Consider the following 136,741-nt stretch of genomic DNA (forward strand, 5'->3'; position numbering starts at 1 on the left):
TTTATTTCAGTTTTCAGACCCATAATTTTTGTTTGGTTCCTTTTAAAAATTTATGCTTCATTATTGAAAGTCTCCCTTTGCTCATGTATCATTTTCCTGATTTCCTTTCATTTTTACCCATATTTTTTTTAACTTACTGAGTATACTTAGGAAAATTGACTTAAAGTCTTTGTCCAGTAATTCCAATGTTTGTCCCTTTATTTTATTCCTTCAAATGACCTATCCTTTCCTGTTTCTTTGTATACTTTATGAATTTTTTTGTTGAAATCTGGGTATTTCAATATTTTAATGTGCTAACTATGGAATTCAGCTTCTTCCCTTCATGAGGATTTGCTGGTTTTTGTGTTTTGATTGTTAACAGCTGTAGTAGTCTTTTTGTTACTGATTTTTCCAAACTATTTTTTCAAAGACTGTATTCCTTGTTGTATATGATTACTGAACTCTCTGTTCCTATACTTGCATTCAGCTGGTGTTTTGACAGAAATTTCCTTGGTTGCCTATAACTAAGAAAACAAAAAACCAATCCACCCCCCAAAAAAACCCTAAATCAAACAAACTTCTCCTAGTCTTGAACATTAGCTCTGTGCTGAAATTCTCCTTCAATACTTAGCCCAACTTACACTAAAGCCATAGATGAGCCCAAGAGGAATACTTAGGATATTTTCAGGTGTTTTCTGTGCATATGACTTGCCCCAGGCATACACAAGGTTTTCAAAATTCTTCAGTATGCTGGAATGATCCTGGATGTCATCTTAATTTCTCCAAGAAATTATCTTCCCAGCTTTCTACCCTGGCTCCATGTGCTCTATTGTATATCTAAGCTGTAAACATTCACCCCAGGTGGCTGCATTTCAATTTTTTCCCTTAGAGTGTGCCTGCCACTTCTCTGTCCCCTGGAAGTTCCAAGTTAGTTGAAATAGAAATGATTCCTTCAGATAATCACTACACAAGTTAGAAAAAACTTACATAACACTGAATTTGTACATAAGATGTGTTCTGGTCCCTCCATAACCAGAGATCAGGGACCCATACTGGGAACACAGCCACCTCCAACATGTGGTGACTGTATTAGTCAGCCAAAAGGGGTGCTGATGCAAAGTACCAGAACTCTGTTGGCTTTTATAAAGGGTATTTATTTGGGTAGAAGTTCACAGTCACAAGGCCTTGAAGAGTCCAACTCAAGGTACCATAACAGGTCCTTTCTTACCCAAAGGCTTTTGCCCTGTGTTGATGCAAGATGGCAGGTGATGTCTGCAAGGGTTCAGCCTTCCTCTTTCCTCTTAAGGCTCCATGGTTCCAGCTTCTTCCAATCTTATTTGTAGGCTGGCATAAGGCTCATCTCTTCCTGGGGCTTGTCTCTTTCCAGGCTCAGCTGAGCTGTTCTCTTCACAAGGTCAGTTATAGACTATCAAGCTCATCTCTCTTCCTCTGTGTTCTTTTTCTCTGTGTGAGAGTCTGTTTTATTAGCCCACCAAGGGGGTAGGGACTTAACACTGAATTGCACTCTAATGACATAGTTGAATGAAAGCCCTAATCTTAATTTAATCAGACATATCAGCTGAATCTAATACAACCAAAGGGTTATTATGCTCAGAGGAACAGACCAGTTTGCAAACATAATCTATATCTCTTTAGGAATTCATAAATAATACCAGACTGCCACAGTAGCTGAGCCAGAGTGGGCATGGAGCTCACTTTGACTGTTTTCTAAACTACCAATAAAGATGGTTCTGGCAGTTTCTGCTTGTTTTCCAATGTTTCCACAGGGGTGGAAGTGGGAGGTTTTTAAAGTTTTCTACTGCACTATCTTGCTTGGAAGATAAATTTTTGTCTGTGTATTTCTTCCTTTTGGTTTCCTGAACCCTGACTTTCAGGTGAGTAGGGACTCTCCCCAACTTTTCAGGATATAAAAGGGAGCCCTCAGAATGGATTTGCAGGATGTACAGTTAAATTCATATTTCAGGAAAACAATGAATAATTTTTTAGATATTGCATGGTATACACTGTACTAAAATTTATTTGTTGTTTATCTGAAAATCTATTTTAATTTGGGTCCTATATTTTTATTTGCTAAATCTAGCAACCATAACTTAGAGTGAATTTCAAGCAGCCCAGAGCCAGAATTGAGAATTCCATTTTCTACCCTGGCAGAGTCCTGAAACTAGGGTTTTATTCTGAAGGTGCCAGATTCTGTATTGATTTAGCACATAGCTGTAATCCCCAGGTATAATGAGAATAATTTGATGATGAGACCAGTGTATTTCTAACACACAGCTTCCTTTTCAGAAATCCCCACATGATAAAGTCTATTAAGTTAAGAAAAAGTAATTTGTTTTTAAGTCTTTAAACAGCCAGGCTCCACTGACTTCTGAATATTACTGAGTTGGGCCCTGAAGTCCCAAATTTTCTCAATGGTTCCACTTTAATTATGAATGTAGAATAGTATAAACCTTAGAAATATCAGTGTCACAAATGTAGATATGATCCAGTGTCCTCATAAAATAACTACAGAATGTTAAAATGCAAATTGTAAAATTGCTAATTACCCACAGGATACCCTTTCTATCTAGGAAACTGTAAGGGAAATAAAGGAGAACTTTCCAATACAAGTAAAAGGAAAAAACCTATAGATAGTTAACTCGTTCAGTTGCATGAGATTTTCTTTGTGTGCATCTTGTATTTCTCTCGTTGATTAACAGATTCTGTGTTGGTTTTGAGTTGTATATACCCCAGAAATATATGTTCTTAAACTTAATCCATTCCTGTGGGTGTGGATCCATTATAAGTCAGACCTTTTAATGAAAAAACTTAGGTTAAGGGGTGGCCCAACTCATTAGGATAGATCTAAATACTATTACTGGAGTCCTTTATATGTGGAATCAAATTTGGACAAAGGAGAGAAAACCACAGAAAACAAGAATCTGAATGTCAACAAAACCCAGAAGAGAAGGGAGCGGCCAAAAGAAATCACCATCTACACTGCTATATGGTAAAGAACCCCATGACCAAAGTTCACTGGCAGTCAATCCCAGAATGCCAGTCTTCTGAAAGAAAGCATTGCCTTAATGATGTCTTGATTTGGATTTTTCCCCTAGCTTCAAAACTGTGAGCTAATAAATTCTCATTGTTTAAGGCAAGTCATTGCATGGTATTTGCCTGAGCAGCCAAGGGAACTGAAAAGAATCCAAATCTTCATTTGTTGGAAGGATTGTTTTCAGAGCTTTAGGAATAAATAGATGCTAGGGTAGTATTGTGAGTTATTTTACTAGTGTTTCAGTGCTTTGCTCTTACTATGCCTCTGGCTCTTTTACTTTACCTTGGAGGGTGATAAATGCTATGGCAAGATGAAACCTCCCTTCCCTGTTGGTAGGAACAGATGTTGGACTGTTCAAAACTATAATTTGTTATGTTTTTTTCTTCAGGTTTCTTCTACTTCATCATTTTGCATGATGTACAAAAGGAAGAGACACTATAAAGCTAAAACTTTTAAACTCAAAGATTCCCAAAGATGTTTCTATGTTTTTATATTTAAAGCCCCAAATAATGGAACTTTTTAAAAGCTAAAAATATTTAAGTTTAACTCACTCTTACATTTTCATTGGACTTTTCGGGGATATTAAATGCAGTGTGCTGGGGAATGGGGTGTAGCTCAGTGGTTGAGCACCTGCTTCCCATGTATGAGGTCCCAGGATCAATCTCCAGTACCTCCAAATAAATAAATAAATAAGTACGTATGTACGTACAGTGTGCTTAGTATTTGATGGAAAGAGTACTTAGTGTCAGAAAACAAAGGTAACAAATAGTAATTATATTTATTAAAAGAGATAATAACTTTGAAAAAAAACATACCACAGACTGCTTTTGAGAGAATTAACCAGAGAACATAAGACACTATGAATATTTTGGAAGGAAGTGTGTTCCAAATGCAAAGAATTATGAATTTGTTCTAGTTAATTCTGTCTGAAAACTTAAGCTAAGTTTTGCTGTGGTAACAAACAGTACCAAGCTATTAGTGGCTTATGACAACTGAGCCACAGATGAAATCAATGGCTTTTAGGATACTCAAAATGTTGTGCATTCATCACCATAAAAATTTTAGAACAATTTCATTACTCCAAAAAGAAAAACTCCACACCCCTTATTGGGCACCCTTAAATCTATCCTTCCCCAGACTTACCTAACCACTAGTCTAACTTCATCTTTATAAATTGATTTATATTTACATTTTATATAAATAGAATCATACTATATGTAGTACTTTGTGTCCAGTTTCTTTCACATAGCATAATGGTTTTGTCTGATATTAATTTTTTGTAGTACTAACATGATTAGTCCAGTTTCAAAGAAAAATGGTTTTATATATGCAATTTTACCCATATTCATATTTCACATATGGTTTTACTATGCTATACAGTCCCATGTTACATTTTTTAGCTTTCCTTTTAGGAATATACATGACCTTAGATTTTCCCTTTGAAACACTGTCATACCCATATGATAGTACTGCTAGTTACAAACACTGTGTTGTGCTTTCATCTTCTCTATTCATTTCCAAATATTAACACACATCCTTTCCCCCCAATTCTGCACAAGTTAATATTCAGCTTTCTATTCTCTAACCTCATTCTGTTTTCTAGCGACCCAATTGCCAAACAGTCTTTCACAGTGGACTCTCAATTCTATTCCACTGATCCATGTGTCTATCTTTGTGCTGATACCATGCTGTTTTGACCACTGTAGATTTGTAATATGTTTCAAGGTCAGGCAGTGAAATTCTTCCCACATCATTGTTTCTTTTTTTATCATTGCTCCTTTTTAGAATGCTTTTGGTTATTCAGGTGTACTTTCCTTTCTAAATGAATTTGGTAAATGCCTTTTCTATTTCTGTAAAGTAGGCTGTTGGAATTTTTTTTATTGGTATTGCATTGAATCTATAAATTAGTTTGGGTAGGATTGACATCTGCATGATATTTAGTCTTCCAATCTATAAACACAAACTATCTTTCCATTTGTTTATCTTCTTCAGTTTCTTTTAGCATTGTTTTGTAGTTTTCTGCATATAGGTCCTGTACTTCTTTGGTTAAATTGATTCCTAGGTATTTGAGTCTTTTTATTGCTATTATAAATGGAATTTTCCTCCAGATTTCCTCCTCAGATTGTTCAATACTAGTGTACAGAAACATTATTGATTTTTGTGTGTTGATCTTGTATCCTGCCACTTTGCTGAACTCATTTATTAGCTCGAGTAGCTTTGTCATAGATATTTCAGAATTTTCTAAATATAGGATCATGTCATCCACGAATAGTGAGAATTTTACTTCCTGTTTCCTATTTGGATGCCTTTTATTTTATTTTTTCTTGTCTAATTATTCTAGTTAGAACTTCTAGCATAATGTTGAATAGCAATGGTGACACTGAGCACCCTTGTCCTGTTCCCAATCTTAGAGGGAAAGCTTTCAACCATTTCCCATTGAGTGTGATGTTGGCTGTGGGTTTTTCATATAGAAATTTTTCTCCTATTTCTATCTTTCAAAGTGTTTTTATCAAAAAAGGATCTGGATTTTGTCGAATGCCTTTTCTGCATTGATCAAGATGGTTATGTGGTTTTTTTCCTTCAATTTGCTAATGTGGTGTATTATATTAAATGATTTTCTTATGTTGAACCATTCTTGCATACCAGGTAGAAATCCCTCTTGGTCGTGGTATATAAGTCTTTTGGTATGCTGTTGGAGTCTATTTGCAAGTATTTTGTTGAGAATTTTTGCATCTATGTTCATTAGAGAGATTGGTCTGTGATTTTCTTTTCTTCTAGTGTCTTTATCTGGCTTTGGTATTAGGGCGATGTTGGCTTCATAAAATGTATTGGGTATTTTCCCCTCCTTTTCAATTTTTTTTGAAGAGTTTAGACAAGATTTGTGCTAATTCTTCTCAAAATTCTTGGTAGAATTCACCTGTGAAGCCATCTGGTCCCGGACTTTCTTTGTTAGGAGATTTTTGATAACTGATTCAATCTCTTTAAATGTGATTAGTTTGCTAAGTTCTTGTATTTTTTGTTGTGTCAGTGTAGGTTTTTTTGTGCATTTCTAGGGAATTTGCCCATTTCATCTAGGTTGTCTTATTTGTTGGCATATAGTTTCTCATAATATCCTCTTATGATCTATTTTATTTCTGTGGGGTCAGTCATAACTTCCCCTCTTTCATTTTTGACATATTTATTTGCATCTTTTCTCTTTTTTTCCTTTTTTGTCTAGCAGGGGTTTGTCAACTTTATCTATTTTCTCAAAGAAGCAGCTTTTAGTTTCGTTGATTTTCTCTTGTTTTGTTCTCTATTTCATTTATTTCTGCTCTAATCTTTATTATTTCTTTCCTTTTGCTTGTTTTGGGATTGGTTTGCTGTTCTTTGTCTAGTTTCTTCAGTTGTTCAGTTAGATCTTTCATTTTAGTTCTTTCTTCTTACTTAATATATGCATTTAGGGCTATAAATTTTCCTCTCAAGACTGCCTTCGCTGTATCCCATAAGTTTTGCTAAGTTATATTTTCATTTTCATTTGTCCCAATATATTTGCTGATTTCACTTGCAATTTCTTCTTTGACCCACTGATTATTTAGGAGTGTGTTGTTCACCCTCCATACATTTGAGATTACTATTTCCTCTCTATTATTGATTTCCAGTTTCTTTCCATTGTGATCTGAGAAGGTGCTTTGTATAATTTCAATCTTTTTATATTTGTTGAGACCTGCATTGTGACCTAACATGTGATCTATTCTGGAGAAAGATCCATAAACATGTGAGAAGAATGTATAATCCACAGAGTTTGGGAGCAATGTTCTATGTATGCCTTTTAGGTTGAGCTTGTTTATCATATTGTTAATTTCTGGTTCCTTGTTGATCTAATGATGTGAGTGGTATGTTGAAGTCTCCAACCATTATTTGAGAGATGTCTATTTTCCCCTTCAGTTTTGCCAGAGTTTGCCTCATGTATTTTGGAGCACCCTGGTAAGATGCATAAATATTTATGACTATTATATCTTCCTGGTGGATTGCCTCCTTTATTAATATATAATGGCCTTCTGTATCTCATAAATTTTTGCATATAAAGTCTGTTTTGCCCTGTATTAGAATATCTGCCACTGCTCTTTTTTGGTTCCTGTTTGTTTGGAATACCTTTTCCCAACCTTCATTTTCAACTGGTTTGTATCCCTGGGTCTAAGACGAGTCTCTTGTAGGCAGCAAATGGATGGCTCTTTTTTTTTTTTAATTCATTCTGTCAGCTTACATCTTTTGAATGGAGTTTAATCCATTCACATTCAATGATATTACTGTAAGTGCATTATTTATATCCATCATTTTATTCTTTGATTTTCATATGTCATATCTTTTCTTCTGACTTTTTACTCTTTTGGTTATCCTTTCTGCTATTCTTGTCTTCTATACTCTCCTCCAAACCTCTCTCTCCTGTCTTTTTCTTTCAGGTTGTACGGTTCCCTTTAATACTTCCTGCAAAGGTGGATTCTTTTTTATGAACTCTCTCAATTCCTGTTTGTTTGTGAATGTTTTATATTCACCTTCATATTTGAAGGACAATTTTGCTGCATAAAGAATTCTTGGTCAGCAGTTTTTCTCTTTCAGTATTCTAATTGTATATACCACTGTCTTCTCACCTCCATGGTTTCTGATGAGAAATCTGCACTAAGTCTCACTGGGCATCCCTTGTATGTGATAGTTTGCTTCTCCCTAGCTGCTCTCAGAGTTTTCTCTTTGTCTTTGACACTAGACATTCTGACTACTATGTGTCTCAAAGTAGGTCTATTTGCATTTATTCTGATTGGGGTATGCTGTGCTTCTTGGACATGTAAATTCATTTCATTCATGATAGCTGGGAAATTTTCATCCATTATTTCCTCAAATTGTCTTTCTGTTCCTTTTCTCTTCTCTGCTCCTTCTGGAACTGTTGTAGAAGTTGAAAGAGGTTCAATTATTTGTGTATAGAAAGGCCAGGACTCAGGAATGATTTTGAAAAGGAAAAATGGTTTATTGACAGCAGGCTGGACTTGGGAGCTTTCTGTTTTAAACCCAAGCCTTGAACAAGATTTTCGAGTTCCTTTTACACAGGGTGGGGAGTCAAATGATGCTTTTATCAAAGAAAACTACTTTCTTTGTTAGTTAAGTCTTTGCCTGAGTACCAGATAGGTTTTGAATTAACATATCCCCTACATTTCAAGTGAGCTTGAATTAGCATCTTGCCCACATTCCATCTGGATGCAACCTTGAATACACATTTAGTTTTACATCCTTTCTGAACATTCAAAGCCCATATCACTTAACTGGATTTTTAGAGACTAGGCACACTTGGATACAGAATTAGATGATTTTGAATTTATGCACAGGCTATATTATATTTCCCATTCGAGGCCAAGTCTAAGTTCCCTTAAGTTTCAGCATCACCACCATCAGAGTTTCCCTGACTGACTGGTGTGTATATAGAGTTTGCATTGCTAAACTCTTCCTATGGGACTGGAGTCGTTGCCATGGTTACCAAGGGCAGGACTGCAGCCTCTCACCATCCCACACCCACAAGTCAGGACAGACAGCTTAGGTTATCTCCAAAGAGACAAAGAGCCTCCCACTCATAGCCCACATCAGAACTCCCATGACATGTATGTTGTTGCATTTTGTGTTGTCATTCAACTCCCTGAGCCCCTGCTCTTTTTTTCCCATTTTTTTCTCCCTTCAATTTCAGCTGTTTTTTCTTCTGTATCACTAATTCTTCTATCACATTGAGTCTGCTGTTGTATACCTCTGATGTGTTATTGATCTTACCAATTGTATCTTTCATTCCCATGCGGTTACCTTTCTATTTAGGTTCTCAAATCTCTGTACTTACTCAGTGTCTTCTGGATGTCATTTATCTCTTTAGCCATATTGTCTTTCAACTCATTAATTTGATTTTTGAAATTTGTGTGTATCTCTTTGATTAGTTGTCTCAAATCCTGTGTCTCTTCTGGTACTTTGATATATTCCTTTTCTTGGGCCATTCTTCCATTTTCTTAGGATGGCTTGTAATTTTTTGCTGATGTCTAGGCATGTGATTGATTGGATGGTGAGTTTACTCAGATGCTGAACTTCTCTTTTATAGGGATTTAGTGGTATGATGCTATGTGTTACTGCTGTTCTTTGATCTTGGTTCAGCCCGTTCTGGGTCTTTAGGACTGTTCCTATTAGTTGTTAAATCTTGGCTGTGGACCCAGTAATGGGCTGCAGACCCACTTCCAAGGACCTTGCAGAGTGAGGACGTAAAGGCCAGAAAAAACCTCTTATTTAATTTCCTTACATGCACTTCCTTCATTTGCCAGCAGATGGCCATCTTTCCCAGCCCTCTCAGCTCAAAGCCTGGTCAGAGTGTTTTCATGGCAACATGAACTAGATCACTGTGATAGATGATCCTGCCCAGAGGCTAAGAGCCTCATAATTCAAACTTTCTAAGAGGCCGTTCTCCAACCTTTATTGGCAGCCCCCTCCCTTTTCCTGGGTAGGAATTAATTCCACTCCCCTCTGTGTCCTCAACAATCAGTCCCGGTCAGTAAAGAGGAGATTGAGAAGGTCTGATCTCTTCAGTTCCTTGCTGGCTCCCACAGCAGACATTGGCACGGCCCCACCTGGCTTGGAAGGGCTCGTGGGACACAGCAGACCAGATCCATGAGTCAAGAGCTGTCTGCCTCTCTCTCCCCTTTCTCCTTGAAGCCTGCTTTATCTGTAGCCACTGGCCCCAAAGGCTGAGAATTCAAAGAGTCTATAGGATGGGGGAGGATGCTGGCACTTGCAGCTGCAAATTTAAGTCAAGTTTTGCTGATGTGATTCTTTGTTTTTTGTTTTTCAGGTAGTACTGGGGATTGAACCCAGGACCTTGTAAATGGGAAGCAGGTGCTCAACCACTTGAGCTCATCTGCTTTCCTGATGTGATTCTTTTCCTTTGCCCCTCTCTCCTCTGGGCAGTATCCAGCCTTCCCCTGGTATACTAAACCCTAGAAGATTTTTTCCATACCATTTCTGCCTGTCTGCTAGCTATTTTTCTGGGAGAGAGAGAGTCCCATGTCTTTCTAGTTTGCCTTCTTCCCCAAAGTCCCCAGATAGATCCTTTTGTAGGAGGTCTTGGGCATTTGGAGGGACTGAAAAAAGAATTGCTCTCAAGGAATTTATGGCCTGGTTTCCTTAGACAGTGCCTCTCCAGGAAGTCCTTAGTGTAAACACATGTTCCTGGAATCTGCATTGTGAGACAGATGGTAGAAAAAATGGCTTCTCTTTTTTTTCCACATAAGATTTTAGTTCTTGAGAAGCATGTGGCTACTTGTTGCCATCAGGCAGCATTTGTGTGACAATAAGGAAATATGCTGACTGAATTGTGGTCATTTATTTCACCTGTACAGAGATGGGAATAAAATTGCTAAATGGGCAAGATTATGAACAAGTTAAGTAAGCTGTATTAAGTAAATGGATAGAGAAAATATAAAGCAGTGAAAGTCGAAACTGTTTGTTCCATCAATAATGACAATACAAAGTATGAAAAATCAGGTTAAAATATTAGAGAGAAATTCTGAATCTCAGAGGTCCCAAGCTGGAAGCTGTGACCCATAGGTATGTTTTGTTTGGATGCCACTATGTTTTAAATATGGGAAGATGTTACATTAAAAGAAAATCCAGATTCCTGACTCTCTTGAAAAGTTGAAAGTTTTGTCACTTTTCACCCACATGCCGGGATATGACTGGAGCTAAAGTGCCACTGTCGCCTTGGTAGGTTGTATACATTTCCAGTTCAACCTGTAAAATCCAGATGGATTAAAGAGCTTAATAGGAAATATAAACTTTTTTGTGTGGGAGAAAATATAGGAAAATATCTTTATGACACTGGTTAGAGGACAGGTTTCTTAAACAAGGTTCCAGATAGTAGTCACTATACATTTAAAACTTATTTTTATCAAAATGAAGGATTTTTACTCAACAAAGAACATCGTAGACAAACTATGGGAAAACTGATTGGGAAAAATATTTTCTAAAACAAGAAATTAATGTCTAGTATACTCAAGGAACTCATAACAAGAAAAAGTTAGGAAACACTGGATATTAATAAGTAATTAATAGAAAAGGAAACTTGTATAATCTTTAAATATCTTAGGTGAATGTAATCAGTGAAATGCAATTTAAAATAAAATGACTCCATTTTCCAACAATCCAATTAACAAAAATTATGAAGTCAGAAAACATCAAATCCTGGCCAGTGATGTGGAGACATGAGAATCCTCATTCGCTGCTGGTAGAATTATCAATAGCTATTCTAGTAAGGAATCTTTTACTGCAGAATGAAATTAAGTGAGTAAATACTATACCGAGAAATTACCTTTCTGGAGAAATTTCAAAACCCAGAGCAACTTTTGCATAGAGTTTTGCAAATATATGTCCTTAAAAAGACACATAAAAATGGTAATGGTGATGTTTCCTCTATTAACAAAGATCAGAAATAGCCTAGGTGTCCATCCCTAGGGGAATGGATAAGTCAAAATGTGCTACATGTGTTTAATGAAATGCTATGCAGCCTGCAGACTGATCTAAACAAGATTTACATATTACAACATAGATACACTTATATCTAAATATATATGAAGGATGGTTTAAAAGATTAAATATCAGTATAATTATCAAATTTTAACTGCTAGGGTGGGTAACTGTACATGGAAGCAGCGAAATGGAATTGCAAATGGGAAATTAAGAGAAATAAAGTAAAGCAAGGCAAAGCAAAATAGAATGCAATAGCCTTGCACTTGTCAGTGATGATAACATGCTAGGAATTGAGTAACAGGATCCCTTCATTTCTGTACACCTAAAGTTACAAAAAACATCAGCAACAAAAAAGTTACTGTTCCTTTGCAAATTTGACCTGGGGTAACTTAATGGCTTATTATTATTTTTTTTTAATTTGTGAAGATGGAATAAATTCCATGGTTTGGCCTGACATGAATGGCCCACTGCCAAATACTAATCTAATTGCTGCAGTTTCTTATTATCCAGGCACACATTTCTAGTCTTCCTAATTTGTTGTGTACAGCGTGTTAATTTATCTCTATTCAATAATGTGCTTTTGTGCATAACTGCTAGAGTACCTAAACCAACCTTGCCTAAGTAAAGGTTTTCTGGAAAGCCAGAGGGAAAATTCCTGCAAATGAAACTACCCTATTGCTGCTGGGTTTTAAGTGGCAGATGGTATTTGGATATTACTAGGCCCCTTTGCCCTCTTTCTTCATTTTCTGCCTATTTTTATATTAATCCTCGGTACAGATCTGGCTGTGTGTGTGAAGCATCCTTCAAGGGACGGCATGAATGGTAAATTGGTGTCTGGGTCGCTGAAGTCATACTGTCTCTCATATGCAGTCTGGGAGGTCCCTTCTGGCCTTTACCATATTAAAGTTTTGCAGCAACTGTGATGTTTAGAGAGAATATATGAGTGTATGGAGGGCTTGCAAGGCTTCTCAGCAGAGGTCCTCCAGCAGCTGGATTTATTGGACGTTTTGTTATCCTTCACCAAATACTTTTTACTAGTTCAGTCTTTAAAGCAGAGAAATTCATCCAAATTGTAACAAAACGCTCCAGCTTCAGTCCTCTGAGTTGGGGAACATCTGCCGAACTCTTACAACTTGGCTGCAAAGCGACATCTGCTTAAATCTCCCATGCTCAACCTCTCCAGCCAAAGGAGTATCAAACCCATGGTGCTGGGACTTTTGTGATTAAAAAAATGGAATCATTGCATGTTATCCCTCGTTTTTTAAAATTATCTTATGCTGCATATTAATTTTTCTAGATCAGGAGTAACTGAAGTGATTTCAAAATGTTTAAAAGAGCAAGGTTTTTTGATTTTAGATCATTAATTCACTCAATAAGTATTTGCTGAGCATATATATATATGTATATGTATATATATATATATATATATACAAGAAATGGGACTCTAACACTCACCGGTAATTGTTATTTTGTCCTCTTCCTTTTGTGATGAGATTTTGTATTTGTGTTTTCTGGACTACTCTGGGCATAATTCTACGAGTTGAATAAATTCTGGAAATCAAATTGTCAGTCTCTCGTAAATTTGTTGGATGGTCTTTCAAAGGGTTCACTAGGGAGGTAATGTTCTTGGAAACAGGAAAGAAATATAGCCTCCTTACAACTCAGACTCGGACTCTCACTCTGCAATAAGCAGAAGTTACGTTTTAGTAAACATGACTTGCTTTTCACGCTGGGCTGGGGAGAGGCGTAGTATGGTATAGTACATGGGTGGGCCTTAGAGTCACATAAAAACTCAAGCGTCCGTTTCACCATAGGTAGTCATTTTATCTTGGATAATTGTCCAAATTTCTGATCCTGGGTTTTCTTAAAATTATATGAATGTTTGTGCTTAGATATGCTGAAAACAATTGAATGAGGTAATGTAGGCGCCTAGGTGTCTTCTGGGTACCTAAGAGGAACATAACAGAGGTAGAATCCCCAGTCCTACTCTTCAGGAGCTAATTACCTAGTTTGGGAGATAAGACACAGACTACATACAGCCATAAGAGAATTTAATAGACTTAAATAGTATGAATTAACTTATTCTATCCCCACACCACAACCAGTTCTGGAAATGAAAGCCTGATTTTTCTTTAAAAAAAAAGCTTGTTTAAACTTGATGTTTATCCCTGCTGCCAGAAGGCATTCTGTAAAGCAATAATCCTTCTTCTTGAGGTGGTCAAGTGCTTAAGTGTGAAATTAGTCTCAAGCACATGTGTTTGCACGTGCACACACACGAATGTTACAGTGACTTTAGGGCTCCATCAGGACATTCAGCTGAAAGTTGTGCAAATGTTTGATCCATCTGGTGATAGCTCATAGAACATGCTATTTTCAGTGTTTGCAAATAAGAATCTAAATAGAAATCTGCTTGATGAAATTCTATTTAATGTGCATGCACCAAAAAGCATTTTCCCTTGCCTTGTTTATATTAAAAGAATTGGATACCTTTCTTATGTTCCCAATTTCATAAATGTCTTTATTCCCTTTGAGGAGGAGGTCAGGGCAGTAGGACTTGAATTTGTCATTTGATAGTGCTCAGTCAACATGAGTATGATCTACAGCACGGTCCTCTCTTTGAAGCGATTATTTAAAATCTCCATTGGTCTTATGCCAGCAAGGTCTGTAGCAAAACAGGGGCTTTGAAGCTGGTCAGACTTTGGTTCTAATCCATGTCCCTTGGAAGGAGGTGCTCAAAATTTGCTGAGTATGGCCTGTAAACTAAGAATGGTTTTTGCTTATTAAAATGGTCGAAAAATCATAAGAATGATGTTTCGTGACATATGAAAATTATGCGAAGTTCAAATTTCAGTGTCTATAACTGAAGTTTTATTGTAACACACACAAAATTTGCTGGGATGGTGGTAGTCACATTTGGGAACAAAGAACCTTCTGGGAGTCAAGGTTTGAGACATTTTCCCTACGTTAACTGCTATCAATACATCTGAAGATGGAAATCGTCCTAAATGGAGAGACGTGTAAGAAAAGCCACTCAGATGGGATCTCCCTTCATAAGACTTTCATACTAATCTGCTGGAGGTGCAGTTAACGTTGGGGTTTAAGATATAGTTAGGGGATTTGAATCTCTGGACTGATAATGTGATAGCCAGGTCCTGAGCCTCAACAGACTCCAGCACCTACAATCTGATTTATTGGACTTACCACACTCAGCTAAGATGGAGTTGAAGAAGGACAATCACCACACCATGGAGCCTAGAGTGATTACAACTGAAAATGGGAGGATGGCAGCCAGCATCCATGTGGAATCTGAGCCTCCTCTTGACATAGAGGTGCAATGGACACAACCAATCCAATGTCCACATAGAAGAGGTGGCATTGGATTGGGAAAAGTGGACATGGTGGACGATGGGTATGGGGAAGGGCAGGAAGAGATGAGAGGTGGGGGCGTATTTGGGACGTGGAGCTGCCCTGGATGGCGCCTCGGGGGTGATCACCGGACATCGTGGATCCTCACAGGGCCCACTGGATGGAATGGAGGAGAGTATGGGCCATGATGTGGACCATTGTCTATGAGGTGCAGAGGTGCCCAAAGATGTACTTACCAAATCCAATGGATGTGTCATGATGATGGGAACGAGTGTTGTTGGGGGGGGGGGGAGGGGGGGGGTGGGGGGGGTGGGGTTGAATGGGACCTCACATATATATTTTTAATGTAATATTACAAAGTCAATAAAAAAATAAAAAAATAAAAAAAAATAAAAAAAAAAAGAAAAGCCACTCAGCACCTCTCCGAAGGGCACTTACTAGGAAGGTGAACCCCAGCCCAATGCCTGTGCCGCAGTATCTTGGGGAAGAAAATGCTTTTGAGCAAAGCTTGTGCCTGAAGCCGGAGCCTCAAGGCGTATTCTTCCGAGGGAGCTGACGCTTAGGAGTGAGTTTTAATGAGCAACTGGAGTGTCTGCTGAGCGTTACATCCCATCAGGTTGCCGCTTCTTACTATTATATTCATATATAATAAACATTATTATTGTATATTTACATATTTTTATACTTAAATAATATGTAAGCATATGAAGAGTGACGACTTCTCTCTAAAACCTTCCCATTGGTAACCAGTGTTAATAGTTTATCACTCCCATTTTTTTCTAGGGAAAATAAAGATAAAAATTAACATTAGTTGCATTAAGTGTAAAGGCATCACATCGACTAAGGAAAAGGAGTCACATGAAGCTAATAGGGAGACGGAAGGGATGGCTTTGCGCTGGTGTGAGGGAGGGCTCCGGCTGCTGGATTTAAAGTGAGTTGTCAGGGGTCCCGCTGGCCCTGTGCGCTCCCTCGACGCGCCCGTGTGTCGACGCGCCTGAAGGAGACGCTGCCCTCGGCCCTGCAATGGTCCCAGGCCGCTCCCCGCGCGTTCACCCTCCTTGTACTCGCCGCGCTCCTCGATCTTCCATCGTCATGGTTGCTGTTCCCTGCTTTCTTGGTGTAACTTACTTCTTGTTCTTTCGACCGTCTCCAAAACGCGGGCAGAGCCGCGGCGTCCCGGCGTCCGGCGCGGCGCTCCGGGGCGGCAGGAGGGCGTCCCCGCGGCGGGCGGCTCTGGAGCCCGGAAGCCGCGAGGTGGCGCGCGGGAGCCTCCAACGGGATGACTCAAGGGTGAGGGTGGGGAAGGGTGGAGGGTGGAGAACGAGCGATTCCGGGTGTGGGTCAGCCGGGCCGGGAGACGCGCTGAGTGTTTAAAGGAGTTGTAATCACCCCTGCCCTCGCAGAAGCAGTCAACAAACACATTAACCGGAGACCTGGGTCTTGAACACGGTCTTTTCCTGCCTCGGGTTCTGATTCTCTCTCCAGCCCATCATCCCTACGGAGTGATTGTGTGGACCCCAGGGAAGTAAGAGCAGCTTATTTGGCCAGTCTTTCAATGGATGCAGGATTGTCCACTGCTCAGGGCTCCACTTGGGGTACCCCTCTAGGAATCCCTGCATCCTCCCCTCAAAATGAGGGGAGAAATGTACACTTCCAGCCTTTTCCTTGATCGCTCTCCCTGTGTTCAGGTATTCTCAGGGGATTCAGAGCTCTCAGGAGTGTTGCTCACTTCCCGAACGGGCTTGGAGAAGCCTCAACCTCAGCGTGGGCTGGGGAAAAATATTTATTTTTATTTGCTTTACATGTTTGATACCAAGTTAAAGTGAGAAAATGCATATGAAAGTGGATTGCAATGTCTTTTTATTACAAATGGAAGAATACAAAGCATATAAACAAATATTTTTAAGGAAGATCAGAATGAAATTTCATATTCCCTTAAAGTGAGCTATTCCCATGTTAAAGCCCACCAGCCAAGGACCATAAGGAACACTTGTTATTTTTTTAGAAATTGGGTTTTTCTTGCTGCAGTAAGACCTACTGCACTCCAAAGGAACCATGAGGAGTTGGAAAAGCTTCTTAGAGGTTGGGGGTGTGTGCTGGGTGACTTGAGGAGGGGTTTAAGAGAGTGGGGGTCAGTTCTGGGTTGGATGTTGTCAGGAAGCAGGGGCAATTTGGTGATTGTGCATCTTAACTTTTATCTCTAAGATAGGAGGATAAATGTGACGTTATCCCTGGCAAAGGAGCAGTAGTCACTCAGACTCGACAGAAGAGGGACGTTTCACCGTTTTAGTGGTAGCCGAGGGGCCTTATCTCTGTTGCTTCCGGCCTTGGAGTGTTTTCTGCGCAGCGCATGCTCAGTTGGGAGCACCACGGCCTAGTTGCCAAAAGGCTGCTTCTCACTTCCTCACGTGACTTAGGGATATTTATTTATGTCCCTTCCTGGAAGTCATATTCCAGAAGAGCACCACGGCTGGACGCCAGGATGGAGCGGCTCTGCAGAGTTTTGGAGACGGTCGAAAGAACAAGAAGTTAAGTTACACCAAGAAAGCAGGGAACAGCAACCATGACGGTGGAAGATCAAGGAGTGCGGAGAGTACAAGGTGGTGAACGCGTGGCGGGGTGGGGGTGGGGGGGGGCTGTGTGTGGCCTGAGACAATTGCAGGGGCCGAGGGCAGCTTCTCCTTTGGGCGCGTCGACACATGGGCGCGTCGAGGGAGCACACAGGGCCAGCGGGACCCCTGATAACTCACTTTAAATCCAGCAGCCGGAGTCCTCCCTCACACCAGCACAAAGCCATCCCTTCTGTCTCCTTATTAGGGTCATGTGATTCCTTTTCCTTAGAGTCGATGTCTTTACACTTAATGCTAGTGATATTAATTTTTTTTTTAAGATTTATTTATTTATTTAATTCCCCCCCTCCCCCGGTTGTCTGTTCTGTGTCTATTTGCTGCGTCTTGTTTCTTTGTACGCTTCTGTTGTCGTCAGCAGCACGGGAAGTGTGTGCGGCACCATTCCTGGGCAGGCTGCACTTTCCTTCCTGCTGGGCGGCTCTCCTTAGGGGGCGCACTCCTTGCGCGTGGGGCTCCCCTACAGGGGGACACCCCTTCGTGGCAGGGCACTCCTTGTGTGCATCAGCACTGCGCATGGGCCAGCTCCACACGGGTCAAGAAGGCCAGGGGTTTGAACCACAGACCTCCCATGTGGTAGACGGACGCCCTAACCACTGGGCCAAGTCCGTTTCCCTAATGTTAATTTTTATTTTTATTTTCCCTAGAAAAAAATGGGAGTGATGAACTATTAACACTGGCTACCATTGAAGAGTTTAGAGAGAAGTCGTCACTCTTTGCTTTACACACGTACATATTATTTAAATTTTGTGTTTTAATTCATTTTTAATTAAGTTAAAACTTTAAAAACAAAAATAAAACAATGCAAGAAGTAGTGGTGGTGAGGGAACGTGATTGCTACTGGCGATACTCTGAGAGATGGTTTAAGAATTGATATTTTTTTTTTTCTTTGAAGGGAAATTCAGGATTCCCTTTTGTGAGGGGATCATACGAATCTTGAATCTGCTTAAAAGATATTTTTTATAAAAGAATAAAGGCATATTCTCATACAAATGTAAAGTAAACACATGTCAATGATTTTACTTAATTCATGAATTAATGGGGAGCCAGTAAGATGTTAAAAGCAGTTCAAGAGAATTCAAAGAGCAGACACATATATAGGTAATGAAGAATGCTGAAATGAATTTGTCTAATAACTGTAAAACTGGCTTCTGAATAGTGGGAGAGAGATAAAAGTTTGTACCTCCACAAGAAAAAAACCCATTTACAGTCTATGGACAATAGTCATTTGCATTACTAACAGTTATCTGCAACTTAGTGATTTGTAAAATAGCTCAAAACAACAAAAGGCAGAGACAACGGAGAATGGTGCATTGGACAGACTACCCAGTAATCTTTTTTGCCCATTTCAAGTTTTTCACACTTTTTTTGCCAGCTCAGAATAACATTTGATAAATCCATGTTTCTATCTAAGACTTATTTGGCTAGTTATTTTTCATAACTTTGTCCTTATGTTTATGTTCTGGGTGATAAATCACTAACTAAAAATGAAAGTTAAAAAACTTCAATGACTTAGAAAATGACACATTCATGACGTAATTATCAGTGAATAGTTTTAAATTTGCTTTTATTTTCTATTTTGCCATTTGGGATAGGACAGAGAGCAACGTATCTATTGTGATAAACAGAATAGTACTTTTTTAAAAAACTCAGTTTCTTTTTAATGATGGTTCCTTCCTTTACTGCATCAGGCATGCATTTCAGAGAACAGTTGATACACCATCCACTAAAACAGATGAACATTCGTATCTTAACTCATGCATACATCTTTCTGCTTAGGTTTTTAAAGTTGGTACACACACACATATACATACACACACACATATCCCTTCCCCTGTTAGAAGACAGCTTTAAAATTTTGATCTAATTGCAACCAGGAGGCATGTACTGTAGGGTGGGAGTGGGGCTGTTGAGTGAAGCAAGTCATAAAACAATGCTTATGTCCAACTAATCACTTAGAAAAAAATCAAGGGATTTTGTTTCTCTCATCTGTTTTTTATGTTCCTTCCTTGTCAGGTCTTTGCTATTTTTCATAACACTGCAAAGTGTATATATGAGGTGCGCTTATGATTGGGCTTATAATGAAAATTAATGGAGTTTTATTTACAAAGTAAAAATAAACCTATTTGGGTCAGGGATGAGGTAGGGGAGGGAATGTAGAACAGGCATTTCATCATTTTTAAAAGAGAGAGCACCAGCCACTCTTTCCCCACACCAAACGGAACCAAGCCGATTTATGAACAAATAAATCCATTACCAAAACACAACTGGGGAAAGGAACCTCAGAATCCCTTTAGATTATGGAAATAAAATGAAACTTTAAAATAAAAGGACGTATTTGAAGTCGTATGTCTGATTCTTCTCTTCCTTATTTTGCTGCATTGGGGCAGTACCCATATGTTGCAGTAGTGGGGAAGGCGGGAGAAGATTGCTATGACTTGGGAGGGGAAGCAAAAATTTTTTCAGGTCATCTCCTTTGCTTGAAAGAGTTACCCCTAAAATCTTAGGAAACTTGTGTTTATTAAGCAGGATATTGTTCACACTTTCTTAAATGTAGACTCCGCAAAACAGAAGAAGTAGGTAGTGTTAACTCTGAATACATAGTCCTTCAAGTAGAGTGACTCTGCCCCTGATTCTTTAGTATAAAGTCTCAATAGTTTGGGCTCTGCACATTCTTAATTCCATAGGGACTAGCCTGAGACTTGCTCTGTGAACTCTTTCTTCATAGATGTGGAAATTAATACTATAGATAAGATTTTGGTAGTTCTGGGAGTGGTGATGAGGTACATTTATAAGAACAACTATATTCTAGGCATCTTAGAAATACCATTTAGATATTAGGTTAAATTAATTTTATTATTTAGACTGCCAGGTTTTGACCAGAAAAAGAGTAAATATTGTGCACTGTTGTGTGGATCATTGGAGTTACAAATCTGGCTTATTTTGAAGTACGCTCTCAGCCACAGCTTGAATGAATGAAGCAATGGACAAATGAATATTGTAGCCCAAGTTGAGTTACTACATGTATTCCACTAAAAGAAATGAAATTCATTTCAAAATATGCCAAAGTGTTTTCCATAATGGTAGTGTCTAAAAAGCAACTTTTGCTTCAAGACAGTTCAGTAACATTTTGCTATTCAACAAAATTTTATTGAGAGCATGACCGTGAGCCAGGCAGATTTATTAGCTTGTTTCACTGAACTACATTTGAACGTCCAGATAAATTACTTTAGCCAAGTTTTAAAAATCTAATTCTTTCAGAAATGACTTTTACAATTAAGCCAAAACTAAGAAAAACTGAACACTTGACGGTTGCACACAGAGATCTATGTTCTGCTAATAGCCCTTATTAATGTATGAAAAGACATCTTGTCAATACTAACTAAGCACATAGAATGAAATAGATCACTTCAAATGTACAAATACCTTTTTAGATATATCTCCTGGTTGGTTTTAACGTGTGTGTGTATCACAGACCCTGCATTTTCACCTAAGATTTTACCAGGTTGGGTTAACCTATGCTCTTTTATGGAAAGCCTGAACCCCACTTTTCAGGGGTCTTATTAGATTCTAACCAATGCAACATTGCCACCCAGTGTTGGGTATCTTAGCAATGACCTGCAAGGGGATCTAAGTAATTGGAGCTAGAATTCTATTGTTGATGTAAGAAAAGAAAATAATGGGTATCATTTGTTTATTTTGTGATCCTTTTCTGCATATGAAATTAAATAACCTGAATAAATGGCTGCCTTAGTAGCTAAGGGACAAAGAAGCACTATTAATTTCTAATATTAGCTATGTACTTCACTGTATTCCAGTGACTATGTTTGAATGTTGTACCTGCCATATCTTATTTAATATTCACAACAAGCCTAGTGTTGTCTCTATTTTTCACATATGAGAAAACCGAAGTGCAGAATAGTTAAATGACTTGCCCAGAACTAGACAGCTAGTAAGTGGTAGAATCAGACTTCAAACCCTAGAAACAGAGCTTCCTATGTAACCACTATTATTGTAAAGAAACTTATATTTTTAAATTAATTCCTAATGTATTTGCTTCTGGTAATTAAAAAAAAAGATTCTACTACTATTATCCAGGTCACAGGAGTCTGAGTCAAGGAAGGAGAGCGTGATCCACCCGGAGCAGAGTTCATGGAGTTGGTAAGAAGGAGGCCATCACAGAGGAAAAGTTGTTTAGAGAAGGCAAAGGAAGTAGAAAGTCCTTCTGGTGCTGGGGGAAGGAGAGTTGAGAAAGGGAGGAGGACAAATAAAAGCCAAGTTAAGAGTTTTCTGACTTTCCATGCCCTTAGGGTTGAACATGGGATGGAAGTGGCTAAATATCCCAACAGGTTTGGAATTATCAGAGAGCATCCAGGCTAGGAAGACTGCAAGTCTTTGAGTGAATCCCTGTGTTTGTTATGGCATCTTGTTCAACATGGCACCATTGCTCAGTTCAGAAGTGGTGTTGGAGAGAGATGTTTACATGGATGAGCCTAAACTAGTGTCCCCATTCCCCCTGGTGTGTGCCATGGTACACTGGAGAATCACAGGTAACTTGCAGGCTGTGCGGGGGTGGTGGAGAACATGGAAGCGGAGAGGACAGATAGACTAGAAGAAGCCTGGAGTCATGGACATGAGATCACAGGGCCTTCCTGAGTGGAGTTATGACTAGAGATCTTCAGTCTTGTCAGTGGGTATCAACATGACTGCAAAAACAAGGATCAAATGGGGTGAGACCAGCAAGGCCCCGGGTAAATGGTGCATGGAGCACCTGGTCATGGGGGTGGATACTGCATTTGCCCTTGATCTCAGAGGAAAGAAGAATGGGTTAGGGAGATGCCTTAAGAGAAGTGAAACTACCCTAATGGAGAGCCTAAATCTAAATATACTGAATCTCTAGCCTAAGGGAGAATTGAAAAGTAGAAAGAAATGCTGTGCAGAATCAATTGGTTTTTCCCAGGGCCCACCCCAATGGCCATCAGCAGAAATGGAGCGAGAGCAAGCTGGAGCCAGAAGAGGACAGTTGTAGAAAATAAAGTTCCATTAAGTGCACATTTGAATCAGTATCAGTTCTGATCCTTCTTCATAATATTGTATACCATTAATGTTGGAAGTCATTTCTGGTAAATTGAAAAGGAATCTAACTACCTCTAAGAAAAATTGTCCAGCATGATCCCAAAGTACTAGAAATTCTTTTGAGCCTTGAGCACATGTGAATGAGTCAGCAATTTCTGGCCATGTTGTCCTCCTCACTGAAAATCCCCAAGGGAGTGGGGAGCCCCTGGTGACACCTCCCACCTTTCGTTTTTAAACTGGAGAGCTGGGATAGCTGTACCTCCCATGAGCAGGTCACTGAATAGAAATGTCAACCAAGCCACTAAAGAGCTGTGTGATAAGAATATTGCTTAACTTTTCTGAACACCAGGTCTCTCATCTAGGAAGTGGAAATAGTAGCAAAATAATTTCTACCGCACATAATTTTTGTCAGGGTTAATGAGCAATGAGATAAATACACTACGGAAAAATAAGGCATTGTTACTGTTAAATGTATTATTATCATAGCTGTTATTGTTGTTATTCATTTGTATATTTTGAACTAACAGTTGGGGACCCTAAAGTGGATAAATAATCTAAGCACAGGCAAAACTGTGTGCGTGGTTTTATGAACCACTGCATCACTGTTCTCTTAAATACTAAGCTGTTTAATTCATCATTTTATTGCATATTGTCTAATTTTCTAATTGTTTCACATAGTATTGTCAACTCTCACTATTTAAATGATCATCTGTAGGCATGTAGTGCCTCACATTCCATAAATACCCGTTCCAATAGTGGAGATCCTCATATGACATGTATAGTACATGCAAAAGCTATAAAAATGGAAACTGGACATGAGAAATAGTCATTTTCAACCAATTAACAAAATTAAAAAGTTCTTGAAACATTGCTGAACAATTAGTACAGGGAAAGCTGGATGCAGATAAAATAAAAACTAAGAAAACAAACCACTCAAACTCTTAAAAATTTCATATCCTTTCCCTTTATTATTTTGTTGTTTCTTTCATTGTAATGCCGCTTTTATTACTTTTTCTCCCTTATTTCAAAAAACAATGCAGACTTAGGTTCATTATGATAAAAACAATAAAAACAGGTTAAAAGAATAGCGTAAAGAATACCTACTATTCTGTCCATTTTAAAAACTTAGAAGACAGCTTTTCCAGATCATTTTCTATGCATTTAAAAATATATATATATATATATGATCAAACTACACCTATTCTTTTGAAACTTGCCTCAATTCTCTTTTGTGGACATTTAGGTTGTTTCCAACTGACCATTATTGGATATCAAAGTTATTTCCAGCTAGGCCCTTTTGTTGGATATTAGGTTATTTCCAGCTCATTACTAGTGCATTAGATTCCTATTGCTGCTATAACAAAGTACCATAAACTTAGTAGCTTAGAACAACACAAATTTATTTTCTTACTGTTCTGGAGGTCAGAAGTACCAAATCACTTTCATGGGGCTAAAGTCAAGGAGTCAGCAGGCTTGGTTCCTTCTGGAGGCTCCGAGAGGAGAGTCCATTTCCTTGCCTTTTCCAGTTTCTCGAGGTGGCCGGCGTTCGCATCTGGCTTCCATGGTCACATTGCCTTCTCCTCTTCTGCAGTACTATCTCCCTCTGCCTCCCTTTTATAAGGACTCTTGTGATTATGTCATTGGGCCCACCCAGATAATCCAGGATAATCTCCCCATCTCAATGTCCTGTTTTTTTTTTTTAAACTTTTCTTTAAAAGATATATTTTTCATTTGTTTCTCTCCCCTTCCCCCTCACCCCACCCCAGTTGTCTGTTCTCTGTGTTCATTTGCTGTTTGCTGCATGTTCTTTTGTCCCCTTCTGTTGTCAGCGGCATGGGAATCTGTGTCTCTCTTCGTTGCATCATCTTGCTGCATCATCTTGCTGAGTCATCTTGCTGCACCAGCTCTCCATGTGTGCGGCGCCATTCCTGGGCAGGCTGCACTTTCTTTTGCGCTGGGAGGCTCTCCTTATGGGGCACACTCCTTGCACGTGGGGCTCCCCTACATGGGAGACACCCCTGCGTGGCAGGGCACTCCTTGCGCGCATCAGCACTGCGTATGGGGCAGCTCCACACGGGTCAAGGAGGCCCAGGGTTTGAACCTTGGACCTCCCATGTGGTAGGCAGACGCACTATCCACTGGGCCAAGTCCACTTCCCCTCAATGTCCTTAAGTTAATCACATCTTTAGAATACTTTTACTTTATAATGTAACAAACTCCCAGATGCTGGGGTGTAAGACATGGATAGGGCACCATTATCCAGCCCATAACAACCATTATAAACAGTATGAGCAAGTAGAATAGTCTGGGGACAATACTAGGAAAGAACAAGAAGGAAAATAACCTCTCCAAATCCAGAAAATTTTGTGAAAAGTGATACAAATGTTTAAAGACTAATAAATTGTTATAAAACTGCCCAAATTTCTAATACTGCCTAAAACAGAAACCACTGTTACTCATTTTCAACCAAAACACTATTTCAAACAATTCAAAGTCTCAACCACCCTGTTTTCCCTCAAATAACCTGCAGTTCACCATGGGAGTACAAAGAGAGGTATATAAGGTAGACTGTGGGGGGTTTTGTAATAGCAAGTGTTACATAGGAAATGAAAAGTGAGCTGAACTATGAAATAAAATACATGAATCACATGACACGGCGTAAGGGAGAAAAATCAGACAAGGGAATAAGGTATCCATGTGAGTGAGAAAAGCCTGGAGATAAACAAGAGCAGAGTGTGTTTAAGGAACTGTAGGCAGGCTTATGTGGCTCGTAGTGTATTTTAAGGTGACAGTGGGAAGGGTATACTGCAAAAGTAGAAGCTGATTCATTAACTAGGGATGGAATGAAGATGAGTCTTATAAGATCTGTTGTGTATGGACTTTATCTTAAGACAGACACAGAATCCTTGAAAATGACCTGGGGAGTATTGCTATCTTAACCAAATTAATTCTTACTATCCATGAATCTAATATTGTGAAGTTGGAACTACTTCCCACATTGATCTACAGATTCAGTGCCATCACTATCAAAACCCTAGCTGGCTTTTCTTCAGAAACCAACAAGCTCATCTTAAAATTCACAGGAAATGGAAAGGACTCAGAGTTGTCACAACAATCTTGGGGAAGTGGATGTAGTTCGAATGGTTGAGTACCTGCCTCCCACACAGGAGGTCCTGGGTTTGGTTCCTGGGGTTTCCTGGGGGAAAAAACAACAACAAGCAAAACAAGCAGAAAAACCAACTCAGGGAAGCTGATGTGGCTCAATGGCTGAGTGTCAGCCTCTCACATACGAGGTCTTGGGTTCAATCTCTGACTCCAGTTCCTCAAAAAATATATATATATATATATATATATATGAAAAGAATAACAAAGTTGGTTCAAAACTTCAGTAATTGAGATTACATGGCACTGGCAAACGATGGACATATAGATCGGAGGAACATAATTGAGATAATAAATCCTCATATTTATGATCAATTGATTTTTTAATTAGAAAAGTTATAGGTTTACAGAAAAATCTTGCAAATACTATTTTCCCTATTATTAACACTTTACATTAGTGTGGTACTTTTGTTACAATTGATGATCGGTATTATTACAATATATAGTCCATAGTTTACATTATACAACATAGTTCACTGTGTTGTATAGTAAAAGTCCATCTGCCCCATTGTCTGCTCTGTGTCCATTCTGTGTGTGTTCTTCTGTATCTGCTTTTATTCTCATTAGGCAGCTCTGGGAACCAATCCTGGGACCTTCCAGAGTGGGAGAGAGGCAGTCATTCCCTTGCACCACCTCAGCTCCCTGACCTGCTGTGTCTCTTATTCTCTCTCCTGTGTGCCTCTTTTTGTCACATCATCTTGCTGTGCCAGCTCTCTGCATGGGGCAGCACTCCTGCGTGGGCCAGCACTCCTGCATGGGGCAGCACTCTGCACAGGCCAGCACTCCGTGTGGGCCAGCACTCCACATGGGCCAGCTCAACACACCGGCCAGTGTGCCTTCACTAGGAGGCCCTGGGCATCGAACCCTGGACCTCCTATATGGTAGTCAGGAGCCCAATTGCTTGAACCACATCCACTTCCCTAGTAAAAGTTTTAAAAAATTTTCTTCTGGTAAAATATATGCCCTAAAATTTCTCATTTTAACCACTCTCAAATATACCATTCACTGGTGTTAATTACATTCACAATGTTGTGCTACCATCTCCACCATTTATTACCAAAAGTTTTCCATCACCCCAAATAGAAATTCTATGCCAATTAAGCATTAACTCCTCATTCCCTAACCCCTATCCTGGTCCCTGAACCTGTATTCTAGTTTCTGACTCCATGAATTTGCATATTGTACTTATTTCATATAAGTGAGATCATACAATGTCCTTTTGTGTCTGGCTTGTTTCACTCAGCACTGTGTCTCCAAGGTTTTTCCATGATGTAGCATGTATCAGAACTTCATTCCTTTTTACAGCTGAATAATAGTCTGTTGTATGTATTTACTTCATTTTGTTTATCCTGTTGCTGGATAACTGTATTACTTCCATCTCCTGACAAATGTGAATAAAGCCACTATGAACATCAGTGTGCAAATATCTGTTTGAGTCCCCGCTTTCAATTCTTCCGATTATATACCTAGGAGAGGGATTGCTGAGTCATAGGCTAACTCTACACTTAACTTTCTGAGGAACCACCAAACTGTTTTCCACAGTAGCTGCGCTATTTTACATTCCCACCAGCAATGAACTAGTATTCCTAGTTCCTATTTCTCCACATCCTCGCCAACACCGGTTATTTTATTTATTTATGTGTTTATGTATTTATATATTTATTTTTAAATAGTGGCTATTCTAGTGGGTATGAAATTGTATCTCAGTTTGGTTTTGGCTTGCATTTCCCTCATGGCTAAAGATGTTGAGCAATTTTTCATATGCATATTGGCTGACTGTCTATGATCTCTGGAGAAAGGTCTCTAAGTTTTTACCCATTTTTTTAATATGGGTTATTTGCTTTTTGTCGTTGAGTTGTGGTATTTCTTTTTGTATTCTGGATATTCAACTCTGGTCAATTGATTTTTGATAAAGGTGCTGTGTTAGTCAGCCAAAGGGGTACTGATGCAAAATACCAGAAATTGGTTGGTTTTTATAAAGGGTCGAAGCTTACAGTTATCAGCCCATAAAGCATAAGTTACTTTCCTCACCAAATTCTATTGCCTCATGTTGGAGCAAGATGGCTGCCTATGTCTGCCAGGGTTCAGGCTTCCTGGGTGTGATGGTTAGGCTAATGTGTCAGCTCTGCCAGGTAATTGTGCCCAGTTGTCTGGTCAAGCAAGCACTGGGCTCACTGTAATACAAGGGCATTTATGGACTTTAGTCACCATTGACTTTACTGCGGTGGTAAATCATAGATAGCTGATTACAATTACATCAATCAGGGAGACTGCCATCAGCAAGAGTGACGCTTAACCCAATCGGCTGAATGCCTTAAAAGGGGAAGTGATTTCAGCACTGAGAGAGAATTTTCCAGCTCATCTTTGGATAGTCAACATCTCCCAGAACTCGTCAAGAACCTTCATTGGACTTTCATTGCAGTCCCTGGTTGCAGCCTGTCTGTGGAAGCTGGACTTGTGCATCCCCATGGCTGCATGAGAGACTCTTTTAAGATCGCACACTATTGACAGATAAGTCTTGTTGATTCTGTTTCCCTAGAGAACCCTGACTAATACACTGGGTTCCTCTCTTCCCAGGGCTCATTTCTCTCTGGGCTCAGCTCCCCTGTTTTCTCCACAGGGTCAGCTGCAGGCTATTAAGCAACTGGCTCTTCTCTTTCCCCGGGGCTTGATTCTTTCCAGGCTTAGCTGCTCTGCTCCTCTGCGTGCTTACTTCCTGGGCTCCTTCTCAAAAACTCCAACCACCCTTCTCTGTGGTGCAATTTTTCTGTGAGTCCTCACCCCCCCTTGGCCAACATAGGCCAATCAAAACCTTAACATTATTTAATCAAATAAAAGTAAAACCTCTGAATCCAATACACTCTAATATGCCCAGAGGAAAACACCAGTTTAAAAACATAATCCAATATTTCTTATTGGAATTCATCAATAATATCAAACTGCTACAACTGCTAAGATAATTCAAAGGGGAAAGCATTTCAACCAACAGTGACTGGGAATATACACATGATTTTAAAAAAAGAACTTGCATCCTATTTTACATCATACACAAAAAGCAACTCGAAATGGGTCATAGACCTAAATGTAAGAGCTAAACCTCCACATCATCAAGAAGAAAACACATAGCTTTCTTTGAGTCATTAGCCTTTGGGGAAATGCAAATTAAACCACAGTGGGATACCACTTTTTACCCACACTTGAACTGCTATCATTAAAAAAGACAGATAATAACAAGTATTGACAAGGATTTGGAGAAACTGAAATCTCATTCATTGCTAATGGGAATGCTAAATGGTGCAACACTTTGGAAAACAGTGTGGTTGTTTCTTGAATGTTCAGCATAGAGTTATCATATGACCCAGTAATTCTACTTGTATGTATCTATCCAAGAGAATTGAAAACATGTATCCACACAAAGATTTGTATGTAACTATTCATAGCAGCATTATTTGTAATAGAAGAAAGTGGAAACACCCCATCATCCATCAGCTAATGAGTGGATAAGTAATATGTTGTACATAGATACAATGGAATATTATTAATCCATACAAAGGAATAAAGTACTGATACATGCCACAACATGTATGAACCTTGAAAACAGTATGCTAAGTGAAAAAGCCAGATATAAAAGACCACATATTGTACGATTATATTTAAATGAAATGGCAATGACAAATCTATACAGACAAAAAGAATATTTAGTGGTTACCTACGGTTTGGACTAAGGGAAGAGTGGGTAATGAGGTTTCCTTTTGGAGTAATGAAAATGTTCTAAAGTTAGATTTTGGTTGTGGTATTAGTCAGGGTACTCTAGGGAAACAGAATCAACAGGAGATATCTGTAAACAGTATGAAATATTATAAAATTGTGTCACTTGACTGGGGATGCACAAGTCCAAATTCCATAGGGCGGGCTGCAAGACCTTCAAATGAAGGTTCTCATTGAATTCCCCAGGAGACACTGGCTATCTGAAGTAGAGATGGGGATTCTCTCTCTGAATGCTGAAATTAGTTCTCCTTTAAGGCCTTAGACTGACTGGGTGAGCTGTCACTCATGGCTGATGGCAGCCTCCTCCTTTAATTGTAGTTGCAATCAGCCATATATGCAATCAACTTACTGATGATTAAAGTCCATTGAGTGCCATTGTTATTACAATTAGCCTAGTACTGGTTGACCAAACTGAGCACTGTATCTGGTCAAGTTGACACATTAGCCTAACCATCACAGTCCATCCCTTGTCAACTTGGCAGCCATACACATTATCTTAAACCATACTTAGTCTCTAAATAAAAACAATAACATATATAGATAATATATAGTATATATATTTCACCTAACGATACTCAACTGTCCTGCATGCAACTGGAAACATACTAAATCTCTCCAGAATAGGGTGCTCCTTGGGTAATGTTCATTCTTAAACTTGACATCCTTAAATAGTATGACATGAAACTAATACAACTTACATCATATGATAAGGGGAAAGGATAGGGAAGAAAACAAAGATTTGTTTTTATGTACATATGCAAATATACTCATAACAAGGAAGAAATATCCATGACCATTGTCCTCATTTCTGTAACCGCTCACATATTCATAGCTCATATTTATTTATAGCTATCTTCTCCTACCACCTATTCCATGTTCCCTTTACCCTCAGCAAGTACCTCAGCTGGCCGTGGTCCTTTGCATGGTAAGGTGACCCAAATTTTAATTCCTGAAGATTCTAGGCCATTGTTAGTCCTGCCTGGATTGGGTTGTTGTAATTTTCCATTCACTTTAATCATGGGGTATGGTAGTACTAAGAGATGCCTTAGGGGATCTCCTGTATTCAGGCAAACTCTTCTTTACTTCCATTGTATGTGCAGTCTTATTTCCCCTTGATAGCTAGGATCAGTCACTCCAGCCAGTACAGTAATTCCTTTCTTTGCCTGTTGATTTAGAGGCATGAGGAACCCAAAGTGGCCAGGTGACAGTCCTAACTTCCAGTTCAATGGAATCATTGTGTTCCCTGTGGAGGCACACCTCCTTTTGGATCTAAGAGCTGTAGATCAGCAGAACTTAAGGTTGCAGTGACAGGAAGCAAAAATTTTCCTAGTGGGTAACTAGCTGTAATAGTGATTGGTGCCACTCCCATTTCCACCCCTTGATTCCTGGACCTGTGAATCCTGGCTACAGGAGAAAAAGCACCGTAGAGTGAATGCTGATTTAGAGCACACCTAGCATCCTGGAGAACATTGCCCCAGCCCTGTAAAGTAATGCCACCTAGTTGATACCATCATTCAGTCTTCAAAAGATCATCCCACCAGTCTTATTAATCCAGCTGCTTCAGGATGATGGGGAACATGGTAAGACCAGTGGATTCCATGAGCATGTGTTTGTACCCACACATCATTCACTGTGAAGTGGGTTCCTTGTCAGAAACAATACCATGGCAGGGGATAAGGCATTCAGTTAAGTCCATGAATGGTAGTTTTGAAAGAAGCATCACATGCAGGGAAGGCAAACGCGTATCCAGATTTTACATCCTTTCCACATACAATGATGGAAGTGGTCCAATTAATCAACCTGCCTCTAGATAGCAGGCTGATCGTCTCAGGGAATGGTGCCATAACAGGAACTGAGTGTATTCACTGCTGCTGCAAGATTAGCACTCAGCAGTGGCTTATAGCCAAATCAGCTTTGGTGAGGGGAAGTCCATGATTTTGAGCCCATGCATAACCTTCATCCCTACCTCCATGGCCACTTCGCTCATGAGCCCATTGAGCAATGACAGGAGTGGCTGGGGAAAGAGGCTGAAAGCTAACCACAGAGCGGGCCATCTTATTCACTTGATTATTAAAATCTTCCTCTGCTGAAATCACCCTTTGGTGAACATTCATGTGGGACACAAATATTTTCATGTTTTTTGCCCACTTCAAAGTTCTATTCACATATCTCTTCCCCAGACCTCTTTGTCACCAATTTTCCAATCATATTCCTTCTAAGTGCCTGAGCATCCAGCCAAACCATTGACTACAGTCCATGATTCAGTGTACAGATGCACCTCTGACCATTTCTCCTTCCAACCAAAATGAACAACCAGGTGCCCTGCTCGAAGTTCTGCCCACTGGGGGGATTCACCCTCACCACTGTCCTTCAGGGATGTCCTAGAAAGGGACTGCAGTGCTGCAACTGTCCACTTTCGGGTGGTACCTGCATATCAGTAAACCAGGCCCCAAGTTTTCTCTTCCTCAGTCAACAGATTGTAAGGAATTCCCCAACAGTCCAAAACTGTGGGCTGGGAAAGAGAAGATAATGTGGCAGGAATGGTGACCATTGGCATTTGGTCTCCTTCCTCCACTTGTGCCTCCACTTGTGCCTTCAGGACCTGCTCGAGCCCTATCTCATATATACCCCTTCCACTTTATGATGGAGTGCTGCTGTGCATGCCCTACTTTATGGGTTGGTGGGTCAGACAGTCCTGGCTCATGATAGACAACTCAGGTCTCATGGTAACTTGGTGGTGGTCCATGGTTAGGCATTCAGTCTCTACTAAGGCCCAGTGGCAGGCCAAATGCTGTTTCTCAAAAGGAAAGGAATTATCTGCAGAGGATGGCAGGGCTATGCTCCAAAATCTTAAGGGCCTGTGTTGTATTCTCCTTTAGGGGACTGCCAAAGGCTGCAGACAGCATTGCTATTTGCCTCTGACACTTTCACCACCATTGGATCTGCTGGATCATTCCGCATAAGTGGTAGGACAGCTTGCACAGCAGCCTGGAACCTGTCACAGAGCCTCCTCTTGTTCCAGTTCCCATTCAAAACTAGCAGCTTTTCTGGTCACTCAATAAATGGGCCAGAACAGTACATCCAAATGAAGAATATGTTGTCTCCAAAATCCAAAGAGGCCAACTAAGTGTTATGCCTCTTTTTTGGTCATAGGAAGGGCCAGATGCAACAGCTTATCCTTCACTTTAGAAGGACATCTTGACATGGCCCACACCACTGGACAGCTAGAAATTTCATGGAGGTGGAAGCCCTCTGTAATTTTTTAAAATTTTTCTTCCATCTTCTCTTACACAAATGCCTTAACAATAACTCTAGATTAGTTTCTCCTTCTTGCTCACTAGGTCCAATCAATATGATATCATCAATATTATGGACCAGTGTGATGTCTTGTGGGAGGGAGAAATGATCAAGGTCCCTGTGGACAATATTATGACATAGGGATGGAGAGGTAATATACCCCTGAGGTTGGACAGTAAAAGCATATTTTTGGCCTTGTCGGCTGAAAGAAAACTGTTTCTGATGGTTCTTACTAATAGCAATTGAGAAAAAAGCATTTTCTAGATCCATAGGTGCCTACCAGGTACCAGGGGATGTATTGATTCGCTCAAGCAATGATACCACGTCTTGAACAGCAGCTGCAATTGAAATCACCACCTGGGTAAGTTTATGATAATCTACTGTCATCCTCCAAGGTCCATCAGTTTCCTGCATAGGCCACATTAGAGAGTTGAATGTGGTGGGAATCATCATCCACGCATCCTTCAAATTCCTGATGGTGGCACTGATCTCTCCAATTCCTCCAGAACTCTGGTATTACATTTTTTTTAAACTAATTTTTTAAAAAAGATTTATTTCTCTCCCCTCCACTCCCTGCCCCCCCCCCCATTGTCTGCTCTCTGTGTCCATTTGCTGTATGTTCTGCATCCACTTGCCTTATCCGGTGGCACTGGGAAACTGCATCTCTTTACTGTTGCGTCATCTTGCTGTGTCAGCTCTCCATGTGTGTGGCGCCACTGCTGGGCAGGTTGCGCTTTTTTCATGTGGGGTGGCTCTCCTTATGGGGCATACTCCTTGCGTGTGGGCACCACTATGCGGGGGCACCTCTGCATGGCAGGGCACTTCTTGTGCATGGCAGCACTGTGCATGGGCCAGCTTACCACATGGGTCAGGAGACCCTGGGGGTCAAACCCTGAACCCTCCATATGGTAGATGGATGCTCTGTCAGTTGAGCCATGTCCGCTTCCATCTGGTATTACTTTTGATTTACTATTTTGCTAGGTAGAGGCAGTTCTAGTGGCTTCCACTTGGACTTTCCTACCATAATAGCCCTCACTCCACAAGTCAGGGATCCAATGTGGGGGTTCTGCCAGTTGTTGAGTATGTCTATTCCAATTATGCATTCTGGAACTGGGAAAATAACCACAGAATGGGTCTGGGGACCCACTGGACCCACTGTGAGACAGACCTAAGCTAAAACTCCACTGACCACCTGATCTCCATAAGCTCCTACTCTGACTGGTGGACCACAATGATGTTTTGGGTCTCCCGGAATTGCCACTTTTGAGCCAGTGTCTGATAATCCCCATAATGTCTGATCATTTCCTTTTCCCAGTGCATAGTAATCCTGTTAAAAGGCCATATGTCTCTTTGGAGAAACTGGAAGGGAGAGTAATAGTATAACTTTTGGCAGTGTAACAGGATCCTTTCCCAAGGGGCCTGGCCTTACCCTCATTCAAGGGCCTCTAGGTCTGTAAACTGTCTCAAGACTGGGGATCAGTTAAGGGGCTGTAACTCTCTGTTTCTGTAATTCAAGTTAGGGTTTTGTTCACTCGACTTAGAACTCTTCTACTTATAAAAATCAAGTAGGAATTTAGTAGATTTCCTATCTGTTTTACTTGTAGGTACCCCATGATCTATTAGCCAGTGCCATAGGTCTATGTGACTAACTCTTTTGTTTGCTGTTTTGAGTTTGCCATTCATTGTGGTAGCCATGCCTATTTTGTCTTCGATGATTAAGTGATGCTACTTGGCTTCTGCCAGCCCTGGTTCTTATCATCCCCATAGTGTTTAAGGATTCTGGTTCTGTGACAGCAGTTCCCACAGTAATATCTGTCATATAGAGAAGAGCAACCACAGAGCTCTCCAGGGAAGATGGAGTTAGTCTCACAAATTTATTCCTCACAGTTCTGGTCAAAGATGTGTACTCTCAGCATTCCTGGGCTAGGTGGGTAGGTTTTAAATAGTGAATCCATTCTGGCATTCCAATCTCTCTAAGCCTTTGGATCCTCTCACCTACAGGATACTAGGGTAAATTGGGCATCTTGACCTCAGGCATTGTAGGCCATCTTTTGACCTATGTTTTAGCCAACAATTTAAACAAACTGTTAGAGACCTTTCCAACTCCTTGAGCTAAAACATTGAATCCAGAATCTCTGCTTGGTGGGCCCATATCAATAATTTCAGCCTGATCCAACTTTATATTCCTTTCACCATTATTCCATACCATTAATATCTATTCCCACACTTATTCCCCTGATTTCTGTCTATATAAATTAGAAAACTCATACAGTTATTTTAGAGTATAGTGTACTTTCTCATGGGTTACATTTTGTACTTCTCCTTTAGCTTGTGATTTTATTCTAGTTATAGGTCTGGAAGTGAAGAGGAGTGGTGGGGTGGGTAAGGAGAAGAATTAGAAGTGTCTTCCAAGGCAGTTACCTTAGGGCATTCCCTTGCAATTTCATCTGGTAAGACAGAATTAACCTTTTCAGGCAGGAGTTGGATGGCAGACTTCTCGGGGCAGGATGGAGTTTGAGTGATGGTTTCTTCTGGGCAGGGAGGAGGTTAAGACTCCTTGGGGCAGGCTGGAGGTTGGATGATGCAAGCTTGACATTGGTTGGTCTCCTCAGAACAGACCATCACAGGTTTATCTGGCAAAGTCACACAAAATTTAGGATTTCAATGTCTCCACTGATACCATCATCAACCCATATGTCCATCCCAATCCTCAGGATTCAACTTCATTCCAATCAATGCCCATACTTCAACAGCAGACTCCCTGCAAGGCTGAGATTTTAGTTTCCATTGTTACTCTGCTACTCATACAATGAAACTCTGAGTCTGGTTTTCAGCTATCTCAAGGCCATAGCTGCACAAAACAAGATTTTCTTATAGAGCACACACAGAAATTTTCACATCATTCATGCAGCACTTGAGTTGCAAATTTGAAGCCTTCAGCTCATCCCTTTCTTTTATAACTGTATCCAGCATATTTAGGAACAGCCAGTCACTTTCACTGCAACTTTTAATGCCACAATACTCTGTTAAGACGTTAAAAACACTATAACCCAGATCCTTGCCTCTTATAAGCATGGAAGTAGTCATATCCAGCGGTGATATTTTGCGTATCTCTATTGCTAGCTCATGCCACTGACTGTCAGTGGCCTCTTGATTATTGGAAATAGAGTCATTAGTGCCCTTGAATCTAATCAGAGTAGAGAGTCAATTGCAAAAATCCTAGAACCAATTCAGAAATCCCATTTTTAAGATTCTGTTTCTCAAGAACCACTCCCAGGACCAAGCTCTGTTAGTCAGCATTCTCTAGGGAAACAGAACCAACAGGAGATATTCATGAATATTATGAGATTTTATAAAATTGTCTCAAATGACTGTGAGGATGCAGAAGTCCAAATTCCATAGGGCAGACTACAAACCAGAGGCTCTAATGAAGGTCCTTGATAAGTTCCCTAGGAGATGCTGTCAGTCTGAGTAGAGAACGGGATTCTCTCTCTGAATGCTGAAATCACTTCCCCTTTTCAGGCCTTAAACTGATTGGATGGTATGTCACGCATTGCTGATGGCAATCTCCTCAGTTGATCTTAGTTGTAACCAGTCATCTATGCAATCAACTCACGGATGATTGAAATCCATGAAATACCCTTGTATTACAATTAGCCCAGTGCTTGGTTGACCAAACAAATGGGCAACATCATCTGGCTGAGTTGATACATTATCCTAACCATCACATACATTAATTATATCTGAATAAAGCTGTAACGATCATAAAAATAAATTGGGGATTGGAGAATGAATTAGAAGACAGGGGCAAGGATGCATATGAAAATATTCAGGTTGAGAGTTTTAGGTGGCCAAATTTTAATCTGAAACGTTATTAAAAATGGATGTTTATTCTTGCCAAGCTTCTGATTTTAACAGTGTCCCATCTCTAGTCAATTGCTCACTATCTTTGTAATTTTGTTACGGCTACCCCCTCTAATCTATAGTATTAGCTACTTAGTAATTTTCTTTATCGAATGTAAGAATCTAGATGTATGATTCAACCTAGCCTCTTCCTAAGCAAGGAATATAACTTCAAAACATGTTAACCAAGAGATGGGTGTAGCTCGGTGATTGAGTGCTTGCCTTGAGTATATGAGGTCCTGGGTTCAATCCCTGGTATCTCCTAAAAACAAGCAAAGAAAACGAGTTATCAACTTTCATAATTTAAAGAAATATCATATCAAGACTTTCATTTTAATAAGAAAAGATTTCTTCAAACCTGATATTTGCTGAGACATAAAGTTTAGATGATCTAATATTAATCAAGTATCCACAATATTTCAAATAAGATAGTGTGAGTGTATAGGTGAGAGGTCCTATGGTTACTATGTGGTGTGCTCTTAGTGTGGACTGAATTCTTCTCAGAGGGGCAGGAAAATCACATTCTAAATTTTGGTTAAGAAAGCCATATCCAAAGAGAAGTCAGACTTTCTCTGAGTCTGGTTAAGTTGGACTTCACCAGAACTTTTGCTTTCTCTCTCTCATTGTTCAAATATTAATCTTCCCCTTGATGCTTCTACTCTAAGCAGCATTAAATAAATAAATACTATGCCTGTCAATATGCCCTTGGCTGATAATAGATACCATATTAATATTTTAAATTCTTTAATAGCTGCCTTTGGTAAGCAGTGACTCAGTGTGACGATCATTTGTGTAGTAAAGAGCTCAACTGGGAAGCAGACTTGGCCCAATGGAGAGGGCATCCACCTACCACATGGGAAGTCTGCTGTTCAAACCCCGGGCCTCCTTGACCCGTGTGGAGCTGGCCCATGCGCAGTGCTGATGCGTGCAAGGAGTGCCATACCATGCAGGGGTGTCCCCTGCGTAGGGGAGCCACACGTGCAAGGAGTGCGCCCTGTAAGGAGAGCCGCCCAGTGCGAAAGAAAGTGCAGGCTGCCCAAGAATGGCACCACACGCATGGAGAGCTGACACAGCAAGATGACGCAACAAAAAGAAACAGATTCCTGGTGCTGCTGATAAGGATAGAAGCGGTCACAGAAGAATATCCAGTGAATGGACACAGAGAGCAGACAATTGGGGGGAGGGGAGAGAAATGTTTAAAAAATCTTAAAAAAAAAGAGCTCAACTATTAGGTATTAAATTATGACTTCTTTTTATACCTTTACTTAGAATGTGCACACTGTAGCTGTGTAACATGATGTACCCAAGCAGAAAGAAGATTCCTTACGTTCTATATGGTAGGAGTTGCTGCTTCTTGAGTCAGGCTGCCAAATTATCTCCCTGTAAATAGATAGAGCAGAGCAGGTAGTAGCCTGTGGCGCTCTCTAGTCAGCAAGGCAGCTGTTTAAAAGTTTTCATGCCTGCAGTTCTGTTTCCTTTCCTGTGATTGAAGACTTTCTCTGTTTAGACACACAGGGACTCTTCTGTAGCACGTGATGGGTACTGATGTGCTAACAAAATCAAAAGCTTGCTTCTTACGCATCCCAAGGCCGCTCATCAATAACCTGAACCTCGTAATGACAGTACACTTGTGAAAATTGATTTATTTTTAGTCTTCCTCTCTTTCCATGAAAAAGATACAGGCAAGTCATAATGTCAGTCTTACAAAATTCAAATTATAGACAATAATTTTAGATTGTCAGAGACATACATTAAAGATAACTAGCATATATTTTGTAAAGTAAAAACAGCAATTTAAGCACATATATAATGAGGTGTATTGTGTTCTTTTCTCAACTGCATTTTTTTTGGAAGGACAGTCCTGCATCGAGCTTTCTATAAAGAAAATGAAGGGGCGGCAGACTCGGCCCAGTGGTTAGGGCGTCCGTCTACCACATGGGAGGTCCATTGTTCAAACCCCGGGCCTTCTTGACACGTGTGGAGCTGGCCCATGCGCAGTGCTGATGTGCGCAAGGAGGGCCCTGCCATGCAGGGGTGTCCCTGCGTAGGAAAGCCCCACGCGTAAGGGGAGCTGCCCAGTATGAAAGAAAGTGCAGCCTGCCCAGGAATGGAGCCACACACACACGGAGAGCTGACACAACAAAAAGAAACACAGATTCCTGTGCCGCTGATGACAACATAAGCAGACAGAGAATACACAGCAAATAGACACAGAGAACAGATAACCGGTGTGTGTGGGGGGGGGGGGGCAAGGGGAGAGAAAGAAAGAAAGAAAGAAATCTTAAAAAAAAAAAGAAAATGATGTAGTTTAACGTATCCAATCTAATGGCATAGCATGAGGATTACCTAGGATTCCAATTGATTATAAAGCCAAGGGAATGATGTAGAGGGCTGTAAATGCCTAGTAATATCTTACAAGTTGTGCTTGACCAAATAACTATAATCCAGCCAACGAGTCTACTATGACTGTTAGAATGCTTGGGCTTCTCAGAAGCACACAACAGTGTTTATCTGCAGTTATTGCAAAGCATAGCTTTTCCTAGGGACCATATAACAGCTTTAAATACTCTTTTAGCCTTTATAATAAGATGGCGTTCAGAACCTTTAGGAGCTCAGGTGTTGTCAATTGCTTGAAGGTAGCGGCAAGTCTGGACAGAATGTGTTATTATTCTTGAAATGGAACCTGCCCTCCGCCAGGTCCTCAGAGAACAGAAGGAACAAACAAGTCTAGGAGAGAGGGGTGAAAACATCCATCTCACAGACGTATATCCAGGGGTTTGGGTGTAGACACAAAAATGAAAAACTCGTGATGATTTGCACCAGCATTCCTCTGGTGTCTTTCACCTTCACTGGGGGTTCTTGAAGTCAGAGCCCTGTAGAAATGGTAATTAGAGTCAAGTATTAGTGAAGAGGTAATTTTACCTCGATAGTTAATAAAACAACTAACTACTGTTTTTGCTTCTACAGCAAATTATTAAACTGTCATTGAATTTGACCCTGGAAAGGCTCACTCAGAATCAGAATATTACTGACTCATAAGGACCTCTAGACTCTGAAAAGGGCCACTTGGTGTTTGGTGTTGATGAACTGGAGGCCCAAAGACAGCCAGGAGGGCCAGACAGTGAAGAAACTGGATCTGGAATCCACCCTACCTGACATGATCCCTGTCTTTTCTCTCCACCACACGGCCTCAGAAGGGACGTGGGCTTTACTACCTGCTCGAACACTCAGCCACGTGAACTCATGCTTCTTTCTTTGTAAAGTGACCAAAACAAAACCAGTCATGTAGGGTGTGATGTGGGTGAAAGGAGATGTTAAGAATCAACCTCCGGATCTATTAACTTTAATTTTAAAAAATAACATAGAAAAGAAAGAAAAGACTCAACCTCTGTGCTTTTAATAAAAACCCTCTACCTGGGAGCACTGCTGTTGTTTTTCCTATTCTCTGTCTCATCTTTGATAACTTCAGCTGCAATTGGAGGATGTAATCACTGTGGTCCTGGTTAAAGATACTGTAATCCTGGATCACCACCGGGTACCAGATGCCCCTGCACAAATCAGAAACCTCATGAATCTAGTTTCTGCCCTAGAGGAAGAATAGTGAATGTGAAAACAATTTGTAAAATGTAAATGCTGTGAAATGCTAGTTTTTGTTATCATTGACATTTTAAAAATCTATTTTAACGGCTTTGTATGATCCTTAGCAGGGCTTTTGCCCAAGGGAGTAAGACAAATCAGCTTTGGTGATAAACATACCTTTGTGCAAGGGTGACCCTTAGCAACAAGAGGGGTAATTGCTTAGAAGCAGCTGCCTCCTAGTAAGAAAGGGAGACCAAAAATGAGTGAGGCATCGTTCCAGATAGTTCCCGAAAAGGCCACGGATTAAACCCTTGCAGCTCAAGAGAGTGTTCGTTGGGCTGTTGGTGAGGTGTGGTCTGTCACCCTGAAGTGCCTTTTGGTTTGTCTGAAGCACGTTTGGGGAGGGTCTCGTCAGCTCTCTTTGAAAGCATGAGGGTGGAACCTGTGAAAACTAAGGCTACTCAAACATTTGAAAGACTGAAGTATCGGTCAGGGGCTGGGGGTATGTCATCTGCCTGGTCACTCTGTGAAGGCGTGGCTGACTCTGGGAAGATGGGAGGCATGAGCCTGTGGTTTCATCAGTGAAGTAGTAATGTGAGAGGGACTCTTGGTTCGGACCTCAGGGTCAGGTAGAAATTACACTTGACCAACACATGTGTGGTCATCATTCAGTGGGGATGAGGTGAAGGAGATGGCCTTTATGTGACAGCGGAGATGGGGGCCCTAGGGGCTGATAATGTTAATGATATCTGAAAGCAGGGGAGGTGGAAGTGTGTGGAGCGGAATGAGCTTGGGAAGGGAGTTGGAAAGAAAGAAGAGGGGGGGATTTTTTCACAGGAGCATTTTTTCTGTTCATAAAAGAAATACAAGAATATTGTAGAACATGGGAGACATATAGAAAAGAAGAAAATTAAAACCATACATAATCCACCACCAAAAAGTCATTAAAAGTACTGCATTTGTGTGGATCTAGACTGGAAATAAACATGGAGATGTGAAAATAGTTTGGTAAAATGGTTGGAGGACATATAGAAAAGAAGAAAATTAAAACCATACATAATCCATCACCAAAATGTCATTAAAAGTACTGCATTTGTGTGGATCTAGACTGGAAATAAATGTGGAGATGTGAAAATAGTTTGGTAAAATGGTTGGAAGGGCGATTTTTTCCCCTTGTTTTGATTTCTGGTTTGCAGTGATTTCTTGTAATCTTTTTAATGAAAATATATGAGTATAAGTGAGCTACAATATATTTATAAATTTTAGAAATTTAGAATGCAATTGCATATGTTGCTTTGCTACCTGTTATCTTCACTTTAAGCATATTTGAGCTTTTCTCTTTCAATAAATATTTTTCTAAAACATACTTTAAATGGCTTCTTAGTATTCTATAATGTGAATAGACCTTAAATGATTTAATACATTCCCTATTGTTTAATTAATTATTCCACTTTTTACTATTATAAATAAGGTTGTACACAATATCCTCAAACATCAAATTTGTGTGAATCCCTGTTGCTCCTTGGGATAAAGACCTAGAAGTAAAACCACATGATCAAAGAGTATAAATGTTCTTCATGCTCCTGATTCATATTGCTGGGTTGTGTTCTGAAAATACTCTATAAATTAATCCTCGAAGACGAGATGTTTGAGAAGGGACACAGAGAGAGACTGGGAGACTGGGAATCTACTTGGAGGAAGAGACTGGGACACCTCCAAGAGTGACCTAGCGAGAAAGGCAGGAGAAAGGGGATTCCCCAGGAAGAAGGAGGGTTTTGGGCCTGAGCCAGTGACAAAACCAGCAGAGGTAGCCGAGCGCAGCACGTGTTCACCTTGAAGCGGAGGTTAAAGAAGATGATATCTACAAAAAATGTTCAACTCCTAATGTGCATTACAAAGTTTCTCTAAGGCAGCTTGTTATCCTCCTAGCTACTGATGAGGAAACTGACGTGCAGAGAACGAATTGACTTGCCCATCTGCACATTGATAAAAATGGCAGAGCACAGATTGTGTCCTCCAATTCAAAGCCCATGATTTTTTATTATGCTTTTTCTATCTCCCTCAAGAAAGAGCTTGGCCTGATGTCACCTTTTTCTACCTCATCTTTGGGGCAAATGCAGCTCCCACAAGGGTGGCTGAAGTGAGGGTGAACAGAGCTGATGTTAAAATAAACAAGATAGGGGCAACAAAATTAAATGAAGGCTGTTTTAACCCCCAAACCCACTACGATGTCACTGTAATCACTAAGCCCAAAAGAGATTTTTATGAGGTTCTTTTCAAATGACTTAACTTAGCTCCTAGCCCAAATCCATAACCTGTGAAGTGTGAGGCTCTGTGATTGAGGCGTGACAATTATATAAGCAAGTAGCAGCAAGCGGAGTCCCCTGGGGTGCAACTTCCACACGCTCCCTGTGACACTGTTTTAAGGTGCTTGAGAATAGGTTGTGAATTTTAACTCTGCTCATTTACCTTGAAATCACCTTATTAAAATGGCCAGCAGAAAGAAATGCTTGGTTCTAGGATTGCTTGTATTTTTACTGGCTGACTTGGGCATTGAAAGCAAAGAAGAGAAAGAGGAAGAAGGAACCTGCCGGTTGCTGGGCAAGTTTGATTTGAATGGGTATGTAGATGCCCAAAACCACTCACTTGTAATTGGAGGACAGTTTCCCGTCCACTCCAGGGTCATCCCAGCAAATGAGTCTATTTTGGAGCCAGTATCAGCAAAATGTGAAGGGTAAGCCATTCTCTTTTGTCTTCTTTTTACCTCAAATGCCGGTAGTTAGGGACAGAGTGGTGGCTGGGGGGGGTAGGGTCTGGACTGGAGCAGGTTGCGGCCGGCCCTGCTCTGACTCTGCCTGTGGGGCTCAGGGTAGGTTCTTCCTAATTCTGGGCCTCAGAACCTTTTCAATCTTTTTAAGGTTGACATTCTAGGATTGCTTAGAAACCAGAAGGACTTGGCTTTACGCAGGTCCTTTCCCACTGCTGTAGCTCAAAGAGAAAAGATGCAGGTTTTGGGTGATACAAAACATGGCTCCTCTCAGTGTGGTCTGTGCCCCAGAAAGCAGCAGCGACCGCACCACCTGAGAGCTTGCTAGAAATGCACAGTCTCGGGCCTCCCCCCAGACCTGCAGCCCCAGGGTTGCCTCCTGAAATGAAAATCTGTGCGGTATGGGGATGCTGGCTTGTTTCTGAGGTGATGGCAAGATTCCTCCAGCTGCTGGAAGGCTTCTGCCTCTCCAAACCTACTCTCAGATGGTCACATTAGGACAATCTGAGGCATAATCTGAATTTGCTCATAATCCGTCGTAAAATGGCAAACACGGGTTAAATTTCTGGGCATGAAAGTCACACACATACATACACACTTACTCTAGATATAAAATGCATACCGGAAGTTAAAAGAAAAACCGCTATCCATTATTCTATCACTGTAACAAAGCAGATTTTTAATTTTCTTCTATTTCTTCTCAGCCCTTTATCCAACACATCTATAAATTTTGAATACTTGTGACCATAGTGTGAACATGATTTTATACTGGGCATTTTTGCTTCACATTATATAGTAAACATTTCTAAGATGTTGCGTGGTGATTATAATTGTAAAGGCATGTCATAAATTTTTTTTAGCAATTTCTTATATAATTCAAACCATACTATCACAAAGTCTTTCCTTTGGTCATATTTCATGCTACATGTTTGAAATATTCTTAGAAGGATGAATAACTTGTAATGTGTGTTGTGAATGGAAGGACTGCAGTCAGTCATTGCTTGTTCTTTCCTGGAACTCCCAACTCTTTTCTGCTCTTAGAGGTAAGCGAAGGGAAGAGGCTGAAAAGAATTGTTCTAGCTACATTACTGTAGAGTCAGTTCACCATTTGTCACAGAAGCATTCACTTTTTAAAGTCCTCAATAACAGAAAATGAAAACTTAGAGTTTGTCATAATATAGTGCACTGATAAGTCCTAAGCAGAATCATTTTAGTTTGTTAATTTGTTCTTCACCCTTCCTTGGAACTGCAGACGGCTATTTTGCTAACAGCTTAATGGAAAAGCCAATATGCATATTTTATTTGATAGAAATCCACCCCTCCTATTAAAAAAATAATTTGGCATATTCACTGTGGCTGAAATAGTGGTGAGAAGTAAGTACATCCCATTTTTAAAATAATTCACCGTGTCAGGGATATTTGGAATTTGTGTAATCAATGCAATCAGGATTTGTGTAACTACTACTTGGGTTTACATTATGCCCTTGGCCTAATTATACATGAAAGAAAAGGCAATGTGCTTTTTTATTAAAAAAGCAAATAGAGGATACAGGACAGACTTAACCAATACAAATATGTAAAATATATAGTAGTTACAAGGGCTGGAGATGGGGCAAAACAGTCAAGGTAACCTATATCCAAGCTGTGACATATTACTAATAATTTTATAATTTTTTCATGAATAAAATTTGCCTGAATGATCAAATACTTCACGATATTAGCAGGTACACATATTTCAGTGTAAATCTAGGCTATTCTTGAATCATTAACGGGTAAAACAGGGCCTCTTACACCAATTCTATTGGGTACAAGAATATGTCTCCTAGTTTTTTACATAGTAGAACTTTCTCTATCAGCTGGCCTGCTTTGAGATGGGCTGAATTCTCAAAGTAAAGTAATTAAGCATTTCCCATTCCAGTTTTGAGATTAACTTAGGCTTTGGATGGCAGCTTGTAGGTGATGGATCTGGTTCTAAAGATCACAGTCCTCTAACTCCTGGGTGAGATCAAGCGATCTGGGTGGGATGGTGGAGGTATGCATCTCCCCTTACAGCCCATCATCTTCCTCCAGAACAAAGCATATGGGGGAAGATGGTGGTCCTCCCAGACAGCAGGACATCGTTGGGGTGGTGGAATGAACGGTTGGCTCCCTAAAAATACGTCCATGTCCTAACTCCCTGAACCCGTGAAGGTAACTTTATTTGAGCAAGGGTCTGTGCAGATGTACTTAAGTTAAGGATCTCAAGATGAAATTATCCTGGATTATCCAGGTATGCCCTACATCCAATAACCGGTGCTCTAATAAGAGAATGGCAGAAGGGGGTTCGCGGCACAGAGGAGACGCTCAGATGAAGATGGAGGCAGCGAGTGGAGTTACGCAACCACTAGCCAAGGTACATCTGGAGGCACCAAAGCTGGAGAAGGCAAGGAAGGGTTCTTCCTGCCGGCACCCTGGGTTCAGACCTCTGGCCTGAAACTATGTGAGAATAAATTTCTGTCTTTTTTTCCTCCTCTTTTAAAAATTTTTCATTGAAGTCTATCATTCATCCATGAACAAATGTAAACAATAAGTGTATAGTAAAATTGTGAACTTACAAAATAAACATGCATGTCATCATTCAGAGCTCCCATGTTATCACCCCACCACCAATATCTTGCGTTGTTGTGAAACATTTGTTACAAACTTTGCAAGAGCATCACCAAAATATCACTACTAACTGTAGCCCATATCTTTCATTTGGTATATTTCTCCCCAATCCACCCTATTTTTAATACCCTGTATTAGTATTACGTATTTGTTTTAGTTTGTGAGAGAATATTCTGGTATTTGATCTGTTAACTGCAGTCCATCTTCCACCACAGGATACACTGAGTTACACAGTCCCATGCTTTTTGTACAATCTGTTTAAAGTGTGCCCTCCGTGGTTCTCATTTTCATCACAGAGTTGGGCTGTTATCACCTCACTCAAGTTTAGAACATTTACATTACTCCAAAAGGAAAAATCCTATATCCTCTTATACCCCTCTATTGTTGTGCCTTAGAAATTATATAATATCTTCTTTACCATGGCTGCAAAAATATTACAGTATAACTGTTAACTATTCATTCTCTTAGAGTGGTGAATTACAATGTGGATTTTACAATATTAATCCAACTTTTCATTTCACTTGGTCCTGTTATATTAACTTTTTTTTTAAAGCTTCACTTTATTTGCCAAACTTACAAGAGAATTCCTGTTTAGATAGAGTTACATCAAACAGCTAAAATTCTAATTGTAAGAAGATTTTAATTTTTGGTGTTTCAGTAGACAATGACACAATATAAGCTGTGCATTGGATCTCGAATAATGCAGAGAGATAGGTAACAGATGACAAATTTGTCATGACTTCCTTTTTCTTCTTTAAAATTTTTTTTTTAATTTCTAAAGAAGCCTTGGATTACATAAATGATATATTGAAAATATAGGGGGATTCCCATATACCTCCCTCCCTCCCTCCCCCATCCTTTTCCTCATTAACATCTTTCACTAGTTCGGTACATTTGCTACAATTGATGAACACATATTTGAAGTATTGCTACTAACCACGGACTACAGTTTTCATTATAGTTTACACTTTGTACTGCACAGTTTTATAGGTTTTGACAAAATTTATAATGGCTTGTATCCATCATTGCAATGTCATTCAGAGCAATTCCAATGTCCCCAAAATGCCCCATGTTACACTGACTCTTTCCTCTCCCTCCCCTCAGAAACTCTGCCTTATATCAATGTTACAAGTTCTTCCATTGCTAGTGTAATAAATCTACTTTAGTCCATAGTCGCATTCCCCCCTTATGTTTGTTCATTCCTTGACGAATTTCTGTTGTTTTAATCCACCCACTGGTGATAATTTGTTATGACAGTCCTAGGAAACGAATATACTTACGAAAAGGGATGCAGGGGAGTGCTCCTGCTTATTCTTCTGTAGATAGGAAGTTTGGGCTTTAAAACATTGTAATCATAGTTGTTGTCCAGGTACAATTTTGACAAAATTGTGATTTGAAAGTTTGTTTTGTTTTGTTTTTTGCTTTGTTTTGTTTTGTTTTGAGGTACTAGGGCTGGGGATTGAACCTGGGACCTGGTATGCGAGCGGCAGGCATTCGACTGCTGGAGCTACATTACTCCCCTGAAAGTGTTTTTAATTCAATTATGGACAGCACACTGAATAATTACAGTTTGCAAATACAATAAGCACACAAAATTATTCTTTGTTTCCCTCTGTCCTTTAAAAATTAACTTAGTGGGGATTTTTTTTCCCTCTGTGCCCTGGGATGGAGACAATATCAGGCAACTTTCTGGCTTCATGCTCACTTTTGTGTAACAGACATGCTTACTGTCCCGTCAGCTCACAGGGTACAGCCTCAATCCTGTAATCTCTGATCCTTGGTAATAACACAAATTTCGAACTTGACTTATAGTGAAATCTTCTCCCCACTCCTAGCCTGGGCCACTTGGAGGTGGGCAACCCTTTGCCAAAAGAGGGGGCAATGGACTATAGTTAGTAGAAATACTTTCCCTATGCTCTTTCATAATTTTTGACAAATGTTTCACAACGCAAGGTATTGGTGGCGAGGTGATGTACAGGAGCTATTATGATGCAAAGTGTGTTTGTCTTGTAAGTTTACAACTTTTATTCTACACTTACTGTTTATGTATATTCATGTTTGAGTGATATAATTCAATAATTCTTTTTTTAATGAAAAAAGGAAGAGACTGGTTAGTCTCTTCTGCTCCTCTCTCCCAACCTGCTCATTGCTGCTTCTGGCCCCTCTAGAGTTGGAATGTCAGGAGGGAGAAATGGAAAAGGAGAGAAGAAGATCGTACTTGGTTCATGCTGTCAAAAGATGCCTTCAAGCTCCCCGGGCCAGGCAGGTGTTTAAGCTGCCCCTCTTTCTTAGAGGAACGTTTGTGAGTTCTTCAGTTTTCCCTGTGGGTCCCTTCAATTTGAATTCTCATGACAGAGCAAGGCTCTCCTTTGACCAGCTGCTCTGCCTTTCTGCTCAATTTCTCATTTTCCTGTAGTTCACCCCACCCAGGCTCTTTTTGTTTGACTTCCCTATTATGGGTTCCACATTTAGGCTTTGGGGCCACAGATTTTGAGCCAAAGGAGTTTTTCTGTTCCTTTCAAATGTTCCTGCAATTCCCCCTCTCTCTGCTCTGCTTCCTTACCCAGTGCCCACAGACTCTTCTCTTTAGGATCCTCTGGTCAGACACTGCCTAGTCACAGGTCTACAACTGCAGAGGAAAGTTGTGGTTAGCCCAAAAATCTCCTTTGTGTGAATTATCCAAATCTCTTTCTTCCTCAGACATTTTGTTGACATCTTCCAGAAAATGATAATATCAGTTTAGTTTCATTAAAATATGAACTCTGTTCTGTAGAGCATTCTAGTGCCCGGTCTGCATAACTGTAGGTGAAGCCCTGCCAGGAACACCTACCAGCTCTCCAAATGGTCTTCTGAGAACCTCTCTCATTAAGTTAGTGGACAGAAAGCAGCATCTTACAACCTTTCTTTAGGCATGTAGTGGGACTCACAAAATGGCTGCAATTATCTTCAAAGGAATCTTTTCACAAATGGTCCCATTATTTCCAATCTCTTGAGTCTTTTCTTTTATCCTCTTTATGGGGTAGAGCCATCTACTAACCAGTCCTTAGCACCTATTTTGACATTTTTGCATTTTGTGGAATCTAAATTAAGATTTTATCTATTGTACTTAGTGCCTCAGTAGAAATATCAACTTTGACATCCGACCTGAACTACCCACAATTCCATATTTTCCCACCTCACTCCTACCAAACTTCCTCCCCTACCAAATGGTGCTAAAATGTTCATGAGATTGAAAAAGGAGATTAAACTTTCTGTAGTATGAAGTGTCAATATCGGGTGCCAGTTTCCTCCGACACTAAACATAAAGTTTGAAATAGAAATGTTCTGTATTAATCAGGGTAAGTAGCCAGCAGTTTCTCCAAAAGATATGCCCCCAAAGCTCAGAAGCTTAGCATAAAAAATGTTTATTTCTCACTAGTACAAGGCCCAGTGTGCTTCTGTCAGGTCTTCTCTCCATCTAGTTACTCAGGAATCCTGCCTCCTTCCCTTGTATGATGTTGCCATCTCCACATGTAGTTTCTACTGTCACTGTAGCAGGGGAAAGGAAAGTATGAAGGGACACACAAACTTTAATCTCTCTAGAAATGAGAGTTCCCACCTAACTCTATGAGGTTAGGAAGGGCAGTGTTCTTGTGTATTCAGGAAGGAGCGGTGAATACGGTTAGGTGAGCATTAGTAGTCACCATCAGAGCCTCTAAGTTGCCTTTTAGTCCTAAAAGTTCAACAGTTCATTTGCAAGTGAGAAGGGTAGAGGATGGTTACCAGTCATTCACACCTCAGAATAAGTTATTTTTCACCTGATTCTAGTTTATGTGCAGGAATGGAAGTTTGGGGAAGGCAGATGATGAGAGGAAGAAGAGGAAATTTTGAAGTAAGGGAAATTAGGAGAGGACCTTGCTTTGATTTCAACATTTTCATAAAATTCTGTGAAAAAAAATCATTCCCTGTATTTGTTGTCTGGTATTTTTTTGGGTTTTGGCCATTAGGAGAAAAAAGGGAACAAAATTTGGACTTGGCCCTGTTTATAGGGGTGTCTTGGGAAGAGAATTAATGTTTCTTGAGTGCTAACTAGGTCTTGGGTACAGAAGACATCTAATTTAATCCTAATAGCAGCTAGTTGAAGATGATGTAATGCACATATTTCAGATGAGGAAACTGAGGCTCAGAAAAGTTAAGTGGCTCACACAAGGTTGCATGGTAAGCATAAGGCAGATATGAGGTTTTACTTCAGGTCTCTGAATCAGCCAAGTGATTTTTTCTTTTTCCCACCTTAAGAGTATTTTACAAATGATAAATACTTCTTGAAAAAAGAGTTTGGGGGCAAATAAATTTAGGTAAACAGTAAGACATTGTAGAACTTTTAACATACTATTGGCAATGTGAATATCTAAGGAGAGAAATATGCAGTATTTCCCAAATTTATTTGACAACAGAACTCTTTCTTTTGTTGTCTATCTATAATGCCTGATGGAAATAGTTTTCCAAGGACCAGAGTTGGGGAATTCTTCACTGCCCCACATTACCTTAGGTATGGAAAGTTTGCATGAGCTTGATTACATTGTCAAAGGGAATGCATGTTCAAGTGCAATGAGCTATACAGAAAAGGCAGGTAGAAGCAGGAATAAAACAAGGGAAACTTACAAGAGAAAGGAGCTTGGGGGGTATCAGGGCTGGGACATAGAGAACCACCGTCATCAGGATGACATCGTAACAGAAGAAGTGGAGGAAGTGCTGAGACAAGCCAGTGGCTGGACTAGGCCTAGACCAGCAGGGCAGCTTTACCAAGAGGTGAGCTGAGCTTTCGGGTCTAAATGTCCACTTTTAAAATAGCTTCTCTTCCTTCGTTGAGACTTTTGTCTTTCCATTTGTTTCAAGAGGGTTTGTGCTCTCTGCATGGAACATGGTTATAATGTCTGCTTTGAAGTCTTTTTCTGATAATTCCTATATCGGAGCCACCTTGAGGTTGGTGTCTTTTCCCCTGAGAATTGTTTAGGAGATTTTCCTTTCTCATATATTGAGTACTTTTGGATTCTATCCTGGACATTTTGAGTATTATAAGATTTGGGTCCTGGTAAAATCTTCTGGAGAAGTTGTTTGTATGTTTGTTTCAGTAAAAAGTCAACCTGGCAAGGCCAGATTGCAAGCCCTTACTTACCTTCTGTACTAGTTCCAGTGGCAGTTTGTTTTTTATTTTTTATTTTTTTAGGTACCAGGGACTGAAGCTGGGACCTTGTATGTGAGATGCCAGTGCTCAACCACTGAGCCACAATGGCTTCCCTGAGTTGTTTTTTCATTTGCTTTGTTTGTGATTTGTTTTTGTTTGTTTGTTTGTTTTTTCAGGAGTCACCGGGGACCAACCCTGGGACCTCCCATGTGTGAAGTGGGAGCTCAACTGCTTGAGCCACGTCTGCTCCCCAGTTTAGTTTCCAATCTCTTTGCTCTGCTATTATGGTTGGCTCTGCATGTGTGCCATCCAGGGGCCAACATGGGATCTGAGCAGTAGTTTACACCACAGTCCAATTCTCAAAGTCTTTGCTAAGCTGGTTCCAGTTAGTGCCACACATGAGCTGCCCAGGAGTGAGCCCAGAACTTCGTCCATGCGTGTAAAGGGTCACTTTCTCCAACTGCTCCTCTCCATGACTTTTCCCACAGTCTCTGGCTCCACATAATTTCTGCTCTGGCTGGAAAATCCAGGACTTTAGCCTCTCCACGCTGTTGTGTAATTTCTTCTTGTCAGTGGGTCTGTCCCAAGGCAAAGTGGCCGTGGAAAAGGGCATGTGGGGCTGCTGCCCCCCTTCCTGCTGCCACAGGAGTGCCGCTTGTTACGGGTCCCCCTTGAGGCTCCCACCTGGCTTCTGGGTAAAGAAGGGGTTTTTCTTGGTGCTTTTTAGGTTTATTTCCTTTTGCACTTCCAGGATTTGGGCTGCTCTCAAGTCCAAGCTGGGAGATTTGAGAGGCAAAATGTGACAATTAAAACAGCAATAACAGAAAAAAAAGCCCTTGGGAAGTCACCACATTTTAGGCCATTCTTTGAGTTTTGATTTTCTACCTAGTACCTCTGTTCTTATTTAATTTTCAAAGTTGTCTGATATAGTTTCTTTCTGTGTTCTGTTAAGGGATTTTAATTTTAACCAGTGGGAGATATATATGATTATTCCATCTTAACTTTAACCATAATCCTGAGGGGCCCTTGAGAAACACTTCTTCAGTTTCTTCTGACTTTCAGTATTGCTGCTGAGAAGTCTGTTGACATTGTGATTCTTGATATTTTGTATGAAACTCATTTAATCTGGTCCAGGTCATTCAAAGCCTGTTTCTTGCCCTGAATCAGTAATGCAAGGCACCATTGTGGATACTCTGCTTGACTAAAGCCCAAACTGCTCATCTGAATGGCATTCCAGGCTAAAGCTTTTCCCAGCACATGCATCCATCATTATACACTTACAGATTTGGGGTATTAATAACATCCCATATTTAAAAATTTTTATATAGTTCCCTTTAATTTAGAATTATATAATTCATTTTCACCCATAATTGTAAAAAAGTTTCCTTCTATCTGTATCCAACTCCAATGATGTAATGAAACTTTTCCTTCCAGTGTGAGAATCCTTGTAGGAGGTTTACCTATGTGATATTCAGGGGCCAGGCTGGGTCTGATCTGATGATAATTTCTTTTTGGCGTCATTGACCGCCTACGTATAACTGATTTAGAAATTCCAGTTGGGATTAGGAGAAGTCTCATTCTGAAATCCACAGTTTCAACAAATTGTGAGTTTTGGTTGTCCATCAGTTGAAGAGGAAGATTTTTCTTTTACATTGAAAATATTGCTTATAACAGAGAAAGACAGCGATATGGAATGAGGAAGAGTGTGCTTTACTTCTTTGTTCGGTTGATCTAAATGAAGACAAGGTTTAGAAAAAGTGTCTGCTTGAGTAAAAGGGGGAAATGGAAAAGTCAAATGAGTTTATATGGCTTAGAGTCTTCAAACAAGAATCAGGAGGTCATCAAAGGGGCCACGCTTACGCATTCCTCAGGAGGACCCTGAAACAACTGAAGTGGAAACAACCCTAGGTACTGGTTCTCCTGAGGACTATGGAGACCCACAGGGATATGGTCATGACAGGTAGCTCTGGAGCTCACTACTATGGCAGTGAGCCCTACTTTGGAATTTGTGTCCCTGAGTGTGATGGAGCTGGACTCAGATGTGACCTTTCTACACATGCCTCTTCTGTCACTTTTAATGAACCTGTGGTTGGCATTAGGGATGGTGTATACTTAGGAGGCTTGAATCTCTGGACTGTCCATGTGCCATCTGGGCCCTGAGCCTCAGCAAAGTTGCAACTCCTACTGTCTGGTTCGTTGGACTTATGCAGGTCAGCTGACAGGGAGGTGAGGATGGACAACCACCACACCAGGGAACTGGGAGTGCCTGCAGCTGCAACAGGAGAACTGCATCATCATCCATGTGGAATTTATGCCCCCTCTTGATCTAGAGGTGGAGTGGACATCACATCCCAGGGCCCACAGAATGGAGGAATAAAATATGGATTAGAATGGACTTACTGATATAATACTACAAAACTTTTGTGACTACTAATAGAAGAAATTGTGTTATTGACAGGGAGAAAGTGGCCACAGTAGTTACTGAGGGCAGGTAGTGGGAAGAAGAGATGTGATGAGGGGACATTTTTGGGACTTTGGAGTTGTCCTAAATGATACTGCAGGGTCAGATGCTGAACATTATCTATCCTGCCATAACCCACTGAATGTATGGGGGGAAAGTGTGAACTACAGAGTAAACTATTATCCACGTGGTGCAGCAGTGCTCCAAAATGTGTTCACCGAGTGCGATGAGTGTGCCACAATGATGGAGGAGGTTGTCAGTGTGGGAGGAGCGGGGCGGGGGGATGGGGGGTATACGGGAACCTCTTATGTTTTTTTATAATGTCGCCTTTTTTGTGATGTATATATCTTCAAAAAAATACAATTTACAAAAATGATGGGAGTAGGGGAGTGGGGTGTGGGTTATATGGGAACCTCTTAACGTTCTTTTAATGTAATGTTCTTTTAATGTAACATTCTATGTGAGCTATTAACTTTAATTAACTAATTAATTAATTTTTTATTTCTCTCCCCTTCCTGCCCCCCCCATCCCCCCATTGTCTGTTCTCTGTGTCTCTGTTGTCTGTTCACAGCATGTTCTTTTGTCCACTTCTGTTGTTGTCAGCGGCACGGGAATCTGTGTTTCTTTTCGTTGCGTCATCTTGCTGTGTCAGCTCTCCGTGTGTGCGGCACCATTCCGGGGCAGGCTGCACTTTCTTTCACGCTGGGTGGCTCTCCTTACGGGGCGCACTCCTTGCGCATGGGGCTCCCCTACGCGGGGGACACCCTTGTGCAGGGCACTCCTTGTGCGCATCAGCACTGCGAGTGGGCCAGCTGCACACAGGTCAAGGAGGCCCCGGGTTTGAACCTTGGACCTCCCATGTGGTAGGTGGACACCCTATCTGTTGGGCCAAATCTGCTTCCTGAGAAAGTTGGGAATAGAGTATTTATTTTTTTAACAGGGAAGGAATTGAGAAACAATGCAATGATGGACTCCAAGAGAAATATTTTTACTTGTTAGTGGGAATGGGAAGGGGAAGAGGCTTCTTAGTGATGGCTTTATGTGAGAATTGTAGGAAGGGGGGAATTTTTAAATTTAAAAAGCTGTCAACATTAGCAATGAAATCATGGCAAGTATGTGCTGCTTTTATTTACTCTTATCATAAGTATTTTCATGTATCTTCATACTGTTTATAATTATTATTAATGTCCAGAAGAAAACAAGAGAAATCGATAGGAAGGTGAGGAGATGAAAGAAGACTCGTATGACACCAGGGACTTCCAATGAATGAGGAAAAGTGTCTCGAGGGATTAGCGGGTGCACAGCATGGTGGAGAGAATTGTGAGTGTGGAAATATTTTGGTGAACTGAGGTTATCAGCAGTTTTGGGAGATGATACAATTCTATGAAAGATATAGAGAGCAAGAAGACTTTCAAAAAAATGCTTCCCAAACCAAACCAATCAACAATGAATCCTGTTTATATTTGAACTGATCAAGTATTAAATATCATTCTGGCAAAATGGTCTTATCACCACCCCAACTAAATGCTGCTTCTGTCCCTAAACAATCACCTACTGACTAAGGCCTCACAAAAGGTATTTCCTTTGCAGGTTTAACTTTCGGGGATTCCGCTGGTTGAAAACCATGATCCACACGATCAAGGAGATTAATGAGAGGAAGGATATTTTGCCCAACATCACTCTGGGCTACCAGATCTTCGATAACTGTTACACCATCTCCAAAGCGATGGAAGCGTCGTTGGTGTTCCTTACAGGGCAGGAAGAAAACAAGCCAAATTTTAGAAACAGTACTGGAGCATATTTGGCAGGAATTATTGGATCTGGCGGCTCGTCCTTATCAGTTGCTGCTTCCAGACTTCTAGGATTGTATTATTTACCTCAGGTATCTCAGAATTTGGGACTGGTACTAACTTATACGGAAACACGAGCTATGTGTGTGGAAATTGCGGCAAATGTTAAGGTACTTAGGTGAGGATGGGGTAAGCTGCAGAGACAAACAGGGGTGGTGGTGATGATGCTGTCCCCAATTACTTTGTCCAGTCAGGCCTTATCAAGTGTGAAGTGATGCCTACTTGGGGTCACTTTGAGACTCTTCTCAATCCTTTAGTATCCTGCTTTAACTTTTGGCTTAAGTTTATGACCCAGTGATTTACATGTGACTGTTCCACTAGGCACAACATTCTATTAGCACCATATCAGGCAGAGAGCAGCTGATCAACAAATACTTGCGGACTGCATAAGGAACTCTTTTTGTTCATTGCCTGCATTAAAGGTTACTATTCATGACCCTTGTAGCTCTTTTACTGAACATGGGCTGGGAATTTAACAAGATAGCTGACGTTTTAGAATGCTAAATATACAGATTATTTTAAACTGTCTTTAAATTCTGAGACAGTGACATATTTCATGTCAGTATAGATTAGGAAAAAAGGATTATTAAGAAAATATAAGTGACTGTAATTATTTCTAAGGAAGGTTCATCAATGTGAATGATGATAAAGTTTATTTCTGTAACTGAAGAAAAGGGAGAACTTGAATAATTGTAAAAGGGTCAGTTCTACTGTTCCTTATTAAACTGCAAATACAAATACAGGAGGAACAGAAAATACTGGAAACAGAACCAAGATGAAGGATTGATTGAGGCAGTTGTCAGCTTGGTTGTGGGCTTGCTGCGGCTCAAATGCTGCAGCTGTGAGCTCTATCTTCCACTGATTCCCAACTGTAGGCTGGGCACTGGTGACATGTCTCTACATAGACTTTTTCATTTAAATCCTCATAGTGAATCCACAGAGAAGATAAAAAAAAATCTTCTATGCAATAGACACTTTCACATTTACTATCTCATTTAATATACCGAACAACCATAAAATGTCAAATCATTACCTGATTTCACTCATGGGGAAACTGAGGTTCAGAAAGTTTAAATAACTTGTCTAAGGCCTACACTAATCAATTATGTATCCAGAATTGGAAATCAAGTGTCTCTGCTTCCTAAACTAGCTTCTCTCTAACATATGACCTCCATGATGTTGCTACTTAAGTGGTTCCAAAGAAGGAGTTAAACTTTCACCAATGGGAATGAGAATAGGAGAAGGGGTAGGGAACGGTGAAAATAGAAATATTCTGGCATTTATGAAGGAATTGAAAGTCATGGAGCTATAGAATTATAGGTTGTAGGTGATGTATTAATAACACATTGGGATGGGAATGGGATGGATGGGAGCAGTGTGATGTATTCTAAATTGTAAAGCCAGCAAGATTAAGGGTAAGCTACGACAGAAATGCATTTAAGACTGTCAAGAATTTATTCTCACTGTAAGAATGAACACACAAGGATGAATGGCCAATAGGAAAAAGTACCTCTTCATCCATCGAGGCAAGTGCCTATAAAAAGAAGGCTTCTAGTAACTTTTTTGGAGAACATGGCTTAGACCTGAGGTTGAAGAGGAGCAACCTACCGCCTTTCTGAATCTATGTCTTTGTATCTGCATACTCAGAAGTCCTAGCAGAGAGAAACAGGGAATGAGAAAAGGAGAGAAAGGTTAAGTGTGTGGGGGGTGGGGGTACGGATAGAATCAAAGGCAACTCAGTTCAGCATCTGGATGGATGAGGAGTTGATTCTGAGAGAGAGAGCCTGGAAGACTTAACCCACTCAGTCTCAGGGGAACATAAAAGAAAAAGCCCATGATTTCCCTTTCGATGCCGTGGCCCCATTTGTGGAAGGTGGTGCGTTGAATGCCATTCTCTCAGTAACTAGTTCCTCCAACTTGCCTGGGGTGGAATGGAAAAGGGCGGAAATAGAGAGGCCAAAATGTTTCTTTCAACAATCCCAACTCTCCGAGTAGGGAGAGAATTAGAAGCTCTTTTGTCTATGGACTGAGGTGGGAACAGAGGGAGAAGAACCATTACATTCCCTCTCTTTCTGATAAGAATATTCAGGGATGGTGTGATATGAGATTTGGTTATTGCTTTGTAACAAATGCATGAATATTTTCAATTGTAGGTGGGCTATGCCTCTACCTGTTCAGCTCTTAGCGACAAATACCAGTTTCCGTCTTACCTTCGCACAATAATCAATGATAAGGCCCAGTCGGCGGCCATGGTAAATCTTATCCAACACTTTGGCTGGGTCTGGATTGGCACTATAGCAGCTGATGATGATTATGGAAAATATGGAGTAAAAGTTTTCAAGGAAATAATGGAGGGTGCCAAACTCTGTATTGCATTCTCTGAAATTATTCCCAAGATCTATTCCTATGAAAAAATGCAAAAAGCTGTTAATGCTGTAAAGCATTCCACTGCCAGAGTCATTGTGCTTTATGCATCTGATATTGACCTCAGTCCTTTTGTGCTGGAGATGGTTTACCATAACATAACTGACCGAACGTGGATAGCTAGCGAAGCTTGGATCACCTCCGCCCTCATTGCAAAGCCTGAATATTTCCCATATTTTGGTGGAAGTCTTGGGTTTGCAATATCAAGAGCTGATATACCAGGATTAAAGGAGTTTCTTTATGATATACATCCTAGCAAGGATCCAAATGATGTCCTGACCATTGAATTCTGGCAAACTGCCTTTAACTGTACATGGCCCAATAGTAGTGTTCCATACAATACGGACCACAGAAAGAATATGACAGGTAAAGAGGACAGATTATATGCCATGTCTGATACATTCTGCACTGGAGAGGAGAAGTTGGAGGATCTTAAAAATACCTACCTGGATGTGTCTCAGCTAAGAATTACAAACAACGTCAAACAAGCTGTGTATGCTATGGCTTATGCCCTAGATCATCTAAGTAGATGTGAAGAAGGACAAGGGCCATTTGTTCCAGGAAACACCTGTGCATATATACCTGACTTTGAGCCCTGGCAGGTAAGTTTTTTTTTTTTTTTTTTTTAACTCTTGATATAGTTTGACAGCTAAAAGAATTCAGAAGATATTTGCTTTTGTACTTAATAGAGATGATTTTATCACATGGCCATATAAAAGAATGGTTTGCTTGTGTAGTCTAAATGTGCATTTTTAAATTCCCATTTGTAAACAGAGTCACTATTAGGTTCATTGTGGATGATGGAAAACCATTCAGAAATAAGCATTCTAGGACTGAAAGAGTGATTTAGGGACACAGTTTCCTTCAATCTTGTAAATTCACCATCAATATATGGGCTCACTTCATAGCCCAAGATGTTTCACTTGGGCTTCAACCTTCATATCCACATTCTAGCAAGCAGGAAGGAGAAGGGACAAAGACGGATACACCCTCCATTTAAAGACAGTTTTAAAAAATTATATACATTTCTCCTTATAATCCATTAGCCAGAATTTAGTAATAGGATCACATGACCTCATTTCTAGTTTTCTTGTTGGTAAACTCTTAATAAACTCTTTTTAATAAACTCTTTACTCTCTTACCTAAATAAATAAATAAATAAATAAATAAATAAATAAATGCAAGGGAAATTGAGAGGTGTAGTCTTTAAGCAGTCAGGAAGGGCCACATGAGGGTATGAATGCCAGGAGATGGGGATTACCTGGGGCCATTTTGGAGACTGGATCCCTCATCTTTCTATCTCAAGTCCAATGTCCTAGCAATTTTTCTTGGGACATAGTAGCCTGAATAGTCTCACCAAGGTGCATACCAAATAGGAGTGCTCTCCTGCTTATATCCCTCGGTACATCCCTCTTACCTATAAAGCTGAAATCATGATTACCCATCTGGGCCCATCAGCCAGAGGCCCTGTCAGCAGCTCTACTTTATCACTGCTTCCATGACCCTCGCCGCTTCATGCTCCAGCAACATCAAATTACTTGTCACTCCCAGCAGAACCCACAGCGCCTAGGACGTCCTTCCATTGCATCTTTTTTTCCTCCCCCTCCCCGTCCCCACCCTTCCTCCTCCTCATCCATGCTGTTGTGTTTTTTTTGCTGTCTGTGTCCATTCGCTGTGTGATCTTCTGTATCTATTTCTCTTTTCGTCTTCTCATCTTTCTCCTCTAGGATGCACTGGGATTCGACACTTGGGACCTCTGACGTGGAGAGAGGTTCCCTGTCAATTGCGCCACCTCAGTTCCTGGTCTCTGCTGCTCTTCGCCTTGACTCTCCCCTTCACCTCTCTTTTGTTGCATCATCATCTTGCTGCGTGACTCACTTACGCGGGCACTGGTTCATCATGCGGGCACTCATGTGGGCACTTGGCTCACTGCACGGGCACTGGTTCACCACGTGGGCTCTTGTGTGGGCACAGAAGGCTCACTACATGGGCACTTGGCTCACCATGCGGGCACCCACATAGGCACTTGGCTGTCCGTGTGGGCACTCAGCTCACCACATGGGCACTGACTCACCACACAGGCACACTTTCTCTTCGTTTTCACCAGGAGGCTCCAGGGATCAAACCTGGGTCCTCCCATATGGTAGGCAGAGGCCTTATCACTTGAGCCACATCTGCTTCCCCATTGCAGCTTTTTTATTTTTAAAATTTTTACATTTTTTAAGAGATGTTGTGGGTTTATAGAAAAGTCACGCATAAAATTCAGAGTTCCCAAATATCACCCTATTATTAACACCTTGCATTAGTGTGGTACCTTTCTTATAATTCGTGAATATTTTCATAACTGTACTATTAACTATATCCGTTGTTTACAATAGGGTTCACTGCTTGTGTTGTACATTTTTATGTTTTCTTAAGAATTTTTTCTAGCAACATATATACAACCTGAAATTTCCCCTTTTAACCAATTCAAATATATAATCAGTGATGTTAATTATGTTCACAATGTAGTGAACATGATTTTACAGAGGTAAAACAGCATCATTACTGTTAACAAAGCAATAAAAGTTAGCATTACCAATAATAAGACACAATGACAGCATAGATATCACCACCATCCATTAACAAAACTTTATTATTAACCAAATAGAAACTCTGTATAATTTAAACATTAACTACTCCATTAACGCTCCCCATTCTGGCCACTGGCAACTTATATTCTAGTTTCTGACTCTATGAGTTTCCTCATTATACTTAGTTCATATCAGTCAGTTCATACAATATCTATCTTTTTGTGTTTGGCTTATTTCACTCAATATGATGTCTTCAAAGTTTATCCATGTTGCCACATGTAACAGAATGCTGTTCCTTTTTATGACTGAATAATATTCCATTGCATGTATTATACCACATTTTATTTATCTGTTCATCAGTTGATGGACATGTGGGTTGCTTCCATCTTTTGGCAATTGTGAATAATGCCATATGAACTGTGGTGTGCAAATATCTGTTTGAGTCCCTGCTTTCAATTCTTTGGTGTTTATACGTAGAAGTAGGAATGCTGGGTCATAAGGTAATTCTATACTTAGCTTCCTGAGGAACTGCCAAACTGTCTTCCACAGTGGCCACACCACTTTGCATGCCCGCCAACAATAAAGGAGTGTTGCTATTTTTCCACATCCTTTCCAAATGTTTGTAATTTTCCATTTTTTCTAGTAGTAGCCATTCAAGAGGGTATGAAATGATATCTTATTGTGGTTTTGATTTGCATTTCCCAAATAGCTAATGATGTTGAGCATCTTTCATGTGCTTTTGGCCATCTGTGTATCTTTTTTGGAGGAATGTCTATGTAAGTCTTTTGCCCATTTTTAAAATGGGTTGTTTGTCTTTTTATTGTTGGGTTGTAGGATTTCTTTATGTATTTTGGATAGTAAACCTTATCATATATGTGATTTCCAAATATTTCCTCCATTGAGTAGGTTTTCTTTTTTTTCTTTCATGAAAAAATCCTTTGATGCACAAATTTTTTAATTTTTATGAGGTCCTATTTATGTATTTTTCCTGTTGTTGCTTGTACTTAGGGTAAAAAGTCTAAGAAACCATTGCCTAACACAAGATCTGAAGATGCTTCCCTGTTTTCTTCTAGGAGTTTTATAGTTCTGGTTCTCTTATTTAGGACTTTGATCCATTTTGAATTGATTTTGTCTATGATGTGAGATAGGACCCACCTTCATTCTTCTGAAGCTCTCCAAGTACCATTTGTTGAAGAGGCTATTTTTTCCCCATTGAGCAGACTTGGCACCCTTGTCAAAAATCAGTTGGCCATAAATGTCAGGGTTGATTTTTGAACTCTCAATTTGATTCCATTGGTCAATATGTCTGTCCTTATGTCAGTACGACTTCCATCACAGCTTTATTTTTATTTTTACTTTCAAATTGATGCCACCATGCATTTAATTTTGTGTTTCCTTGGTTTTCCTTCAATCTGTGACAGCTTTTGATAACTGGCTATTTTTTTGCCAGCTATTTTTAGAATATTTTCCATTTTTGTTTGCTAATGTCTTCACATGATTACATAGGTGCTATACATTTTTGGCAGGAATACCACAGAAGGAGAATGGCGTCCTTCTCAGTGCACCCTATCAGGATGTACATGTTGTCATTGTGTCTCATTATTGGTGATGTTAACTTTGACTGCTTAGTTAACAGTGATGTCACTATGCTTAACCTCTGTAAAATTACTTTCTTTTTAAATTAATAATAATTTCATATGGAGATATTTTGAAGTCTTCAAATGTTCTGTTTTTCGTCATACACTTGCCCACAAATTTTAGCATCCATCAATGATTCCTGCCTGAAACAACTATTACTGCATGTGGCAGTTTGATATTATTGATGAATTCCAAAACGAAATACTGATTATGTTTGTAAACTGGTCTGCTCCTCTGGGCTAGTGATACATTAAATTGTATTGAATTCAGGAGTGTCTCTCTTACTTGATTCAATTATGATTAAGGCTTTGATTGGGCCACATTAGTAGAACATCGAGTTCCTGCCCCTTGGGTGGGTGGGGACTGGCAGAGAAAACAACAAGGCAGAGGATTTAGAGAGTTTTGATCCTGGAGCCTGGGAAGTAAATACATAGAGATGCAGACATGTGAGGAAGGAGAGAAGTTTCCGTTAGACATGGCAGAGGCCCTGGGAAGAGAGACATGCTGTTCAATTGATAGTCTACAGCTGGTCTTGTGGAGAGAGCAGAGCAGCTGAGCCCAGAGAAAAACAAGCCATGGGAAGAGAGGAACCAGGAAGCCTGAACCCTTGCAGTCATCAGCACAGCAGCCATCTTGCTCCAACACGTGGCAACAGACTTTGGTGAGGGAAGTAATTTATGCTTTATGGCCTGGTACCTGTAAGCTCCTACCTCAAATAAAAACCCTTTATAAAAACCAACCAATTTTTTGTATTTTGCATCAGCACACCTTTGGCTGACTAATACAGAATATGGTACCAGAGAGTCATGCTTTTGCAATTACCAAAATGCTGGAACAGTTTTATAAATGGGTAAGGTGTATTTTTTTGAGAAATTCTGACATGCTTGGTAGAAAAGACCTACAGAGCTTTGAAGAGACTGTTGATTGTAGTATGGACTCTAAAGAGACTTTTTATGATGCCTTCGAAGTAAATGATGAAGCTATAATTGGAAACTGGAGGAAAGGCAATCTATATTTTAAAGTTGCAGAGATTTAGCAAGATTGACTCCTGATGTTTTATGGAAGGCAGAATTTAAAAATGGAGAACCTGGGCATTTAGCTGAAGAACTTTCCAAAGTAAACTCAGAGTGTGGCTTGACTTCTTCTTGCAGCTTATAGTAAAATGCTAGATTAGGAGATAAACTGAGAACTGAACTGTTAGGCACAATGAAAACAGAAACTAATTCCGGAAATTCCAAGCTGCTAGAAATCAAGACCCCAGACAACAGTGCCCCATTTGAGGACTTAACTAAACCTGGAACTTGTAAATGCAGGATTGAAGATATAGTTATCTAGGAAAGACTTGTGGAAAGTCTTACTGTCTAATGGCCTGGACCCCTGCTTCTTGCAAGCTAAACCCACAAAATTTTTGAGAGAGCTGTATGAATAAAACCACCATCAGCTTGGACTAAAAGGGACATGGAAGGGAAAGATTGAGGGGGAAAATGACTTCAAGAGGAAAACCATGGAAACTGGAATCTGTAATTAAGACATCTCCTCAGGTCAAGAGGAACCCCACCTGTGTGTACGGAGAGGGTGAATTTACTCCAACAGTTGAAGAGCATGGATATTCCCACCTGATGTTCAGGGCGAGCACAGAGAGGATGAAGCACATTCCCCAGGGATTAGGGAGGTTGAGGTCGACATCCCGTAGGTCTGAGAGGGGTTGGCCTGCCCCCCATGGATTAGGGAAGGCCATGTTGCCAACTCATTGCTCTGAGAGATTTGGGCCCCTATGCCAAGGGTTATGGAGGATGTTGTCTTCACTTGAGTGTACTAGGGGATAAGACTATAACTCAAAGATTGGGTGAAGTGTGGCCATCACCCCAACACATTTGGAGCATGAGGTCTGGAGCTTGGTCAATACCCAAATGCTTGATGAGGGTGGAACCAAGAAAATGGCCATTGGGCAAGCCTGTGGGAAGGGCGGCCCCTGTATGGCCCCAGGGAGAAGAAACCATCATCTTAAGAATGACTCTCAGATTTTGAAATAGAATGGAGTTCACTGCAGGTAATGAACTGTAAAGAATCTGTGACTCATGTTTCCCTACCAGTTTCTCCTTATGATAATGAAAATGTTTATCCTTTGTCCATTTGTATATTGCAAGCAGATAAATGGTTTTGTAGGTTTCACAGGTGTACAGTCAGAGGGGACTTTGCCCCAAGACAAAACATGTTTCTTTAAACCAATTGTGATATGATTTTGTACTGTATTGCTACTGATTTAAGGCTTTTTGAATATTTTCATGTCTTTTTTGGAATTCAGAGGGTGGAGTGTAGCAGTTTGATATTGTTTATGAATTCCAAAAATAGATATTGGTTTATGTTTGTAAACTGGTCTGTCTGAGGTTTCACTTTTACTTGATTAAATTATGCTTAGGGCTTTGATTGGGCCATGTAAGTAGGTGTTGAGACCCTGCCCCTTGGTGAGTGGACACTCAAAGAGAAAAGACATGGCAAAGGACAGAGTTGAGAGTTTTGGGTGCTGGAAACCTGGGAAGTAAACGTACAGGAGAAGAACGCAGAGGAATAGAGATATAGCAGGGGCCCTGGGAAGAGAGGCAGGTCATTCACCTGATGATAGTTTGTAGCTGCAGACAGAGCCCTGAGCAGCTGAGCCCAAGATAAATGACCCTGGGAGAAAGACGAGACTTTCCCAGCCTACAGCTGGTATTGGAAGAAGCTGAGACCACGGACCCTTAAGAGGAAGAGGATGCCTGAATGTTGGCAGCCATCTTGCTCCAAAACATGGCAACAGACTTTATTGAGGGAAGTAACTTATGCTTTATGGCCTGGTAACTATAAGCTTTTACCCCAAATAAATACCCTTTATAAAAGCTGACGGATTTCTGGTATTTTGCATCAGCAGTCCTTTGGCTGACTAATACACTGTGCTTGAAAAAATTTAATTTTGTTTCCCTCGTTCATTCTGCAGTTACTGTTTATTATACCCTCATGAACTTGTATATGCTTTGCTGTATATTTCATTTGGAGTGATAGCAACATATAGTAACAGAGGAGAGAGAAAGATGAAGGGGTAGGTGACCTGAAGTGACACTAGTAGTGGATGATGATTATAATAATATATTTTTTTGTAGGACTAAAGTAGACTTACTGTGATTCTAGCAATGGAAGAACTTTTATCATTGATGTTGAGGCAGTGGCCACTGGAGGTTCTGAGGGGAGGGAGAGGGAAAAACAGGTGTGATATGGGAGCATTTTAACGACTTGGGAATTGTCGTGAATGACATTACAATAACAGATACAGGCTATTACATATAATAAATTACCATAACCTACAAAATTGTGCAGGAGAGAGTATAAACTGCAACATAAACTATAATCCATGCTTAGTGGCAATGCTCCAAAATGTGTTCATAAACTGTAATGAATGTACCTCAACATCCTCAGTGAAGGATGTTGTTAATGTGGGAGAATGTGGGAGGTATAGGGAGTGAGGCATGTGGGAATCCCTTATATTTTTATGTAACATTTATGTAATCTAAATTATCTTTTTTTAAAAAAATTAATTAAAAATATTTTGTTTCTTTGTATACTGACTTAAGCTGAAGACTTTCAGTTATATTGCCTTGATCCATGTGACCGAGGTTAGGCAGGAAAAAAAGTCCTACTTTTACAAGCTGGGAAATTGTCACTCAGGTTCCATGCCTTGGCTGAGGTCATAGTTAGAGTCAAAATATGATTTTGGACAATCAGACAACGTAATTCAGGTTCTTTCCAGTAGGTGGCGCGGCCTCTCTGGTGTGTAGATTGGGTACTGGACTGGGCCGTGTGGGAATCATGAACCCAGCATGTGGTGCTAACAAACACCAACACAGAATGTGTCCCTGTGCAGACTGGGAACCTCTGAACAGAAGAAAACATGCTCTTATTCCAGGAAAGGTTGATGGGCTGAGGCAAGAGTAAGAGAGATTAATTTTTCAGGGCATCCCTGTTGAAGTTGATAGAATCCTTCTGTAGGTGGAGAACTAGCCTCATCCTCTTGGGTAGGCTTGGGAATGGCCTCTTCTGCACACCCTTCTCCCTGAAGCACTATAAATTCATCTTTAGCACACAGGGGCAATGCCTTAGCACATGTTATCCCCGTGGCTTAGAATCCGCTTGCTACCAGTGTTTGTCATGCCAATTCCTATTAATATCCAGCTCAAACGGTCACTTTCTGGGGAAAACACTTCTAATTTTCCCAAGGCAATTAGTTAGCCAGTCCCTAACCTTTGCTTGCTCAATACTTTGTCTACAATAGCAACACAACCCCATTAAATTTTACTATTGGTAGTTTATTTGTCTTGTCTTCCACTGGACTGTGAACTTTGCAAGGGCAGGGAATGGACCTTATTGATCTGCATGTCCCCAACCACCCAGCATAATGAAGGGAGTCATGGTAGTAAGGGATTGTGCTGTATAAGTAGAAGAAAGCTAGGAGGAAGTGAAAACTCCTCTCTTCCCCAGATAATGTTAGGAGATATTAGGGAATTTTAGGCACTACTCTGCCTTAGAATAGGCCAGTGATGTCCAGTAGGAATATATGACCACACAGGTAATTTGAAAATTTCTAAACAGATGAAATCAATAGTAATAATTTAATAATATATTTTATTTAACATAATTTATCCAAAATAATATCTTAACAGGTACTCATAATCAAGAAAATAAAAAATAATAAAAAATAAATGAGATTGTTTTGTTGAACTAAGTCTGCCGTCCAGCATGTATTTTACACTTAGAGTACATCTCAATCCACCAGCCTCCTTTCAAGTTTCAATAGGTACAGGTGGCTAGAGGTTATTGTGGGAGACAGCAAAGGTATGGAGGAAGAGGGAAGAATCAAGTCCCATGAATTAAAGGAGTTCTAAATTGTTTTCTTTATAAAACTTTATTTTCTAGACGGCAGGATTTTTACAAATTGCTTTTTCCCCTTTGCTTTCTAGTTAATGTTCTATTTGAAGTCACTTAGGTTTACAACACATAATGGAATTAGAATGAAAATTGACGATAATGGAGATGTGACTGGATACTATGATCTTCTAAATTGGCAACTAAATGATAATGGTGAGATTGACTTTGTTAAGGTTGGAGAATATATATTCACGGACACCAAATTTGAACTTGCGATGGACGAGTCTGCAGCAATATTTTGGAACACAGAATCATCAAAGGTTAGTTACTCTGGTATCTTATTTTGTTTATATAAACAGAGAATTCCATTTCTATAATGAATGTTTCAGGTACTTAAAGAATACCAAACACCTAGAGTTGACCCTTCCATATCAGTCTTTCCAAATACAGTAAGAAAACCTTTTCATAAAATTCAGATTTTTTGTCTTTAGACAATTTTCTTGGATTATAGGTTATAACATTAGGTTGCTTCATTGTTTTGTTTTTCTTCTTCAAGTACACCAGTTACATTTATTCATATCTCCTTTATCTGACTTCCATTTCATCTTCTTTCTCTGACCATTTTTGCCGTTTTCTTTTCTTTTTTTATCATTCTGTTTGTTTTCCTACTTTATTCAATACCCCTTATTAAATTTTCATTCAAATATATTCTTTTTTGAACCCTTTGTAATTTCCCCTTGTTTCTAAAATAGTTTGTTTTTTCTTTAGTTTCTTTCCTGAGTACAACTAGTTTTTGCTTCATTTCTTCAGTTTTGTATTCATTTTTGTTCTTAGTTTTTAAGATTCAAGATTTTTTGCACATATCCAAGAGATTTCCTGAGATTTTTGTGTTTGAAGTGCTATGTTATAACATTCTTTTGCGTAATTATTTTTGAAAGTGAATTTTATTAATTTTCATTTTCTTTTTTCTTCCTATGATAGTCTTGTATGGAAGTATACTTCTGTTTTTGGTCATTTTTATGGACAAGGGTAAAGTTTGGGGTGACTTACAGGATTCCTATTTCAAGACTGCCTTTTCTATTAGTGAAGTGCAGTTTATTTAATGGATGACTTTTTTGTAATGGGGGAGGGGGTTAATGTGTCTTGATTTTTTGTTTCTGCAGAATCCTTAATTTCTCCTTTTCTTTTCCTTCCCACCACATCTCAAAAAGGCACTTGTCCCTTGCTCTGTCCCCTCTTGTTTCATTGAAGTGGTGCCTTCCTGAAAATGTCATTTTGATTCCCACTTTCAAGTTTTTTCTCTATAACCAGTGCTAAATCTGCAGACCTGTTCTCCCTTAGGATAGGACTTCTTCATTCTAGGAATGATATTATTTGCTTTCCATCAACCTTAGTTTCTCTGCTACCCTTTATTTTTTTCTGTGCATTTTCTCCAGCATTCCCTCATTTTCTACACATTCAGTGTTGAGGCAGGAACTGCAGAGATAGTCTTGCTGGAATTTAATGACCATTTTTCTACTTATTAGTACTTTGGAAATCATAGTATTCTCAGGATCTTTGTGATGTTGAAGACACGGGTACGGGTAATTTTATTTACTCGTTTTCTTAGGGTGGGAGGAATCTCGCCCCAAATCTTTTTGGGTGGTCTTTTGCAAAGGATGTGTGGAGAGATTCATAGTTTACCAGTTACCATTACCTTTTTGAGTAACCTTGAAGTCCTCCTTTTTCCTCTCTGACAGTAGTTCTGGAGAGACTTCTTATTCCTCCATTTTTTCTTTTTAATTATTCCTAGAGTCACAGGAGGGAGGATGTACCAGTTTGTAATGCGAGGTAGGGAATGAACACTAGCTACCAGTATTGTATAACTATGGGTGCATAGAATTATGCTTGATTAATAAGCTTTAATGAATCATTCAAAAGATGTTTCATTAGGAGATTATAGGAGAGAAGGCTGAGGTTCATAACTTCAAAATTCTTTTCAAAATATTGTTTTCGAAATTGTAGTGGGAGGTAATAGAGGTAAGGCTATGAAGTCCTTACTCCAGATAAAAAGAGGTTATTTTCATTATTACTTTAATTATTGTTATGCATTATTATTTATTAATAAAGGCACTATTATTTATTTCATTATCTATCATTCATTACTACTATGATTTTTCTTTCTCCTCCTCCTATAGCAGTAGAGGTACTGCAAGCCTGCAACTCTGAATATTTTAAAAGACAAGTGGTTGGTAAACTAGAGGCTGGGTCCCCTGGGTACTCAATGTAGAGATAAAGACTAAGGAAGTTAAAAGAAAACACCATTGCTTATCAGACAATGGAACTTTTTTATACTTAATGAAATATTACATCTAGAAGAGCAGAGCTATAGGGTTTTTGATATTCTAGCTTAGTGTTCACTACAGGGTTATAATGTTACTGTAAAACGATAGAGTGGTGGAAAAGTATTGGCAACTTAATCTTCCATGTGAATCTCAGAATGGAAGAACCAGGAGTGTGAGAGAGAATTGGTGTCAGTATTGCAGAGGATTTTCCTTTGCTACCACAGGACTTTTTTTTTTTTCACCTTAATCTTGCTTCTTGCTAATGCATTGTCTTTCTCATGTGGCCATTTTGACCTGAGGTCTGAGATCCCCAAGAAGTCTTCTGAATCATGCTGGGACAGGATCTAAGAATGAGAGACAAGGAAATTAAGATTTTTGAGTTGCTGCCCTATTTGAGACACATATGAGATCTTTATTACCTGTGGGTCTATTCCTTTCTGCTTTCCATGTGTAGCAATAAACATATACTCATACACAGTCACCAAAATCATATATATACATGCATAGACACTAGTTCCTCCCTTTCTTAGCTCATCCTTAAGTTGTACTTGATCACATTATGGGATGTAAAAATAAAAGTTTGTCATTGTTCACCATGGTAGATCAGAGCTTTCTACTATATTTTAGTTCTTTGACTTAGCGGTTCTCTGTGCAATATGGTAACCTCTAGTTACATGTAGCTTTTTAAATTTAAATTAACTAAAATTAAATAAAATTAAAAATTCACTTCCTTAGTCATGTTAGTCACATTCCAAGTGCTCAATAGCCTGTGGCTAAGGGCTACCATATTGGATGGCACAGATATAGAGCATTTCTATCATTGCAGAAAGTTCTATTAAACAGAGCTGCCTTAGACCTAAAGTGTAACACATCTTCTATGACCCACAGCTAAATCCCTGGATGAAGAGCTTCCTAATGGATGGGGCATGAGACTTTTCATTTATTATTCCTAGTGTTAGGTCAATAGTAGATGCTTCAATATAAATTTATTGCGTAAAAAAAGGGGAAGATGTTACTGTTTACATATATGAGGTTCACAGAATGCTTTTTTTCATTAAAAATGGCTGAATAATATTAAAATGCAATAATAGACTTCCATTCTAGTAATATTTTAGTAGAGCATAGTAATCTTATTTTTCTTATCTACTTTATTAAAATTGGAATTATATTTATATAGTGAAATTGTATCAAATGTAATTCCATACAAGGTTAATAAGCATCTACTACCATGAGTCCAACTCTCTGTTAAGCACAGCAGCAAGGTAACTGCCTTCATAGTTGCAATTTAACTAATTAATTAATTGAGCAAATATTTATTGAGAACAATATTATATATGCTAGACATTATTCTAGGTACTCAGGATTTGTCAGTGTACAAAACAGAACAGAAACTTGTCTAATGGAGCTAAAGTTGCAGTTCGGAGGAAAAAGGTAATAAAAAACATAAGTAAATTATATAGTGGTTTTTAAAAAAAGATTTATTTATTTATTTTATCCCCCCCACCCCCACCGATGGCTCCCTCATCTGTCTGCTGGTTGTTTGCACTTTCTGTCTGAAATCTGTGTCTGCTCATCTTCTTTAGGAGGAATGGAGACTCAAACCTGGGACCTTCCATGTGGGTGGCAGGTGCCCAATTGCTTAAGCCACATCTGCTCCCTGGTTGTTGTGTCTCCTTGTTGTGTCTCCTCTTTGAGCCTCCTCATTGCATCAGCCTGTTGCATGAGCTCATTGTGTCGAATTATTGTCTGCTCTCTTCTTTAAGAGGTACTGGGAACCAAACATAGGGCCTCCCATGTGGGAGGAAGGTACCCAACAGCTCGAGCCACATCTGCTCTGTATAGTGTTTTAAAGTGGGACAATATTAGGGAGAAAAAGTAAGCAGGAAATGAGAGGGGAAGGGTGTTGGGGGGTTGGTAGTGGTTGTATTGTAATTTTACGTAGCGTGGTCAGGGAAGATCTTGCTGGGTGACATTTGAGCAAAATGTAGACAAAGAAAATCTATGCATTATCTAGCCACATTTCAAATTCTCATTGGTCATATGTGCAATAAAATAATCCAGGTTGTTAATAAAGGTAGCTTGGACCAGGATAAAAATAGTAGAGATGGTAAGAAATAGTTCGATTCTGGATCCATTATAGAGAAGCCAGTGGGTTTACAGACAGACTGGATTTGGCAGTGGCCTGCATGAAACAATGAGAGGATAACGTAAGGCATGATTCAGGCATAATCGTAACCTGAGTCTGGGTATTGGTGAGCAGAGGGGCCTGAGTGATGGACAGGGTACACATAGACAAGTAACAGAAGATAAGACTGGAGAGATTATGGGTGAGAATGGTGGTATCAGAATTAGGGGATTTGGGAGGGGGAATAGATTTGATAGGGGTGGTTTAGGACAAGTTGAATTTGCAGTGATGATGGGGTCTCGCAGTAAGGATATGTTAGAAGTTTAGAAAATGGAATTAGGGTTCAAGTGGGAAAAGTACATGTTAGAGATCAAGATTTTGGGTGTTCTATAGAAGTGCTGATCAAAGACAAGAGAATGAGTGAGCTGCTTTACAGATACGTAGAAAAGCAGAGAATCAATGACCAAATCCAAGAAAATCCCCATAGTGATGAGCAAGGTAGAGGAAGTAGAAGTAATAAAATAGAGGGACCTAGTAGAAATCAGGGGAGTCAACATTTCAAGAAGGGTTAATTAAAAGTGTCAAATATTGAAGAGAGATAAAGGAGAATGTGACTAGAGGAAAAACTATCAGATATGGCAAGAAGAGGTGAGTGGTTTGGAAGCTAGATCATAGGGGTTGAAAAGAGAAGGGCTACTGAGAAATGGAGCAAAAAGGCATCAACCCATGTTCATTATAGTTTCCAAAGAAAGGTATGGAGAGCTCTTTCCAGAAGCCTGGGTCAAGAGTGAGGAAATCCAACTCATTCATTGATGATTTTATCATTATCTTTCAGTTTGAGAATACCTTGTTGTCACTCCTGCCTGTAATAGCAGCTCCTCAAACTGCACTGGAATTATGATTGAATATACATACAATTAATAAGAAACCTACCCATTGCATGGCAATTTATTCTTCAATAATGTTATATACCATAGCCTAGCTCGGAGATTTCTAATATTTTCCATGATAGTGAACTCATATTTACTCTGAAAAACATGTAAAAATTCTAATTTCCAAAAAATATATAAATGTGATTATTCACATTCCAAAATGAATCTTTGCTTAATGGAAAAATGTATGTTATCTGCCTTTCAAATAGGAAATGCTACAGTACATTGAGAGATGAACCAATTTATAAATATTGAATTTATACTGGATTTCTAGATGCACATCCATTTAGAATGTAAAGGGAGCCCCGTGTTCATCACTGAGCTTTTAAAACTCTTTTAGAAAGGAATATTCCAGTCCACTCTTCCTTTTCACTCTTAGTTTTTCCTACAGAAAAAGCCTTTCATTTTTCTTTCTAGTGAACCTCATGACACGTTTTCAACTTTAAGTCTGTTACGGGATGGCTATGCTGAGAAGAAATATTTTTCAGGATATCAAGAAGATTTGGGGTCATAAGAACCCCCATAACTAGGAGCAGACTTGCCATATAGTTGTCTTCTCAGAGATCCCTGGGCATGGAGCCCAGTCTGGTTTCCGGGGTTAGAAAGAACTAACTTTAGGATTAGCTTTACATTTATAGACTCATGCAAAAGACTGCGTTTTAGCAAAAGGCATCTCCAGGTTCTCGATGTTGTTATTTTTCTCTCTGTCCACTCTTGTTCTTGCCCAGGTATCTTGGGTTTCCCAGGTTACCACAAAGCATTCATGGCCATCCAGGCTGGAGCTTCCTTAGCCTCACGAGCGGTGGCGACAAAGGGCCTGCTTACATGTGTTGTGTTTGTCTTTGCCAGCTTCCTTACTCAGTGTGTACTGATGAGTGTACGCCTGGGACTCGGAAGGGCATTCGTCAGGGGGAACCAATCTGCTGCTTTGACTGCATCCCATGTGCAGATGGACATGTGTCACGGGAAGCAGGTACAGACCCAGGCTTTTCTCATCTATGTTAAGATGCAATTAAATTAAGCGTGTATTGACAAAGAGGTCCTTGGGCGTCTTCTTTATAAATAGGTATGAACAATTTATAATAAAAATCATTATAATCCACCAAACTATTGGGTGTTCAGTGTACCGTGGAAAAAAAGTGTAATATTGGGTTTCAGTTCTAAAGCTGTTCCAGTTGGGAAAAAGACTTACAACCATGAAGGTAATAGGAGAAAAACAAACAAAAACAAAAAACGTGAAATGCAAAACATGAGTAAATGGATTCATAAAAATTATTTAAAATTAATTTAATTTTTGAAATAGATTAAATACTAGCTATGTTTGCACATGGGAAAAGATGAATTACAGTTGTATCTTCTGCCAAATTATCTCTCTTTGGAACAAGAAGATCTGGAATTAACTAAGGACTAAATCATTATAGCCTGCTTTTCTGTCCCTAAAGACAATTGGCTTAATGTCATGATTTCTCAAAGTTTGTAGGGCCGATGAATTCTGTAACAACTGCTCTATGAATTCTCCGATATCGCCGCTAGATTGCTGATATTTATGACCACTTATGACTTCTGCTTGGTGTGCTTTGCTTTGGAAGTGTGTTAGAGCAGGTTTGTACAACTCCCTGGATCACACATGGCCAGTCCCTGCACAGTTACATTCAAAGAGGCACAGTTCAGTAGTCAAAAGGAATGAAAAAGGAACCCCAGTCCTTACCTGCATCTTTCAAAGTGTGTCAAAGTGATCTATTTTATAATCTACCACACATTCATCTCAAATAGCCTTTTCTTAGGTGTCAGTATCCTCCTTTGGATAACCCGCCCAGCAAAATGCCTCAAGCTCTCTCTCAACCTCAGTCCATAAGGTTGTTGTTTCCCTTCTTTTCCTCAGTCCTTCTCTACACAGTCTCTCAAATCTGAGGAGAAACAGCTCCCCTTAGAGCGTGGGGAAGGCAAGTGCTAAGTGGGCAGAAGCACAGTTCTCTTTAGTAGGTAGGGAGTGTTAATTTGTATTTTAATCAAACTTATCCCTGCCAAAATCCTGTTCATTGTTTCAGTTTAGTAACTTTAATTTTCTCGTATATGGGAAATTATTTTAGATTGTTCTGAGTTTTATGAGAATGCACCACTTCCCTTCACAATTAGGTAATTAGAACAGAAAGAAGGAGGCATCTTACTGAAATGGCCTACGTAAGAAAGGCTGAAACCAAGATGACAGACTGAATTTACAAAACTGAAAATAAATCTTAATCTGTAATATTATCTGGACACTTTAAGTCATTTTATTGCTTCTTTTGAGAAAATATGGTATAAAGGGATTGCCAGAGTCCTTTTTTCCAGGTTGCTCTGGGCTAGTCACAGCTCAAGGAGAATATTTGATTTCCTTCCAGCCCATTCTTTGTTCTTTGTTCAATAGGTCAAAGGGAATGCGATAAATGTGATGAGGACTATTGGTCAAATGCCCAAAAAAGTGAATGTGTGCTGAAAGAGGTGGAATTCCTTGCTTATGATGAAGCCTTGGGATTCACACTTGTCATCCTCTCCATCTTCGGGGCACTTGCGGTCTTGGCAGTCACAACTATATATATAATATACAGGAAAACACCCCTTGTGAATGCCAATTACAGGGAACTGAGCTTCCTCATTCAGGTTTCTCTTATCATCACACTGCTGTCTTCCATGCTTTTCATTGGGAAGCCATACAACTGGTCTTGCATGGCCCGCCAGGTCACTCTAGCATTTGGCTTTTCTCTTTGCCTCTCTTGCATTCTTGGCAAAACTATTTCACTGTTTTTAGCCTACAGAATTTCTAAATCCAAAACCCGACTTATATCCATCCATCCCCTCTATTGGAAAATCATTGTGTTAGTCTCCGTTCTAGTTGAGATTGGCATATGCACAGCCTACTTGGTATCAGAACCCCCAAGAGTGTACAAGAACATGGAATCTCAAAGTATAAAGATCATTCTGGAATGCAATGAAGGTTCCATAGAATTTTTATGCTCCATATTTGGGGTTGATGTCTTCCTGGCCTTACTATGCTTTCTTACAACCGTTGTGGCTCGCCAGTTGCCAGATAATTACTATGAGGGAAAATGCATCACCTTTGGGATGTTGGCCTTTTTCATTGTCTGGATCTCTTTTGTCCCTGCCTACTTGAGCACCAAAGGCAAGTTCAAAGTAGCTGTAGAAATATTTGCCATCCTGGCATCCAGCTATGGTTTGTTGGGCTGCATATTTGCTCCCAAGTGCTTCATTATTCTGCTGAGGCCAAAGAGGAACACCGATGAACTTGTTGGTGGAAGGGTCCCTACTACAGATAAGAGCATCCAGCTAACTTCAGCGTCCGTGAGCAGTGAGCTGAATAATACCACAGCGTCGAGCATTGTTCCGGATGACTAAGGCTGTGAGTTTTGCATGTCTTTCCAAGCCGAGACGTTGACATGGTTTGACAGTCCCTTTCATGTGGCTCCTGCAGCAGCTGTCTGATGCTCTGGGGTGAAATTGAGGAATTAGATTCTGACAGTGTAGTCTTAGAATGATAATGAAATTTCATATTGTAAGATACCATTAGGTATAAATTGGAATTTTTAAAATATTGTAATTATTAACCATTTCATTCAAACATTTCATAATAGTTGGCTTAGGGAGTAGATAGTAGAGGACATCATAGGAATAAGTAATCTTAAGTGATGGATTAAATATTTGGCCCTTGAATATAGTTTTGTTTTGATGTCATAGTCTGATTTAGACATTTAGATTTAACAGAGAAAAATAATGGGGAGCAAAAGAGATATCTTGCTCTTTATCCTGTTAATGTTTTCCTGGAAAAGACACATTTTCTCTGATTGAGGCAAAAATTGCAGCTCATTAACTTTCACTTCGAACAGGGGGTTTGGTAAGATAATTTATACTTCAAAGGACTCTGTGGCATGCAGAGAAGACCGAAAGACCTGAGATGCCAACAAAACTCAGTTCCTCCTTGAACTCATAATGGGAATGGACAAGTCTCTCCTAGAGGGAAGGCAGGGCCTTCTTGCTCCAGATTTTCCTGGAGAAGAAGTGGAAAGTCTGTGAATTTAAAAACATTCCTCTGCTTACAGAATAAAAATGGAGGGAGTTAAAATGTCATCAAGGTGGTTATTAAGCTGATTATATAGTGAATACCAAAATGGCATGAAAGCAAATCTTTACTAGAGCAGGTATATAATGCAAGATATTTTTAGGGTAAATTGAATATAGATGTTTGCTTTCTGATTATTCAGAGCTAACCATTAATTCTCATAATGGAAGTGTTATAAAAATATTTTCAATATTCTTCCAGATCTGAAACTTTAAAAATGACATATATATATATGTCATATATTTATGACATATATATTTATGTGCATGTGAATTAAATGTATGGGAAAGAGGTTACGTAGAATGACTGATAAATTAAAAACCCATGTGTGTACTTGACTCTAGAAATACAACAGGATGAGAAAGAGCTCTGTCTTCAAATGAATAAATCATTTCTGAGATTATCAGTTAATCAATTTGGAGTGTCAAGCAGGTTTGTGGCAGCAGAAAGCTATGCTGTGATGACTGGTTTAGCAGGACAGGTCTATAAGGAACTTATTTACTAATTTTCTAAGAATGATCATTTTACATCAGACAAATGGGATGAGCTTTTTGTAATTTAGATAGGAGATTTACATCAAGTACCTGCAAAGCTCAAAAGTGAATGCATCTTTTGGAGGCCAGTGGTATCCCAGTATTTTCTGGAGAAGCATTTATTTATTCATCCATCTCCCCAACACTCTTATACTTGATCTTAGCTAAAAGGCTGAGATGCGATCCCCAACACTTTTAAAGAGCTTTCACCACCATCTTTAGAATGATTAATGGTAAACTAAATCACAGAACGAAGAACAGGGAGGTTACTTTCTTTGTCCCTTCATTCAACCCAGTGATGGAATTTGAAAAAATCCTTTGACAAGGATTCCTTGTCAAAGTATAGATCGATAAGAATCTGTAATTCCTTTTTTTTTTTGCTCAATTATATCTACAGCTTGAATAGTCTCAATCATCCATTTTGAGATTAAAATAAAAGTTGAAAGATAAGTCATGTCTAGTGTCTTGTTTTACTTTTATATCTGAAATATTTTAATCTAAGCATAATCCATTTCTTTTCTAAGATATTGATTATTGGATTTATGGTCTCTAAAAAAGATGATTCCAGAGTCTATCTGAGTAGCATCAAAGACTCTGCTGCCTCCTTTCATGCCACATGCCTTGGTACTACTGCTCATTGCCTCGTATGCTTTACAATCATTGATTTTCCTGATCAGCAACAGGTTTGAGAAACTTAAGAAAATGACTATTATTCAAAACCAAAATATCAACTAAACTTGCCTATTTAATTTTGATGCTTGTTTATACAATTTTACAATTCTAAAATTATCTAAATTAGCCTAGCATTATCACTTGATTTAGTACACATGCATTATTATAGAAACTGGCTTACTGAAGTTAAAGTGAATACTATATGATGGTCAAAGAATGGCTGTCTAATTTTTAGTTTTGCTTTGTACTTTGTAATGAATTACTTATCAAATATTAAAATATTTCTTGTAACATTGACATGTATTTTGTCTTTGGATGAACGGATCATTTAAAATTATTTCTAGTGAAAAATAAATGACTGGAGTCTTTATCAGCATATGATGCCTTGTAAGAAAATCTAATATAGAAGTCAACTAGTGTTGCTCACTGCTGTGGATAAGCACTTGCTGGCAACCACATGATGGGCGTTGGGGAGAAGCTCAGAATTAATTTCAGGGTAATGCATCAAAACAATGCAGTCGTTGGCTTGGGGAGCATAGAGACTAGTTGCTTGAAATAAAAAGAAAAGCAAGACATCACTTGACTTAGGTTTGACCTACACACATGTAGGATTGAGCTCTTTTGATAAAAGAAATGTTTATCAGGGCTACTTAAATCTATACCATAAGCTTTTTAATCCCTTTGGGTTAAGGCAAGAAGTCCTGAGGGAAGGGGAGAATTACCAAAAAAGGTAAGGTATTTCAATCTCCTTAAAACACAACTCTGATCTCATCTCTTTCCTGTTCTTTAACTCCCAGTGACTCTCCATTGTCTATCACGTGAATCCAGTTGCTTTAGCCTGACATTCCACACTCCACTAACTTTTTACCATCTTCAATTTTTAGTCACTTGTGGCCTGCCACTTTCTTGCCCACACCCTGTAATTCAATCCAACTGAAGTCCTGCAATTCCTAGACATCACTTCTTTTTTCCTTCTTTCATGTTGTCCACACTTATTGCTAAATCTCTAGTATCTTGAGCCATCCATCCATCCATCCATCTGTCCATTCATCCATCCATCTATCCATTACTGAGGGCATACTGTGCACCAGAATGCGCTAGGCCTAAAAGGTACAAAGATGAGGCATTGTTCCTTACTTCCAGCTATTCAGGAATTTTGGGGGTGATAGGTCATAAACTGACAATTACCCGATTATGTGATTACCTGAGACAGAGGTCACTGAAGGAGACTGGGAGCACAGAGGGGCAGGGTGAGTCAGGGTCACAGAAGCGTTCTTGGGTGAGGTAAAGTGGAACTCATTTCTGAATGACAATAAAAAATTAGCTATATGAAAGAAAGACGAACTAATACAGGCATCCCACCCAGCCTAGTGCTTGGAGCATGGTAGATGAGTACCAACTTCCTTTTCCTTTGTTCTAAAGCCTGTAGGAATTTATTTATGCTTCTTTTATGTCACTGGCCACTTTTTGCCTTGTACTGGGGTTTATCAGTCAGAGTTCTCTAGGGAACCAGAATCGACAGGATATATCTGTAGATAGAATGAGATTTCATAAAATTGTCTTGGGGATGCACAAGTCCAAATTCCATAGATCAGGCTGCACACCAGGGCCTCCAATGAAGGTCCTTGATGAGTTCCCCAGGAGACACTGTCTGTCTGAAGTAGAGACGGGAATTCTCTCCCTAAATACTGAAATCACTTCTTCTTTTAAGGCCTTCAACTGGTTGGATGAGATGTCACTCATTGCTGACAGCAATCTCCTCAGTTGATTGTAAATGTAACCAGCCATCTATGCAATCAACTCACTGATGATTAAAGTCCATGAAATGCCCTTGTATTATAATTAGCCCAGTGCTTGCTTGACCAAACAACTGGGCACCACTATCTGGACAAGTTGACACAGTAGCTTAGCCATCACATAGGGTTATCTGATTCCGTGTCCTGCTTCTATCATGACATTATGATTTATTTTGTGATGGAACCTTACTTAATGTATCTTGGTAACCTTCTCATCTAGAATGTACCTTGAATTTAAATGATTCCCAATACTTTTTGAAAAATGAATGGATGGATGAATAAAGTTACTAAAATAGCCAACCACACTTTGTAAAGCTCAGGGACAATATTTCAATGTGAGGAAAGGAAGAAAGGCTTGGGGGCCTGGACCACAGCAGGGCTGGAGGAAGGTGGAAAGAGCCTGTGGGGCCAGCAGGAGAGCAATAAGCACATCAAGTGGTGAGTGGAGTACTCATAGGAAGGAGCAGAGTTGGAACCAAGTGGGAAGTCTTGAGGATTCTTTCCTGGTATTCATTTGATTATTTCCCCATGATATTTGCGGCTTCTTATGTACTTGAATTTGAAGAGAAATGCAATCTCTTGTCTCTCCCCCCTCCCTGCTGCAATTTCTTCCCCAGTTATTTGGAACATCAAAAGACAGAGTAAGTATAATCTAGAGGAAGAATTATTAACAGTTTATGTAGAAAACTCTGAAATTCACTCATTTATGTTTTTAAGGGATTTTTATATATTTCCCTTGATATTTTTGGAAAAAAGATTTGGACATAAAAAGAATAATATGAAAATTGGAATCAACCAACTATATTAAGGGTAAGTTAACTGTTGGAGCAAACAACTCCTAAATGTTAGAAGCTTAACAAATTAACACACACTAGGACTAATGTACGTGCTCCTGGACAGGCTGCTTTTCTGGGCGGCCCTCCTCCAGATGGTGGTACAGGGAGCTTCTGGATATTATCAGTTGTCCCACCCTACCCAATCCTCTTCCTTTTCTGCCCTGTTCTGTGACCTCTATGGACTGCACCATGTAAACTCCCTTACCTGCTGGCTTCCAGTGAGTTTAGACAGTGGGAGGCACCAGTCAGGGCCTGAAGAATGGGAGGAGAGGTTAGGATCTTTGCTGCCCTTCATTCCCTCCCTGTCACATGTAGTTTCATTCATAGCTTATTCCTTTACCCATGGTACCTCTCCCATGGCTATGGCTCTGATACCTGATAGATTGATCTCCTTCCCTGTCCTTTCACATCAAGTTGTGGTCACAGCTTCCCACTCTTGCTAGTCTCAGGTGCTTCACTATCCCTTGTTAGGGCCTTTGACTCTGCTTACTCTTGTCAATTGTCCCTTCTTTACACCCTCTTCTCATCTGAGTGTTTCCTGCTGGGACCCTAATTATTATAAAATTGGATTCCTTTCATTTGATGCTGCCACCATCCTCAATGCATGCCATAGGAAGTTCCTGCAGAAGCGGAAGAGTGCCTGTGGGGGCAGGCACAATAGGTACTTAACCATAAAGGCCCATAAAGTGACACAGATTATTTTACTCACATCTTATTGCCTAGAAGTAGGTTCCATCTAAATGCAAGAGAGCTGGGAAATGTAGTTCCATAACTTCAATGGCTCTACTTTATGGACATGAATCTTTAGTGATCAGCTAGCCATCTTCAGATGACCTAAAATAGACAGATATCCATAGAAAGTTTCAAATAATATACATAGAAGAATGGACACATAAGAAGATATGTAGAGGATTCTGGAAAGATAACAGCAGAAGCGTCATTTCTGAATCTTCTTGAACACCTTGAGAGAATAACCAGTATAGCAAAGCTAAAAGCCCATGGAGAGTATCTACAACAAAACTAGGTGACATAATATCCCCAGGTACAACAAAGTACAATGAGGTAGAGACAAATCAGCAACAGCTGTGACATCCATATGGTATCAGAAATGACATGGGAAGAAATAGAGGATAAAAGGTCTCATGATAGCTGTGAGAAAACTCTACAGCTGCTATCTGAAAGTCACTGGAGGCTCAGGGGGCTATTCTGAGGAGAGCAGCAAAAACTAGGAGAGTTCTTTACAGGTTCCAATTCATGGAAATATGTAAGTGGGCTGTGGGAAGGTCTGTGGTGAGTGGTTGGGATCTGGGCCCTAGGAACTCTTGAAACATTAAACAGAAGTACCTCTCAAGGATGGGGTCTCCACTGCAGAAAAAGTGCTGGGACTAGTATCCAAACTGGACAGGCAAGGACAATAGAGGCAAAAGAAAGAGACTTCTTAAATCCAATTGGTCAAAGTAAACCCTTTCTGACTTAAACTTGTGTCATCTTGATATTTATGGTAAAGTTGAACATGAATGAGAAAAACAAAGGTTTTATATTTTTAGGATAATGTCTTAACTATCCTGATCATGGTTATCTCTGCTAATGGGTGAAGCAATAGTAAAGATAATATGAAATTACATATGATAGTCATATGGTTGATTTTATCAATAAATATTCCAGGATTTTTACATGTTATGTGGCTACTCATTTCCCATCAGTGCACAATAACTCAGAACACTTGGACTTCCTCATGGAAATACTTTTGGAATTTGGAACAAATTATTTTGAATATCCTCAATTATGAAAAACTTTACTTTTTCAGAGTAATTTGATTTTTCACATTTTTATTAAACATTGAACGAAAAATATATGAGGAAAAGGAGATGTGTAAAAGGTTGAATTGAATAAGAATAGGAGTAAAACAAAGAGAAAATGATGTTAATAGCTACTCTGGAAACGTATTGTGTTATCTACTGAAGCTGAATATATATGTATATACCATACAACCGAGCAAATTCACTCCCTGGAATATACTTAACAAAATACATATCTGTATGCTTACCAAAAAAATGAATACTAGATGATTTGCAGCAGTACTGATTGTAATTACCCAAATGTCCACCAATGGTAGAACAGATAAATAAACTGAGATAAAAGTACACTATGGGATACTGTATTGCAATGAGAATTAATAATATACAATTATACGCAACAACATAAATGAGTTTCACAAAAAAATGTTGAGTGAAGGAAACCAGACTCAGAAGAATGCTCAGTATTTTTTTATTTACATCAAGTACAAATTAGTTATACTTGAGGGTGGGTGGGTAGTGATGGAAAGAAGCACAAAGGGGGCTTCTTGGGGCTGGTCGTGTTCCGTTTCTTGATCTAGGTGCTGGTTGCGTGGGTGTTTTCAATCTGAAAATGTGTCAAGTTGTACACTGTACACTTATGAAATGCACACTTAGAATACTTGTTAAATAGGATGTATTTTTAAATTTCAACGAAAAATTTCTCTTCCCTTGCTTCCTGTGAGGCTTTGGGTAAGTCACTCAAGTATTCTGTGTCATGTCTGGAAATAAAGTGGTTGAGTTAGTGAATCTCTGAGATCGAATCTAGCTGTCATGAGCTAGCTCGCTGCACTCTAGGTTGCTCGGTGGAGAGAAGACCAGAGCGGAGTAAGGCTGAATGCTGGGAGACCAGTTTGGAAGTGACTACAGTCATCCAGGCAAGAGATCGTGATGGCTGGACCAGGACCCTCAACAATTTGGGCAGGTTAGACATTGTCACATCAGATTTCCTTATCTAATTTGGACATTTGGCAGCTGGACACATTTGAAGTGTGTATTCAAAGAAAAGGGACACCTTAGAAAGTTACAATTTAAGTATCTAATATCACTTTCCCAAATAGTCATATTATATTGTGCTGGCTCTTATTACCCTTTGAAATTCAGACTCACGAGGGAGTTTATCACCTTAAATACTGATAAAGCCCCCTGAGTGGAAAATGATTTTCTCAAAGTGGTTGCCAGAGCTCACTATTAGATGAAAACACGAAATATTTCCTGCTCCTCTTCCCATTTTAAGGTTTAATGACAATATAAACTAGTGTGAATGAATATAGACCTCTCCTTTACATCTTTACTTTGTAAAGTGATTCTCATAAAAGTGTCACTAGAGAAGAGAGTTCTCTCCCTTCTAGGTGCTGTCAAGAGAATTAAAAAGGACTTGGGATGCAGATGATGTTTCTGTTCTTTAAAAAAAGATGTGTTGCCACAAACCATTTCTTGGTATGACTGATGCAGGGAACAGAAAGACACAATCTCTTTGAATCGAGGTAGTGGTTGAATTGTGTCCCCAAAAAGCTATGCACAAGTCTTAACCCCGGGTACCTATGAATGTGACCTTATTTGGAAATAGTGTCTTGAGATGAAATCAACCTGGGTTTGTGGTGGGACCCAAATTCAATGACTGGTGTCCTGATAAGTGAAAGGAGAGGGAGACTTGAAACAGTGAAGGCCATCTGAAGACTTTGGAATGAGTTACTGTGGTGGGGAATCACGGAAACACAGATTCAGGCACAACAGAAACTTCCAGCCAATGACTGCTTTATTACTTACACAATACAACGGGTCCAAAAGAACAGGGAAAGCAATCCCAGGGAGGCCAAACTGCTCAGGTCAGGATCGGTGGATAGTGGCTCTGCATCTGAGGGAAGAGAGAGCCTGCGCTGTTTGAGTGTGAAGTATTTATCCAACCCAGGGGGAGGGCGCCCTGACACTGGGAATTTCTGCCCAGATAAGCATTGAATCTGTAAATTAATTTGTGTAGAATCCACATCTTAATGGTATTTGGTCTTCTGACCCATGAACATAGAATATCCATTTATTTAGGCCTTCTTGACTTCTTTTATCAATGTTATATAGTTTTCTGTGTACAAGTCCTTTACATCCTTAGTTAAATTTATCCCTGGATATTTGTTTCTTTTAGCTGCTATGGTAAACAGAATTTTTTCTTGATTTCCTCCTCAAATTGCTTATTACTTTGTGTATAGAAACACTACTGATTTTTATGTGTTGATCTTATATCCTGACATTTTGCTGAACCCATTTATTATTTATGTTGTAGATTTTTCTGGACTTTTGATATATCATGTCATCTGCAAGTGTGAAAGTTTTACTTCTTCCTTTCCAATTTGGATGCCTTTTATTTCTTTTTCTTGCCTAATTGCTCCAGTAAGTGGTAACAGTGGACCTCCTGTCTTGTTTCAGATCTCAAAGGGAAAGCTTTCAGCCTTTATCCATTGAGTATAGTGCTAGCTGTGGGTTTTTCATATATGCCTTTTATCATGTTAAGGAAGTTTCTGTCTATTCCTATTGCTCAAAGTGTCTTTATCAAGAAAGAGTGTTGTATTTTTTCAAATGTCTTTTCTGCATCAATAGAGACGATCATGTAAATTTTCTTCTTTAATTTGTTAATGTCCTGTATTACATTAATTGATTTTCTTGTGTTGAACCACCCTTCCATACCTGGGATAAAATCCACTTGACCATGGTGTATAATTTGTTTAATGTTCTGTTGGATTCAATTTACAAGTATTGTGTTGAGGATTTTCACATCTAAGTTCATTAGAGAGACTGGTCTGTAATTTTCTTTTCTTGTAGCATCTTTATCTAGCTGTGGGGTGATGTAGGCTTCATAGAAAGAGTTAGGTAGTGTCCCCAGTCTTCAATTTTTTGGAAGAGTTTGAGCGAGATTGGTATTAATTCTTCTTGAAATGGTTGGAGAATTCACCTGTGAATCCATCCGGTCCTGGGCTGTCCTTTGCTGGGAAGTTTTTGATGATGGATTCAACCTCTTTATTTATGATTGACCTGTTGAGGTCTTCTGTTTCTTCTAGAGTCAATGCAAGTTGTTTGTGTGTTCCTAGGAATTTGTCCACTTCATCTAAGTTGGCTAATTTGTTGGCATGTGGTTGTTCATAATTATCCTCTTATGATCCTTTTTATTTCTTTGGGATCAGTGGTGATGTTCCCACTCTCATTTCTGATTTTAGTTATTTGCATCTTTTTTTTTTCTTTGTTTCCTAGCTGAGCGTTTGCAAATTTTATTAATCTTCTGAAAGAAACAGATTTTGGTTTTGTTAATTTTCTCTCTATATATATTTTGCATTTCATTATTTATTTAGCTGTTTAGGCTCTCGCAGTGGGTTTTTACAAGCTGGTAAACACTGACAAATTCTTTCTCCCACAGGGACACAACCACACATTCCCAGACAGTATAAATATATGGTTGAACAAACATTAATACATATCACCATTTTATCAATTGCGTAATAAAATGAATTATCAAGTATCCAAACATTAAGTTACACAGCTCAAAAGGCATATAAAATATCAAGGAAGCGGATTTGGCTCAATAAATAGAGCATCTGCCTACCACATGGGAGGTCCAAGATTCAAATCCAGGGCCTCCTGACCCCTGTGGTGAAGCTGGCCCACACGCAGTGCTGATGCGTGCAAGGAGTGCCATGCCATACAGGGGTGTCCCCTGCATAGGGGAGCCCCACACGCAAGGAGTGTGCCCCGTAAGGAGAGCTGCCCCGTGCAAAAAAAAGTGCAGCCTGCCCAGGAGTGGGACTGCACACACAGAGAGCTGATGCAGCAAGATGAGGCAACAAAAAGAGACACAGATTCCTGGTGCCACTGACAAGAACAGAAGTGGACACAGAAGAACACACAGCAAATGGACACAGACAACAGACAACTGAGGAGGGGGGAGGGGAGAGAAATAAATAAAAAATAAATCTTTAAAAAAAATTAGATGTCTGCTGAATTCATTAACAAACCTTTTTTTGCAAGAGATTGAGAAAGAAGGGAAAAAAATCACACTTTAAACAAAAGAGCTGGCAAACAACTTCCAACAGATATAGAAAAAATTGCAAGAATTTCAGAAATTTTATGATGATTACTGTAGCCACCATAACAAAGCATCTCTACCATTTAAAAATATTTACTAAATTAAAGAGCATATTCTACATGTTCTGCACAAGATGAAAGCAATATTTTACTAAAATTATTTAATAACCCCCTCCCATTCATTTGTCAGACCCTCCCAATTAAGTTGCACCCCAATGTGCAAACATTAAATTAACTGCAAGGCTCTTTTTGGTCTGGAGACATTAAAGACATGTGTGCTTCTGTTCAATGCAGATTTTCAAAATGGAGTTTTTCTCTAAAGTCACAAAATGAGATTTATTTTTTAAAGTCAGAATCTTTTTAAAATTTTTTAATTTTATTTATCCCTTCCCCCTGTTCTCCCCCCTTGTCTGCTCTCTCTGTGTCCATTTGCTGTGTGTTCTTCTGTGTCTACTTGTATTCTCATTAAGCGGCTCTGGGAACCACGCCACCTCAGCTCCCCTATTCTGCTATGTCTTCTTATTTTCTCTCCTCTATGTCTGCTGTTGTGTCATCTTACTGTGCCAGCTCTCCATGCAGGCTGGCACTCCTGTGTAGAGGCAGGGGGGGCTTTCCTGTGAGGGGTGACATCCCCATGCAGGGAGGCACTCCTGCATGAGGCCGCATTCCTGAGTGGGCTGGCACTCAGCGTAGGCTAGCTCATGGCATGGGGCCAGCTTGCCTTCACCAGGAGGCCCTGGGCATCCTCTTATATGGTAGACAGGAGGCCAGTTGGTTGAGCCACATCCATTTCCTACAACACATTAAGTAATCCCTGTAAGACTCAGTAAAAATCCCAAGAAAATTCAATGGTTGCCCAAACCTGATATATACTGGTACAAATGTAGGAGATGTAAACATAAAGTAAACAGGCAAATAACCATATAGGCCCTACTTTCAATGTTTGAAATGGCTGAAGGAATAAATCACATAAAGTCTAGAGTGTTCAAAGTTCCTGGGATTTTAAGTTCTATATGATACTAAAAATATGTATAAGTATTGTGCTGGGTATTTTGATACCTAATCTCTCCAAATTTCTTATATATTAATAAGATCCTGGCATAGGAATAGATTTAAAGAAGACTTACAACTCAATACTGCGTGATTTCAGGCAAGGTCAATTGTGACAAATGATAAGCCCATTTTAAATGCTTACCAGCAAGAATCCAAAGAGGCTGATTGTAACCCACAGAGGTTGCAATTCTTTCAAACTTTCAGCATGGTCGAACTGCTTTTCAATACTCCTATGGAAGCTTCATTAGAATTATTCTCGTACATATTGGCTAATAGGTTTGACAAATTAGGTCCTTCCAATTCCAAGGCAATAGCATCAGGCACCCCAATTTTATTGAATGTACCAGTTGTTTCCATGACTGTTGGAGTCTTTGAAGTGCAGTCCCATTTTAGGATGATACTTCTCCAAATACAAAACTTGCTTGCTTTTAAAAGCTCCACACTGCTTTTATGAACTATCCTGGGCCTTCCTAGTGATGTGGGCTATGGGTGGAAGGTTCTTTGTCTCTTCAGAGATAACTAAGTTGTTTGACTTGTGGGTATGGAACGGTGGGGGGCTGCAGTCCTGCCCTTGGGGACTAGCAGCAGCTCTAGTCCCAGGAAATGTTTAACAATGCGGGGGCTATAAACTTTAAGTATTTAGGGGAAATGCAAAAACCAAATGTGCTAAAGGCTTATCTAGAATGTCTGGAGTCCATGCTAAAAGCTTACCTAAGAGGTGGAAGATATATGCTAATTGAAGCCTATTGAGAACTGAAACAAAGGGACCATTTGGCCTTTCCTCTCTGTATAAAAGACGTTTGAAAATCTTGTTCAGGGCTCGGGATTCAAACTGAAAGCTCCCGAGTCCGGCCGGCCGTCAATAAACCATTTTTCCTTCTCAAAATCATTCCTGAGTCCTGGCCTCTCTATACTCAAATAATTGAACTTCTCTTAAATTCCACAACATTTTTGGTGACTCTGGTGGGATAATAAATGAAGGCCAGAGACGGTAGCATTTTGCTGCCCCTTCCAAATCCCCGAGGAAGCCGGGAGGACTCGGGTGAACCCCAAATCTGGGTGCCCCTGGATTAAATTTAATCCAGAAAAGATGTGGGCTCCACCAGAATCTTCCCGACAAAAATCAAGGGCAATGGAAGGTCTGAAGAGAAAGATTCTGGGAACGAAAAAGAACTCCGAACATGGAAGAAGGTAAGACTCCCCGGGTGAGCACAGTCTGGAAGGCCCTAGTTTAATTGCTAGGAAGGGGAGGCTGATCACCTCCCGAGAGAACCCTAGTAGCCCCAGAAGGCTGGGGGGAAGCCGTTCTCTCTAGGCTTGGGAAAAGGAGGAAAACCGGGGAAAAGCCCTGGTGTTTTGGGTTTGTCTAACTGCATGTTAGAATCTGGTACAGGTCTTATATCCACTAAAGGAGTGGAGTCTCGATTTTAATAGGAAGGGTATTTATAGGTTCAAGTCCTAATATCCTGGAAATTGGTCTAGATTAAGGAAAACAAAACTTGGTTACAGGAAAATGGATTGGCTTTTCTGGTGGAGCTTGGTCTGGATGTAAAGTTTAAACAGTGGAAAAGTCTAGCTGAAATCTTTTGTTATGGTGCTAATTTGTGAATGAATTCGCTTTATACCAAATGTTAAGTGTTCTGAGGTTTGTGATGGCTGTGGGGGCAGCCGTGGTGAAAATAAATATATAAACTTGTGAGTCAGATTAGTGACCTTTGTGCTTCTGTCTGTGTCAGCTCAATGTTAGTGTTGGAGTTGTGTCCTTACATAAAGTAGAATTACAGCTGAGCTGGAGCCCTCCCTTGCCATTGGCAAGGGGGTGAAATGATTCTGGGGCAAAAGCTGAGGAGTCTAGATGTTTGTGCATGTTCTGCTGTCTTGTCTCTGGTCTGGCCCTTTGCCGGGGCTTGGAGGCCATCTGTGTCCGCGCCAAGCACCCAAGTTTGTTGGGAATGTTCCAGTCGGGGCGGCTGGGTTCCTGGGAGAGTTGCCAAATTTGAGTAGGTTCTGTCTGCCCATTTTGGCTGAAAGCTGGAAATCGGGGAGCGGCTTGCCCCTTTCCAGTGAGTCCACCCTCCTATTCATAAGCCGCATTCCTGTTTGTTGTGCACCCGAATGCCTGAAAGGGGGGGGAATTGAAGGAGGTGAAAAGCAGAATCAGAATAAATGCAGTAAATTTCCCTCCTTAGGGTGTCAAAGCCAAAATACGTTTGCATTCTGCTCAGGTTCTTAGAAGGTATTGTAGTAACCTTAAGTGAGAGAATGTGTTCTGTGAAGGTAAAATCTGTCTTAAGGGTATAAATAATTATAAAAGTTTTACAAAGCATTGTTTAAGGTATTTAAGTGGCTAATTGCAGAAAGTCATTATTTAACAAAACTGAATTGATAATAATAATAATAAAAGGCAATTTTATAACAAACTTATTCGGCAGCCAATCTCCCCTGCCAACTTGCTTCCAAAAAAACTGTTTCTGGTATTACATGCTACTAAGTATTTAAAGAGAAGAAAAGTTCATTATTTTAACAAGCTTGTTTAGTATTAATGGCAATTATATGTTGTAAGAAGTTTGCCTGGTAACTTAGCATGTGGGATATATGGAGTGTGTTTTTATTGTTAAGGCAACAGAAGATGATTTTGTCCTAAGATAAAATGATTGATTATTGGAAAAGAGTAGAGTGTGGGACAGAACCTGAATGAATACTGAAAGTGTAGAAGGTTTGTGGAAGGGAAATTTTTATGATTAAATTGAGTAAGATCAATATACAAAGAAGATATTTTATCAATAGCTTCTTGTGCTTTAACCTCATCATATCCTCAATGTTTGAAGAAGAGTCTTACCTCTTTTAAAAGAACATTTTATGTTCTAGAAATCAAATCCTGAAAAGTAGCCTTTTATTTCAAACTAACTGCAAGAGATTTATTCTTTTACTTTAAAGGAAAAATTAAAGTAATGGTTAAGTTCATTTAATATGTTATAAGTTGAATGAAAGGTATTTAAAGGTGTTATAAAATTAATAGGTTTTAAAAAAATTAATAAAAACTGTAACTAAGTTAAAATCATTTATAAATGCATTTATATTATAAAACAGTGGAAAGACAATAACTGAGATTATAGCTGGGTGAATTTAGCCTGAAACTATTATTTAAGTGTAAATTCTACACTAACCTTTCCTTTGTTTATGGTTACTTCAAGCCTAACCTCACCCTTTGCCTTTGCCTATGGTTATTTCATAATTGAGAAGAGCTGGGACATCACTGTCTCCTCTTCTGGTATTAGTAACCCTTTCTCTCATGAATTCAAGTGTAAACTAAATAAATTGCTGCCTGATAGAATAAGGTTAAATGACCACTGGAGTTTTATTATCTCCAAAACCAAAAGGGGGGTGGAGGGGGAGAAGTCTCCTGCCTTGACGGTCAGTGTTCCTAAGAGTGGCAATTCATGAGAGAAAGCAGTCTGTCTCCCTGAGGCTTCATAGCCTCAGTAAATATATATAAAATTAATCTTGTTGCTTATCCAAAATTCTGCTAATTTCAAGGTAAAATATAAAGTTCTAAAACAAAATGGTGCTAAGGCATTGAAAACATTTTGGTTATTACAATCCATTAAGTAAGAAAGAAAATTCTTGTGGTAAACTGCATGGTCATAGTGCAAATTAAGAAGAGTTTCAAAAGTCTTTGAAAGGTTTAAAGTAACTAAAGTCATGTTGTTGTGTCAAACTATTCATGTCTGCCTATTTGCTCAAATTGTTGAGGTTAAATATGCAGTTATATAAGTAATATGTATTTCTGGACCCCTAATTAATTAAGCTAAACAGTATATAAAATAATGCAAATTACAAGTAATATCAATGAGCTGTGTTTGTGTCTAACTCTTTGTGTCTGCCCATTTTTTAAAAAAAATGCTCAATGTATGTCTTCATACATCAGGATAATATCAAATTAACAAATAAAAATTCTTAAAAGAGGTCTATTCAAATTGTTAAAAATTAAATATGCAGTTATATTTATAAATATTCTTAAAGCCCAAATTGAACTAAGCAGGATGAAAAAGTCATAGAAATCTGATTATGGAAACAATTGGGAAAGGGCCTCCTCTTTGCAAGAGCTTTTAAGAAAAAGGCAAGACTAGGTGTGGCAGATTAAACCTATCTACTAGGCTAGGGAATTAAGAATCAGTTTGCCTGGTAATCTCCCAGTTTAAACCTTTGTCAGCCATAAATTGCAAAAAAAAAAAAAAAACACACAAAGATTAGGTTAATTTTCACATAAGAAAAATGTTGATGTAACCTGGCGGCCTGCTGCCTCAGTCTCCCACTCCCGGGTTGGACAGCAGTGGAGACCAGTTTAGGCCAGTCCTATGGGCAGTGGAAGGATGCCCAAGAAGGAGCTAACTAAGTCGGTGCCATTTCAGCACTAAATTCTATTCCTTATTTGAAAAAGGGGGGAGCAGGTAAAAACTAAAATGGTTGGAATGTGATAGAGGAAGCAGTTAAATCAAACTTTTGCGTGGGAAAGTTGAATCTCAGATAAGCTGTAACTTCTGAAGTATCCAATCTATGGAAAAACAGAGGAAGAGCTTGCATGCTAGGCTTAGGGGTATAAATTGTGTCATTTTTCTTTGTTCGGGGCACCAGCCATATCTGGCTCTGCGCCCCTTCTTGCAAGATTGAGAATAAATTATTTTCTTCTCCACAATCTGGTGAGCCTTATTTTCTTCCAGAAGATTTCTTTCCAACAAAATAAGGTAATTAGTGGCTCTATTAACAAATTTCAGTAAGTAAAGGAAAGTCCATAAAAACTATGGAGAGATCTTTCCTGGGTTATGATTTTTAAAAAATTAAGTAATTGTGTAATGTGTTTTAAAACCTGGTAGTCAGTATGCATGTGTTTTAAAACCTGGTAGTCAGTTATGCTTTTAAATTAATAATTTTCATAACTTAAAGAAAAGAAGTTTTTAGCTTCCTGTAAGGGAAAAAGAGAACATTCCTTAACTATTATGGTTTCAATTTTATTTAACTTGAGTGTAATCTCCCATAGTTAATTTATAAACTAAATTAACATATGTACAAAATCTTTACAGTAATGAAAATTGTAAGTTCACATTGGTGAAATTAGGCTAAAGGAAAAAGATTGTAGATATGCTCTCTTAAATAAAGAGTAAATTTCTTTCATTGGTAATTGTAATTTAGTAAGTTTATTTAAACATGAGGTGTCTAGTCAATGCGGTTATAGTCAATTATAAGGAGTTTGTAAAACATCTTCCAAACTGAAAATGTTTAAATAGTTCTAATTGTAGAAGTCATTGTTAACTAAAGAAACTTAGATTGGTATTGGTAGCAGAAATAACTTCATGATAATAAACCTGTCTGAAGGCCACTGCAAAATACACATTTAAGTAAATGGTAATAAAAAGTTGTCTTGATTCTATTGGAAATATTCTGTTTTCATTCTAACAATGAAAAATAATATTTTTCCTCTATTACTAAAGTAAAGTACCTACTGTTATCTTCATAGTAAAATTGTGTAAGTAAATAGTCATTTGATATATGTATTGCGTTAAGTTGTTTAAAATATATATAAAACAAGGAATAAACTTTAACATTGTCAAACTCTTGTGCATTCGAACCAGGCCTTGTATACATTACAGGTGGCCTCTCCATGTGAGTTATTGGCTAGGCTGGTCACTGACCCCTCAATTAAAAATATGTGCTATATCAGTCTCTGGTTCTGCTCCTGAAGTCGATGGAAACTATATTGCAGTTTCAAGCTCCTGCAGCCAATAATGACTCGGTACAGCCAAGTGTACAATGGATATCGCCTCCAGACTGGCACTGTTCCATGGTGCCAGAGAGCACTATGCACCAGGCTAGTAGAATACTGGAAAATCTCTGGAATACTGGAAGGATGCTGCAACTTGCTCACTGTGTTGAAGAACATGCTAAGTGGAGCCATGATACCAGGAGACTGTAAGTAAAACTTAAACACAATTGGCATTATGGCCTGCTCTCATGGAGAGATAACATGTAAAGTATTACAAACCTGAAACTCAAAACTAATAATGGCAACTCTGAATCCTTATGCATTAAGTAATACATTAGTTAATATTAAGTGCTGTACTTTTATCCTGTACTAAATATATGCCTAATAATTGTAATGTTATCTTTTCTATTTTGGATCAAGTGCAGAAGTATATTAGACATGTTAAATTCCTGGTAAAATCATTTTCTAAACAGTTAATAACATGTCTATAGAATAAGGTGGCAGTCTCAGCCAGTCTCAGTTAGCAAAAGTGAGGCTTGCTTGCTGATGGTGAGTCACCTATTGAACAAGTCAAAATTGCTAGAAATTGTACAATGAAAACCAAGGTGTAAAAATCTTTATTCTGTAGTTCTGATCACTCCCACAGGTGAAAACTAAGAGTATTTCCAAATTAGTGTTCTAATCCTGAGTGAAGCCAGTTGCCCAAGGAGTACCAGTTCACCAGGAGCATCTGACAGAGCGAATGAGTGTCAATCATTGAACAGCTTGGAATGTGTCTTCAGACAAAGCTAAGTGTCTGTTGCAATTTCTCTCTAAAGATGGATAACTTAAAAAAGAATATATATGCTGTTCCCACCAGCTTTTAAGGAATGCCATCTTTATAGGCACCTAACCTTGTCTACCTCTGTAATCCAATGTGTCCTCTTTTAAAAACAGGTATTCCAAAATTTTAATTAAGTTTGTTTCTTTCAGAGTGAACATCTTATTAACCATATGAAAACTTCATCCAACTTCGTACAGAATGCCAGATCCATCTTCCTCCAGTTAGAATAAATTAAAGAGTTTTACACCTTATTAGGCAATGACTACAGCCCATGGCCAGCAGGAAGCAGTTACAGAAAAGAGATCGTCTCCCTTCAGCACCCCTTTTAAATTAAAGGTGTAAACTCTTTAAAAGTAAAATAAAAGTAATAGATGGATCTGGAACCTGACTGGAAATCCACGTGAGTGCCAGTGGCAGCAGAATAACTGCGGGAGGCCCCTGCCCAAGATTCTGCTGTCCAGAATGAAAAGTTCTAAACTTCTAAAAATGGTCCTGGATGCTGTACTAAAGACTGATAAATAATCAGTCAAGACAACAAACAGCCATCCACCTCATAGCTCCAACAATAATTATGCCAAAGCTTAGCAAGTAAACTTTGACAAAAGGGGGGAATGATGTGGGCTATGGGTGGAAGGCTCTTTGTCTCTTCAGAGATAACTAAGTTGTTTGACTTGTGGGTGTGGAACGGTGGGGGGCTGCAGTCCTGCCCTTGGGGACTAGCAGCAGCTCTAGTCCCAGGAAATGTTTAACAATGCGGGGGCTATAAACTTTAAGTATTTAGGGGAAATGCAAAAACCAAATGTGCTAAAGGCTTATCTAGAATGTCTGGAGTCCATGCTAAAAACTTACCTAAGATGTGGAAGATATATGCTAATTGAAGCCTATTGAGAACTGAAACAAAGGGACCATTTGGCCTTTCCTCTCTGTATAAAAGACGTTTGAAAATCTTGTTCAGGGCTCGGGATTCAAACTGAAAGCTCCCGAGTCCGGCCGGCCGTCAATAAACCATTTTTCCTTCTCAAAATCATTCCTGAGTCCTGGCCTCTCTATACTCAAATAATTGAACTTCTCTTAAATTCCACAACACTAGTTCATTCCACCTTCCGTCAATGCTAGGGCAACAAGCTCTGGAGCGCTCTCAAAACCTGCAACCCCATGAACAGCCATGCAGCAACCGGGTTCTAAACGAAACTTAATTTTTACAAGACTTACCTGGTTGGATGGTGGTGCGCCATCATCAAAAGGCCAACCAGGAACACTGATGTCTTCTTTCTCCACAAGAACTGTGTTGTAAGTTGCTTCACACACTCTTACTGTTGTGGTAACTCCATACTTCTTTTAAGTTTCTCTATAAATTTGCTTTACGTTGCATTGGTTGGATTGTGTGTGATAAGAAATCTCATGTTCTTATGTGACTTCCACAGCAACGGGGCGGTTCATTTGAACCATTTTAATTTAGTTAAAAAACACTCAATAGGGTATGAAAGAATTTGAAAAAGTGAATACAAAAATGATGTAAAGAAACTGAAATCTACTTCAAGATACTCCACTTGAAATCCTCAGTGCTTTGCATATGAAGTTGGGAGTAAAGGGAAATTAATTGAACCTCCTAACAGTTCTTGGCTGGAAGTTTTTCTCTTTCATTCCCTTAAATACGCCATACTGTTGCTTTCTTGCCTCCATGGTTTCTGATAAGAAATCAGCCCTTAACCTTATTGAGCAACTCTTGTTTGTGATGGATTGTTTTTCTCTTGCTACCTTCAGGCTACTCTCTTCATCTTTGGCATTTGACAGTCTGATCGGTATGTGTCTCAGAGTAGTTTGTTTGCTTGTTTTAGGATTTATTCTGTCTGGAATATGCTGTGCTTCCTGGACATGTACATCCATGCCCCTCAGAAGAGTTGGGAAATCCTCAGACACTCCTTCTGTCCCCTTTCCCTTCTTTTCTCCCTTTGAGACACTCGTAATGTGTATGCTTTGTGTCAGTCAATTCTCTGAGACCCTGCTCAATTTTTTCCACTTTTTTCTCTATCTGTACGATTTCAGATACCCTATCTTTTAATTCGTGAATTCTTTCCTCTGCCTGTTCAAATCTGCTGTTTCTAGTGTTTTTTTGGGTGGGGGGGCCACTATTCTTTTTTTTTGGTTCTACGATCTCTTTATTTTTTATTTTTTAAAGTGTTACATTCAAAAAATATAAGCGGTTCCCATCCCTGCACCTATGACCACGCTGTGTGCCCTGCTGCTTCCCTGCACCTGGAAAGGTCTCCCTCACTGCCCCCTGGGCCACACCCCCTGTTCCTCTGCCCTCTCCCCTGAGCCCGGCAAGCCTGCCCATCTTGTTGCTGTCTCTGGAGGCTGATTGTCCCGGCTGCTCCCCACTCCACCATCTTGGATCTCAGTCTCATTACGTTTCTTTTCGACCTTTGCTTTACCAACTTAAGTTTAAAATAAACTTTTCTACAGTGGTAAGTAGACTGACAGAGTGGGCCTTGAGTGAAGAAGAAAAAACCACAATGATTTATTTCAGAGCCCTCATCTTAGAACTGACTGGAAATAGCAGAGCAAAACTGACTAAATGCAAAGATTTTGGAGTTAGGAAAATATGGTATAGGATCAACAGGGCACTCTCTCACCAGGTAAACCTAGCTAATTTATATTATTTTACCTCTCTAAGCACAAAGCCCGTCACCTGGTAAACATTCACTATTAATATTCCTAGCGAGTTACTGCCTGTGTTTGTTTAGTTCCAGCCCCATGGATTAGGCATTTTAAATTATGTTCAGTGGGCGGTGAGTCCCCCTTTATGTACTGTGATGGTCACTGACACCTCTGCAACATGTAGTTCCTGAAATCAGAACTTGGAAGTCATTCTCAACATTTCCTTTCGTTCATCTGCCACCCTGCCCCATCCTTCCCTCTCCCCACACTTTCATATAGTACATATGCACCAGCCCACTAGTTATCCTCCAAATTCCTGCCAATTCCAACCTCAAAATGGCTATCAGAGCTCTCTCCTCTCTGCTTTTTTCATCCAATCCATTAGTAACCCTGGCCCCAACAATTTTGTCCCCCTTACCTAGCTTTTCTCTAATAATATTTATCTCGAGCCAACATATTGTATATTTATTTATTTTCTCTCTCCCCATGTTTACTGCTATATCTCCAGTACCTAGGACAGTACCTGATGAATATTGTATGAACTCAAAAAGTATCTGTTGCATGAAGAATGACTAAAAGAATGAAAGACTTTTTTAGGTTCAAATTATGTGCACTTGGATTGTTGCAGCCATCTCCTAACTGGCCTACTTTTCTCTAGGTGTAGCTTCATGCCATTCATATTCTGCACTGCAATGAGTTGCCTTTCTAAGCATGCATGTATAATATAGTTACTTCTCGGCTTAAAATCTCTAGCCTGGCTTAAGGGCCCTTCACCACTATGTCCTTGTTCCCTGTTTATCTCTATCTCTCAATGCTCTTTCTTCCTTGCCCTTTTGTGGCTCCCTCCCCCACCTTGTTTTTTTTTTTTTGCTTTTAAAAATTCTTGCTTGTTTTGCCTTCTTTTTTTTTTTTACATACCATAACATTCATCCTTTTTATTTATTTTTTAAATAAAATTTTATTGAAATATTCATAAATGAACATACATAAACAATAAGTGAATAGTAAAAGTTGGGAACTTAACAAAACAAACATTCATATCATCGTAGAGGTTTTCCCTTCTTTTTAACTAGACTATTTACAATTGTTAGAATTCATCTTCTCTGAGGACAGGTGGTCCTCTGGGCCTAGAATATTCCTCCCTGTTCTAGTGTCCTTTAGCCAGCTTTCTTTCTCCAATCATTGAAGATTCAAGTAACGTATCACTGTTCCTTGGAAGCTTCCTGATTATTTCTCTTCACTTAGTCGATACTAGCCATGTTTCTTGGTGCTGCTATAACATCCAGTGTCTACTTTTATCATTTTATTATAGCACTTACCCATCTCGTGCTGTAACGGCCTTTGGAAGGGAGCACCTTGAGGTCAGGGTGCTTTGTACTATTCACCCCTGTGTTTCTTGTTCCTAGTAGAGGGCCTGACACAAGATAGGGGTGCAGTAAATGCTTTTCAAATATCACTGTACAGTATCAGGTGACCTGCTGAATTGGGAGGCTGGTGTTTTAGGTCATCGCAATCAAGATACAGAGGGAACTAAACATTATAAACTATACAGTAAATTTTTGTTCATTTTAAAGTTCTTAAGAAGTCCTGGCATTAGGTTGTATTTTAGTACATGACTGTGGCTATATCGGACCTTGCCTAAAGCAAGTGATCTTGCTACAGAGTACTTTAAATACCATTACAGAATTTGACATGACTTAAACAGTCACTAGCCTGTGGGAAGAGCCCTACAAGGCACAGTTACCCATCAAGATCTAATAGCGTGTTGCCAGCTTAGAGCTTCCCATGTATCTGCCCAGGTTAAGCTGGCCCAAACCTCTACAAACCACTGATATGAAAATACTTGCCTACCTACTAAAGTTCAAGGCTCACAGCCACATTTCTTGGTCCTATTGAAAACCTTTCCACATGAATATTTTGCCATCTCCCAATTCTACACCTTTGCTTAATTTTTCAGTGGCAATTTTCAATTCCCAGCCCATCAAATGCTATAGTTGCTGAGAAAGTACCCAACAAATTACGTCCTTCTTTTCTTTCTGGGTTCATAACAGATTAAGGCATAAGTCAAAGAATAGCAAATGGGAAACCAAATGTCATCTTTAAGATAAACAGTGAACTGGAGATTCAACTTATTGTGAGAGGCAAATATAGTTCTTCACTCTGATCCCAAATAAGAAGTAGCCTTACTCATCCAGTCACAGTCTGGGCTAGATTGGAAACTACCCAGGCAAGACTTGGGTCATGGGGAAAAAAAGGAAAACTCTTATGCACTCTGGGCTACTTACTCCCATAGAAAAAGATGGATACGGTCACCAAGCACGCTCAACTGTATCACTATACTTCCTCCCAGGAGGAGAGAGAAAAGCAGAAATGCCAGGGTTTCGTCCTCATCAGGGAAGAGTATGGAGCAGGGAAGAGGTGTTCCCACCTAGAACATAATAGGATTTTGTTCCTTCTGAGATCCTGTAATTGCCTGCTGTACTAGAATATGTATGGATAAACAAATGATAATTTTGTAGTCTTACAGAGAAGATGGAATGAATCATTTATGGATAACTTCACCATCAAATCTAATGATGGGCACAAAATATCTGCCATATTTCTTGTCTCTCTCTCTCTATATATATGTATATACTTACTTCCAAGCCTTTATTTTAATGCTACCCATTACAACACCACTGAAAAATATTCTAAGTGTGGGAAAAAAATAACAGTGTCCTTTTATCATTTTTTTTTTCTTGGCCCTTTTTATTTTCTACTTCCAATGAAGTGAAATAGCCTTAAAACAAGTTAACTCAATTTATTTTCAAATTGGAGCCTCCTTTCAGACTTTTAATTTAAAGACTGGTAATGGATACATAGCTTTGACCTTAATGCATTAATGTTGCATTTTGAAAGCAGGCTAATATGGGCCCATGTGATGTTTCTCAGATTTAGAAGCCTGATCACTTGATAATGTCACGGTCCCTATCACTGTGCAGTATCAGGTGGCCTGCTGAACTGGGATGCTGGTGTTTTGGGTCAGTGTAACCAAGATACCCGGGGCCTGGCAAGAAAGCGACCTTTCAGAAAGACTTAAGAACTTAGGTGTAACAATGTGGCAATGGACAGATTTGTCTATCCACAACTTCCAAGGAAAGAACAAAGGTAAGAACGTACCAAAGAAAGAACCACCGTGACTCTCTATTTGCCCATTTGTGGTGCGTAGCCATTTCCCTGGCAAAATGTGAGATAAATTGTGGTTTAGACCAGGTGACGTAAGGGTATGAGAATTCCATCGGTCACTGAATATGTGCTAAATTCTTGTTGTGATCCCATCTGTGAAGTCAACTGACTGTAAGGGGAAGAGAAAAAATGAGAGCTGAGGCAAGTCTGTGGAAGAACGAAGACACGAACCTCATCTTGAGGGGTTTATGGTCTAGTCAGGGAAACACACACACGGCCATTTGAAAAAGGCCAAAAGTTTTGTCAGTAATAGAGACAGTTTAAGGACATATAAATTACCTTGGTCAGATCACTTATCATCTCTGAAACTCTTATCCTTTCTGTGCCTCAGTTTCCTCCTCTGCTTTAAGGGCATCCTAATGGCACCTATCTTCTAAGGTTAAGAGAAGAGTATAAGGGATAATGCAGATAAGGTGTTGGCTTTTAAAAATAATAACTATCAAATGCTAGACTTGTGCCATTAAACCATCCTAGAGTGATGCTCCTGGATCATGTTTTCTCTGGTTCCTGTAGAACAGTTTTATTGAGTTAACTTTTACTGCATTTTGTACAGGGTTGGCAGGGAGAACAAGTACTTTCCTCAAAACCAGAATTATGCACTGTCCGTTATATGACTTCTTTATAAACACTTGAATGATAACTCCTTCTCTGACTCCTAAGTGAAATGAAGATATGCAAAGGAAATTCACAGAATAAACAAACAGCTGGTGAATATAGGAAACAATAAATATGTGTATCATCATTAATAAATAAATAAACATTAAAACAGCAATGTGACATTATTTCTACAGGTACCATTGTAGAGATCAAAATGTGAATTCCCAGTATAAAATGTAGAAATGGGTCTTTTCATACTGGTATGAGTGAAAATTGCTTCTAACTTTCTGGAGAGAAATTTGTATCAGATATGTATAGAATATTCTAAGGTTTTTCTGGTTCTAACCCAATAATTCCATACATAGAAATTTATCCTTTGGAATAATCACGGATGTGTGAAAGAATTTATCTTTGGCATTGTTCTTGTTTTCTACTTCTTCCCCCAAAACATCACTAAATCACAACTATAAAAGATTGGTTAAATAAATTATAATATACAAATACAGTGAAATGCAATTCAACTATTTTAAGAGCTATTTATTTAATGGGTAGGAGAAATGCCTATTGATGTAGTGTTTCATGAAAAAAGTATAGGGTTATTGAAGTTTTATTAAAAGTTTGTGTTGAAAAGCAACATTCAAAATTATTATGATTACAATTCTGTGGGAAAATGTTCATGATATATCATGTAGTCAAGGAAAAATGTATTACAAAACAGTATTACATTAAAATACATGTTGTAATTTTACATAAAAGCATATTCCTGGATATATTATATTGGAATTATACACATCAGATGTTGAGTGATTATATCTGGGAGCTGGGATTATGTATGATTTTAATCTCACCATCTGTGTTTTACTGTATTACCACTTTTTCCTTTAAAGTTCAAAATTTATTTTCAATTATAGAGGTAATAAAACACATATTCCCTGTATTAAAATAAATTTTTAGTGTAGGTATGTCTCATGTATACTCATACTAAAAATATTCTTTGTTTATCTGAAATTCAAATTTAACTGGACACAGTATAATTTTATTTGCTAAATCTGACAACCTGACCTAAAAGCAATCCATGAGAGCTGCACGTGGGTTGGGGAGGAGAGTTTATTTGGATGGTAATTTCAGTAAACACTGTAAGGCAATAGGAAAGTAAGATAGGGAAAGGAAGATACCAATGAAGATGCCTCTATGAGTGGAAAACTACTTAGACAACTGTGGTTCAGTCCCACTGGGACCGTCTGAGAGAATGTCATGAAAGTGGCCTCTGGAGTATTAACTCCCGTGGACTGAGCAGGTCTGTGGCAAAAAGCACCCTAAGACAGAGAGATACAGGAAGCCATTGCTTTGATGAGAACTGCCTGCAGGGAACTCGCTGGAGGCCTGAGAGGACATGAATAGGGCACTTACAGTATTTGTTATAGTTCAGGGGTCAACAAACTTCCTTTAAAGGGCCATATAGTAAGTAATTTATACTTTGAGGGCAATCCAGTCTTTGAGTAGTGACTCAAAGTTGAGTCATTATTCAACTTTGCCAATGTAGCATAAAAGCAGCCAGATACCACATGCAAACAAATAAGTATGGCTGTGTTCTAACACAACTTCATTTATAGATACTGCAATTTTAATTTCATATAATTTTCATATGTCACAAAGCATTTTATTTTTAAAAACCATTTAAAAATATGAAAACTGTAATTAGTTCAAACCTTACATGAACAGGCAATAGATTGGATTGGACCTATGGGCCATAGTCTGCCTAACACTTCTGTAGTCCATTAAAGCTGGTTTAAACACAAAGACCTCAGGAGCACAATTCTAAAGTAGGGCCCACTGACAAGGCACTGGACTCCAGAGCCATCTGTCATGACTGTAGGACAGGGTGTCCCTGTAGCCCTCAGGAGCACCACTACCTGGGGTTGTACCTACTTTGGCTGTTTCTGAGATCCTGCTGAGATGTGCATAAGTGCAACCCCTCTAATGACCTTCTGACTCATTTTGAAGTCTCTTAGCCATATAAACACATTGTCTTTACCACTTCCCCTTTTATGCAAGGTCTTTTTCTATTTACTTTACCAGCCGGTGCTTGGTAGTAATCCCTTGGTACCAGGGAAGCTCATCTCTGGGAGTCATGTCCCATACTAGGGGGAAGGTAATGCATTTATATGCTGAGTTTGGCTTAGAGAGTGGCCACATTTGAGCAACATGGAGGCTCTCAGGAGGTAACTCTTAGGCATCCTGTAGCTCTAGGCCTAGTTGAAATTCAAGCACACAGTCATTAGTATCAAGGACCCATCATTGGACTATCCTTCTTCACTGGTCTTTGCACTTGCACTTGAGGATTGTTGCTGCACCATTGGGGAATGTGACAGAGTTCCCTGGAATGGGAACTCAGCACTCTCTCAGTGGTTGTGTGAAACTCTACCCACTAAGTCAATACCCAACAAATATCTGAACATATCTATATACCTTATATGCATGCCCTAGAGAATTCCCTCCCACCCATGCATCCTCCATCAATGACACCCCACATCAGTGCTCCTCCCCTTCCATAGTTGAGCCCCTCTGTGATCCAAAACTTCTTAAAAAATAAAGTCTAATATATTGCCAAATTCAGTTAATAGGAAAATGAAATAGTAATGGTAGTTTTAAAGATTAGAAATAGAATACATACTAGTTTAGGAAAACTAAAATAAAAAATAAATTGGGGTATGAAAAAAATGAAAAATATAAAATTTTTTTGACATTTTGCCTTTCATCATTGTAATAGTTGTTGCCTTGTATGTACAGTGGCAAGGCAATATTTTCCATTTTTCCCTCAATGTTTACATCCTTTATGATGATGATGTCTTCGAAAAAGTTTTAGGTCACAGTAAAGTCACATATAGAATATAGGGGATTTCCATATACCCAACATCAAACCCTTTTCCCCCTTCCCCAGCAATGACTTTTTTACATGTGGATGTTACGTTTTTTGCAACTGATGTACAGATATTGAAACATAGCTATCAACCATGGTTCCATTATAGTTTACATTTTAGACTGCACACTTTTATAAATTTTTGGTGAAATTTAACATGGAATTTGTGCTCCTGAGTGTGATGGAGTTGGACTCGGATGTGACCTCTCTATACATGTCTCTTCTGTCACTTTTATTCAACCTGTGATTGGTGTATGTCCAGGAGACTTGAATCTCTGGACTGTCCATGTGCCAGCTAGGCCCTGAGCCTCAGCAGAGTTACAACACCTACGCTCCAATTCATTGGACTAACCCAGGTCAGCTAACGGAGGTGAGGGTGGTCAACCACCACACCAGAGAACTGAGAGAGTCCACAACTGCAAGCAGGAGAATCCCATCCATCAGCCATGTGGGATCTAAGTCCCCTCTCAATTTAGAGGTGAAGTGGACATCGCCATCCCAGGGTCCTCAGGATGGAGGAATAAAATATGAATTAGAGTAGACTTACTGGTATTCGACTATAGAATTATTGTGACTCTAGGAATGGAAGAAAGAGTATCATTGATGTGGAGACAGTGGCCACGGGAGTTGCTGAGGGGAGGGAGAGGGAAGACGAGGTGTGATATGCGGGCATTTTCAGGACTTGGAGTTGTCCTGAATAATACTGCAGGGACAGATGCAGGACATTATACATCCTGTCATAACCCACTGAATGGAGTGGGAGACAGTGTAAACTACAATGTAAACTCTAATCCATGCGGTGTAGCAGCGTTCCAAAATGTAGTTATCAAATACAAAGAATGTGCCACACTGATGAAAGAGGTTGTTTATGTGAGAGGGGTGGGGTAGGGTAGGGAGTGGGGTAGATGGGAACCTCTCATATTTTTTAATGTAACTTTTTATGTGATCTATGTATCTTTAAAAAAAAAAGATAAAAGCAACACAAAGACCTCCAGTCTATGACTTCACAGGGATTAAAAACAGACACATACACATATTCTCACTTTAGTAAGCTCACATAATGATCTCCATTGGAAATGTACAATATCTAAGTTTACATTTCCCAAAGGCTGCAGAGCTGATCTCAGTGTGGTTTCCACAACTTCTGTAAACTCTGACATGATATTCTTTAATCTCTCTTCCCCAAACATTGCACCTGACTAAATTTATTGCAATAAAACATAGGCTAGAATAAAGAAACTTACAGAGAAATGTTTTCTTGGGGGAAAAGAAAAGAAGCCAAACAGGTATGCGCTGTTTTGAGTAGTTGGTGCTTTGTTTCTAATTCTAGGCATTAATTAGAAATCATGGATGTCCCCAAATTTGCATACAAAGACTGAGGCTGAGTCACCTTACCTTATGACCACTGTGTCAAGGAATTAGTTTCCTTAGAGTGTATCTGTGTTTGTTATTGGAGTATTGTCTTTAGGATCCACAGTCACCTTTGTCTGCTTTGCTTTATGATGTTGGCATGGGAACTCTGCAAACTGCATTTCCATTTTGCCAGATGATTCTGTTAGATTGTTGCCGAAGTATATTTGCTGTCTAATGCAGAGGAAGCCAGTTCTGTGACATCAGGGTTTCAAAGAGAGAAAGAGCTTTATCATAAGATACCAAATAAGTATTCAGGAGGTAAAGTTCCTGATTTGGAAGGGTAAGGGATTTTTAAAGCTAATTTGGAGGTTGGGTCCGCTGGAAGGCAGCACTCAACTGGAGCATGCCTGTTGCTAATTTTTCTGAGGTATAGCTTGTGATGTTGACGGAACTTCAGTTTCACAGACCTCTTGCTTCTTTTTAGGGTCTAATATTTCTTCTTCCTGTTGTCTATCCTTACTTTGGTTCCACTTACAGGAAGCTTTATGTTTTGGTGTTACTTTTGGTCACCGTTAGTAGGGAACATGTAAGTAAAAGTTCCGGAAGTTCTTGAGAACTGATTAAAGCTAGCTAGGGCAATCACAAACTGGATACCAAGGAGAGGCAAGGGAAGCATCTGGTTATAGCAATATTACAAATCACTCAGTTAACATAAGATAACAACTACAATAACAAGTAAGTCCACTGAAGTCAGAGGTTACAAGAGTCTGTCAGTAGAGAGTTCTAGAGGGAGCCTGGAACCTTGGAGAAAGGAGAAGTACTTACTGCTTTGTTTGCTTTCTGATCCTGAGGGTGTCACTGAAGCAAACCTTCTTTCCTCTGACAGCAGCAGTTCATTCCCATAGTTAGAAAGGTAAGAGCAGTAGAATTCAGTTTGTAGCTAAAAATACCATCTGTATACCAACAGCTCTCAAGTCAATATCTCTAGTTCAGATTGCTTCCCCAAATCCCAGGCAAATATATCAAACCACCTACTTGATATTTCCACTTGGATGTATAAAAAAGCATCTAAAATTTTACATGTTCAGGATAATGCTCTTGATTTCCACCCTTCCAAGTCTCTTGCCCATCATCTTACCCATTTCAGTAAATTTGCCCAGTTACTCAAGTCAAAAACCTGTTGAATGTTTAATTACACCAAAAATATGTAGGGGCTGATAGGCTAAAATGTAAATCATAATGTAAAACATAAGATAACTAAAAATTTAGAAAATTGTATAGTCTAAAATATAAACCACAATGTAAACCCAAATGTTACCTTGTTTGAAAGCTATTGTCTCAATATCTATACATCAGTTTCAGTAAATATAGTATGAATATGTAAAAAGATTATTGCTGTGGAAGGGAAAAGGGTTTTACGTTGGATATGTGGGAGTACTGTATATTGTATATATGAATTACTGTGATCTAAAACGTTTGTGAATTTAAGCTTAATAAGTAGGAAAAAAAAAAGAAAAAGATAGGATGTAGACACTGAGGAAAAGATGGAAGTAGTTGCCTTGCCAATTTGCATACAGGGCAACACTTATTGCAGTGATGGAAGCAAAACATCAAAAACAAAGCTTTTGCATTTTTTAATTTTTTTGATACCCCAATTTATTTTTACCTTAATTTTTCTAAATTAATGTGTATTTTATATCTAACCTTTAAACTCATCACTATTTTCCATTTTACTATTAATGGAACCTGGCAATATATTGGGCTTCACTTTTGAAGAAGTTTTGGATTACAGAGAGGTTCAACAATGACAGGGGAGGAATACTAGTATGGGATATTATTGATGGGGGACACATGGTTGACAGGGAGTTCTCCAGGGCATATATCCAGGGTACATAAAAATGTTTGGATATTTTCATAGTGGTTACAATTAAAAACAACAACTGAGGGAGTGCTGAGTTCTTAGCCAGGGGAGCTCTATCACAGTCCCTAAAGGAACAGCAACAATCCCCCAAGTGCAAGAGCAAAGACCAAAAAAGAAGGAAGGTCTAACAATGAGCCCTTGATACTAATGACTATGCTTGTGAGCCTGTGCACCTGAAATAAGAACAAGGCCTAGAGCTGCAGGGTGCCTAAGAGTTACCCCCTGAGAGCCTCCATGTTGCTCAAATGTGGCCAGTCTCGAAGCCAAACTCAGCATGTAAAAGTGTTGCCTTCCCCCCAACATGGGACATGACTCCCAGGGATAAGCCTCCCTGGTGCCAAGGGATTACTACCAAGTACCAGTTGATGATGTAACTAGAAAATGACCTTGAATAAAAGGGTCAACTTAGACCAGCAGAATATCTCAATCTACATATAATACCAGGAGTTAAAAATGCTTTTTGACCTGAATCAAAGGGGGAAATGGAAAGGACAAATGAGTTATTATGGCTATGAGTCTCCAAAAAGAACCAGGAGGTTATCAGAGGGGTTGCCCTTATGCACACCTGAGCAGAGTCCCAGAGACAGATAAAGTAGATACAACCCCAGGTATTGGTTCTTCTGAGGGCTACAGAGATCCACTGGTTCTATGGTCATGGCAGATGGAGTTCAGTGCCATGTCACTTGGCCCTACTTTAGAGTTTGTGTTTCTGTATGATGAGCTGGACTCAGATGTGATCTTTGTCCACAAATCTCTTCTGTTACTTTTACTGGAACTGTAGTTGGTGCTGAGGTTTAATGTATACCCAGGGGACCTGAATCTCTGGACTGACCATGTGATAGCCAGGCCCTGAGCCTCAACAGACTTGCAACTCCTACACTCTGGTTTATTGGACTTACCCCACTCAGCTAATGTGGAGGTGAAGAAGGTCAACCACCACCCAGGGAGCCAAGAGTGCCTACAACTGAAAGCAGGAGAATTTCATCCAGCATCCATGTGGAATCTAAGCCCCTTCTTGATATAGATGTGGAGTGGAAACAACCATTCTAAGGTCCACAGGATGGAGGAATAGAGTATGGATTAGAGTGGACTTACTGATATTCTATTCATGAACTATTGTGATCAGTAATCGAAGAAAATGTGGCATTCGTGTGGAGAAAGTGGTCATGGTGGCTGCTGGAGGTAGGGAGTGGGGGAAGAGATGTGATGTGGAGGTGTTTTCGGGACTTGGAATTGTCCTGCGTGGTGCTGCAGGGACAGTTACCAGACATTGTATGTCCTCCCATGGCCCACTGGGTGAACTATGGGAGAGTGTGGGCTATGATGTGGACCATTGACCATGAGGTGCAGTGGTGCTCAGAGATGTATTCACCAAATGCAATGAATGTCTCATGATGATGGAGGAGGTTGTTGTTATGGGGGGAGGAGTGGGAGAGGAAGGTGGGGGGTATATGGGGACCTCATATTTTTTGAATGTAACATTAAAAAAAAAATTAAAAAAAATTTTTTTAAAACCTATGCAAAAATAAATAAATAAAAAGCAAAAACAAAACAAAAAACCTATTGCCATTATTAATTCCTCTTGTTTTTCCACATTATACAGCCAATCCATCAAAAGGTCCTGTCCTTCAAAGACACCCCAAATCTACCTTCTTGTCTCCATTTTACTTGCTGGCACCTGAGTCCAAGACACTGCCACCATGATCTCTAATCTGGACCACTAAAAGACCCTTCTTTTGGTGCCTCAGTTCCATTAAATTTTAGTATAATCCCGTCTCCATGCAGTAGCCCCAGGGCTCTTGGTCTAATCCTATCCTTCTGCTCCTTGAAACTGCCCAGTGGCTTCCTATCCTCAGAATCAATCCAAGCTTCTTTCCATATCCCCCCAAGTCCTCGTGACCTGGCCTCTGCCCACCTCTTCCTCCTTTTCAGATCATTTTCTAATCTTTCTGTTCTTTGAACTTGTCAAGTCTATTCTTCCTTCTATGCCTTGCATTTGCTTTTCCTGCTACCTGGGGTGATTTTCTTCTAACTTTTTCTATGGGAAAACTCATCTTTCAACTTTCAGGTCAAACGTCACCCCCCTCAGAGTTGCCTTCCTTAACACTTTACTTTTAAATCCCAATACTTCCCCACCCTCAATGTTTTCCAACACACCATCCAGGTATTTCCTTCACAGGTCTTGCCCTCTCAGAAATTATCTTAAATATATTAATTCTTATTTCTTTATTGCCTGTCTTCCTCCTACTAGAAGGTGAGCTACAGATGGGCAGTGTATTGTCCCTCAGGTCTACTTTTGTATCTTCAGCATCTAGGACAATGCCTGGTACATCAAAGCTCCATAATAAATTTTTGATGAATGAATGAATTAAATAAATTTAGACCAGAAATTGGGAGGATTTCAAATGCCAAAAGAGATTTCCTCCCAAATCCAGGCACCATGTTAAGAGTTTTGCATTAATCCTATTAAAATAGGCATTAATCTTTTCATTTTTAGATGAGGAAATTGAGGCTCACAAGGTTTAAATAACCCAAATAACTTACCCATCTTTACTTTTAAACAACAGAATTGGAGTTTAAACTCCGGACCTACCTGATTCCTAAATCTGGACTCTTTGTACAATTGTGATGTTTTGTGGGGAGAGTCATTGACCAAGTACGTTCTGATGTTACAGAACATAGTAAAGGTGTGTAACAATGAGAAGCAAACATTTATTAGAGAAAAAATATACGTAATGAAAACAAATAGAAATGGGAGGCAAAAACTATTTTATGAGCTCTGAGAATGATCAGCAGCATACAGTACGGTGTCAGAAGACATGAGCTCTATTTCTAGCTCTGAGGCTAATTAGCTCTATGACCTTGGGTGAGCCCCAGAACCTCTTTCATCTGTAAGATAAGGGAGCCAGTCTCTGGGATTTCCGGTGAGTACGCCATCTAATCTTGTAATTTAGCAGTTCTCCAAATGACATAAAAACGAACAAGCTTATCCCATCCAAACAATGGGAATCATCCAAACAAGCAATAAAGTAATGAAAGCATAGACCCACTATTCTTCCATGAAAATGTATTGCTACACATGGCAATCTATTCTTATTATTTATGACTTGTACTCTAAAAAAGAATTTGCAAAAACATTAAGTAACATAACACCTTTTTTAAAAAAGCTTGAGTTATTTAACTTGAGGCCAAAATGATTTCTCAGTCTTCGTTTTTTAAAAACTTTATTCTTCACACTGAAAAATTAAACGAAAGATTCTGTTTTCTTTTCTGTTGCTTGCATCATGGGAAGACACGGGGGATGTTTATTCAATTAGATGGATGAAATAAGCCTTCCTATTTATTTGTTCTTTAATTATTTCTAAATGGAGGCACTAGAACATTTGGATTAAATACTCTTCTCTGTGGTTTAGTAATTCAGCTATTTGGGAGAATGCATCAGAAAATTATTTTTCTTTTCAAACAATTAATTAAGAAGAATAGTTACAGCACAAATTAAATATTATGAAATCTTGCCCAGTACTTGAGTTTCTGGGGACTCTTGACATTCTTGCAGATTTAGGGATCACTGAAACCCATGCACCCTGTATTGTAGGTAGTGAAGTTGCTGTCTCCCTCCCCCCAAGGGTGCCACATCTCTCTCCAACCTCCAAGGGAGAGAGTGGAAGAGAGGAAGGCAAAATTTCAGTAGAAAGCCATGTGGACCAGACCTAGGCAGTCCTGAGTTCTAATTCTGCCCCTGACAGGGACTTGCTGTTATTTTGGCTAAGGGACCATCTCTCTCTGAATCTTGTTGTCAAAGGGGGAGTGCAGCAGAATGTTCTCGAGACACCCAGACTATCATTTTAGCACTGAACTTGGGGGGACTTTCATAGTCCAGCGGAGACTAGATGAAAAGGGGCTGGTTGAAAAGAGCTACCTCAACAGAGGGCTATAATGAGTAAGAAACACTTGGAGCTGGAAAAGCACCCTAAAGCAAGCACGTCAGGCCGCGGGCTAAGCACGGGGGTCCTGGTGGCCCACGGGGACCCGCCGGCCGGCAGCGTGTGGCATAGGGGCCTCGGCTCGGCTTTGTGGTCAGCCTGTCTGGGACAATTCTGACTGAGGCCTAACTAGGCTTTTCCAGAGGAGTCAGGAGAGGATTTTAATCTGATGCAGGCTCTTTGACTAATTGGCTTTGCGTTGCTTGTCGTGGGAGTAGCAGAACAAGAACTAATTCTCCCAAGAGGAGAAGTACTATTTGTTCAAGCAGTTATATTTAATAACGTGGGCTCTCCTGGGACAGAGACTGACACAAGAAGGTGTTATTTATTCTCCCATCACCATCCGAAGTGTCACATTCTTCTAGGTCAAAGTTGTGTCTTTTCCACCTGATTTTAATATAGGTAGTATCTATTTTAGCAAACTTCAAGAATCCTGTCTATCTAGGAGATCGAGACAGAGAGAAAAAAAGAATTACATACAGAATTATTTAGGTTACATATTTTCAAATTATATGTTTCTGGGGGGGGGGTGTTGATCAGTAAAACTGAGACAATGGTACCATGCATTTTAGACTTTTACTCTATTTGTGATATTGTAGTCAGTCATGTTGGGGGGTCCTGAGTCTGGAAGGGCCTACAGAGACTAATCTGTGGTATGCTGAGAAGTTGGCTCTCTGAATACATGCATCCAGATTTATAGCATTTGCTGATTTCTTTGGTGTAAAGAGTCTCACTGTGGCAAGTTTCGCAGAATCCATGGGATGTCGCTGAATGTGGGGTTGGGTGTTGTTGCATAGAATTGGCTCTCGTGCGCCGGTAGGAGCCGGTTGCCACACGACCCTGAACATTCTCAATTAACAGATATGCAGTTGCCGAGGAACCTGGGGATGATGCAACTTTATTCATGGATGCTAGCTAAAGGATTGATATGATTTAGGGAGTCGGCAGTTTCTAGGGAGAGGCCTGCAGCAAACTACAGAATCTCAATGTAATTGAAATGAAAGCTGCAAGACGAAGCACGTCGCGTTTCTGAGCCTAAATCTGTTAAATATCATCTTAGAACAGAAACAGATGTCAGTATACATAATATATGTGTCTGTGTTTAATATGTGATGAAAGTGGTATTCCAATCCGTGGGAAAGGAATTGTAGTGGCCATGAATTTTAGCCCACGGTGAGTTCAGGCAGGCAAACATGAAACTTTCTTAATATGAGCCAAATCAACATGGTCCCCCACCGAGGCCCCCTTTTCTCTGAGAATAAAAACCTAATCTGGTTCATTCAAGGTCAATCAATCACTTTTTGCATACACTCAGTCTCTGAGGTGTTTCCTTTCCTTTCCCTCTCTCCCGCTGAGCCTGTCTGGTTCCTCTGGAGAGTCAGGCAGGGCCATAGCATGACGAGCAGGGTGCCAGGCTCATCCTCCACCCTGCGGGCCTCCTCGAAGGGGCAAGCAGCCTGTAGGTCCTGGGGGTGGGCTTCTTTGCCAACTGTATCTGCTCCAGGTGTGCCTGCTTGAGGCAGCTGTGCCCTGCCCTCTCAGCCACAGCGATCCCTCCATGCTGGGTAGAGCCCAGCGGGGCTAGCACCTTGACAGCTTGTGACTCAGCGCATCTTGCATCTGGTTTCTTGCTTGGGCTGCATGTCCCATGGCCTCTGCTGCTGACAGCTAGCTCTGAGCTGCAGTGAACCCTGAGCAGCCAGGCTGGCCTTTTAGTCTTGATTTCTTTCCGCAGCTCTCTCAGGGGCCATGGAAAATATCCAAATCTCATTTTCACCCCATCAGATGTATGCTGAGGATACTGCCGTTTCTACTGTACTCTGCCTGCCCCAGGTGGCCGTGGCACTGCCAGGACTCTTTGGAGCATTTGCCCTTCACAAACTAATCTGGAGCTTCTATCCTGACGCTCTTGCCATTGGTTTCCAGCTCCACCTAGTTCAAAAGGGATTCTCCCCCCACCCCCTTAGGTGCTCTTCGCTTTTTTTTTTTTGGTCTTTTTAAAAAAGATTTATTTATTTATTTCTCTCCCCTCCCCCGCCGGTTGTCTGTTCTCTGTGTCTGTTTGCTGCGTCTTTGTGCAGGAGTGCACCTTGTGCGTGGGGCTCCCCTACACGGGAGACACCCCTGCGTGGCAGGGCACTCCTTGCACGCATCAGCACTGCGCATGGCCAGCTCCACACGGGTCAAGGAGGCCCAGGGTTTGAACCATGGACCTCCCATGTGGTAGACGGACACCCTAACCCCTGGGCCAAATCCAACACCCTTAGGTGCTCTTTGATTCATGGTTTAAAAGCTGTGCTGAGTCTTCCAGGCTCTTGCTCTTTTGAAACTCAAAGCTTTACTTTTTACAATATGCAGCTTTTGAATAGTCTAAGGACTTTGGCTTTCAAGACTGCTGGTTCTACTATGATTTTGACAAGGCTATTTTGTTTCCAAGCCAAGAATTTGGTGAATTTTTCTTTGCTTTGCTGGTTTATTGTCAGTTTGGGGCTCCTTCCTCCCTTGGTGCAAGAAGCCAATGTGAATTTTTGGTGGTTTTAAAAAATAAAACTGTAGGAAACTTAAAAGGTCATTTAGGTGAATATAAATGTTTGGTCTCTGAATGAAAAAATATTTCTCAAAACTTAAAAGTAATTAAAGAAATCAGAAGCAAAATAAAGAGTTTTGATTACATAAAAATTAAAATTTCTTAATCTTCAAAAATACATACAATACCTAAAAGAAAAAAAATAGACAAGGAAGTGCTTTACCCAAATACAAGAGATAAATGATTAATATCCTTTATATATAAAGAAGTCATACATTTAATTAAAAACACCAAGGCCCCTAAAAATAAATGAGCAGGGTATAGACACAAGAGGAGATACTAATGATTAATAAGTATACCATTGTGAAAAAACAAATACTTGCAAATAAAAAGGGTAAGCTTGTTTAAGATGAAAATATTCCATGGTGATTAGGGTGCCCAAAGATGGGCATTCTCATAATGCTAATAAGTATGCAAATTGATATAATCTTTTTTGGAAAACAAATTGTAACCAGGACCTTTGGAAAATGTATGTCTTTTGATTTCATATTTTCACTTCTAGGAATTTAGAAGTAAAAAAAAAAAGTATGGATATAAAGGAAAAATCAAAAGAGGTAATAGGATGATAGTTCACAAATTAAGGAACATCCATTTGCAGGAATATTACATAGTCATCAAATATTTTTAGAGTTTTTTAATGATTTTGCTGTTTAATAGAGAAAAGGAGAACATAAAATAGGGTATATAGTATAATCTCAATAATATATAATATAGTATATTACAAAGAAAAGAATGGATAAAAATAGCCAACTTGATTGTTTTAGGAGGATGGTCTTATTTTTTTTTTTTTATTGACTTTGTAATAATATTACATTAAAAATATATATGTGAGGTCCCATTCAACCCCACCCCCCCACCCCCCCTCTCCCCCCCCAACAACACTCGTTCCCATCATCATGACACATCCATTGGATTTGGTAAGTACATCTTTGGGCACCTCTGCACCTCATATACAATGGTCCACATCATGGGCCATACTCTCCTCTATTCCATCCAGTGGGCCCTGTGAGGATCCACGATGTCCGGTGATCACCCCCGAGGCGCCATCCAGGGCAGCTCCACGTCCCAAATACGCCCCCAGAGGAGGATGGTCTTATAATGATTGCTATTACATCCTTTCAAAATGATCACATATTGTTTTTATAATTAGGAAAAAAAGAGCAAACAATTGCTCTTTCTTTTGGATAAACTTTGAAAAAGCTCTTTAAAGGGCCGTTTTGTTTCAATATTCTAGCCATAAGGCCATTTGTTTAACCCATATCAGTAAGAGAAGCTTTATGATCTATAAACATAAAATAATGCAAAGTGCAAACAATATTAAAATTACATGGGTGAGAGGATTTCTAAAAATAAAAAAAAAATGAATACCTTTGAGAATGTCTTTGACATCTCAAAAAAAGAAAGTCTAAAATCTTTCATAAGTTCTCAAATGATATTGGTTATTTATCCAATTGAGCAGCGTGTGAATTGGGCTTTACCCTCGACAGTGCACATGTGTACACACTTTTTCACTTCTCTGTTAACCCTCATAATACCTGGTAACAGGAGTAATTATGATCATCTCCAGTTGACCACTAGAAAGCAGACTTGTGTTAAGTAACTTGCCTAAGGCCAGAAACAACTCTTGGTAGAAAAGTGATTCAAATCTACATCTTAGGAAAAATCCCAAGCTAATTCCACTGTACCACACAGCTTCTCTACAGCTTTCAAGAAATTCAATAGTCATGACAACAAAATGGAAATGTAAAATAATTTTTTTTCTCAACATTTTTCAGATTTGAAGCTCTGTGTTAATTGTTGAGAATGTGGTGCCATCTGGAAGTGGTATCCCATTTTGAAACTGAGATACAGTAATTCATAATTTCCTGACCCATATATATTGTTTACTAGTTTTAATCTTCCTTCTTCCCAGTATGCTCCCTACCAGAAAGGAGACAGATGGCTGAAAAATTTTTATATCCAGGGCTGCTGCATTTCCTAACTCCGTGGAGCATCAATTACATCATAGTCTGTGTGAATGGCACCTTCTGGAATTGTGCAACGCCCAGCCTGAGCAGCCAGATGTGGCCGTGGTGACAGTGGGATGTGTCTTGCCTTTCACTGTGGTACTCAGTTCAGGTAGTGTAAGTCCTGAGGATGGTGGCCAGCATAGAGATCTGAATCATTGCATCTTGAATCCTGCCCACCTGCTACTATCATAGCACCTTACTAGGTACTATGTGGCAAGAGGATACTCAAAGCAAATAACTGCTCTGTTACTAGCTAAGCTACAATTCCTTCTCAGTGGTTCTTGACCAAGGGTATGCTGACATTTTTGGTTGTCACAACTGAGTGTGTAGAGCTATTGCTATCTAGAGGATAGAGGCCAGTGATGATGCTCAACATCCTAGAGAGTACGAGACAGTGCCTCTCCAACCCCCAACAAAGAATGAACTGGCTCAAAATGTCAGCGGTACAGCCCTAATGCATCCCTTCTTGATGAGTTGGGTTGTTCCATTTGTGAACCTTTAGGATTTTCTTGGCTCTTTCATTCAGGCCTTGAATAGAAGCAGGCTGGGAGTCTCCTGTCCCCTAAGTCCATGCCCTATGATTTCCTCTTGGGAATTTTCTATTTCCCCTGTAAGAAAAAGAAGCAAGAGTCCTTTCTGCGGAGAGCTTTCCTAAGCTATCAACAATTCCTTTGTCTTTTATAAGTTTTGGAGCAGCAAGTGGCGTCAACTATTCCTTAAGGGTGGGAGAAAGTGCATGGTTGGAATCTCCTAGAGAACAAAAGAGTAGGGCAGCATGGGTCTTGAGTGCCCCATGAGAATTCTTCTAACAGTCTTTATCCCTTAAGAACCCCTACAGGTAGAGACTAAAGAATATATCCCTCTGAGGGTATGGGGGAGCTAGCCTGAAGGAGGCCATTGACATTTCTTTTTATTTTAGAGATACTTGTGGATTTCTGTGCTATTCTGTAACACACCCATGTTAATTTTTATGAAATTGTTTTAAGTTATCAGATACTTACCTCATTTTGTTTCTCCACATATTTGACTAAAATCGAAACTCTGCCAACAAGCATGTGTTTACCTTGTTGCTTTGCTAATTCCCTTCCACCATTAAGTAGAGATTACCGAGATTATTTTAGATGGTCCAGGATGAGAAATGTTGAACTGTGCTGTGGTGTCCAGCTACACTTGAATGAAAAGAACAGCCCAACTTAGCATCCAACTCTTAGGAGGGGGATGTGAATAAAAACAGGGGACACATCATGAGTGACAAAGGGGATGTGACTATGCTTCAAAAGGAGAGGGATGAAGGAGAAACAGTTGCAGATTTAGGACTAGAGTTACATTGAGAACGAGACAGTGTTTCAGCCTTACCCTTCCTGGGTAAGGTCACTAGACAGGTTTCTGCATGAGAATTCAGCTAGGAGACATCAGCATGCTGGCCTGGAGGGAGGTGGGTGGCCTTGCATTGTCTGTCAGCCCCAAGAGGGATATGACCAAATTGTTCAACTGACTGAAACACCATTAGATCTGGTGAACTCCACTGGGCTGTTGATGGCTAAGAACTGACAGTGGGACAAGCAATGTGGCCTGTGCTAGATATCACCAGGCAATAAAAACCAAATGTTTTTCATGGGGGGCTCAGAGAGGTGCCCATGAAATGGTAGTACATGCTAAGAAAACGTTACAATGAAGACTGTCCCAGGGTCTGAGAATACAGACCCTATAGAGAGCTTTTGAGACTCCACTCTTGGAAAGTATGCATGTTTAAGGGTTCAAATTCATTGGCCCTGATACCTTTCCTGCATTTGTGTAAAGCAAATCGTGGGGTGGTAGAGAGTGGAACAACATGCTCTAAAAGAGAGGAGATGAAAGGTTTTCTGATTAACAATGAGATCAGGAGAGTTTTTATATTAAGCATGGAGCTTATTATAAAGCTGTGGAGCTTAATAGAAGCTGTGGAACATGTCAAATTGAACCTAATGTGGTTCCAGTAACAGTGCTGCTGAGATCTACTTGTGGGTGGACTGTTAATGGCCTTTCAGTCATAAGATTGGCCTGAGAGTCCCTATAATTCTGCATTTTGTTGCAGTTAATGGGGGAAACTGGAGAAAGATGAGGCAACAAAGAACTCTAAGGAGGAAGATGGGTGGCTGGACCTTCATCTCAGACCTGAGCTCAAGATGGTCGGCTGAAGCTGACATAGTTATAGAGAGGGGCGCAGACCAAAATGTTGGCCTCTGACCTCAGGCAGTGGGAACCTAGACCCTCTTAGGTGAGACTCAAGGATATTTCACCTTTTGCTGGGGATGGGAAGAATCAAGTGATGGCAAACTGCAATTTCCTGAGGAATGACTCTTCCCAATTGAAAAAGATGTACAAGTGTTAAAGGTGGTCAGGAAATGGGCTTGGGTTCCCAAGTTGGTGCTAACTAGCCCCTTATGACAGCAGGCTCCCCTCCTCTGGCTGTTTCAGACCCTTCCCCACAAAATGACTGCCCAACACTTTTGTCCTCTCTTCCTTTATTCTCCTCCCACGCTGGCCCCAAATGAATGGGATAGCGGGTGTATCATTCAGCATCTAGTCAGGAAAATGGAGTCCTCACCAAAGAATTCAATCGAGGGAATTTAGTGTGGGGAACTAGTTACAAAGGTTCTGGAAGCACTGCACGGCCAACCAGGAGATGATAGGCAGCCTAGAGATGAGCAACAATGGGAAGCTACCAATCTTAGGGCTGAAGTAGGAGAAAGTGATGTTCCTAGAGGCCAGGAAACAAGACCACTGGTGGGAATGGAAACCAAAGTGGGGGGCTGCTCAGAGGGACCTGGGAATATGGAAGGGGTGCTGTCTGTGGGAGCTGGGACCACGGAGCTAGAGATATTGCCTGAACAGAGAAAGGGGAAGAAATGTCTTGGCTTCTCCCTTCCTCCTGTCTCAATCCCTTCTCCCACCCCACCTGCAACCTCAGGCTCACCTTAGCTGAACCCAGATGGATACCAATAAGCAAGGGAGCCTAAGGAATACAGCCTGCAGGTACAAGACTGAGCAGAACAGGGAATGGAACTGAAAGAAAATAGAAAAAGGATTAGCATGCAGGTAAAGATGTCAGAACAGACAGAAGGAAGGTGTTGGACATGTATTCCAAGATTCTACAGTGTTTCCAGTTAGTCTCTGTACAGATGCTTACAAGACCTTAAAGGATTAGCCATCTGTGCCCTGAGCATCTCTGGACCTTGAACTCTTAAAGGGAACTGTAGGATCTGAGGAATCCTGGGCCTGGCTGTGGTGATGAATGCACACGTGGAAGGTCCAGCCTGAGGTGTGTGTCTTAGGGAGGCTCAATTTCCATCCTCGCTGCTCCGCAGGTAGGACCTGGTGCTAGAGTTCGCATCAGAGAGGAGCCAGGAGGCCCAGACAGGCATTTCTGAAGAGCTCTAGCCAAAGATGTTCAGTAGGATGGACCTGAGAAATGAATTGACTTCGATGATTTCTCTGGGCCTAAGGAATGGAAGGCAAACTAAGATAGAAGCTACTAGGCAGGGATGAGGGATGAAGCTTGTGCAGAGGGGGCAGTGGCACTAGATAGAGTAACAGGACTCTGCTTCTTTGGGGCTACTGTAAAGGAGAAATGCTCCATCAGAAATCCATGATTTAAGGAGATATTAAGAACATCATAATGGCATTTCAAGCTCTGCAATGAGACAGATCTGGGTTTAAATTCTGAAAGTTTATCCAATGCCCCATAATCTCAGTGGCTTATCTATAAAATGGGGATAACTCAATACTTCATAAAATTGTTTTAATGATGAAATGAGGTGATGCATGGTGATCAAGTCCCCTTCAAAGTCCAGGGTACAGCACAGGAGGACAAATGTCTTTGAATATAAGTCTATGGGTGAGCTGCAAAGATACAAGTTGTTGCATATCCTCATACTGTAGCCACAGAGTTTAGGGAAAGATTTTCAAACATTGCATTTTCCCACCTACCACATAACCCCCCTAAGGCCATTTTGCTATCTGCTGTGCTGCAAACCTTCAAATGGAGACCAGTGTTGACACAATAAGGTGGGTCAAGATTATAATAGGATCCCACCCAGCATGGTAAGTAGTCTGGCTCATTAAAAGAGCAAGGAATTTGAAGTAAAAGGATCTGGGGGCCAGCCCTAGTTTAACAGGACCGTAGGCTTAATGGGCTCTGAGCTACAATTTTCTCATTGGTTAAATAGTGATAGTAGTAATCTGTGCCCCACTTAACCAGAGCTGTTGTGAAAGTGCCTTGTAAATGGCAAGCATTTACTTTTGTTGATATTATCATTTTGTGACATTTCTGCTTCCACAAGATATAAAGGATTCTTAAGCTGAAAAAACAGAAGAATAATAAACATACCATTGGGATGCGGGGAGATGTTTTGTTATGAAATTTAGAGCAGATCTGATTTTGCTAAAAAGCTTTTGCCCAGAAGAACCTGGCGGGCCCAGTACATGGGTCTCTCTGTAGCACTGCCCCTCACCCCTTACCGCCAGGGCTGTCACCCAGCTGTCCTGGCTGTGGCTGTCAGTTAAGAGAGAGCTTCAGAATCACATAAATCACAAGCTTGGCGTTTTCCCCAGGACTATAGGCTCTGTAAGATATATTTCAGAATGACTTTTAAGGGCATCATTTGGGGGAACATGCTTCTCAGATCCTTTCTCTGTCTGACTTCTCAGTTGGAGACTGACACTTGGATGACATTTGCTGGGTGGCCCACTTCTGTCAGGTAAGAAAGTATCTCTGTTCAAACTCAGATGACTAGCTCCATTTTCCCAACATATCTGCTTGACTTGTGTATAGGGGCTAGATGGTATTCACAAGCACAGCTGTCACCTGAACTATAGTCCATGGTTAGTAGCAATGCTTCAATATGTGGTCAGTAATTGTAACAAATGTACCACACTAATGACAGATGTTGTTGATGTGGGAAAGTGTGGGAGGGGGAGGGGGTAGGGCATATGGAATCCCCTATATTTTTTATGTAAGCTAAAACTTCTTTGAAAAAAAAATTTAAAAATTAAGCAAAAGGCAAGTCATAGAGAAAAAGCAAAGTTAAAGAGGAAATGAATTCAGACTTATGTCTGTCCTCGTTACAGCCATGGGCAGTGGGATGGGGGGACATTTGCTTGCAGGGTACCAATCTAAAAGGCTTTCTGACAGCACACCAAACAATTACTTCTCTGCAGAGTAAAATTCCTGTAGTTTTTCTAAATGGAAAGGCTCTTCTACTGGAATACCTATTTCTCTTTTAAATACGCAGGATACAGGCTGGTTTACACACTTTAATCAATAACTGCCCTTTGAGTCTAGTGATTACACAGAAGGTTGTTTCATTTTACAATTTCAGCCTGCAGTGGCGATCATGAATTCAGCGAGTAGCCATGTCAGCATTTAGTTCAGTTCTCACTCAACTCGTTGGGAATGAATCACAAGAGCTTATCTGAAATTACAAATGACTATGAATACATTAAGGAGATAAAAGAAGCCAGTCCTTTGGAAAAGAGTAAAGGGTAATTTAGTCCAGAATTATATTAAAATACCAACGAAGAGATTAAAAAACTATTATGCGTCTCATTTTCCTTTGCACTTATTTCAGGTTTTGTGATTCTTAAATGTCTTGTCAGCTTTTGATGGTCAGGATTAAAGGAATTACTGTCTATGCAGTTTCTTCTGATTTCTTGGTGGCTATTTCTTTGGGTGTCACTCCAGGAATCTTTCATCATCAAAAGGAAAACTCGACACACCCAAAATAGAATATCAGCAACAACAGCATTTCTATTTCTTCATCTCAAACTACTAAAAATTCAGGCAGATTCAGAGCTCCTCTGTCAAGTTTGGCTTCCTAAATCTAATACTGCTCCAGAAATTTGAAGCTTACAAGAATTGTATAAACTTCACACATACAAACACTTGTTTATTTTTTGCAGCTCGACCTCTGAAAAGCACCCACATCAACCTCCCAGAATAGACAGAAATGGCTAGAGGGCAACTTGAGAGTCCATCTTACTCAGGTCCTGCCTTCTGCATTTCCAAACTGCTCCTTCTCCTCTTTCTCTAGACCTGTCCAAGTTGTTACTGTCTGTCCCATGTCTTAGGCTTCCAACCCTATAGTTGGAAATACAGGCTTCTACTTCCCCCCATTTCCATCTAATCCAATCCAGTTAGTCACCGAACCCAATTCTACCTCTGATACAGCTTTCTAAAAAACACGTGTGTTCAAGGCACTCCCCTGAACAAGAAAATATTCAATGCTGCATACTACTTACAGAACGACGACTAAGCCCTTTCACCTGGCATTGCAGGAAGGAAACTGTCTTTGCCTTAGCCAACAGTTTTACTTTCCCGACTGCTAAAACAAATGCTGTATAATGGACTGGCTTAACAAGAGTTTACTGGCTCGTGGTTTCAGAGGCCAGAAGGCTTGCCTCCTCCGGGGTGAGTGCTTCTGCCTGGCTGGCAGTCTTCGGGGTTCCTTGGCTTTTCTGTCTCATGGCAATGCACATGGCTGTGTCTCCTTTCTATTCTGGGTTCCGTTGACTTCCAGCTTCTGCCTGCTCTGCGCAGCTTCTCTCTCTGTGGCCTTTTCTATAAGGCCTTTGGTAAGAGGATAAAGAACCACCCTGTTGTTTCGGGTCCCACCTTAACTGAAGTAGCCTCATCAAAAGATCCTACTTCCTATGCGTTCACACCCACAGATGGATTAAGACTAAGAACACGTTTTTCTGGGATACGTAACTCTGAGTCACCTCATCTACCTTACGTGTAATTTACCCATCTATTTATTCTATGATTCAGGAAAGCCAGTGGTGTTTCCCCTAGTACACCCAGTGATGTCATGCCAATTTCTACCATTATTTTAATTTAATTAAAAAAGCTGTATAAATAACACGTGGTGATTTTAGAGTATGTACAAAATGTAATGAGCAAAATGAAGAAAATAAGTATCTACAAATCAACAGAGATAATTACCATCCACATTTTACAGTAGTTCAGATTTTTCTATGCATATTTATACATATGCAGATTTATAAAATTGAGTTTTACTGTATATTATAATCTAATTGTTGTAATAACTATATTGTTGAACGTAATTCCCTGTTTATATTTCTATGTCATATTTTTAAGTGGCTATCAAATGTATGGATGTTTATTTAAGATCTGATTTATTTTGAGCACTAAGGTTTTCAATTTTTTCACATTTTTAAACATTTTTACTATAAATGGTCTTTTTTTTTTTAAGATTTATTTATTTATTTCTCTCGCTAAACCCCACCCCCCCCACCACCAGTTGTCTGTTCCCTTGTCTGTTTGCTGCCGTCTTCATTGTCCACTTCTGTTGTCGTCAGCGGCACGGAAATCTGTGTTTCTTTTTGTTGCATCATCTTGTGTGTCAGCTCTTGGTGTGTGCGGCGCCATTCCTGGACAGGCTGCACTTTCTTTCGCCCTGGGTGGCTCTCCTTACGGGGCACACTCCTTGCGTGTGGGGCTCCCCTACGTGGGGGACACCCCTGCGTGGCAGGGCACTCCTTGCGCGCATCAGCACTGTGCATGGGCCAGCTCCACAAGGGTCAAGGAGGCCCGGGGTTTGAACCGCGGACCTCCCATGTGGTAGACGGACGCCCTAACCACTGGGCCAAGTCCGCCGCCTATGAAGGGTCTTGTAGCTAAAAAATTGCATTCATTCTTAGCTAATTTCTTAAGTTTAATTCTTAAAAGTTAAATTGTTTCTCTAGCAGTTTTAATGTTTGTTATCACCCCTATTGTATTTTCCTTCTTTGGACCTATCTTCCCATTTTTATTAAAGTTTGAAGGTAAAACTCAGACATGGTAATCTAAGAAAGACTTTGGTCAGGGATAAAGACAAAATAGAGATGATTCTCTGGCTTTCATAATTCATACACTTGCTAACTCTGACCAGAATTACCTGAGCAACATGTTAACTTAACTTAATAATAAGGCTTGCTCTCTAAATGGTTTATATTCAGTTGGCACTTCAACCTCTCATCTCTTTTGCCTGGTATAGCTCAGTCAATTCCCACAGTGCTGTTGATCTGGTTGAAGTTTTCTCATGATATAAACTTTGTAAGTTTAGGTTTGCCTGGCTAGCCGCAAGGGGCTAATTTTTCAAGAGCACTTGGTCTTGAAGTCATTCAGGTAACTCTCCAGTGGATGGTTGTTCATTTTATTCCTATTTAATTGAAAACAAAACAAAATAACCAAAAACAGGTATTGAGCCCCTTAGGTGTACATGGCTCTGTGCTAGGCTCTGGGGCGTAGTATGAGGAATAGGACAATCTCTTTGGAAGAGCTCATGGTCTAGTAGAGGAGGCAGACATGCATATACATTAGATTCCTTCACTGAGACATGTGCAGCACTAGAAGCACATTTAAGGGAGAGGACATAGTAACCTGTTCTGGAAGGGTCAGAGGAGGCTTCCTAGAAGAAGTGAGAGGTAAGCTGCATTTTGTAGGATCAACCAGAATTCAACAGGTCTATGTGTGGTGGGAAATGTTGGGAGGAGGAAACAGTATTTTCAAACACAAAGGAACCTAAAACAACATGTTATATTTAGGGAATTATATGCAGAGTGTTATCATTGGAAAATTTGCTGTGCAGAGAGAAAAGCACGCGTGATGAGGCATGAGAGGAGGAAAGTGGCAAAGCCATGAAAGACCTTTTGCTATAATGTGCTTGGACTTGTCTCTGGAAGCGTTTGTAAGTCACTGACTTATGAGACTGGTGATTTAGGAAAATGTATCAGTTAGCAGCATGTCTCTTGAATATCAGATAGGAGATACCAGAAGCAGGGAGAACAGTTAGGAGATCATTGTAATTACTTACAAAAGAAATGAAGGTCATGATGATGGAGGAGATTGTTGCTATGGGGGGAGGAGTGAGGTGAGGGGGGTGAGGGGTATATGGGGACCTCATATTTTTTAAATGTAATATTAAAAAAAGAAATAAAGACAAAAAATGGAAAAGAAAAAAAATAAACATGCTTTCAGTTAAAAAAAAAAAAAAAAGAAATGAAGGGGATTGGGAAAGGAGCGCATGATGGCAGAAAAGCACAGATGCCCAGGTACTGGACCAGGGCAGGTGTCTAGGGTGCTTGATTGGGCACAAGATTGAGAGAGGGCTTTAAAAAACTGGGCAGAGTGGTTGAATGATCCAAGAAAATCCAGTGGAGAATCCAAAACTGAGCTGGGCGTTTTTAAGAGAAGCATCAACGTGGCGAAGCAGAGTAGTGAGCAGAAGCCATGTGAGAGACAACAGGTTGGGCACTGGGAACCCAGAGGATATCCTAGAACTGTGCAAAACCATTGGCTGTTCTAAGTAAAACAAACAAGAGCAACAAGAATACCCATAAACAGAATGCAAAGTAAAATTTTTCTCTAACCGAGTAATCTGGTAAAGTGTTAGCAAAAGAGAAGTCCTAGAGGGAAAACAAATGCTGAATAGATTGCACAATCATTTTGGCCTACCTGTGAAAATCTCCTTTAGAATAAAATACTTAATTTCATAGGCAACTCTAATAGGCATTCAAGACTTCCCCTTTTCATTGGCTTCTTCTCTGTGTTTCAGGCAGGGAGGAGCTCTGTATTCTTGTCTATATCATTTACTGGGGTAAAGAGGCAAAAAAAAAAAATTGTCATTTATTGATGCTAAAAACCACCACTTAAGTGCCATTTGCCCTCTCTTTTTCCATAGGTATCATACACCATCTTTGGTTTGGGTTGTGCTCCAGTTATGTACAGATGTGTAACAAACTGCCTCAAAATTTACTGGCTTAAATTAACAATATATTTTGCTTATGGATCTACAGTTTAGCAGAGTTTGCCTGGGACAGCCTGTCTCTGATCCAAATGATGTCAGCTTTGGTGGCTTGAAGATGGGAGCGTGGAGTTATCTGAATGCTCGTCCACTCATCTGGCAGTTCCTGCTATGAAGACTCAGGCTGTGGGGGGCTGGAACAATTGGGGTGCCATGGCCATCCTCTCTATGTCTATGTGATCTCCCCAGTAGAGCAGTTTCAGGGAGCTGGACTTCTTACATATGTTGGCTCAAGGTTCCCAAGGTGTGTGTTTGAAACAGAGAAGAATGGGGTGGTGAGAGAAAGAGAGAGAGAGTCAGATGGAGCTGTTTTGCCTTTTCTAAGGTAGTCTTGGAGAACAGGAACATTTCTTTTACAACATTCAAGTTTTTAGAAGCCAATCACTAAAGCCATCCCATGTTCAGGGGAAGAGAATTAGACTCCACCTTCTGTGGCAAGAGTAGCAAATAATTCATTTTAAAACCACCACGGTCTGAGTGATAGTTGTTTGCAGGAAGAAAGCAGAGACCTATCATGGTAGATATAGTTTGGTTGTAGACCTTTTATTTTAGAAATTCCTACCAGAGACCTTTCTGTATCTCCTTCCTATACCCTACTTGAGTTCCACTCAACCCAAACTTCCCAAGTTCAGGTCTTCATAACTTTTGATGGACACAGAGCCCTTCTGATGGGCACAAAGGGAAGGGCTGGTATTCAGAGTCACAAAGACCTGGTTAGCAATTGCCTAATGTCATGTGTATTCCTGACCTGCTGTGATTTCACTGTGCTTCGGACAGCACCAGAATGGGGCTGACGCGGTGATGCTGGGGCCTGAGAATCTAATTTCTAACAAGCTTCCAGGTGATGGTGATTTTCTTGTCTGGGAACCATATTTTGAACCCCTGCACTAGTGTGAAACTGTATGTAGGTGAAACTTGTGGTACTCTTTTCAAAGCATAGAGACCTTCGTTCTTTCATTCTTATGTATTAGTAAACGCCCAGCTCAGGAGCAATGCTGGCCTAAATTTCCTCTTCAAATACTAGACACATGCAGTAATATTGACTTGGTGTCACCCTGAGAAGTGCCCCTCTGTAAATGCCCCATCTGCCTGACCTGCACTGTTGGTCACTGCTCCATCAGTGCAACGAGTTTCTCATCCATCTGACTCATGTGAACATCAGGTCCCATGTGTTCTTGGATTGAGCACTGGAAAGGTGAATCTGAAGCTCTGAGGCCACTTAATTCTTGCTATGGCTGAAGGCCATGGGAGAGAGGATGAGTGTGCCTTCCTTTAAAGATTGTTCCCATATTTTTGGTGATGTGAGATTTTTAAAAAAATCAAATCTAATTGATGTTTTCTGGAGAATGTAGCCCTTCAAAGGAGAATTTTTATTTTCAGAGGGGTTTTCTTTGGGAGTTTGGATTTTAAAGAGATGGCTGTGTTTGTGTTCCTGTTTCTGAAGTGGGGGAGACTGAACCCACCCAAAGGGGACTGGCAGGATTTAGGGTTTTCCTAAGACATCTAAAGTCTCTACAGGCAGTGGACTTGGTCAGTGGTTAGGGCATCCATCTACCACGTGGGAGGTCCGCGGTTCAAACCCCCGGGCCTCCTTGACCCATGTGGAGCTGGCCCATGCGCAGTGCTGATGCCCGCAAGGAGTGCCCTGCCACGCAGGGGTGTCCCCGCGTAGGGGAGCTCCACGCGCAAGGAGTGCGCCCCGTAAGGAGAGCCGCCCAGCGCCAAAGAAAATACAGCCTGCCTAAGAATGTCGCCGTCCACACACATCGAGAAATGACACAACAAGATGACGCAGCAGAAAGAAACACAGATTCCCGTGCCGTTGACAACAGCAGAGGCAGACAAAGAAGATGCAGAAAATAGAAACACAGACAACCAGGGTGGGGGGAAAAGGGGAGAGAAATAAATAAATATTAAAAAAAAAAAGTCTCTACAAGTGTTGACAACAGCTGGGGGTCCCCGACAATCAGCATTTATGGAACGGCTGGTGAGTGCCAAGTCCACCCCAAGATGTGGGTTCTGTAGAATGTGTAAGGCCCCAGGGGTACAGACTCCACCTATATAAACCACTAAGGAGCGTCTCAGGCTGGGAGGCTATGACAGGTGTCAGCCACGTGCCCCAGAAACCAGAGGAGAGAGGTATGCATGGCGAAAAGTGGCACACGGGAAGGATTCCATTGGTTTATGCAGGAAGGGATTATAATTCCTTTTGTCTTTGCTCTTTACCTAAATTTAAAAAAAAACACATCTTTTTATTTTGAAATAATTTTAAACTTACAGGACAATTGCAAAAATAATGCAAAACTGGAAACAGGTGGTTCAAGCAGCTGAGTGCCTGCCTCTCACATGGGAGGACCCTAGTTCAGTTCCTGGTGCTTTCTAAGGAAAACAAACAAACAAACAACAAGCAGGCAAAGAGCAGACAATGAGCAAAAACAATGAACAGGCAATGAGCAAAAAATAACAAGCAGAAAATGAACAAAACAACGAGCAGACCATGAGCAAAAATAAATGAGCAGAAAGTGAATGTGGCCAAAACAGTTGAGTGTCTGCCTCCCACATGGGAGGTCCTGATTCAGTTCCTGGTGCCTCCTAAAGAAAAAACCCAAACAGACAACAAGCAAAAGCAATGAGCCAATAATGAGCAAAAACAGCGAAGAAAGACAACAAGAAAACAACAACAAGCAAACAAATGAGGGAGTGAAAAAAGAAAAAGAAAAAAAAAAACCATGCAGAGACCTCCAAAATACCTCCCACCCATATACCCAGATCCATCAACTTTTAACATTTTGCTTCATTTGCCATATCATTCTATTATCAATCTCTCTCTCTCTCTCTCTCACCTATCTCTCTAATCTCTATAGATTTTACTCCCATTTCAAGAATGAGGAAACTAGGGCTTAGGGATCATAGCGTCACTATCACAGAGCCAGAACTCGAGTCATCTACACAACTATGGAGCATAGAAACAGTTATCTTTAGAGGCTGGTGATCTGGCCATCTGTTTCAAATCATCACTCAACTGCCTACTAGCTGTGTGAGGTTGGTCTAGTCACTTAATCTCTCCGACTCTCAGTTAACTCTTATAGAAAATAGGGTTGTCTTGTAGAAACCGAACATGTGATGAAGAAGTGTCACAAGAAATATAACATGCCTATCTTGGTGTAGGGCACAGGGTAGGTGCTAAAAGACTGGTTTCCTTCTCTTCCTTTCCTGTCTTTTTTTTTTTTTTTTCTCCTCAAAGGGGCCTAAAGAGATGGCTCCACTTTGGTTCACCAGGATATATGCAAAACGCAGGAATTCTCTCAAGTAAATTAGTCTCTAACCTTACTTTTCTCATTTATAAAAAGGAAACTATAAGACTATCTACTTTAAGGGTCTTTGAACGGTTTAAATGAGAAAATGCAGGTCAAGTACGGAGCATAATGCAAAGCACATGGTTAGTGCTCAGTAAATGCTGGCTGTTATTATAAACAACAACAATAATAGAAAAGGGAATACTTAAGAATCTAGGTTTTGGGAGTTAGAGGAGTGGTGAGCCCACTCTTTGATTTCGTGCACGGCTCCTGGCACACCATTTAAAGCTGAGTTAAGGAAGGCCCGTGCCCAGGAGAAGGCCTGGAGGACCCAGAGTGAAATCGGGGCCATTGGACTCATCCCATCTTATTTACTCTGTGTGTTATAGGGGTCCTGCCAAGGAGATGGCGGGATTTCTTAAAAATGAAACCAAAATTTGCACAGTCCTTGGAAGACGGATTTTTCCCCCTCCGCTGCTGAATTGAGCTTCCAAAGGGCTGTTTGCCTGAGTGAAGCAAATGAAATGCTTGACTTTTCAATAACAGCCTCTAGTTTAATAATTAGACATCCCAGGAATAACCGCTTTGGCAGGTCAGCTATATTTTATTTTTACTGTGAAAGAGTCTTCTTTTTTCTTCTTATTCCACTGTAATGATGAAAGAAGTTTTTGGAAGCCTGGAGTTTCTGTGACATGTATCACTGTTTAAGGCTGTTATCTGTGCTAAGGTTTTTCCAATAGGTCACAGCTAGAAATAGTTTATGGTGGAGAGACCATGGGAAAGGCCAACTGCTTATATATCACAGCCAGTCTCTACTTAGGAAGTGTACAGTTAAAACTATTGTAACTGTTCTTCAGCTTTTCATTTCATCTTTACACCAGGGTCCTATCATGGAGTTTAAAACAACACAGGGAGGCTTTGGGGGCAGAGAGAACAAGGCATGCATTCTAGTCCTGCACTAACTTTGGCAAGTTATTGAAGACCTCTCGTCCTCAGAGTCCTCATGGGGAAAATTGCAGTAATAACCCCACCTTGCAGGGTGGTTTGGAGGTCAAGGGACTGTATGTAAAGCACGGAATGTGGCATATGGTAAGCCCTCAGCACACTGCAATACATGTTCGGCTCCTCCACAGCTTAAAGTTAGGTGACCACAGGAAAGTCTCTCAGCCTCTCCTGGTATCAGTTTACCCACCTGTAAATTAAGGGTCTAGGCCAGATGATCACAAACTCTAAGGTCCCATTGGGCCTGTAAAATCTATATTCTGTGATTCTTTGTGTTGTCATCACTTGGCCTTAACGTGCCCCAACACTGACGCGAATCAGCTCCGGGCGTGTGGTCGTGTGGCCTCCACGGAGGACTGGGTCTGAGGAAAGTAGCGGAGAAGAGGCTAGATGGAGCTCTCCAGCTCGGGGTCCTGGGGTGTGCTACATCCTGACTCTTCTGGGCACTAGAACAGCTCAGGGCATTTCAGCCTAAACCCTACATGGGGCTCGGAGCAATCAACCCATTCCAGGGCCAAGCTAGGCATTTTGGACATGTCCAGATGATGGCATTACTCAGCAAGCACCCTTTTGGTTAAAATTGTCAGAAAGCCAAAAAAAAAAAAAAAAAAAAATTCAGCTAAAGCACCGAAGGAATTTTACTGCCTCATGAGACTGGAAAGTCCAAGGGATAGATCCTAATTTCTTCTCTGTAGCTTTCAGCTCTTCTTACATGTCTTTTTGAATGCTGGCTTCTGGCTTTTCATTTTTCCTCCTGCTTCTAACAGACTTTCTCTACCTGGGAGCCAGGTTGGATCCTGGACTACCTCGGCTCAAGGCACCGGCTTACAGTCCGACTGGAATAGAGACCTTCCCTCTCGGTGTGTCCATATTTCAGATCCTACGGGGGGCTCAGACAGGCTCTTGTTAGGGCACGTGCTTACCCCGTGGAGCAGCCCCTGGTAGTGTGTAAACAGTTACCACGGAGACACAGGCCTAGATGCTGCCTGCGAGGTCTGGGGTCAGGTGGGCAGTGTTGCTTAGAGGCCAGTGAGATCTCTGGGGAAGAGATGAGGAGCAACAGGAAAAGAGGTGCTGGGTAGACAAAACCCACTTACCAAGGACAGGAGGCTCCGTTGGCAGAACTGCATTCTTGGGTTGGTCTCAGCCTCATGCCCACAAAGACACGACCCTTCAGAGCCCTCAGAACCACAGCGGTGTACCCTTAGGCTAAGCTTCCAGGAACTTGGTCTTTGTTTTCCAACAGAAGCTTCCCGTTTTCAATTTCTTGTTCCTAGATCTTATACCCCATTATCCATCACTGGTGTTTATCCAGTGCCCACTTCCCCAGCCCCATGGGACTTTTATCCCACCTGCCCGCGAAGCTCTGATTCTGGATCGTCTGAACCACTCCACTTCCCCATACTTAGACCTGGGCTGCCGGGCGCTCTAGGAGACAATCCCAGGTCTTCACCCATGAAGTACCATGATAAATTTATGGTCTCCAACCTCAGGAGGTACTCAGTGCTGCACATCTGTACCCAGCCTATGCCGAGACTTTGAAATTATGGTTATGAGGTTGAAAAAAGAAAATGACACACTACCCTTTCCAGTAACTTAAAGTCCCACAGCATCCTTAGCCTCCTCCTGGATCCTTTACACGTATGATGGGCATGCTGTGGGCAATCCTGGGAGGTTTGCGGCTTACAGATGGTTGCCCCCTCCTGCCACCTCATTGAAGGGTTGGGTCCCACTGTGCCAACTGGTCCTGTCTCGTGCTTTCTCCTAATTTATGTCCTAGCTATCCCCAGTACCTAAGTCCTCTTAAGGTGCCTCATAGATTTAGAGGAGAACCTCTGTGTTTCCAGGCTCCCCATTGCTGCCTGTGCAGACTAGATCCTACATTAGTCAAGGACATTATGGAATAAAGAGGTCACTGCTGGTTTGGCCTGAACTTCATGAGTACTGGGCACTTACAGCATGACTCATACTTTTATACTATGAAATATTTGGGCAAAATTCTTCCGTGTGCATTTATATCAGTTAAATAAAGCATGTGTAAGTGTGATGACACTTTTTAAAAACTCTAGTGTTAAAATGGAAATAATATAACAATAAATCACAAGACATTATCATCATAATAATGTCTATAGTTGTATCGAATACTTCCTATGGCCCCAGTGCTTGATTTTTAATACCCATAATCTTTACTGAAATATTGTAGCTATAATTTTGTCATCAGGGGAACTGATTCAGAGAGGTTAAATAACTTTCTCAGGTCACACAGCTCATAAGTAGTAGAGTTGGAGCCACCCATGTCTGTCCAGTGTGAAAACCCATTAAACTCCTTCTGCTTTTCCAGATATAAGTGATCTCTCAGGTCCTTTTTTCATTAGACAATCAATTTCTTGTATACATGCCTTGTTCAACTTTTGCCACATACTTTCTCATTTATGATATTTGGGGATTTTGTTAATGTTGTTTCCTGGACTTGAGGCAATACAATAATCAATCACATGGAAAATTTCATTAAGGGGATTCTTCAAAATATTTAGTTAAGCTTAAAATCTTAACCATAATTTTGTTTCTGAGTCTTAGGACTGGATGGGAAACAGAGTCACTTCTTTTTCTCCCAGGTAGCAAGGCAGCATTAGGGCATGATGGGTGGGAGTAAGGTGTCAGAGACCAGGGCCCTGATTTGTTTTTCAAGTGAAGGACTGAAGAAATATTTGAATTTGGACTGATCCACACACTAAAAGCCTTGATGTGTTATCTGCACAGTGAATGACTGAATCGGGATGAGCCCCTAGGATTGGAACCAAAGCAACGAGTCTCAAACAGGAGCTGGACCAAAACCATCCCAGCACTGATACTCTGACCAGGGAAGAGCCCACGACTTAGGACCCCAAATTGTTTCTACGAAAGGGAAGTGCCCCCACGTCTATTAACAAATGATCTTTCAAGTTTTAATGAAACAACTTTGAGTAAATTGTAGCAATAAAGGGCAATGGATGAGGACAGGCTGGTGGATGGGCTGGCATCTCCCGTGTTTCCCGTAAGAGCACAGCATGTCATCTTTCCTGGTGCCTGCCTGGTCATCAGAACTTGTTCACCTTTAAGAAGAACAAGTACCTCCTACTTTCCAGACTCCTCCTTTTTGGGATCATGTTCAGGTCTTCCCCTTCAAAGGATAGAAAGTGGAGAGAAAGCAGACAATTTCTAAGTCTCTAGATTTCTGTGAGGTTTTTAAAGACTCATAAAGGAGAATTTTTTTCTAAATTTTCCTTAATGCAGCCATTGCAAGGACAGAATAGACTTCAGTGCACAACTCATTGGTGGTTTCAAAGTGTTTTCTTTGCCAAACACAAATATTTTTAGAAAGGTTTGCACCATACTTTATAAATAGCAATGTTCTAAAACTATCAAGATGAACTGCATTTTCTTTCAATGAAGTGTGTGGTGTATTAAAGCAGCAGAAATGCAGGAGGGATACAGAGTGGTTCACTTCACAGTGATAAGTACATCAAAGGTAATAAGGATGATCAAAGGGAATTCATGGGCAGCAAATTAGCAAGAAGGGAGAAATCAATTTTGCACCAGACAGGTAAAGAAAAATCCAAGTCTATGTTGGAGCAAAGTTGGTGCATTGCTTATTAGTATCATAAAGTGAGAGTGAAAGGATTGAACCTCTTAAGAAATGGTCAATGCATGAACAGTTTTTTCCAGCAGAAAATCCAGCTTGATTATGTTGGAAAAAACCTCCATGCCTCTGGGAGGTGGTCCTTGAATTGGCAGTTGGAACTCATGGGAGGAGTATGAACTATGGAAAAACATCTGTCCTTCAAGGTTGCTTAAAGTGGGGCAAGTCACACAACCTCTCTGGGTCTCCATATCTTCATCTAAAAGTTGGGAATGAAATGAGAACACAAGTGAAAATGATTCAAATCAGTGGCTTTATGGGCATTAATTATTGTTGTAATTATTTTTTTGTTATTCTGACTGGAATTAGAAACTTTTTTCAAATGAGGGCAATTAAAAACTTCTGCATAGTGAGACTTGGTGCTCAGTTTCCCTTTAGGCTCTGCCCATCACAGCCTGTATAAGCAACCCTGCCTGTCTGCAGACACGTGCACTTCACCTACCTAGGAATGGCCTGATAGGTCCTACTAAGTTCTACCAAGTTTAGGGACATGGTAAAGTGGGGGTAAGGTGTTTGGGAGAGGAGGGCATTGAAATGAATAAAAGTATGCATGATCTTGGGGCAAAGGTTGAAACACTTAAATTTTAAATTCACGGAAGTCAAGAATACAAAAACATCATTAATTTCTCAATATTTAGTTCACAAACCTTCCTTTCTACTGTGAGTACAAAAATTTTTCCAATTCAAGATAAATATTTACTTCTGAATGTAAATTTGGTCAGTTTAAGATCTTCTCCTCTCCTCTTCTCCATGGGGTAAGCTAAGTCTCCAAGGGTCTCTCATATTACTTTGACCTTGGGAGGACAGTTTAGTCTCCAGGCCATGCTTGGTCCTCATGGGCCTCCATGTGGGATGAGATTTCTTCCCTCCCATTTGGTGGTGATGTCCAAGCTTATGCTCCCTACCTGGGTCTCCAGGGCCCACACCAATGCACTTTGCATCTTCTCTATCTTGATCCCAGTTTCTATGGCTGCTTTCGGGTTCTCTCAGTCATTTCTGCATGCCTTTTGCTGGGAGGATCCATTGCTACAGAGATATTTTGGATGATGTTCCCCATCAGGCTGGGGGGATGTGTAGGATGATTATACATCCTGGTTTGTGGGGGACTTTACTATTAATAGCTTTCATTTGTTTTCTGTACGTAATTAATAGCACTTTCTTCACTCTCAAAACTGTACTGGTTTCATAATATGCTCTAAGAGTACCTTGATATGTAGGACTGTGAGAAGCTCCCCACAGGCCCACAGGGCCAAATGCCTCTCTCAGCCCTTGCTTCCTTCAATAGAGGGTAGGTAGGGCCTGGTGGCATATCAACTCAATCAAGTTCATTACAATGTACTCATCCTGCCCCAAGTTTCTATTTTGGCCAGTGGCAAGAGAGAGAAGGAAAATAATACTTAAGTAATCAAATTTCTTCCCTACTCCGTGCCTTTATGCTCAAAACTTTCTCTTTTACTTTTTAAATAGAAGTTTCTAGAAAGAAAAAAAGTGTATTTTTCAGGTTCCTGGTGCTACCATGGGCTGTCACACACCCATTTGGGGCTGAAGGAGAAAAGCCCAGTGGGTAGGATGCTGAGGCGTGTGTGAGGGGTGGGATCTCTGAAGGGACTGCAAAGGAGTGGGCTTAGGGGCAGGGAGAAGGGGACAGGACACAGTATCAAAGGAAGCAAAATAATCCAAGACAGCAGTAAAGAAGTTGTCACAAAGCCACGTGTGTGTGAACAACACCCTCAAACTAGTTTAGATGAGTTTAGAGAGGAGCAGTGAAGGAAATGCTCCTTCCAGACTTCAGGGGTCAAAGGTAGTTTGACTATTGGAACCTGTAGTTTCAATGAAGAGATTGGGTAGGTAGAAAGCTTTTCCAGTAAGGAGAGAGGGAAAGGAGTAATAAAAATACGGAAGCATGAAATAGCAGTTGGGGGAACAGTGAGCAATCTAGGAATAAACCAGTCTAGTTAGAACACATTCATTGTGCAGAGAAGTAGGTAGATAAATATTGAAAAGGTAGTCTGGAGACAGTTGGTGATTGGGATTTTTGAATTCAACTTTTCATTTTGAAATAATTTTAAACTTACAGGACAGTTGCAAAAACAATACAAATCCCATACAGAGAACTCTAACATACCCCGACCAAGATACCAAGATCAACTAATTTTAACTTTTTGCCACGTTCGTTGAATCATTCTATCTATCTGTCTGTCTGTCTATCTATCTATCTATCTATCTATCTATCTATCTATCTATCTATCTATCTATCTATCTATCTATCTATCTCTCTCTCTCTCTCTCTCTCTATCTATCTATCTATCTATCTATCTATCTATCTATCTATCTATCTATCTATCTATCTGTCTAATAATCTATCTTGGCTTTTAAAATGTGTTTGATGAGTTTGAACATTATCCTTTGGTACAAGGCAGATATTGAAGGATTTTGAGCAAGGGAGAAATATAATTACAGCAGGTTCTCTGTCCCCCATTTGTTTGTCCCCATTTATCTATCAGGTGCATAGAATGGCTGAAACTTTGAAACAATTAGAAACATTTTAAGACCAGATAATGATTTAAAACCAGTTATGTAACTATGCTCAATAAAATAGAGGAAAATATGTTTACAGTGAAAGAAAAAATAAGAAATATCATCAGAGAATAGAGATTGTAGACAATAAGCAAATGAAAATTCTAGAACCAAAAAATATACTATCTTAAATAAAAATGCTGCTGTATATACGTAACAGCAGAATGGAGATGATAGTAAGCTTTAAGATAGATCAATATAAACATCCGATCAGAACCAAAGAAAAAAAAAAGTGAAAAAAATGAACAGAGCCTCAGGGACATGTGGAACAATATCCAAAGATCTAATAATTAGAGTCCCAGAGGAAGAGAGAGAACAATGAAAAATAATGACCAAAATTTCCCCAAATTTGATGAAAGACAGAAATTTACAGAGTCAAGAATCTCAGTGAACCCCAAGCAGTATAAATATAAAGAAAACCAGGGCACATAATAGTCAAATGTCTGGAACCAAAGATAAAGAGAAAATATTGAAGCATAGTACATACAAGGGAAAAATGATTTGAAAGATCATTGACTTCCCATCAGATAATATACAGGCCAGAAGAAAATGACAAAAATGATCTTTAAAATGATGGAAGAGAAAAAAACTCAGAAAAAGTATCCTTCAAGAACGAAGGTGAAAAACAGATATTTTCAGATAAAGGAGAATTTGATGCTAATAGACCTGCACTGCAAGAGATGTTAAGGAAAATTCAGACTGAAGAGAATGATAAGAAACTGAGATCCTCAGGACAGCAGGAAGACTCAAAAAATGGTAGTGATGTGGGTAAATACAAAGGCAACCTTGATTATACCACACCTGATCCAGCAAACTTGATCCTTCTATATCTTGCCAGTCTCAGAAAATGGCTCAGGCCAAAAACCTTGGAGTCGTCCTTGTCTTCTCTCTTTCATAGTCTTCCTGGTGCCAGTCTACCACAAGATCCTATACTTTTCACCTTCAAAATATAACCACAAAGTCTGACCGCTTTTTACCACCTCCACTGTGTATCACCCTGGTTCAAGCCACCATCATCTCTCATTTGGATTATTGAAATAGTCTGCAAGTTATCATTTCTTCATCTTCCCTTGACACCCTTTAATCTGTTCTCAGTAAGTAGCAAGAGTGATCTTTTTAACACATAAATCTGTTTAAATCACCTGTCACTGCCACTTTCTAAAAAGTTCCCATCTCACTCAGTGTTGTCAGTAGATAGATCAGTAATATACGATTTTTAAATGACACATCACTGTGATTTTTATGTATATATATCTGAGAAGACAAGAAATAATTGAATATTACCAGAATAAAAAGTCTTCCATTTCTATTAACTTATTTATGTGATCAAAGTTTCTCAGAACAAGTATCTTAAAAAATAAAGAAAAAATGGAATAGAACTGATGCTGAACCCTGTCCCATTGTATCAATAAATAATATTACTCTATGGATACGTGATTCAACTGAGAAAGAAATCCCAGCCCCAT

At 40.0% G+C, this 136,741-nt stretch overlaps 1 protein-coding gene across 1 annotated transcript; it reads left to right on the top strand.

Annotated features, from left to right (window-relative positions):
* Nucleotides 1-15,940: 15,940 nt before the first annotated feature.
* LOC101438961 (vomeronasal type-2 receptor 1-like) lies at nucleotides 15,941-77,167 on the top strand. Its single transcript, XM_023587640.2, has 8 exons — nucleotides 15,941-16,207; nucleotides 16,606-16,739; nucleotides 17,335-17,517; nucleotides 54,958-55,249; nucleotides 57,371-58,243; nucleotides 66,841-67,068; nucleotides 72,979-73,102; nucleotides 74,537-77,167. The coding sequence occupies exons 1-8, from the start codon at nucleotides 15,941-15,943 to the stop codon at nucleotides 75,520-75,522; spliced, it is 3,087 nt and encodes a 1,028-aa protein (XP_023443408.2). The 3' UTR covers nucleotides 75,523-77,167.
* The last annotated feature ends 59,574 nt before the right edge of the window (nucleotides 77,168-136,741 follow it).

Source organism: Dasypus novemcinctus, chromosome 4 (assembly GCF_030445035.2).
Source record: "Dasypus novemcinctus isolate mDasNov1 chromosome 4, mDasNov1.1.hap2, whole genome shotgun sequence".
Taxonomy (NCBI): Eukaryota; Metazoa; Chordata; class Mammalia; order Cingulata; family Dasypodidae; genus Dasypus; species Dasypus novemcinctus.

Coding starts and splice junctions, on each gene's coding strand:
- LOC101438961 (XM_023587640.2), top strand. CDS start 15,941: ATGGTCCCAGGCCGCTCCCCGCGCGTTCACCCTCCTTGTACTCGCCGC. Junction 16,740..17,334: donor ATGTTTGATACCAAGTTAAA/GTGAGAAAATGC, acceptor CACGTGACTTAG/GGATATTTATTTATGTCCCT. Junction 67,069..72,978: donor GGAACACAGAATCATCAAAG/GTTAGTTACTCT, acceptor TGTCTTTGCCAG/CTTCCTTACTCAGTGTGTAC.